The sequence below is a fragment of the Pan paniscus genome, chromosome 4 (assembly GCF_029289425.2).
Source record: "Pan paniscus chromosome 4, NHGRI_mPanPan1-v2.0_pri, whole genome shotgun sequence".
Lineage (NCBI taxonomy): Eukaryota > Metazoa > Chordata > Mammalia > Primates > Hominidae > Pan > Pan paniscus.
The window spans coordinates 39,579,228-39,701,123 of NC_073253.2; the positions used below are offsets into that span (position 1 = coordinate 39,579,228).

General features: G+C 40.2%; 2 protein-coding genes and 1 non-coding gene across 6 annotated transcripts; 2 read left to right on the forward strand and 1 right to left on the reverse strand.

The window, feature by feature from the left end:
• Positions 1 to 9,496: 9,496 nt before the first annotated feature.
• Positions 9,497 to 53,100, forward strand: POC5 (POC5 centriolar protein). Of its 4 annotated transcripts, XM_008962813.4 has the most exons (13): positions 9,604 to 9,760; positions 14,109 to 14,206; positions 19,179 to 19,317; positions 21,264 to 21,347; positions 24,244 to 24,449; positions 32,518 to 32,694; positions 34,863 to 34,967; positions 36,796 to 36,975; positions 38,188 to 38,341; positions 41,853 to 42,130; positions 49,386 to 49,562; positions 51,040 to 51,084; positions 52,724 to 52,852. In XM_008962813.4, the coding sequence occupies exons 2-12, from the start codon at positions 14,123 to 14,125 to the stop codon at positions 51,043 to 51,045; spliced, it is 1,590 nt and encodes a 529-aa protein (XP_008961061.1). In that variant the 5' UTR covers positions 9,604 to 9,760; positions 14,109 to 14,122; the 3' UTR covers positions 51,046 to 51,084; positions 52,724 to 52,852. The 4 variants fall into 4 exon arrangements, with proteins under 4 accessions (XP_003810499.1, XP_008961061.1, XP_034815820.1 ...); XM_003810451.5 differs by lacking the exon at positions 51,040 to 51,084 and having other exon boundaries at positions 9,497 to 9,760; positions 52,724 to 53,100; XM_034959929.3 differs by lacking the exons at positions 49,386 to 49,562; positions 51,040 to 51,084 and having other exon boundaries at positions 52,724 to 53,100.
• On the forward strand, positions 17,462 to 17,566 carry LOC112439902 (U6 spliceosomal RNA). The gene has a single exon (XR_003028132.1). It is a non-coding gene; the product is annotated as a U6 spliceosomal RNA (small nuclear RNA).
• A 2,354-nt stretch (positions 53,101 to 55,454) lies between the features above and the next one.
• On the reverse strand, positions 55,455 to 121,551 carry ANKDD1B (ankyrin repeat and death domain containing 1B). The gene is made up of 15 exons (XM_063604430.1): positions 109,374 to 121,551; positions 104,330 to 104,433; positions 100,818 to 100,916; positions 95,482 to 95,580; positions 95,271 to 95,375; positions 86,233 to 86,331; positions 85,347 to 85,580; positions 80,530 to 80,628; positions 74,042 to 74,140; positions 71,165 to 71,263; positions 67,896 to 67,994; positions 63,807 to 63,902; positions 60,307 to 60,508; positions 57,915 to 58,046; positions 55,455 to 56,314 (listed from the first exon to the last, which is right to left on the reverse strand). Exons 1-15 carry the CDS (start codon positions 109,564 to 109,566, stop codon positions 56,253 to 56,255), a joined length of 1,821 nt encoding a protein of 606 aa, XP_063460500.1. The 5' UTR covers positions 109,567 to 121,551; the 3' UTR covers positions 55,455 to 56,252.
• Positions 121,552 to 121,896: the final 345 nt, after the last annotated feature.

The following is a 121,896-nucleotide window of genomic DNA, read 5'->3' on the forward strand; positions in this document are numbered from 1 at the left end:
CAAATGCTGGCGAGGATGTGGAGAAAAGGAAGCCTTGTACACTGTTAGTGGGAATGTATATTAGTACAACTACTATGGAGAAGAGTTTGGAATTTCTTCAAAAAAACTAAAACTAGAGCTACCATACGATCCAGCAATCCCACTGCTGGGTATATACCCCAAATAAAGGAAATCAGTATATCAAAGATATATCTGCACTCCCATGTTTGTTGCAGCACTGCTTACAATAGCTGAGATTTGGAAGCAATCTAAATGTCCATCAACAGATGAATGGATAAGGGAAATGTGGTACATATACACAATGAAGTACTATTCAGCCATGAAAAGGAATGAGATCCTATCATTTGAACAACATGGATGGAACTGGAGATCATTATGCTAAGTGAAATAAGCCAGGCACAGAAAGACAAACATTGCATGTTCTCAATTATCTGTGGGATCTAAAAATCAAAACAATTGAACTCATGGGCATAGAGAGTAGAAGGATGATTACCAGAGGCTGGGAAGGGTACTGAGGAGCTGGCAAGGGAGATGGGGACAGTTAATGGGTACAAAAAAATAGAAAGAATGAATAAGTCCTACTATTTGATAGCACAACAGGGTGACTGTGGTCAACACTAACTTAATTGTACATTTAAAAATAACTAGAGTGTAATTGGATTGTTTGTAACACAAAAGATAAATGCTTAATGGGATGGATACCCTATTCTCCATGATGTGATTATTTCACATTGCATGCCTGTATCAAAACATCTCAAGCACCCCATAAATATATATACCTACTATGTACCCATAAAAATTAAAAATTTTTAAAAAAATTTTTAAAGAAAAGTCAATAAGCCATCCTCCCACAGGGTTAACAAGAATTCTAGACAGAAATATAATTATATTAATCAGGCTGCACTTTGGCCCACTTCCTTGTAACTGAAAGTCACTAGATACTGACCATTTGTATCCCCATTGTTCCTATTGATAGAATTGCTGACATTAGAATCATAAAGCTTCTGTTTAAGGATTGCTTAAGAAGTTTTTCAGATCCTGAGTTCCAGGGAAACAGTTCAAAGACCCTCACAGAGGAATCAGCATGAGAATACAGTTTCTTCATCTCCCTATCCCATGACTTCACCTTGCACTCTTCAAGCAATCAAGGATCTCCACACTTTGGCCCACTCCAAGACCTTTAAAAACCCTAGCCCCAAACTCCTGGGCAGATGGATTTGAGATTTCCTCCCATCTCCTCATTTGTCTGCCCTACAATCAAATCTCTTTCTCTCTTCTGCAACCCAGTGTCTCAGCATACTGACTTGCCAAATGCATTGGGCAAAGATGGTCATTTACTTTAGCGATACTAATTCATCCTTTTACCAGTTTCTTATATTGAGTGCTAATGGACGGATTCAGGGCCATTTAAATTGAGTTTTCTGTTTCTTATTGCCACACTTATTCCACTAAGACAAGTCACTTGAAGACCTTGCTAATGAAGATTAGTATCTCCATTAATCAGACTTAAAATAGACCCCAACTGGTGAGCTACAAGATGGAGACTATGACCTGGGATCCCCAATCTCCTTTTACCTATCCTCCCACAGACTGTGAAATGAGAGACACATTAAGACACATGCAGGCTGTGTATAGAGAGACTAATATTTTAACTCACACAGTAACTTGTGTGAGATTGGGAGGTACAGGTGCTCCAAAGGGGCTGGGAGCATGGTAGCCACAGGATACGTCTCAGAGCAGAAAACACTTATCTGTTTCCCACTAAGCTCATCATGTCTACTCCTCTCCTGCCACCTCCCCATCAATTCCCTAAATTCAATACACTTTTTGTAGCCTCCTCTAAGTAAATAAGCATATCACCACTCCTACCATATTGCCATTTTCTTTTTCATCTGCATTCAAGATAAAAATACAGTAAGCTTTTTTCTCATTTAGCATTATTCCTCCTGTTCATTAAATCTGCTAGCCTTGCAACAGTATAGTTTTCTACCATACTGCAAACAATGCTTGCAAACAATGTTTCAGCCGTATTATGGACTCATAATTGAGCTGACCTTGGAATTATAATATTTTCATTTTTCTGTAGGAAAATGCATTTCAAGTTACAAACAATAGATCTGCAATTAAGCTTTGGGATATGTTTATAGATGTGAGGTGGATTGATTGGCATGACCCCTCACACACAAAAGGCAACTACCAAAAAGCAATTAGAATGGTGCTTTCAAAGACAGGAAACAAATTCTTCCACAACATTTCAAATCTGCTTTAAAATACTAGATCTAGCCTCTCTTCCCTTCCCTCCATTAAAAAAAAAAAAAAATGAAAGGGAAGAATGGAGAAAGGAAAGAAGGGTCATAATTTAGAATTGCGTAAATTCTTATTACTGAGCTGAATGACCCTGATCTACAAACTCACCCTCAGAAGCCCTAAAGATCCAAGAATACAGCATCTGTATAGTACTCAAACTCAGTAATATTGTTCTCTGAAAAGCTAATTAATCCTGCCTCTCACACCTCATGCTAGATTGTTTTATCAGGAGAAAGAATGCTAAGGGTAAGGAAGTTTTTATATGGCTAGAAGATGCTATTAGAGAGGTTCAAGAATGAGTGTTTATAATTAGGAAAAGCAGAAGGTTGGTGATGAGGGCCAAGAAATGAACTCCCTTCTGCAATAACAGAGCCAGGCCTGTAGAATTCGGAGAATCAAAATACTCTGAATAAGCCCTTAATCCACAGCAAAGTGGTGAACTGCCTCATATGTAGACCACTGTGTCCATAATAACAATCATTTACTCTGCGTTTTTGCCTTATTGATAGGGTCTTTTTCCTTCTGCTCCGCCTCAGTTAAATGGCTCTCAGAGTGTGAAGAGGTTGTAAAAAGACTGTGTAGTCTAACTACAGGAGTTCTACTTGGGACCTGTATTGTGAGCCACTTGGTCAAAATTAATTTACCATGATCTTTGCACACCTTCCTACTTGAACTCAGATTTCACTATCAAGTCATTGTTCTGACTTAGAAAAACCAGGGCATTGTTTCCAGGAGGCCCGTGCTAAAAAGTTCACAGGGAATGGAAAGCTCTGGAGGCTTTTGCTTCTCTCATCTGTGGAGATTATGTTATTATGTCAGCCACTTGTACCCTGGAGAAACAAAGTCCAGCCTGAGTGGCTATAACAAAGGCAGGTATATTCGAATTGATGAGTAAGTAAGATGAAAAAGAAGGGAAGATAATCTGTGAGTCTAGAAGTCTGGTAGAAAAGCAGCCATGGAGCTAGCTTATAAAGAATCAAGTCCTTAAAACAGAACTACCATTCAACCCAGCAATCCCATAGCTGGGTATATATCCAAAAGAAAATAAACTGTTCTTCCAAAAAGACACCTGTACTCATATGTTCGTCAAAGCACTATTCCCAATAGCAAAAATATGGAATCAATCTAGGTGTCCTTCAATGTTGGGTTGGATAAAGAAAATGTGGTACATCTACACCATGGAATACTACACAGCCATAATAAAGAATAAAACCATGTCAGCATGGTGGGCTCATGCCTGTAATCCCAGGACTTTGGGAGGCCGAGATGGGAGTATCACTTGAGGCCAGGAGTTCAAGACCAGGCTGGCCAACATAATAAGACTCCATCTCTTAAAAAAAAAAAAATTAAAACTTGTCCTTTGCAGCAACATGGATGGAGTTGGAAGCCATTCTCCTAAGCAAATTAACAGAGGAACAGAAAACCAAATACTGTGTGTTCTTACTTATAAGTGGGAGCTAAACATTGGGTGTTAATGGGTGTAAAGATGCAACAATAGACACTGGTGAACTACTGGCAGGGTGGGGAGAAAGGGCTGAAAGACCATTGGGTACTATGCTCACTGCTTGCATTATGGGATCATTCATATCCCAAACCCCAGCATCATGCAATATACTCATGTAACAAACCTGCACATGTACCTCCTGAATCTAAAATTAAAGTTGAAATTATATTTTTTTAAATCAAATTTTTAAGGAACATCATGGCAGCCTCTACCTAGATGTAGGCACTAGTAACAGCCCTGTTCCTAAAATCTGCACCCATCTCCACTCCCACTTCCGATCTCTCTCTCTCTCTCTCTCTCACTAGATTTCCAACTCAAAGATAGCAAACACAGATCCCTCTTGGTCTAAATTCCTCCTTCATAAAATGAAAGTAATAGACTAGACTGTGGTTGCTACCCTGGACAAGAGTCATCAGTGTTAAAGATCCCTAGAATGAGGAATGTTCTCTTAAAGTCCCAGCTAAACAAATAATAGGGTGAAGAGATAATAGGGTGAAGGATTTTTAAGTGAGTCATGGATGACCTTAAAAAGAAACAGGTTTCAAATCAGTGCCCTAACACAATGTCCAGCAAAAATAACATAGGTATCAACTCTCTCCACTAATATTATTAATATTATAATAATAATTTCAACTAATAATCATATTAGTGGAAATTAATAGATGCTTTCCAACAGGTGCCTAAAGTCATCTTAACTTTAGGCCTATATCTTAGGAAAGGCTGGATCCCAGATCTTAAGAATCCAAATTCTATGTTCTTTCTACCTCACTTGGCTGCCTTACTTTAAAATTTTGCAAAGTGCTCTCACATACATTACTTCTCAACAACTTTATATACCCATCTGTAGAGGTGTAGATGTGGTGTTAGTTAAAAGCCATAAAAAATTGACCCTCAAATATAAAGCCTTTTTTAAAAAGATGTTTTCTCATACTACAGAACTATCGTTATATTCCACATGGTCATGCAGCCCACCATAGTGGGAAAAGAGAAGAAGACTTGGAGAAACACACCTAATGTCTTAAATCCCAGTTCACAGGAAGTGATACACTGCATTTCCACTCACATTCTATGGCTTCTGGCCTCACTTAATTGATAGGTAGGTGGAAAAGGTAGTCCTGCTATGCAGCTATATGCTCAGCTTCAATTAGTTTACTAGAGCAGGAGGGAACTGATATTGAGAGACAGAAAAAGAGAGAGAGAGACAATAGATTTACGTTCAGGTCCTGGTTTAGATGTAGAGTTAGATTTTATATGTTCTAATACTTTCTCAATTTTAAAGAGATGAAACTCAAGCATATAAAGAATGTACACCTGCCCCAAAGTTTCCTACCTGATAAGTGGTACATTTGGGGACTCCAGCATAGTCCTTTTGGTGTTTTGTGGGGCTTGGTTTAGGAGAGCTTTGGATGCCATGCAATACCGTGGAAGGCTTTTGGATAGGTGATACAATCCAGTGATATTCTAAGAAGATAGTTTATCAGCAGTGTGAAGAGTGAATTGTAGAAAGAAGAAATGAAGGCATACAATCAAGAAACAGTCCAAGCCAAATTCAGCAGTGGCTTAACCAAAAACATTAGAGATGGAAAGAAGACAGGTACTAGAGGAGGTTCAGAACTTGGGGCCCATGGAAGGGCCAAGACATGGGGGACCTCCATATTGTCAAACACAATAGTCACTTCACTAGCATTTTACTGAAGCCTCTGCTGGTTTTCCTCCCACTTCTCCAGCACCTCCTTCTCAGTCTCCTTTGCTGGCTCCTCCATTGCTACCCAACCTCTAAACATTAGAGGACATCAGGGTTCAGTTCCAAATCCTCTTCTCTACTCATTTTGCTCTCCCCCACTAGATTGTCTCATCTAGTTCTTTGGCTTTAAAGTGCATCTGTATCAGTTATCTGTTGTCATAATAAGCTTACATAACAAACCACCCTAAACACAGTGACTTTAAACAGTCAATAATCATTGAGTTCATGACTCTGTAGGTTGTCTGGGTGGTTCTTAGATTCACACACCTGTTGGGGAGTCAAATGGCTATAGGCTGACCTAGGATGGCCTTGGCTAGGATGACTGGGGCAACTTGGCTCTACTACATGTGTCTTTCATCTTCCAGCAGGCTAGCCCAGGCGTATTTTCATCGTTGTAACAGAGGGCAAGAGCAAGCTAAGCCAAGCACGTTAAGTATTTTGAAACTTCCGCTTGCATCATATTTGTTAACATTCCGTTGGTCATTAGTAGAGAAGCACTCCAAGTGAAGTTGCATGGCACAGGACATCAATACCTGGAGAGATGTAGAATTGGAGCCATTTTTGCAATCCTCCACAAAATCTATATGCAAAAGCCACCCAGTTTATATATCTAGGCAGTGACCTCTTTTCTGAGCCCTAGACATGTAAGTTCAGTGGTCTGATGGATACTCCATTTGGGTATCTCCAGGCATTTCATGTTTAAAGAATGTTTAAAATTCAATTTTGATCTTCCACTTTCAAAACCTGCTCCTCTTCCAGTGTTCTCCTCAATATCTGATGCTGCCATCCACTCAGTTGCTCAAGCGAGAAACCTGAAACCTGGAGTCCTTCACACTTTTCTCTCCTTCATCTCAGATACAGTCCAAATCCTATCATCAAGTCCCACCAATTATACCTCCAAAACATACAGTTGGCCCCCTATATCCTCAGGTCCCACATCAGCAGATTTAGCCAACCGTGGATCAAAAATATTCAAAAAAGTAAATTTTAAAAGTAAAAAATAATACAAATAAAAAACAATAAAATATAACAACCATTTACATACATATATTTACATTATGTTAGGTATTATAAGTAATCTAGAGATTATTTAAAGTACATGGGAGGATGTCTGTAGGTTATATGCAAATACTATACCATTTTATATAAGCGAATTGAGCATCCTCAATTTTGGTATTTACTTTGGCGGAGGGGGAGGGGAAGACATCGGGAGTGGTCCTGGAATCAATCCCTAGGAATAGCAAGTGACGACTGTATCTCATCTCTGTCTTCTCTCCATCTCCTTTGCCACTCCTCTAGTTCAAGTTGTCCTCATCTCTCTCCTGAATATCTAAAATACATCCCATTGAACTTAAAATCTCAAATCCTTAACAAGTCCTGCATAGTTGGGCCTCCACCTCTATCTGCAGCCTCATCCTGTGCCACTTTCTCTTCACTCACTTAGCCCTTTCTTACCTTAAGACCATGGCATGCCGTCCCCAACAGAACATCTTGAGTGATAAGAACATGGACTCTGTTCTTACCAGCTACATGAACCTGGGAAAGCTGCATAACCTCTCTGTGCTTCAGTTTCTCTATCTGAAAAATGAGGATAAGAATAGCACCTACGTTAATTTAATTCTCAGTGAGCGAATTCCTATCCTCATTTTTCAGATACAGAAACCGAAGGACAGAGAGGTTATGCAGCTTGCCCAGGTTCACACAGCTGTTATGTATTCATATGTGTGGTGGATTTGTTGGTTTGATATCGGTTTTTCCCATTAGACTCTTAGTTCCATGAGGGCAAACTGTGTTTTGCTCACCACTCTATCCCCAGCACCAACAAAAATTTGCTTTGCCTGTGACAGATGTTAAATATTTGTGTTGAATGAATAATTATGAAGGGTTCAAGCTGGCAACCAAGTTATTATGGATTTGTGGGGGCTTTAAATTCTCTCTCTCTCTCTTTCCCTCCCTCTCTAGGAATCTTGGGAAAAGATATCAGTTCTAAATTCATAACATCCAGACAAGGTTCTGTCTCTTTCTCTCTATAGTTTTACAGGAGAATGGGATTGTTTACTAAATGGTTTGCGATAAAAATCTCTCCTCCCCCAAAAGGAAGACAGAAAAGAGAAACTTGGAGCCTAGTGGCAGGAGGGCACCAGAAGAGTGATTCAGTATCAATTATAGTGTATGGGGTCACCAAAAGGCAATTCAATTAAAAAACAAATACTAGAACCAAGTATGAATTTGCAGCTATTAATAGGAACTTGTCCTCTATAATAAGCATGAAAAAAAGGGGGAGAACAAACATAATTTATGCCAAAGAAACTTCTGGTGCTCTTCTTACTTGTTTGTGTAAGTAGAAGTCTGGTTCTGCCAACATAAAAGTAAGTGAGACCCAGGTTATGTCATTTCTATCTACAGAAAAAGAAACCTTATACTGGAGGTAACAGAAGGGAGCCTGAAAACTCACCCAGATCTCAGTATCTGTTCTTCAGATTGCAGAATCCCAGTCTGGGCTACTTAGGTACCTTTGCCATCTGGGTCCTCATACCTCTAGCCTATCTGTTGCCAATGTAAGTTGAAAGACTATATGTTTGTGTGTTAGGTGTTTTAGATATATTAATTCCTTTAATCTCCTACCACCTTAGTATGTGAGTAGTATTATCCAAGGTAACAGCGAGTAGATGGTAAAGCTAGATTATAATTATGATCTGATTCTAAGGCCAATACTTCACCAGAAGGCTCTATCTTGAAGTCTGACACGTTTGAGATTAGTTAAAACTAGACTACCAATTTTGGTTTTTTGTTTGTTTTTTGAGACAGAGTCTCACTGTCACCCAGGCAGGAGTGCAGTGGCGATATCTTGGCTCACTGCAACCTCTGCCTCCTGGGTTTAAGGGATTCTCCTGCCTCAGCCTTCGGAGTAGCTGGGACTACAGGCGTAAGCCACCACACCCGGCTAATTTTTGTATTTTTAGTAGAGATGGGGTTTCACCATGTTGGCCAGCCTGGTCTCGAACTCCTGACCTTAGGTGATCCGCCCGCCTCGTCCTCCCAAAGTGTTGGGATTACAGGCGTGAGCCAACGCGCCCAGCCTAGACTAGCAATTTCTCAAAGGGTGGTCTGCAGACTCCTGCATCAGAATCACTGGCAGTGTGTGTTAAAAATTCAGATTTCCTGACGGTGTCCATGACCGAAGGAATCAACACCTTCGGCCGGGCGTGGTGGCTCACGCCTGTAATCCCAGCACTTTGGGAGGCCGAGGTGGGCGGAACACCTGAGGTCAGGAGTTCGAGACCAGCCTGGCCAACATGGTGAAACTCCATCTCTACTAAAAATACAAAAATTAGCCAGGCGTGGTGGCGGTCGTCTGTAATCCCAGCTACTCGGGAGGCTGAGGCAGGAGAATCGCTTGAACCTGGGAGGCGGAGGTTGCAGTGAGCCGAGATAGTGCCACTGCACACCAGCCTGGACGACAGAGCAAGACTCCATCTCAAAAAAAAAAAAAAAAAGCACCTCCAAGTGATTCTGTTGCAGGGGATCTGTGGATGATGCAGATTTTTTTTTGTTTTTAATTTTTTATAGAGAAAGGGTCTTCCTATGTTCCCCAGACTAGTCTCGAACTCCCGGGCTCAAGCGATCCTCCCACTTCGGCCTCCCAAAGTGCTGGGATTACTGGCATGAACCACCACACCTGGCCCAGAATTTCGGATTGTTCTTATGCAGACGAAAGCATTAGGACTCATATCTAGGTTACCGGAATTGTTGAAAGCCAACAGCACACGGCATTAGCCAACTTCAGCCCTGCTCAACAGCCTCTATCCAAATCAGCTCCCGGAGCCGCTTAGCAGCCTGCAGCCGCTGAACAGAACTCAGCACGCGCAATATTTAATCCCCACGGGCGCTGGGTGGGGCTCCCTAGGACCCCGCCCCCTACCAACCTGCGGAGCCAGGGGGCGGGGCTCTCCAAAGTAATTCCGGCTTCTCCCGGCAGCGGCCCAAATCCCCGCCCCCAGCTCTCGGACCAATCAAACGGCAGATTGCTGAAACAAAGGACCAATGCCCAGGACTGTCCTTAATTCCTCCCTGCAGTTTGAAACTGTCAGGTTGCTGTCTAGGTAGCGGTTGTGCTTGCTGAGGCTGCACTTGCTGACACTGCAGCTGCGACGCGGCTAAGAGGCGCAGAGCGAGGAGTCGGGATTTGGTCGCGAGCGGCGACGGTGGGTAGCAGCGCTCCGGGCAGACCCTGCGTCCCTGCATCCCTGGCGAAAGTAGTGGAGGGAGATTTAAAGTTCCTTGGCGCGTGTTTCCTCTCCCTGGGCTCTTCCCCAGACCGCGAGTGATTCAGCTCTTGTGCCGGAAGGTCCCAAAGTTTCCCCTCCGAGGCGTGCAGGAAGAGGAAGTGAGCAGGAGTGAGGGATGCTGAGCGATTACTGTCATCAGAGGTTCCGGTCACTTAAAACGTTGAGAAAAAATAACCATGTATAAAGCTCTGTTGTGCTTAAGTAAGATTTTTCTTAAAACAGGCTGGGTCGGAAGGTGATGGAAGAAAACTTATGGCCTTTTGCTTACTGCAATGGCTTTTCTCCTCTGCTTCTAGTCCCTGCTTTGGGGAGGGGCTGGCGCGCCCCTTTCCTTGAGTGCAGCTAGGCCTGGTGAAAGGCACAGGCGACATCACCCTGCTGCTAGTTTGAGTGTTAATTCGCTCTTCCTTTGCCTCTTGGGGGTTCCATTTGAATTCCCAGACCCCTGTTTTGCTGTCAGCCAGATAATTACCAAGATGTTATTTTATGTTTCTGGCAACAGAGAAGCACACAAAAGTTTTGATCTTGTTTTCTGATACCTTGGATTAGAGACTACTGAAAATGTAGTGAACTAATGTGCATCCACCACCCATTAAAGCAGTTTTCATTTTTCTCCTTTGTTTCTGAACCTAGAAACAGTAAGGAAAATGCTACTGTTCTAGAGTTTCAAATAACTCATACCTTGTTGACATAAAGCAGGGCAGATGGAAGATAGCATATTTTCCAAAAGTGCGGTGGGTTTTTTTGTGTCTGCAGTGTGTCCATATTAAGAAACAATTTTTGAGATCTGACCATACTTACTAGCTCATTTTTAAATAATCAGCACCCCCCCCCCCACCCCTGTTACCTGCCTGGTCTCAAATCCTGAAGGAAGAAGTGAATAAAAATATAAATGGACCAAGTTATCACAGTGGTAGATTTGAAGTCAGTGAAGCAACCATTCCTTGCTGCAGATACATGCACTTATTTTATCCTCCCTAATTGGCTTAACTAAAGACAGTCATGCTGAGATTTAGTTTACTTAACATGTGTATGCACAGTGATACTCACTGGAAAAAGTTGAACTTTCCTTTCCACAATCTAGTTCCAGCCTGTGTTTCCATTCTATTTTTGCACTTTTCCCTGTATCTTCCTTTTCTATTTCAATTTCCTCATCTCTCATTTATTTTTCAGCCCACTGTGACTAAGACCTGTAATTGTTTTACTTTCCAATGAAATTGTTCAAGCAAACGTCTCAGCAACCTCCTAATCGCCAAATTCTATCCAATCCTCATGGTTCTTTGGCATCTAACTCTATTTTCTTCTCAAAGTTGTGATATTGCTTCCATAGTTCTAATGTTCTGACTTCCTTTGCTGACTCCTCTTCTTTGCTGACTGTTCTTCTCTTGCCCTTTAGATGTTAGTGGTTCTGGCTTTAACCCTCTTCTCATTCACAGTCATAGTCCTTAACTCTATTAGGGCTGTGGTCCCCTCTGAACGCATATTTAAAGCGAAAGATCTTCTTTCTAGAAAAATACACATTCACATTTATGATAAAAATATTGCATACGAGTCGGGTATAGGGACCTGATATGGTTAGGTTTTGTGTCCCCACTCAAATCCCATCTTCAATTGTAATCTCCACATGTAGGGGAAGGGAAGTGATTGGATTATAAGGGTGATTTCCCCCGTGCTGTTCTCATGATAGTGCATTCTCACGAGATCTGATGGTTTTATAAATGGTAGTTTTTCCTGCACTCTCTCACATACTGTCTCGCCTGCCGCCATCTAAGATGTGCCTGCTTCCCCTTCTACCATGATTTTAAGTTTCCTGAGGCCTCCCCAGACATGGGGAACTGTGAGTCAATAAAAATTCTTTTATTTATAAATTACCCAGTTTTGGGCAGTTCTTTTTTTTTTTTTTTTTGAGACGGAGTCTCACTCTGTCGCCCAGGCTGGAGTGCAGCGGCGCAATCTTGGCTCACTATGAGCTCCGCCTCCCGGGTTCACGCCATTCTCCTGCCTCAGCCTCCCAAGTAGCTGGGACTACAGGCGCCCGCCACCACGCCAGGCTAATTTTTTGTATTTAGTGGAGACGGGGTTTCACCGTGTTAGCTAGTATGGTCTTGATCTCCTGACCTCGTAATCCGCCCACCTCAGCCTCCCAAAGTGCTGGGATTGCAGGCATGAGCCACCGTGCCCGGCCTGGGCAGTTCTTTATAGCAGTTTGAAAAACGTACTAATACAGGACCTCAGGATAAGAACTTTTTCTCACATTCCTTTTTTGTAGGTGGTCTCATCCATTCCCTTTTTCCAGCAGTTCCCATTATGCCAGTGATTCCTCAAACTGGATCTCCAACTTATACCTCCAGTGCGGGGCTCCCACAATGCTTAACTCCAGGAAACACCATTCACAGTGTAGCCATTGTGAATGGCAGTCCTTGGAGTAGTGCACTACGTAGCCAGTGTGACCACAGACTGCATACTTGCAGCTTTACCCTAGTGCCTCAGAGGCATCCTCACACCCAACTCATCTGATATGGCACTCATTGTCCTTCCTCCCAACCTGCTCATCTTCCTACCTTTCTTGCCTTGGTGAGTGGCACTATCCATCTAGTTACCCAAACCGGAGATCTGGAAGCCACCAACAGTTCTTTTTAACCCCTTGATCTATTATTGATCATTTTCTCTTTCCATCACCATAACACAACTGTCTTGTAGTCATACCCTCCATCCCCTTCCCATTGCTACTTCCTAGACTTAGGTCATCATTTATCTCCTTAATTACTATCAAAGAGAACATTTATCTCTTAGACTACTGCAGTCAGCTCTCAATTGATCTCTCTCTCTTTTTTTTTTGAGACGGAGTCTCTGTCACCCAGGCTGGAGTGCAGTGGTGCGATCTTGGCTCACTGCAGCCTCCACCCCCAGGGTTCTAGCTATTCTCCTGCCTCAGCCTCCCAAGTAGCTGGGATTACAGGCACCTGCCACCAGGCTCGGCTAATTGTTTTGTATTTTTAGTAGAGACAGGGTTTCGCCATGTTGGCCAGGCTGGTCTCGAACTCCTGACCTCAGGTGATCCACCTACCTCAGCCTCCCAAAGTGCTAGGATTACAGGCATGATTCACTGCACCCAGCCTGATCTCTCTTAATATCCAAATTCATCCTCAACGCTGCTGGAATGATCTTTCTGATCATGTAACTTTTAAAAAATATTTCAATAACTTGTCTAGAATAAACACCCAGATTTTTAATGTGACAAGTTTTGACCTTCCGTGATCTGGCTGCTCCTTACTTTTTGTTTCATCCTTAGCCAATCCTTTGCACCCATTGCTTTGTCCTTACCAAACTGCTTGCTGTTCGTGGCATACATGTCCATGGCTCTGTCTTTGCTTATATTGCTCTACTGCCTAGAATATCTACACCTGTGTTTATACCTTTTATCCATCTTTCAGGATAAGACCTACTCATCTTTCAGATCTCAACACCTGGGTCATCTTCTCTAAAAACTTTCTGTGCCTCCTTTCCTGCTTATTTACAGTCATGCAATCTTACCCCATGAAAAATAGCTACTCCTATCTCTCTACTTTGTATCTGTTATTTTAGGGCCTATCAGCAGTTTATTCATCAGTCGGTCACTTATATAATATACCTGCCTGGCCCTCTCTACAGATTGTAAACTCCTTAAGAATGAGGACTTCATTTTACATTCCTCACCAATGTCTTACATATTACTGGTATTCAGATTGTTCGAATAGTCACTATTTGTTCTTTGAATAATTTGGTTACTTGTTACTAAAAGTACTTTTAATAATTTTTTGATTAGGACTTTCAACAAATTCTCTATGCATATATTTGATTCTGTTGTTCTGTATAAGCTCACTTTTCTTAAAATAATATTTCCAAAGGTAAGTTTCCCAAGAAGGGAATTTGCACAAATTGTTTGTTCTCTCTTGGTTCTGTATCTTAGAGGAAAGTACACAGCACCCAGGTTGTCACACATTGCTCAAGAACAGTGATCACAATCTATTATGCTCAACAGGCCCCGCTGGGGATTTTTCTGAAGACCTGACTATGTTATAAACTCACTAATATTGGGACTTGGTCTTCAACTGTTTTTTGCCCAGTGATTTTTTGCCTGTAGGTACTCAATATGTTGAATGAATGATTTTAGCATATCACAGGAAGATTGCAGATTTGGATACTGTTGCACTTATATATATCTGGAAAGGATTTTATCTTAAATATCAAGGAAAAAAGCTAAAGTTAGCTTCTACTGTTTTAGAGCATTTGTGCAGAATGTCATCAGATGAGGAGAAATACTCACTTCCAGTTGTGCAAAATGACTCCAGTCGAGGCAGTTCTGTCTCTTCGAATCTTCAGGTAGGAAAAAATTTCTAAATTTACCATGACTTTTTTTATTTTAAACAAATGAATGTAAGGGAAAACTAGGATTTTTTAATAATTTTTTCATCTATTTACAAGGGAGTTTTTCAATTTATAATAATATCAAACTTCAGGAATTACTGTACACATTTTAGGAGTTACTTTACATTGTTTTAACTTTTCAGAAAATATTGATGAACTCTTCATACAGTCTGTACAAAGGCTTCAACCAACACAGTAAGAGGCGAAACAAATGTTCAAGAAACATTTTTTTGTTTAAATTTTTTTCATTTTAGCTACCTCTCATGAATGCTACTTTCACTTTTAATGCAAATTAATACAGTATCAAACCATCCAAAGTTCTAGAGCTCAAGATTCCCTTGTGTTCTACTTGCTGAGGTTTGGTCTCTGTTGTCACAACATTCAGTACAATCTGCTGCCCAGGACCTGGACATTGACAGATAAAATGAAGTGGGTCAGTTGACTACAGAGGGTGTGGTATTTACATGAAATGTTTTAAATTTCTCTTATTTCTAAATATTTCATCATCAAAAATATGGATTTAGATTTCTGGAGTAGATTTTAAATAAGAGAATAATGACATGGTATATCTTAAATTTTACAGTTGTATTACTCAAGGGGAAAGGCTGTTTATGCCTAAGCATATGAAGTTGTTATTGATTCTGTACGATATGAGAAAAGCTTTAGGAAAATATTTTATGAAACAAATTTGTTCCTTTAATCAAAATTATGGATTTCAAAATGGGGAAGGTATTGGGAAAATATCTGAATATTTACAGGATAAAACTAGTCTGGAATTGTGGCAGAGCTTTTGCACCCTAGCCTTCCCTTTTGATGGTACCTGTCCCATGTAGTCCTCTCTTCAGGTGACAGTACTTCCTCCACCCTTCATCGCTGTCTGATTGAAACTTGAAGATAGAACTGATTAACTCATTTATACTAAAATGTAAACACCTTGTGAGCTCTCAAATTGTCATTTCGTGAAGAGATAAAGCTTTAAATCAAAAGAATAACTCTCTAGAGTGGAATTTTAGAGAGACGGAAGAAGAACCTGCCAGAAATTATTTTGTGTTATTGGTTACCCACCTATAATGTAAGCCCAACTGAGAGTCTATTACTGTCAACTAATGTTCCTACTGGTTCTTGGACTGAAGTTGAAAGCCTCTCCATATTCCCTGTACATACAGTGTTATTACTTTGGGTTTCACTACTGGAAGCACTTGAAAATATAAATACAAAAAATAATCTTAAAAATAGCATAAAATACACATTTTTACATATGTAGTAAATATGTAAATCCTAACATTTAATACAAAAGCCCCTCATAAATCAATATTCCTCTTAAGGAACTTTTTTGTTACTCTCTTTTTATGCGAATGCTTCATAAGCCAGAAGGTGGTAAATGCTGAGGGATGGGCAGCATCCATAGTGCTTATACACTGAAAATTTCCTCTAACCACAGCTCCTATCAGCCAAGTTGCTCTGACTCTAATGGTTGAGGCATGGGTGGAGCTATATTTCAGGGTCATATCAATTCAGCTCTTGGGGGTTGGGGAGGGGGGCAAAATTACAAGTTTTGAATGTTAACACAGGTTATGTTTGGCAGTTAAGAAAGCCAATATTATTTATTTTGATTCTTAATTTTAAATTTTATTTTTAAATAACTCATTTGGCTTGTATCTACATATATGAAACTCTAAAATAGTCATTTAAATAACTGATTTTTTCTAAATGTTTTCTTGAAATAAGTTGGAATATATGGTCATGGAATACTATTGACATATACTTATTTATTTCCCCTTTAAGCCATAGCAATTGTGGTAAAATATATGAAATATATGAATATGTATGAAGTATATGATTTGAAATATGTGTTTGGATCTTTTTTTTCCTTCTCTTGTCCAGAGCAGAAGTCAGACTAGGGAAGCCACAAGCGAAAGCCACTGACTTCTACTTCTCCCTCCGTTCCTACATGCTAGAGGTGGTGATAGGCTAACTCTGAGCGGAGCTGACTGGGCTAAATCTAGTTGCAACTGACACCACAGCAGGAACACTATAAAAAGTTTATGAACATCACAATATAAGATCACCATCATATTAATCTGCTCAGGCTACCATAACAAAGTACCATAAATTCATAGGCTTAAACAACAGACATTTATCTTCTCACAGTTCTGGAGGCTAGAAGTCCCAGATCACAGCCCAATAGGGTCAGTTTCTGGTGAGGGCTCTCTTTGTGGATTGCAGACAGGTGCCTTCTTGCTGTATCTTCGCATGGCCTTTCCTCAGTACAGTATGTGCAGGTGGGAGGAGAGCATGCACAAGGTTCCTGGTGTCTCTTCTGATGAGTACATTAATGCTCTCAGGGCCCCAACCAATGACCTTATTTAACCTTAATTACTTTCTTGAAGGCCTCATCTCCAAATACAGCCACACTGGGTGTTAGGGCTTCAGCATATGAATTTTGAGGGGACACAAACATTCAGACTCCGTAACTCCATAACAGCCACACTTTTATATATTCTTAGCCAAAATCAAAAGTTTATTTTGGGTGTTTGGGAAGTATAATAGTGCTTTAACAGAAACCAAGTAAGGGTGGTTTAAGTGGGTTCCTTACAGTTTGATTCTTTCTCTTGTAAATTCTGAGCTGATACGTAGTCCTGAGATCATCTGAGGACCCAATCCCTTCTCTCTTTTTGCTGTACCATGAGCTGTTGACCGTGTTTGCATTGTCAGGTACTGGTGCACTGACAGTGCACTACCACTAGCCCATGGGAAGAGGGGACCAGCAGGAAGCAGCTTCATTTTTAAGGACTTCACCTAAAGTTGTACACATCATTTCCAGTTGAATCCCATAGACCAGGTCTCTTGGCCACACCTAGCTGCAGAGGAGGCTGGGAAATGTAGCTGGGTGGCCATTTGCCCAAATCAAACCCTGGGGCTTTATTAAGTTAAAGAAATTAAAAAGAAATGGATGCTGCTGGATTAGTTACAGTCTCTATGCACTTGAAATTTTATGTATTAGTTTATTAGGACCAACACACACATTCAGGTTTATAGGAACTAGTAAATATCTTGTGCATGGCCCCAATTTATTAAGCTCTTTGGGAATTTCTTTTTGATAATTAGAAAACCAATATGCTTTGGGAAGTGTATTTTTTTTAACCTAAGGATATTTAAATCTATTTAAATAATCATAGTTACTTTTGTCAATGTAAAAATTAAATGTTGGTGCTCGCTTCAGCAGCACATATACTAAAACTGGAGCCACACAGAAAATTAGCATGGACCCTGTGCAAGGAGGACACGCAAATTCGTGAAATGTTCTATAATTTTTTTATAATTTTTTTAAGTTTTATAATATAAAAAAAGTTGTATTGTGATATCCTAAATGATTTGTTTCCTAATAAGAGCCTTCTGTCTCAGTGATAACCATTATGTAAAATACTGATTTTTATTTGCTACTAGGAAATGTAAGTTTAAAACTCAGACAGATGTTTATTCTCATGAAGGTGACATCACTAACAAAAATGGTTGATTATAGGCATATGAAGGAGATTCTGGTTGAATTTTCTAAAGATTTTCTCTTTGAAATATCTCCCTCTTCTGTCGTTAGCCTTAAAATACATAAAAATCAGTATTTGCTATACCTAATGTTTACTGCGTGTAAGTATCTATGTTAAATACATGAATCAGGCCGGTTGCAGTGGCTCACGCCTGTAATCCTAGCACTTTGGGGGTCCAAGGCTGTGGATCAAGAGGTCAGGAGTTCAAGACCAGCCTGACCAACATGGTGAAACCCCATCTCTACTAAAAGTACAAAAATTAGGTGGGCGTGGTGGTACAAACCTGTAATTCCAGCTACTCAGGAGGCTGAGGCAGGAGAATCGCTTGAACCTGGGAGGCAGAGGTTGCGGTGAGCCAAGACCATGCCACTGCACTCCAGCCTGGGCTACAGAGCAAGACTCCATCTCAAAAAAAAAGAAGAAAAAAATTGTAAATCAAGAAATCAAGGTTGAAGCGCAAACCAGGTCACTCTTGTACATGTAATTGCCATAAAAGCTAGCAGTTTTCAAATATATAAAAGCATAAGCTTTTTTAAAAACAATTTTACTTAAAATTCCGATATAAAAAAGCAGATGAAAACAAAACTACAGTAGTATAGATTTATTTTGTAAATTCAAATGCAATCAGTTAATAAAAACAGTTAAGCTGCCTTGATAAATGTACATTTGAAATTGGGGGGTAATAGAAGGCCATTGCAGTTTTATAAACTTAAGTATCCAGTTTGCTTCTATATTTTGTTTAGGTTACATAATTTTTTTTCAGTTCCAAAAATGGTATCTTTTTAATAGCATGTCTCATCTTCAATTAAACCGATCTGACATATAAAATTAAGTGATAGAAAATTTTTGATTCAGTGTTGAGTCACTCACAGAACCTTATCACCTCTTCATACTTTGTTGTTGTTTCCCCAGAGACAGGATCTTGCTCTGTCACCCAGGCTGGGGTGCAGTGGTGCCATCTTGTCTTACTGCAGCCTCCAGTTCCTAGGCTTAAGTGGTCCTCCTGCCTCAGCCTCCTGAGTAGCTTGAACTACAGGCACACACCACCACACCTAGCAAATTTTTGTAAAAAATTTATTGTAGAGATGAGGTCTCGCTTTGTTGCTCGGGCTTCAAGCCATCCTCCTGCCTCAGCCTCTCAAAGTGCTGAGTTTACAGGCATGAGTCACTGCACCCAGCCCTCTTCGAACTGTTAATCATAAATGTAAAAATCACACAAGAAGCACTCGAGGAACTCAAGCTTGGAATAAGTGGTAAAACTTTGTAATGTAATAAGCATGGGACTCTATTATGGTAATTAAATTTCTTTAAAACAAATTCAGTTGAATATATTATAACGTTGTAACTGTTACACTACATTATTGATTATTGGCCTCTCTTAGGAAGAATATGAAGAACTGCTTCGTTATGCTATAGTGACTCCAAATATTGAACCCGGTGCTTCACAGTCATCTCATCCTAAGGGAGAATTGGTGCCAGATGTCAGAATTTCTACAATTCATGATATTCTTCATAGTCAAGGTTATATATATTTTTCAAGATATCTCTTAATTTAAAATATTACTGAGTTTATTAATGATACCGACAGGATTGTGAAAATGCCTGTCCAGATCAGTGATTCTTCTCAACCATTTATGTGTATTAGTATCATCTAGGGGAGCTTTTTACAGTTTAATATATTATTCCTGACTCGTGTGACAGCTTGATTTTTCTTTGAACTTCATTTGACTCTTACTTTTATGAAGAATAATAAAGTTGAAGCAATGCTATGGCAACTGCATGGCTTTTTGGTATGTTGTATCTCAGTACTTGTTCCAACAGTTTTATGCCAGGATTAACCTGAAAACTAAATGCCCAAGCCTAAAATTAAAGATGGTAACCCTGAGAGTCTCTTAAATTACTTTACAAACCTCATGCTAGTGCTTTATCAGCAGTATTTATATGGGCATGGAGGACTGTTTGAATAATTATCACAAGGTGAACCCATCTGTGGACCATGTCAGCAACAGAACTGAAAGCTACTACAAACCAGGATGTGTGTTGATAGATGAGTGAAAAGTGGAGAAAAGAGGATGAAGCTCCTTTTACCTCCATTCCTTATTCAGGTGAAGACAACATCCCAAACTCTAAATAAAAGTTCTTTCAAAGGGCACAGAAAGCCTTCCTAAAACAGTCCTGATAAGGAACAGTTATCACACTATAGGCATAACTCCAAGGATCCCTGTCCTTGAAGGCACATGACACAGCCTACTCAGAGGCCAAAGGCTCCTGGGCTTCTGCTAAGTCATAGCTCTAGTGTCTGTTGTCTCTCATTCTCTGTAGACGTGGATTTTTCACTGTTCCTCTGTGTTTGGCCTGCTGCAGTGGAACAACAAACAGGACCACAGGATGAGAGCCTTAAAATACAGGCCAGGCAGTGGCTCATGCTTGTAATGCCAGTACTTTGAGAGGCTGAGGCAGGAGGATCGCTTGAGCCCAGGAGGTTGAGACAAGCCTAGGCAACATAGCAAAACCCTAGCTCTACAAAAAAATTAGCCGGGCAGAGCAGCCTATAGTCCCAGCACCTTGGGAGGCTGGGGTGGGAGGATTGCATGAGCTCAGGAGTTCAAGGCTGCAGTGTGCCATGATTATGCCACTGCACTTCAGCCTAGGCAACAGAGCAAGACTCTGTTTAAAAAAAAAAAAGAAAAAACTTTCGAGATGCTGTAGTCAACAGTTCAAGGTAGTCATCTGGGATTTAAGACCATTGTTCTTTTCTCTTATGTAAGATAGCATTTATTTATTCTCTGCCATTTCCAAAAAGGATTTGAGATTAAAACATACGTTATATAGTAAGTTTAGATATCCTTTAGTCATCTTGATTCACAAGTAGACTTTGTTAAAGTCTTCTATGTAAATTCATCATCCCACATTCTCTTTATTCTTGGTATCTCAGTTGCTTGATAGAAGGCATGGTATGTGGAAATTGGCAAAGTATGTATAAGCCTCTAACAGTCATTCTTGAGAGGTTTTTCCCAGTTTCCTTTTTGCCATCTGTTGACTACAGGTTCCTGAAGTGGAAGCAAATGTTTTGGGGGAGCCAGTGCCACATGAGTTTGATTGTGGCTAGTGAAAAGCAGCGGGCCTCTGGAAATACCCAGTGTCATAAGAGAGCAGATCCTTTTCTAAGTTCTAATGTCATTCACCCACTTATTCTCTTAGTGTGAATTGAATGCTATAGTAGACTACATTATCTCTCATCTATATTTGGTGCATAAGTTGGAGCTTATCAATGATATAGTAAGTCTTTTTCTAGTCTCAGATTTTTATCTGTTCTTGTCCTTTGTTTTAGTGTTCCTATATCCCCAGCATGTTGTATTTTGTTTGTTCTAAAATCTTATGTACTGCTACCTTCTTAAATTATGTGTGATTAGACATTTTATTTAAGAGTGGTTCAGTTTAATTTTAAAAAGCTTTCTTTTTGGCAGGAAATAACTCTGAAGTAAGAGAAACTGCAATAGAAGTTGGAAAAGGATGTGATTTCCATATTTCAAGTCATTCAAAGACAGATGGTATGATTTTTCTTTAGCTTATTTGTATTAATATACAACATTTTGTGGTTTGATGAATATTATCTATGTAGTAAGAGGAATAATTTCAGCATATTACTTATTAGCAGGATTTTAAAATGCTATTATTGCTAATTTAAGTGATAATATTTAAAATAATTTGATAAGATACCAAAATAGTACAATTAAGACAGGTCAATGCATTATAGTGTGTAGTATCCTTTCTTAAAATTGCTAAGTTAGAGGGCAAGTCTTTTAAAAGATTTAATGGGATATTAGATAGTTTGGCCAATTCAAGTTTTTATGTAAACCAATGCACTGATTCCCAACTTTCAGGCATTTGCGTACCAGTGTAAGGATTTTCATCCTATCTTTATGCCACCTGTTACGCCATCATTTAGTGTTTTTCTTTAAAAGTCTGCTTTGTCTTTGTTAAAAGGGAAGATTAGCAAATCTTAAAGAGGCTTTTTGGGGGGATTGTTTTTTGTTGTTTTTTTTTATTTTGTTTTGTTTTTGAGACAGGATCTCACTCTGTCACCCAGGCTAGAGTGCAGGGCTCCCTGCAGCCTCAACCTCCTTGGCTCAAGTGATCCTCCTGCCTCAGCGCCCCCTCCCCCAGTAGCTGGGACTACAGGCACATGCCACCACACCTAGCTAATTTTTAACTTTTCTGTAGAGGTGGGATCTCACTATGTTGCCCAGGCTGGTCTCAAACTCCTAAGATCAAGTGATCCACTTGCCTTGGCCTCCCAAAGTGCTGGGATTACAGGCATGAGCCACCATGCCTGGCTTTAAAGAGCTTTTAAAAGCATACTAGAACTGGACTGAGACTTTTTTCTTGACTAGTCAGAATAATTAATTAAAATGTAATATTGTGGAATATTTTTCTATTTAATGTTATTTAATATGGTAACCATTTTTGTCACCACGTAAGTAATGCCTCTAACCCTTAGTTTCCTCACTTGTAAGTAGAAGTCTTAGGCATCATAATCTCTGACAGCCCTTACAAGTTCTGAAGTTACATGATTTGATTTCTTAAAAGGTAAGTGTTGAGATATTTTTTAAATTGAAAAGCAGAGTCTATCGCTTTCTTTGTGAGTACAGATCTAGTTGGCAAAATCAAGTAAAAGAGAATATTCATGTACATTGTCATTCCACCTGTTCTTTGGGTTTCTTAACCATCCTCAGAACATGCAGGTAGCATTTCATAGTATGACTAGCCCAGACCTTGTGTTATGTTTTTTATACCAAACACACATGTTAGGGAATTATTTTCCCTTTTGCAAAGAAGTCTTTACATAAGCAGAATATGTTTGCAAAAAAAACTAAAATCTTACAAATTTTAAAAAAGAATTCTTGAAAGATTTAAGTAACAAGTTCTCTATCATAGATTCATCTTTCATTCAGTAGGAAGAAAGCTCTTCCATCTTTGTTATTAGGATGCTCGTAGCAAATGTGAGATATGTGACAAGTGATGACAGATAGTCTCTAGTTCCAGCATAAATATGTGAGAAAATATTAACTTTTCTTTCTCAGTGCTTTTTTTTTTTTTTTTGAGACAGAGTCTCGCTCTATCACCCAGGCTAGAGTGGGTGGCACGATCTCGGCTCACTGCAACCTCTGCTTCCCGGGTTCAAGCAATTCTCCTGCCTCAGCCTCCCAAGTAGCTGGGACTATAGGCACGTGCCACCATGCCTGGCTAATTTTTTGTATTTTTAGTAGAGATGGGGTTTTACCATGTTGGCCAGGCTGGTCTTGAACTCCTGACCTCATGATTCTCCCACTTCAGCCTCCCAAAGTGCGGGGATTACAGGCATGAGCCACCGTGCCCAGCCTTTCAGTGCTTTTTTAGAAATAGATACCTGTTCTCTTTAGGGCCCTGACTCTCCCCCACCTCCCTGGATATGGGCAGGGGATGAGCGTTTTATATATATGCACATACATATAGAGATGTGTATATTTCTCACCTATACATTGAAGGCTAACAGTGTACTTAACAACAGAGTATCTGCAAAACTAAATTATGAGTCTCTTTCTACTTAAATTGTTTAATTTTAATAGGTTTTTTGTTTGTTTTTGTTTTTGGAGACAGAGTCTCATTCTGTCACAGGCTGGAGTGCAGTGGCACGATCTCGGCTCACTGCAACCTCTGCCTCCCTGGTTCAAGCAATTCTCCTGCCTCAGCTTCCCGAGTAGCTGGGACTATAGGTGCGTGCCACCACACCCAGCTAATTTTTGTATTTTTAGTAGAGATGGGGTTTCGCCTTGTTGGCCAGGATGGTCTCAATCTCTGGACCTCATGATTCACCCGCCTCGGCCTCCCAAAGTGCTGGGATTACAGGCGTGAGCCACCGCGCCCGGCCGAATTTTAATAGTATTAAAACCAATCCCAGTGTTAAACTTACAGAGTAATATTGACCTACATACAACCACACTGACCTTGGTCAATTACTTAACTTTTTCTGAACCTCAGTTTCTCATCAGTAAAATGGAGATAATAATACCTATTTTTTAGGGTAACATGTGTTATGAGAACTAATCTTTATAATGTTTTTATTACAGAAACAGAAAGCACTTCATTAATGGTGATATGATACAGATGATGATAGTTTCACCTCAGGCTGGACCTGGATATATGAAGGATCCTTATCTGGGATAGAGGTCATTTGCTGGGAGAGAAGGGATTGGGAGTATAGGAGGTATCTCATGCCAGTCTGTGCTAAATCATTGACAATACTGAAATTAAAAATAGATTAAGGTACACCTGAAAGGTAGTTTCTCTGCATTTTTTCTCAGCCTCCATAAGTAGCAGACATCTTTTAGCCTTCCAGTATGGTTCCTTACCAACTTGAGTTATTTTCAATTTGGCTTGACAGCTACAACTTTTCTTTTATTCTAGAGTCCTCACCAGTGTTATCGCCAAGGAAGCCTTCTCACCCAGTCATGGATTTTTTCAGTTCACATCTTTTAGCTGACTCTTCCTCACCAGCAACAAATTCTAGTCATACAGATGCCCATGAAATACTTGTGAGCGATTTTCTTGTTTCTGATGAAAACCTTCAGAAGATGGAAAATGTGCTTGATCTTTGGAGTTCAGGTCTTAAGGTACGGTACAGCAGTTCTTCAATTACAGTTTTTTAATATGTAATGTAATCGTTTTACTCTCGTTTATACTGTTTTGTTTTTTTGAGTTAAACTTTTTAAAAATCTTTTGTTTCCTGAGATCAGTTCAGTGTCTTAAGTCTTGCTTCTCAATCTTTAATGTACTTTTGAATCATAGCGGGAGCCTGTTAAACTACAGCTTCATATGCAGTAGGTCTTCAGCAGGGCCTAAGATCGTGCTTCTTTTTTTCTTTTTTTGACTCTTTGTTTGTTTGTTTGATTTTACTTTAAGTTCTGGGATACATGTGGTGAACATGCAGGTTTGTTAAATAGGTATACATGTGCCATGGTGGTTTGCTGCACCTATCAACCTGTCATCTAGGTTTCAAGCCCCACATGCATTAGGTATGTGTCCTAATGCTCTCCCTCCCCTTATCCCCCACCCCCTGACAGGCCCCGGTGTGTGATGTTCCCCTCCATGTGTCCATGTGTTCTCATTTCTGTCAAGCTCCCAGGTGTTGCTACTGGTTCAGAAACTGTACTTTGAGTTGCCAGGTTTTTTTTTTTTTTTTTTTTTTTGAGACGGAGTCTCGCTCAGTCGCCCAGGCTGGAGTGCAGTGGCGCGATCTCGGCTCACTGCAAGCTCCGCCTCCCGGGTTCACGCCATTCTCCTGCCTCAGCCTCCCGAGTACCTGGGACTACAGGCGCCCGCTACCACGCCCGGCTAATTTTTTGTATTTTTAGTAGAGACGGGGTTTCACCGTGTTAGCCAGGATGGTCTCAATCTCCTGACCTCGTGATCCGCCCGCCTCGGCCTCCCAAAGTGCTGGGATTACAGGCGTGAGCCACCGCGCCCGGCCGAGTTGCCAGGTTTTAAGTGGTTGCTGGAACGGTTCTACATGCTCCACTGAATTTCGCAGATACTTTGAATGGCTCAGCCTGTGTGTAACTGAGACATACTGTGCCTTTACCATATCGTAGTTGTGACTAATGGAAATGTCTCCTTTTATGCGATAACAAAAGATCCAATTTTAGCAATGGATATTCATTTTATAGCCACTCCTATAGCAACTATGATGTGTAAGTGATAAAACTATAAAAGTTGATTTTTATTTTGATACTACTGGCCTTTAAGTAAAACAAAGTATTGCAGAAATAGTAAGTGGGTTTTATTTATTTATTTTTATTATTATTATACTTTAAGTATTAGGGTACATGTACACAATGTGCAGGTTAGTTACATATGTATACATGTGCCATGCTGGTGCGCTGCACCCACTAACTCATCATCTAGCATTAGGTATATCTCCCAATGCTATCCCTCCCCCCTCCCCCCACCCCACAACAGTCCCCAGAGTCTGATGTTCCCCTTCCTGTGTCCATGTGTTCTCATTGTTCAGTTCCCACCTATGAGTGAGAATATGCGGTGTTGGGTTTTTTGTTCTTGCGATAGTTTACTGAGAATGATGATTTCCAGTTTCATCCATGTCCCTACAAACGACATGAACTCATCATTTTTTATGGCTGCATAGTATTCCATGGTGTATATGTGCCACCTTTTCTTAATCCAGTCTATCATTGTTGGACATTTGGGTTGGTTCCAAGTCTTTGCTATTGTGAATAATGCCACAATAAACATACGTGTGCATGTGTCTTTATAGCAGCATGATTTATAGTCCTTTGGGTATATACCCAGTAATGGGATGGCTGGGTCAAATGATATTTGTAGTTCTAGATCCCTGAGGAATCGCCACACTGACTTCCACAATGGTTGAACTAGTTTACAGTCCCACCAACAGTGTAAAAGTGTTCCTATTTCTCCACATCCTCTCCAGCACCTGTTGTTTCCTGACTTTTTAATGATCGCCATTCTAACTGGTGTGAGATGGTATCTCATTGTGGTTTTGGTTTGCATTTCTCTGATGGCCAGTGATGGTGAGCATTTTTTCATGTGTTTTTTGGCTGCATAAATGTCTTCTTTTGAGAAGTGTCTGTTCATGTCCTTTGCCCACTTTTTGATGGGGTTGTTTGTTTTTTTCTTGTAAATTTGTTTGAGTTCATTGTAGATTCTGGATATTAGCCCTTTGTCAGATGAGTAGGTTGTGAAAATTTTCTCCCATTTTGTAGGTTGCCTGTTCACTCTGATGGTAGTTTGTTTTGCTGTGCAGAAGCTCTTTAGTTTAATTAGATCCCATTTGTCAATTTTGGCTTTTGTTGCCATTGCTTTTGGTGTTTTAGACATGAAGTCCTTGCCCATGCCTATGTCCTGAATGGTAATGCCTAGGTTTTCTTCTAGGGTTTTTATGGTTTTAGGTCTAACATGTAAGTCTTTAATCCATCTTGAATTAATTTTTGTATAAGGTGTAAGGAAGGGATCCAGTTTCAGCTTTCTACATATGGCTAGCCAGTTTTCCCAGCACCATTTATTAAATAGGGAATCCTTTCCCCATTGCTTGTTTTTCTCAGGTTTGTCAAAGATCAGATAGTTGTAGATATGTGGCGTTATTTCTGAGGGCTCTGTTCTGTTCCATTGATCTATATCTCTGTTTTGGTACCAGTACCATGCTGTTTTGGTTACTGTAGCCTTGTAGTATAGTTTGAAGTCAGGTAGTGTGATGCCTCCAGCTTTGTTCTTTTGGCTTAGGATTGACTTGGCAATGAGGGCTCTTTTTTGGTTCCATATGAACTTTAAAGTAGTTTTTTCCAATTCTGTGAAGAAAGTCATTGGTAGCTTGATGGGGATGGCATTGAATCTGTAAATTACCTTGGGCAGTATGGCCATTTTCACGATACTGATTCTTCCTACCCATGAGCATGGAATGTTCTTCCATTTGTTTGTATCCTCTTTTATTTCCTTGAGCAGTGGTTTGTAGTTCTCCTTGAAGAGGTCCTTCACATCCCTTGTAAGCTGGATTCCTAGGTATTTTATTCTCTTTGAAGCAATTGTGAATGGGAGTTCACTCATGATTTGGCTCTCTGTTTGTCTATTGTTGGTGTATAAGAATGCTTGTGATTTTTGCACATTGATTTTGTATCCTGAGACTTTGCTGAAGTTGCTTATCAGCTTAAGGAAATTTTGGGCTGAGACAATGGGGTTTTCTAGATATACAATCATGTCGTCTGCAAACAGGGACAATTTGACTTCCTCTTTTCCTAATTGAATACCCTTTATTTCCTTCTCCTGCCTAATTGCCCTGGCCAGAACTTCCAACACTATGTTGAATAGGAGTGGTGAGAGAGGGCACCCCTGTCTTGTGCCAGTTTTCAAAGAGAATGCTTCCAGTTTTTGCCCATTCAGTATGATATTGGCTGTGGGTTTGTCATAGACAGCTCTTATTATTTTGAGATACGTCCCATCAATACCTAATTTATTGAGAGTTTTTAGCATGAACGGTTGTTGAATTTTGTCAAAGGCCTTTTCTGCATCTATTGAGATAATCATGTGGTTTTTGTCTTTGGTTCTGTTTATATGCTGGATTACATTATTGATTTGCGTATATTGAACCAGCCTTGCATCCCAGGGATGAAGCCCACTTGATCATGGTGGATAAGCTTTTTGATGTGCTGCTGGATTCGGTTTGCCAGTATTTTGTTGAGGATTGTTGCATCAATGTTCATCAAGGATATTGGTCTAAAATTCTCTTTTTTGGTTGTGTCTCTGCCCAGCTTTGCTATCAGGATGATGCTGGCCTCATAAAATGAGTTAGGGAGGATTCCCTCTTTTTCTATTGATTGGAATAGTTTCAGAAGGAATGGTACCAGTTCTTCCTTGTACCTCTGGTAGAATTCAGCTGTGAATCCATCTGGTCCTGGACTCTTTTTCGTTGGTAAGCTATTGATTATTGCCACAATATCAGCTCCTGTTATTGGTCTATTCAGAGATTCAACTTCTTCCTGGTTTAGTCTTGGGAGAGTGCATGTGTTGAGGAATTTATCCATTTCTTCTAGATTTTCTAGTTTATTTGCATAGAGGTGTTTGTAGTATTCTCTGATGGTAGTTTGTATTTCTGTGGGATCAGTGGTGATATCCCCTTTATCATTTTTTATTGCATCTATTTGATTCTTCTGGCTTTTCTTCTTTATTAGTCTTGCTAGCGGTCTATCAATTTTGTTGATCCTTTCAAAAAACCAGCTCCTGGATTCATTAATTTGTTGAAGGGTTTTTTGTGTCTCTATTTCCTTCAGTTCTGCTCTGATTTTAGTTATTTCTTGCCTTCTGCTAGCTTTTGAATGTGTTTGCTCTTGCTTTTCTAGTTCTTTTAATTGTGAAGTTAGGGTGTCAATTTTGGATCTTTCCTCCTTTCTCTTGTGGGCATTTAGTGCTATAAATTTCCCTCTACACACTGCATTGAATGTGTCCCAGAAATTCTGGTATGATGTGTCTTTGTTCTTGTTGGTTTCAAAGAACATCTTTATTTCTGCCTTCATTTCATTATGTACCCAGTAGTCATTCAGGAGCAGGTTGTTCAGTTTCCATGCAGTTGAGCAGTTTTGAGTGAGATTCTTAATCCTGAGTTCTATTTTGATTGCACTGTGGTCTGAGAGATAGTTTGTTATAATTTCTGTTCTTTTACATTTGCTGAGGAGAGCTTTACTTCCAAGTATATGGTCAATTTTGGAATAGGTGTGGTGTGGTGCTGAAAAAAATGTATATTCTGTTGATTTGGGGTGGAGAGTTCTGTAGATGTCTATTAGGTCCACTTGGTGCAGAGCTGAGTTCAATTCCTGGGTATCCTTGTTGACTCTCTGTCTCGTTGATCTGTCTAATGTTGACAGTAGGGTGTTAAAGTCTCCCATTATTAATGTGTGGGAGTCTAAGTCTCTTTGTAGGTTACTCAGGACTTGCTTTATGAATCTGGGTGCTCTTGTATTGGGTGCATGTATATTTAGGATAGTTAGCTCTTCTTGTTGAATTGATCCCTTTACCATGATGTAATGGCCTTCTTTGTCTATTTTGATCTTTGTTGGTTTAAAGTCTGTTTTATCAGAGACTAGGATTGCAACCCCTGCCTTTTTTTGTTTTCCATTTGCTTGGTAGATCTTCCTCCATCCTTTTATTTTGAGCCTATGTGTGTCTCTGCACGTGAGATGGGTTTCCTGAATACAGCACACTGATGGGTCTTGACTCTTTATCCAATTTGCCAGTCTGTGTCTTTTAATTGGAGCATTTAGCCCATTTACATTTAAAGTTAATATTGTTATGTGTGAATTTGATCCTGACAGGATCGATGACATTATGATGTTAGCTGGTTATTTTGCTCGTTAGTTGATGCAGTTTCTTCCTAGTCTCGATGGTCTTTACATTTTGGCATGTTTTTGCAGTGGGTGGTACCGGTTGTTCCTTTCCATGTTTAGCACTTCCTTCAGGAGCTCTTTTAGGGCAGGCCTGGTGGTGACAAAATCTCTCAGCTTTGCTTGTCTGTAAAGTATTTTATTTCTCCTTCACTTATGAAGCTTAGTTTGGCTGGATATGAAATTCTGGGTTGAAAATTCTTTTCTTTAAGAATGTTGAATATTGGCCCCCGCTCTCTTCTGGCTTGTAGAGTTTCTGCTGAGAGATCAGCTGTTAGTCTGATGGGCTTCCCTTTGAGGGTAACCCGACCTTTCTCTGTGGCTGCCCTTAACATTTTTTCCTTCATTTCAACTTTGGCGAATCTGACAATTATGTGTCTTGGTGTTGCTCTTCTCGAGGAGTATCTTTGTGGCGTTCTCTGTATTTCCTGAATCTGAGCGTTGGCCTGCCTTGCTAGATTGGGGAAGTCCTCCTGGATAATATCCTGCAGAGTGTTTTCCAACTTGGTTCCATTCTCCCCATCACTTTCAGGTACACCAGTCAGACGTAGATTTGGTCTTTTCACATAGTCCCATATTTCTTGGAGGCTTTGCTCGTTTCTTTTTATTCTTTTTTCTCTAAACTTCCCTTCTTGCTTCATTTCATTCATTTCATCTTCTATCGCTGATACCCTTTCTTCCAGTTGATCGCATCAGCTCCTGAGGCTTCTGCATTCTTCACGTAGTTCTCAAGCCTTGGTTTTCAGCTCCATCAGCTCCTTTAAGCACTTCTCTGTATTGGTTATTTTAGTTATACATTCTTCTAAATTTTTTTCGAAGTTTTCAACTTCTTTGCCTTTGGTTTGAATGTCTTCCCGTAGCTCAGAGTAATTTGATCGTCTGAAGCCTTCTCAGCTCGTCAAGGTCATTCTCCATCCAGCTTTGTTCCGTTGCTTGTGAGGAACTGCGATCCTCTGGAGGAGGAGAGTCGCTCTGCTTTTTAGAGTTTACAGTTTTTCTGCTCTGTTTTTTCCCCATCTTTGTGGTTTTATCTACTTTTGGTCTTTGATGATGGTGATGTATAGATGGGTTTTTGGTGTGGATGTCCTTTCTGTTTGTTAGTTTTCCTTCTAACAGACAGGACCCTCAGCTGCAGGTCTGTTGGAGTACCCGGCCGTGTGAGGTGTCAGTCTGCCTCTGCTGGGGGGTGCCTCCCAGTTAGGCTGCTCGGAGGTCAGGCGTCAGGGACCCACTTGAGGAGGCAGGCTGCCCGTTCTCAGATCTCCAGCTGCGTGCTGGGAGAACCACTGCTCTCTTCAAAGCTGTCAGACAGGGACATTTAAGTCTGCAGAGGTTACTGCTGTCTTTTTGTTTGTCTGTGCCCTGCCCCCAGAGGTGGAGCCTACAGAGGCAAGCAGGTCTCCTTGAGCTGTGGTGGGCTCCACCCAGTTCGAGCTTCTGGGCTGCTTTGTTTACCTAAGCAAGCCTGGGCAATGGCGGGTGCCCCTCCCCCAGCCTCGCTGCCACCTTGCAGTTTGATCTCAGACTACTGTGCTAGCAATCAGCGAGACTTCGTGGGCGTAGGACCCTCTGAGCCAGGTGAGGGATATAATCTTCTGGTGTGCCGTTTTTTAAGCCCCTCGGAAAAGCGCAGTATTCGGGTGGGAGTGACCCGATTTTCCAGGTGCCATCTGTCACCCCTTTCTTTGACTCGGAAAGGGAACTCCCTGACCCCTTGCGCTTCCTGAGTGAGGCAATGCCTCGCCCTGCTTCACCTCGCGCACGGTGCGCGCACCGACTGTCCTGCGCCCACTGTCTGGCACTCCCTAGTGAGATGAACCCGGTACCTCAGATGGAAATGCAGAAATCACCCGTCTTCTGTGTTGCTCACGCTGGGAGCTGTAGACCGGAGCTGTTCCTATTCGGCCATCTTGGCTCCTCCCCCACTTTTTTTTGTTTTTTGTGTTTTTTGCTATTATTAAAAAACTGGAGAAAATGACAGTTTTTCTGAAACATATAATTTGAGAAAACTAAGTTGCATATTCACATATATAGAGAAATTATGGCCCATGTGAGTTCTGTGGCATTTATGTTTTTCCCTCATTTGGAACCTTAAATTCTAGAAATAATTCTTCAGCATGGTTTTACCATTTTCCCCCCCTTGGAACAGGTTTCATACTTACAATAGTGTAAGTCAATTGGAGTGTTATACCACAACCATTTAAATTGTGTTTAGTTAATATGTTGTCCAGTTTTTTTTTAATAACAAATTATTATTTGGTCTTTTTATTTGTGCCAGTCAGTAGGGTGACAGAACATAGCAGTCCATTATAACAGATAATAATCTGTGATAAATGGCTTGGGAAAACAAGTATCAACTCTCATGGTTTCTTTCCACTATCACCCATTTCTAAATAACTTCCCAGTCAGTATGGCTTAGCCTATGCCATAGTTATGTGTTTCCCTTTATTCCTGATCCATCTTCATATGGACATTTAATCCTTGAATAAACAAAGGAACATAGTGAATGAGACCTGAAATTTTTTTAAGTGACAACAAGATTTCATACAAAATTAGTTAAAATAGGAAAAAATTAGCTTCCCTAGTATGATGAATGTGAACTGCACAGACCTGTGACTGTTGAACTTACATATGTTTTTCATTAATGTGTTCCAATTGTTTTAATGACTTTTGTGTTGATGCTTGTTCTGATTTTTTTAATGTTTCTTTATTTCAGTGTAGTTTTAAGAAGTGATATTAATGAACAAACTACTTAATTGTCACTATATTAATTTTTCAGACAAACATCATATCTGAACTAAGTAAATGGAGACTTAATTTTATTGACTGGCACCGAATGGAAATGAGAAAAGAGAAAGAAAAACATGCGGCACATTTAAAACAACTGTGTAATCAGATCAATGAATTGAAGGAGCTGCAAAAAACCTTTGAAATCTCCATTGGGAGAAAAGATGAGGTCTTCTTTTTTATATTTCTTTTTAACTGAGATTCAGTAAATGTCTTGCTAGATAATAAATTCTAAGAAATGATTATTTACCTCATACAAGATACAGGTTCTCAGAAACTGACAGAAAAATTCATAGCCATTGGATTTATTCTTCCTATTAAACATATCAGCATAATGTCATTTTACCCTCACCATTGACTTCTGTGTTCTTGATGTTTTAAGAGTGTTTGCTTTGTAAACTATATTAAAACATCACCTTGTAACCCATAAATGTATAAAACTATTATGATTTGTCAATTAAAAAAAAAATTTTTTTTAAAAAGAGTATGTGCTAAATGTAAGTACACTAGTTTTTTTCTTTCTAATCCTTTCTTCCTAACCTTAAGCGAACATGAAGGAACGAGCATTATCTACATTTTAAACTATCCTTTTAGGGGTCATTTTAAGGATCTCACATTCTTTTTTTAATCTCTCTCTTTTTGAAACAGGGTCTTGCTATGTTGCCCAGAGTGGAGAGCAGTGGCTATTCATAGGCATAATCATAGCTCACTACAATCTCAAACTCCGGGGCTCAAGTGAACCTCCTGCCTCAGCCCCTGCCAGGGACTGCAAGTGCATACCACCATGCTTGGGTTTAAGCATCTCAAATTCTATCTGTGATGGATGTGTTTTCATTAATGAAGGCTTTCTTCATTTTATTGATAAACACAGAAAACATCTTTTATTTCACTTTCCTTTAGCTTCTTAAGAATTCGAGGGTAAGATTCAAGTCTGTGCTAATTTTTTGCCTCCTGACACAGTACCTGGAGCAAAGCAGATGGGCAACAAATCTGTGCCCGGCTATAAATGGATGTCCGGAGGGGCATCCACTTATGGATAGGAGAGTGGTGGTGTTCAGAAGAGGAGGACTTGGGCAGACACCTCAGCTGCTTGTCTGCAGAAGTAGCACTTAAGTGTTTTCATGAATTAAAGATTATAATTTTTTTAAACATACCTTGATTTCGTATAAAATTGAACATTTTATAGAATTTTTTTGAAACAATGGATTTTAATGTCAGTCATTTTCTTTGTTATACTCAAAATTCTGTCCTATGGTTTTTAAGTTTAATTTTTTTATTTTGAAGTATCACAAAGAATATAGATATCATATGTTCAGTTTATGAGAATGAGTAAAGTGGATAGACAGGTACTACGATTCAGCTTAACACATAGAATATTTCCAGTAGCTTAGAATGTGTGCCCTTTTCCTCTCTGGAAATTATTTAAAGAGCAGGTATAAATATCTCTTGGTAAATGTGCCCAATTTACAAAATCTCTTTCTAATGTGACTATTTTTAGAAATTTATTTCAGTTATTCAGTTCTTTTATAAGAGAGAATATTATCTTAGTATTTTAAAGCCTTCTGAATTTTTTTTTAAGAACAAGAGTAATAATATCACTGAAGAAGTGCATCAACATATAACATTAATAACATTAGTTATATATAATGTTATTAATATATGTATAACATTAATTATATATATTTACTTATATATATAACATTTTATGTATGACATATAACATGTTATATATGTTATTAATAGTTATATGTATAACATGTTAATAGGTATAACATTATATATAATATATAGTTATATATATAACATATTAATAGTTACATATATAACATATAACTAATAAGCAAATAATATAACTATTATTTGCTTTTATAGGTTTGTTTAATCCAGAAAATCATTGGACAGTCCTTGAGGAACTTCTATATCCAAGATAGTAGTAGGGACCAGAAAGATATTTAAATATCTAAATATTCTGGCCCCTGCCCTCAAATCTAGTGAATAAAGACATGGTGTATATAGAAGAACTTTCAAATGTATAATTGTTTTACCTGAATTGAATGTCAGTAGCTAATTTGCATATACATAAACTTTTTATTGGTGATTACCATATACACATAATGAAGACTTCCTTCTTCTTTTGTTCCCTTTCATTAGTTGATATCTAGTATATTCATGTGAGAAAGTTTTATCATCTTTTTAAAGATAATAATGAGGTTAACTGAATGAATATAGTAGTGATCCATACCTATCCTCTCTAGCATTTTTTGATATATGAGAAAATCACTTTACCAATTGCCGTTATTTTAATATCACAATAATTGGGTTAATTGCTGTTTACAGGTGATTTCTAGCTTGTCTCATGCCATAGGCAAGCAAAAGGAAAAGATAGAGTTGATGAGAACATTCTTCCACTGGCGAATCGGCCATGTCAGAGCCAGACAGGATGTAAGTGTCAAAGCAGAAGACAGCTGATGGATGTTAGACTTCTGAATTCAGAAGTGCTCAGGATCACTTATTATAGTTGTTTTCTAATAAGTCAAAATGAATTTGTGATTTAATGTTCCTCTTATTTCAAAGGAATTTGATTTTGATGTAGTTTGGAAAAAATACAGTTTAGATCTTATTGACATATAATATATATATATTACAATAGATACATCATTTCCTGCTTCATAGTAGGTTAATAAGGATTGTTCCTAAATTGTAAAGGCCCTAGTAATAGAACCCCCTCAGATGTGGTTATTGGAGAAAGAAGTTATGTTTAACATATCAAATGCTTCCTATATTGTTTCTACTTTTAAAATGCCTGAATACAACTTATTCATAAAGAGGCTTTACTATATTTATACATTAAATCACAGTATAAATGTTTGTTATATAGACTTGCCTTAGAGTGAGAGTCAGAGAAAGCCATACCTGTACAGCTTTTTAAAAGTTATCCTTAGCTTGTAGTATATCATTTAAACTTGAACATCTTTTATTTTAAGTAAGAGCTGAGTTGGTATATCAGTAAATAGTGAACTGAAAGAGAATACTAAATTGTTGTATCAAAAGTGGAAAAGTATGAGTATATCCCACAACAAGACATAGTTTAGAGACACATGAATATAGGAGATGAATATATATATATATGCTTTCCATGTATATTCATGTGAGCTATGGAATAATCTCTGTGTATTTAGTTTCCAAGAGATTAGTATTTAAGGAAAAAGCTAGTACAGGTTGAGTATCCCTTATCCAAAATGTTTGGCACCAGGAGAATTTTGGATTTTAGATTATGTTTCATATCACACCTTATGCACAAAATTCATTTATGTTTCATATTTCACCTTATACATATAGCCTAAGGTAATTGTATACAATATTTTTAATAATTTTATGCATGAAACAAAGTTTGTGTTAAGTACTTCTGTGTGGTATTTTTCACTTGTGGTGTCATGCTGACACTCAAAAAGTTTCAGATTTTTGGATTAGAGATGCTCAACCTACTTTATCCTGGAATAAGATTTCTCCTTTAAGAATACTTTCTGGATTTTTCATTTTCTTAATTTAATCCCAATAGATTAAATCCACATTAAGTAAGCTGGTTAAAATGAATATTTATACTCTACTTTGAAACTTGTCAAGTGAAATAATGAGAATACATATTTATTTTTAAATGTTAGCCAGAATAGTTGAGGCTACTGTCACTTTTGGATAGTTTTTCAAACAAGAAATTGAGAATTGGAACTACTTCTTCAAAAGAATTTAAATTCATTGATAAAAGAAAAATAGCATAAGTTTTTATTTGGATTGGCACCATATATGATGGCAGGGTTTATAAATTAAATCTTGCTTGTGGTGGCCATCAAACTGAAGAGAAAGCAGTGTCATCTGAAGCCACAGCCACCACCATTTCCTGCCTTCTAGCCACTCTGTTATTCTCCTGGTCCTGCTAAATTCATAACTAAGATGGCAAGTGGTGATTTGCTCATTTTCTTTCATTTGGTTGTATTCTTTTTCTCTAACTTGATTAGTTGCATAAAGCAATGATGTAATGGATAAGAGCTCAGTCTCTGGAGTCAGGCAAGTCTGGCTTTACTCATCTATGTGAACTATGTAGCTTGCTTAACCTCTCTAAGCCTGTTCTCCTATATGCAAGATGAGAATAATATGATTACATAGAATTAAATAATGTGTGTATGTACACTTACCACCATGTTATGTTTATTATTACTACCAATATATTTATCAATCAACTGTGTTTTTGAAGTTATATTTTACTTTTATTTAGGTTTATGAAGGCAAACTAGCTGACCAGTACTACCAGAGAACTTTACTGAAGAAAGTCTGGAAAGGCTGGCGTTCCGTAGTGCAAAAGCAGTGGAAAGATGTGGTAGAAAGAGCTTGTCAAGCAAGAGCTGAAGAAGTTTGTATCCAGATTTCCAATGATTATGAAGCCAAAGTTGCTATGGTAAGCATCTTTTTCTGGTTTTCACTTTCTTCTAATACAATAAAAAGATGGATAGACTCACTATTAATTAATAGACTTCTTCTTTTGGTCTTTAATCAAGAATGCAGACAAAAAAATGAAAATGTTTATTCTTGTGTTAATTTAATGTTTATTGTATATTCTTACATGGTTGGTATAAGGAGTTGTATAGAAATTGAAATTATTAGTTGGGCGCGGTGGCTCACTCCTGTAGACCCAGCACTTTGGGAGGCCGAGGCGGGCAGATCACCTGAGTCAGGAGTTTGAGACCAGCCTGGTCAACATGGTGAAACCCCGTCTCTACTAAAAAAATTAGCTGGGTGTGGTGGCACATGCCTATAATACCCGCTACTCGGGAGGCTGAGGCAGGATAATCTTTTGAACCTGGGAGGCAGAAGTTGCAGTGAGCTATATCACACTGTTGCACTCCAACCTAGGCAACAAGAGCAGAAATCCATCTCAAAAAAGAAAAAAAGAAATTGAAATTATTTTTTCCCATTGACTTTTAATAATAAAATTAACATTGTTTTCATGGGAAAACATTTGGAATTGAAATGAAATAAAATCCATTCTAAAGAATGCAATAGGCCTCTTGAAGTTAAATATTAAAATGAAAAAATAACTCATTACAGCATTAAATTGTTAAGATTAAAAATAAATCCATAATACAAATAATTTTCTGCAGTTCACTACGACATGCAAAAAATGCAGTCCCCTGAGGTTTGGCCTATGGGAAAGTGTGTTGTACCTAGGGTCACTCTGCACTTCAAATACTGAAGGTAACATTTACATTATAAAAATTCTGTTAATATTGCAGGCATGTAGTTTATTTTTTTCTGAAAGGGCTGTCTGTGGCTCTTAATGTATTTTGTTTAACATCCTACATAAAAGTTTTACAGTAAAAAATGGTGTATCTTTTTGTGAAATGAAAATACATCGGCAATATTCAATGGGACTGGATAAAATTCCCCTTGTTTGAAACTTGATTTTAAGGTTAGGAATGAAAGCATTTTGTTGATGGAGATAATAGAGGTAAGAGGTACCTTTTAAAATAAATTGCACATAGCAGAAGAAGTAAGTGACAAACTTTTTAATATTTCACATGAGAATAATCTCAAAGTATATATCTATTTTTTTGACAGTATTCTTCTTTGTATCTCAAATTGTTTTGCTTTTTAAACATTCTTATTTTAGTTATCTGGAGCTTTGGAAAATGCAAAAGCTGAGATTCAAAGAATGCAACATGAAAAAGAGCACTTTGAAGATTCCATGAAAAAAGCTTTCATGAGGGGTGTATGTGCATTAAATCTTGAAGCCATGACTATATTTCAAAACAGAAATGATGCAGGTTAGTATTTCATTAAAGATTCTCTGCCTACTTTCAAAAAAGGATTTGAGGAGATTTTGGTGATTGGTATGGTCTACAGTACAAATAATCTGCAGTAGGTATGTTTCATCCAGGTGCTGCTATTCTTAATTCTATGATGTCATATCCAGACTTAAATCTGCCATGAAAATGAGCTCAGTCATGGTTACTTATGGTATCTTAGATCTGATCAAGTACACTGTCACTCCTAAGTATTTAAGCTAAATGTTGAAAATAATATTTTAATGTATAGCATTATTTTAAATCTCTTTTAACTAAGAATTTTAATGCCTTTTTAAGTACAAAACTTGTAATTTTGTCTTTTCTTAAGTAGCCAAATATTTTGGACTATTTTGGTAAGTATTTGTTATCTAGTCATGGTTTCTCATTTTAGAAATTCCTAATCTTCCAGTTTATGAAAGGCCTCAACTAAGCTCATTGCAGCAAACATAAATATAGACCTATCTATAGAAGTAATTTTATTTTTTTAAAAAATCCACATATTGTCTGACATAAGAGTGGTTTGTGTAGTAGTTTTGTCAGCATGGCGTAGAAAAGCCCATAACTAGAATCCTTTGCCACCAATTTACCCAGGGGCCTGTTTACCTCATTCAGCCTTAGATTTCTTCTCTGAGCAAAGGAGATAATATAAACCTTCCTTACCTGCTTCCTAGGGGCTTCTTGTGGGATGCAGCAAAACATATCTGAAAACACTTTAAAAGACAAAATGCACTTTAACGTGTAAGATGATAGTCACGATGTAATTATTAATAGTTTTAATTCAAATCAACGTCTCAAGATTTTGTAAATGATTAACATGATTTCAATCCAATGAATAACTTCTCTGTGCTTGTGATGCCCTTATTTTAAAACATCAACAAACATTTATTATTTAAAGCATGCATATTGTGGATAGGAGTAAGTTTAGGCAAATTGCTTTCTATCTGAAGTGGTTGTGGTTTGTGGGCCATATTTAATTTAGAAACTGAGAATCATGGAATCTCAAGGCTGAATAGTTTATTTTGGTAATACCTAGGTGAGTACTTGATTTTTCCAATAAATGGTCTTTTATTTGAGTATCAGGGTTGAAAACAAACTCACCACCTTCAATGATAGAATAGTCTGTTTCAGTTCTAAGTATCAGCAAGTTGTGTGTCGCAAATTGAGAAATTTAATTGTTTACTTGGGAGAAATATGAGTTTCACAAGTAAAGTGACAAATTCCTATTAGAACTTCTTACATTAAATTACAAGAAACCTGTTTCTTATAACCTACTTAAAAAGATTTTGAATTGACTTAGGAGTATTTCCCACCTTAATACATTTACCATCTTAAAATGTAAATTGAAATGCAGCTGTGTCTCCTAAAGGCCAATATCCATAAGAGGATTTGAAGAAAATGTCTTCTGCTAATTACACAACATGATTTCTTTTGCTCCTGTTACTTTTAAAACAATCGATGAGAAAGATGACAAGAATGGTAAAGCATGCATTAGCAATAATGTTGGTAGAGCTACCAAAGGCAGAAAAGTTCAGTATAATTCAGTGGATCTGCTTTGTGATATTTAGGTTTTATGACATTTTAATGACACCTATTTTTTTTTAGTTCTCATAAGAAAAAAAATTACTTTTGGCCCCCTTCTATTAAAACAACTGTTTTTTATAGGCCAGGCGCGGTCGCTCACGCCTGTAATCCCAGCACTTTGGGAGGCCGAGGTGGGTGGATCACGAGGTCAGGAGATCGAGACGATCCTGGCTAACATGGTGAAATCCCGTCTCTACTAAAAATACAAAAAATTAGCCGGGCGTGGTGGCAGGCGCCTGTAGTCCCAGCTACTCGGGAGGCTGAGGCAGAAGAATGGCGTGAACCCAGGAGGCAGAGGTTGCAGTGAGCTGAGATCATGCCACTGCACTTCAGCCTGGGCGACAGAGCGAGACTCTGTCTCACAAAAAAAAAAAAATTGTTTTTTATAATGCAGTTTTTAATAATGTAAAGTTCCTAATGCATCTGTCTTGTTAGAGCAAAATAAATATTTGGTTTTTTATTTGTACCGATTCTTTGCTGTCTGTAATTTGCAGTACCTCTCATGTTGTGCAGTATCTTAAATCTTACAAATTAGAGGTTTTTATGAAGAAGTTAGAACATGACAAAAAGTCCTTAAAATTATATCTGCCAATTTTACTGTGCCAATTAGGCACAGTAAAAAAAAATACTTGACAAGTGAAAAATTTATTCCAGCTAAAATGAGATTAATTATTAAACTTAAGAGTTATCTGATATCAGCCTATATTAGCAAGAGTTGGTCACCTGCCTCTCTTCCCTGACCTTCATACTGTTTCTACATCTCCTAATGTCTGCCACCATCTAAAGATAGACACTCAGAATCTCTACCAAAACAAGTTAAAACTCAGTGTGTGTTTTGTTTTCAAATTAAAAGTATTTTATATTGAATTAGTCCCTTTCATCAGAGGAGTTCAAAGGATCTAGGTAGGCACTGTAATCATTGTTAAACTTCTTAAATAAGCTAACTAACTAATACTCTGCAAATTTTCTATACAGATAGTCTAAGGAAAGGACTTATGCAGAGGCCCAAATTTCTGGAGGGAAAGAGAACTGCACAGAAAACCATTTAAACATACGACTTACATAATGCCCTCTGTTCAGATGTTCTGAAACAGCTCATTGACTGAATTTCTAAACCCTCACCACACTGTTTGATACCACACAGATACAGTCTTAAGCAGAAACTAACCAAATTATAATACTGGAGCGAAAACATCTAAAATTGGAAGAAACCCTTTGTACTAGCCCTGGAATTTGACATTATTGGCTCCTTAGATCAAGATTAAGGTTCAGTTTTGAGGGAAGGTTAGTGATTGGGGTGTCACTACAAATCAGTTAGGTGCACAAATATGCTCTTATGATTTATATAATTTATCTGCAAGAACCCATTTCTTTTACAGTGTAAAAAGTGAAGATTTTAGTTTTATTGATTTATTTTTGTTTTCTGACGACTCAAGAACAAAAATAAATTGTTAGGATAGGCGCAATACATGAAAATGAGGGAGTATAGTGATATCAGAAAGTGGTTCTAAAGATTGATTGCAGGTCATTTTGGCCATCTATCAGGATATTTGTATGAACTAATACAAAGGAACCTAGATCTCCAGGCTCACTGTGATCATATTTTTTGTGACAGTTGTGATGGCAATATACTCTACTTAGCTAAGGTCCCAGCTGAGTACATAATTTATTTTCATCTTTTATTTAAGAGCAAATGATCCATTAGCTTTCACATGTGGAAGGAAGTAGTCTGAAGTTTTTAGTGGTTAATGCTGACAAACTGTATTAACTGAACATTGTATCTAATATACTGTAAACATCTAAATTTTTGTTAGGAACAAACTTTAGCCAGTATGTGTTTTCATTGTTTGGAAGATAATAGTAGTCCTAACCTGGAAGAATTTGAATGGAATTAATTTGTGATTTATAGGGATAGACTCCACAAATAATAAAAAGGAAGAGTATGGTCCTGGTGTTCAAGGAAAAGACCATTCTGCTCATTTGGATCCTTCAGCTCCTCCGATGCCCTTACCAGTTACATCACCACTGCTGCCATCCCCACCAGCCGCCGTCGGAGGAGCCAGCGCGACTGCCATTCCCTCAGCTGCTTCGATGACTTCTACCAGGGCTGCTTCTGCATCTTCTGTTCACGTTCCTGTTTCTGCTCTTGGTGCAGGATCTGCAGCTACTGCTGCATCAGAAGAAATGGTTAGTATAGTTTATACAGGTCCCACCTTATGAAAAGGGCGGCGAGGCCCAGTGGCTCACACCTGTAATCCCAGCACTTTGGGAGGCTGAGGCAGGTGGATCACGAGGTCAGGAGATCGAGACCATCCTGGCTAACACGGTGAAACCCCGTCTCTACTAAAAATACGAAAAATTAGCCGGGTGTGGTGGCAGCCGCCTGTAGTCCCAGCTACTCAGGAGGCCAAGGCAGGAGAATGGCGTGAACCCTGTAGACAGAGCTTGCAGTAAGCCGAGATCGCGCCACTGCACTCCAGCCTGGGCAACAGAGCGAGACTCCATCTCAAAAAAAAAAAAAAAAGCTTGTTTGTAAATTTAATATTTTGAACTTATAAAATATTTTCCTATGGAGAAAAAAAAATCTGTGGTATTTAGGCAAAGTCACTGAAAATATTTAATACACAAAGTGACTAGAGCATTAAATTGTAATGAAAATACCTGAAAGTGCTGTCATAGTAGTGATAATTAAGACAAAGAACTTTTTTATATTTTTCAAAAATTATGTAGGAGCCAGGCGCGGTGGCTCACGCCTGTAATCCCAGCACTCTGGGAGGCCGAGGCGGGCGGATCACCTGAGGTCAGAAGTTCAAGACCAGCCTGGCCATGGTGAAACCCCATCTCTACTAAAAATACAAAAAATTAGCCGAGCGTGGTGGTGTGTGCCTGTAATCCCATCTACTCGGGAGGCTGAGGCAGGAGAATCGCTTGAACCCCGGAGGCGGAAGTTGCAGTGAGCCAAGATGACGCCATTGCACTCCAGCCTGGGCAACAAGAGTGAAACTCCGTCGCAAAAAAAAAAAAAAAAAAGAAAGAAAATTATGTAGGAAAAGTAGATTTAATTTGAGAAAGAGTGAAGGACAGACTTTATGTTTGAAGAACACTATTGGGTGTTTTCAAAGGTGTGGGAGGTTAATGTATATTTAATTTTATATTTTCTATTCAGCTAACACCTTTCCTTTTTCCTAAATGCAGATATATCACTAACACTGCTCTGTAGTAACTCCATCTTGATCGAGTTTTAATTTGTAATTTGTAATTGGAATGGAGAGGAATAGTTTTTCCTAGAATCAGTGAGCTGCTATTAGAGAAGTGCCAAGAGGATAGTGTTAAATGGGGATGGAAGGTTTGTGTGAGAACTTGCCTGAAATGAAATTGATCAAGCTGTTAATATGGTAAGAGGCCGGGCATATTGGCTCACACCTGTAATCCCAGTACTTTGAGAGGCTGAGGTGAAAGGTTTGCTTGAGGCCAGAAGTTTGAGACCAGGCTGGGCAATATAGCGAGACCTCATCTTTACAAAAAAGTAGAAAATTAGTCAGGCATGGTGCTGTGCACTTGTACTCCCAGCTACTCAGGAGGCTGAGGCAGGAGGATCGCTTGAGCCCAAGAGTTCAAGGTTACTATGAGTTATGACTGCACCACTGCACTCCAGCCTGGGCAACGAGCAAGACCCTGTCTCTAAATTATTTATTTTTTTTAACTAGAGTTTCAGATGAAGCACATCGTGGCTCTAACTCCTTAGCCTCCTGTTGTTAAACTTGTATTCTTCAAACCATGTTTCTCAAGTAAGGGTGGAGTACAGATGCAAGCCAAGCTTATCAGACTCACCTGTGCAGAGCTAGCAGTGATTAGTTAGTTAGTTTAAAAAAAGCCAGGCGCGGCGGCTCATGCCTGTAATCCCAACACTTTGGGAGGCTGAAGAGGGTGGATCACGAGGTCAGGAGTTCAAGACCAGCCTGGCCAAGATGGTGAAATCCTGTCTCTACTAAAAATATAAAAAATTAGCCAGGCATGGTGGTGGGCACCTGTAATCCCAGCTACTTGGGAGGCTGAGGCATAGAATTGCTTGAACCAGGGAGGCAGAGGTTGCAGTGAGCCGAGATCACGCCACTGCACTTCAGCCTGGGCGACACAGCGAGACTGTCTCAAAAAAAAAAAAAAAAACACTGTTAACTTCTTTCCTGCTGTGGTGTGGATCTGGTATAAAGGCATGTATAGTTTTATAAAGCTCCTGAGATGATTGTGATTTGCTTGTCTTCCTCTTCTCCCCAACTCCTAACCACTTACATAAGAGGAAAGAAGAGGCAGAATAAGTTTTAGGTCTTAAAATTCCCTTGGCAGGCCATCAGAAGGTGCCATTGCTCTGGACGGCTGTCTGTAGCTAAAGGAGGTATTGAGACAGACAAGTGGTCACCTTTAGTATTCTAACAGGTTTGAATTTTTACCTTTCGAGAGCTACTAACTTTGGGAGAAAATACATTGAGATCAGTTATTTACCAATTATTAACACAAAGAGTTTGAAAAATATCTAGCACATGGCTAAGAGAAATTTATGTGGGGGAGCTGTGACTTAGAAATAAGACATTGGCCGAGCACAGTGGCTCACGCCTGTAATCCCAGCACTCTGGGAGGCCGAGGCAGGTGGATCACAAGGTCAGGAGATTGAGACCACGCTGGCCAATGTGGTGAAACCCTGTCTCTACAAAAATACAAAAAAATTAGCCGGGCGTGGTGGCATGCGCCTGTAATCCCAGCTACTCAGGAGGCCGAGGTGGAAGGATCACTTGAACCCGGGAGGCAGAGATTGAGCCAAGATCATGCCATTGCACTCCAGCCTGGGTGACAGAGTGAGACTCTGTCTCAAAAAAAAAAAAAAAAAAAAAAAAGAAATAAAACACTAAAATTCAACTCTGACATATTTTCAGCTGTGTTTGTTTTCCATGATTACACATTTTGAAGTGTGATCCTGCACAGATGACCTCATTTAAACATTCACTCACTGTGTTTATGTTCTGGTTTCTCATTCATCTTGCATATGCAGTTAACACACGCGGAGCTAGATTTTTCAAAATTCTCTTCCTAAAATGTAACTTCACGGGTACATCTGCATTTATATGTAAACCTGAATATGTATGGGAAGAACTGAATGAATGAGTTTGCTTAGCACCCTTTTTATTGCTAACTTTTCGAATAATCTGGTCATCGGAGATAGTGTTGAAGTCTTTGAAACCTGAAAACCATAATATTCTGTAGACAGCCCTTCCCCATCTGCCTCATCCCACTATATCCACTTCTTCAAAAACAGATACACACTCCATTTCAGTCACATAAGTAAGTGGCCTTTAGGGCCAGGGAGAAAAGAGAATCACAATTAAATCTATCTCTAAGTATAATCTTAGTTTTCTTCCTTCCTTATATAGTTGAAATACTCAGATTTATCTCAAATATGTGTTTTTGTTTTTAAAAGAAACTTGATAACAAAAGTAGGAATAAATCCAGTAGTTGGCTAACTTACTGTGAAACCATCATTGTTGGGAATAGGAAAAGAAGAGAGAGATTTGCAATCCTGGCTTGGTTATCTTTCTTGTCATTTTAATCACAGAGGCTTCCTATGAACATTCAAAAATTTTTTTCAGTTTTTCTTGGTATTTCCAGTAGCTAAAAGGAGATAGGTCCAGAAAGTACAGAGAATTAGCAAACAAATAACTGGAGAATGGAAGATTACCATGCTAATAAAATAATATCTTATTTTAAAATATTATTATTTAAAAAAATTATTTAAATTTAAATAAAATTATTTAAAAAATAATAATATTAAAATGATTTTCTTTAATGCAGACATCCTCAGTATGTTAAAGACAATATCAGAATTTCATGGTGGAAACCATTTTTCAAAAAAGGCTGGACAGTTATATAAGCAAGCATATTGCAGTTCATAAAGTTGAACAGTAGATGGCATTTTATTCTTTTTCTAACTTCAATTGGAATAATTGAGGGGAAATATTTTTCACTGAATTTTAAAGCTATTTGGTAAAGACCTTTAGTAAAGTTTCTCTTCTAATTTTCCTCTTCATTCAAATAGAAAGTGAAAGGGTATCATTAGGGAGTTGGTACTGCGTTCTCCATTTTATAAATGAAGAAATTGAGGCTTAGAGAGTATGCAACTTGCCTAAGGACACGATTAGTAACTGATTTGGAATTCAGACTTTGAAAATCTGATTTAGACCTCTTACTCTTAACCAATGATCTGTACTGTCTCTCTGTCAAATATTAAGCTACAAATACTGTTTTTAATGTCATTTCATTTTTTTCTTACTCCTTTCAATTTTGTTGCTTATGTTGATGTGGCTTAAAATGCTAGAATTTTTATTTTTATAGCATTTTTTAAAGTCAGCTAAGCTGATAAATTTAATGAACTCCAACATGATTGGTACCAGTAAGTGGTCATTTAATTTGCAGCGAATGATACATACCTAATACATTATTTTATCCTAAAACATAAATATGTATTAATTTGCTGGTTTTAAATGTGGAGCCAAACTGAATGTGGGGTCAAAGATTGTAATTGTCATCTTTTTAATATAAACCACACCCAATATATTTTCTATGATCTCCAATTTCAGTTTCTGTAAAGCATGAACCTAACAAAACTTTCCAAACAATCTGATTAGAGAATCCTTCTAGGTTTTTCTTTCCTCCCCCTGATTAGTAGCAACTTTTTTCTAATAATTTATCTTTATGAATTATTTCTAAATTGTCCTTATGCGTTTTCAACTCTTTTTCATCAATTTATACAATTTTTAATACATTAAACATTAACAAGTACAAGTGACAAACCATCTGAAAACAAGCAGCCGACAGTAAACATGTGAGCCATTTAAGACAACTTCTATTTAATTCAATGAGCGTATAGAGATTTCTTTTAGAAGTCTTTTAGAAGTCATTTTATTTACAGGAGTATATATTTTCAAATTATTGAAGGTATTCTAAAGCAATTCTGAGCTGGGTTGAATGAAGCTTATCATCTATGAGCATTTTTCCTGCTACTCTAATTTTCTTCAGTCCAGACTTCTCTAGTTTTTCATTCACACCTGAAGCTCCAGGTGAGAATCATGGCTACTGAGAGGACACCCCTCAAGCGTGATTGGGCAGGAGGAAAGTTACAAACTCAATTGTACTTATTTCCACATTTTGGCAAAGAATATTCCTGCCAGCAATTAGTTTTCTATTTTGAAATAGCATTTAAGCATCTTCAGGAGTTTGTAAAATCTTTTTTGTCCCTTATTGTAATAAGTAATAGGACAAAGTTCCCCTCAGGCCAGAAGCATGAATTTAGTCCACAAAAACATATTTGTAAATATTTTTAAATCTGAGATTTAGTTTTTCAATTTCATAATATCCATAGAAGTTTATGGTTTAAAAAGCCAAATCATTTTTACAAGGACTATAGTGAGAAACAGTCTTCTAAATCCCTCTCCCTAACTCTGTTAGCTGTTTCTTCTGTTTCCATTTTTTCCTAAATAGTATGTTTATATCATTATTTCTACATTTATTAATTTCAAACATTATCTGTTAACTTATTACAGATAAGAGTACTTGGCCTCCTGATGCCACCTTATTCCTTCTCTCTCTCTTCACTTTTCTTATCCTCCCTGTATGTTAAGATATTCCCATTTCAGATTAAATCATTTATGATTACTAATATAGCTAAGCCATGAATGTGTACTATGACTACATTTCCTTTCTGGTATAATGTTTTGTTCTTAGAATTAATTGCTTCATTTTTATCTTCGGTTTTCTATCCAACTATAGTGAATTATTTCCAAACTCTCCAAGGATTACAAAACCCCACTGAATGCTATTTTCCATAGGGTCTTCCAAAAACATCAATACTCTGTCATTTTAATTTTCCCAGAGACATCTCTCCTGAAGCCCACTCTCTTCCCATTTCAATATACAGCTGTGACTGTGTGTAGCTAGATGCAGCTATATGGAGAATCACAGACGAACTATAATAATCGGGAAAAGATTGATAATAAATGCCTTTGGAAAAACTGTTTAGAGAAAAAATGAATTTAGATTAATACTTCACACTGGAATTTCAAATGTTTTAATAAGTTAAGCCAAAATAAGTAAATGTTATAAGAATATAACTACCTCAGCTGTCCAAAGCTGGTTTTGGTTTCATCATGGAAGCAAGAGGAAATTAATGACAGGATTAACCACAACTTAAAAAAATGGATGTGCATTGAAAATTAAGACAAATACATGAAATGGGGAAATTGTTTACACTCTGAGATAAGTATCTATAATTATTAAATGAGTTTAGTACTCGTCAGGAACTATTAAATTTAAATATTAATATCCTTTCAATTCTTAGCAAATAAGATGAATAGTTGACAAAATGGAATACAAATATGAAACATTAATAAAGAACCACAACTTGAATAGTAGATTTCACCTCAGACTTAAACAGGCGGCTGTGTAATTGATTGACAGTGGGAAAATAGTCCACTTACGTGTTATTCCTGCTGTAAATATTTTTCTGGAGTATCATCCAGCAATAAGCAGCAAAAGCTATAAAAGCTGATAATACTTTTTGATATGATCGTTCCATTGTTTGCAATATATTTTTATTATACAGAAGTAACTCTCAAAAGAGGATTTTTCTTTTGCAAAATGTGCTAAATGTAATAGAAAAAGACAAAGTAGTATGTTGGTATAAAAACCATCTCATTAAGAACTATAGCAGGTCTCTGTATTACCTTGTGAAAAAAAGTATATTAATAAAATGAGAAGGAAAAAAAGGCAGAACACAGAAGCATATGTGTAATGATAATATTAATTATGCTTAAGGATCAAAGAGTCCATAAAACAGATTAATGGTTGCCAGAGGTTAAGGATGGTTGGGGAAGGAACAGAGAGATGGATATGACTGTCAAGGGTGACACGAGGGAGATCTTCGTGGTGATGAGTATTCTGTATCTTGATTGAGTGATAGTTAACGGGAACTTAGGTGATAAAATGACAGAGATCTATACACAGGCATTATCTCATGGTGAGCTTCCTGGTTTTGACTTTGTTATATTCTAATTATGTCAGATGTAACCATGGCAGGAAACTGGGTGAAGAGCACACAGTACTTTTCAATATGATCTCTGTGTCTTCCTATAAATCTATCATTTCAAAAAAAAAAAGTTGGTTTTTTAAGTTTCTAAAATCTTATAAAATTGTTGGCATACTCAGGTTAAAGGGATATTTTGGGGTGTTCAGTTTTTTTTTGCTTTTTGTCTTGTGATTTTGTTTTTTCCATGTTAAATTTGGTTGAACATACAATTATTTTAAATGCCTGTGTATTCTTCATAATTTATGGAATCAATAGATTTTGCTGTGGATTTTCTGCCACCTTGTTACTTCTTTTATTTTTTTTTCTTCTTAGTATGTGCCAAGAGTTGTAACCTCTGCACAACAGAAAGCAGGAAGAACTATTACAGCCCGGATCACAGGAAGATGTGATTTTGCTTCAAAAAATAGAATTAGCAGCAGTTTAGCTATAATGGGAGTTTCTCCTCCCATGAGCTCAGTTGTTGTGGAAAAACATCATCCAGTCACAGTGGTGAGTCCACATTTGATGACCTTTTGTCAAAAAGTCTTTTTCCTGAGAGTTCATAGACTAGTAAACACTTACATAACATGTTGAGAAGATAAAAATTTATAATGACTGGTACTTGTTCTGCCTTTTCCTGATACAGTTTGTTTTTTTTTTTAAATATATATACTGCTATAAATCTACTTTTCTGCTGTTGGGAAATTAATTTCAGAAACATCATTTCTTCCAAACTGTAAAAATTATAAAATACTAAAAGTAATCCAGTGTGTTTGTGGTCAAAAGAGTAAAATATGTAAATGCTTTTATTATCAGTTTAAAAAGAGACAAAAATTGTTCACTCACTAGCTGCTCATGTAGCAGATATTTTATTACAAGAAAACTCCCCTACATTTATAGTTTTTAATTTTTGGTCCTTTTTTTAAAAAAGTCTTCCCCTTTTTTCAGTACAATTGTCAGCATGTTTTTAGTTTAACAAAATTCAACTTGCAATAAATGCATGTGATATAAAGAAGGTGCATTGAATTTGAAGCAAAAATTTTAAAACCCGAGTTAGTGCTTCAGCTTTGCTACTTATTGGCTTTGTGATATATACAAATCAAGTAAAATATTTGAGTCTCCACTTTCTCTTCTGTAAAATGGGGTTAATAAAAATAGCTCCTTGGGTTATTGTTAGGATTCAAGATTAAATGAGATAATGTGAAAATTAAACGAGGTGTATTAAGGCATTTTATAAACTATAAAACCATAAGCAAATTTAACTTACTGAAAGTTACTAGAAAAAGATACATGAGATATCTCTGAATTATTTCCTACAAATGTGTACGAATCAACAATTATCTCAAAAAGTATAATAAGAGTGATAAGAACATCCCTAAAGAAAAACAAGGATTTCTTTTTCTTTTTTTTTTTTTTTTTTTTTTTGAGACGGAGTTTCTCTCTTGTCTCCCAGGCTAGATAGAGTGCAATGGCGCAATGTTGGTGCACTGCAATCTCCGCCCCCTGGGTTCAAACAATTCTCCTGCCTCAGCCTCCCGAGTAGCTGGGATTACAGGCACCTGCCACCACACCCAGCTGATTTCAGGGATTGATTTTAAAAGAGAATGCCCTCTATAAATTCTCAGCATCGGACAACATTCCTGTGTACTTTCTAAGTATTAGCAAAAAAAAATATATGGAATGATTTTAAATCCTTTTTTCCCGAGTACTAGCTGGGCACTAGATGATTAAATGAAGACAAGCTGGATTGATTTGAACTGAACTTCAGGTGAAGTGGGACCTTAGCGAGGTGGAAGGCTGGAGATAGAAGCACCAAGTCCAGATAGAGACATGGAGATGACAGAGGATTTATTTTAGGATTATCTTAGGTTTCATATTTCATAAGTTGGACAGACTCTGAAAGTTCGTAGAAGACTTTTCTATATATTTTTGAATATGGAAGACAAGTTATCAAAAATGAGAAATAAACCCACTTCTGTTTTTTCAGATGTAGAAAATGTATAGAGATGGTGAGAGACTGTCCATTTGTGAGGTAAAGAAGGTGTAAAGAGAGCACATGTGTGTTTATTTTTTATTAGACAACCTTTTGTTTTGTAGTAATGATGGGAATTCATATTTTACAGAAGAAAAATCAAAGTACTAAACATTTAGAACCCTTGTTTCTGATACTTATCTCCCATGCTGCCCTCCCTTTATTCAGTATGTGCATTTCTTACCCACTAACTGCATATGAACCAGATAGCCATCAGCTGCCTGGATTATGTAACAGACACAGTGGCAGTCATTTGTACTGTATTTCTTTTCACTCTGGGAATCAAGATCTAAATCTACCAGAAATAGTTATTACTAAAAAACCAAGGATGCGATTTGTGACACTGTAGCCTCATCTGCTGGATAACTGCATGCTTCTAGGGCCACTTCATTCTCTGTCATATTTTGTGTATCATAATTTCAGTGGCTACTTTATTTCTACAGTTCCTCTTGCCCATCCTCCTCAAGGAGAAAGCCTTTTTGGCAGGCTCAGGTTAGTGGCTGGCAACTAATTAGGTGACTGGCAACTAAAATTTCTTATCTGTTGCAAGAGTATCTCCTATTTATAATGGTTATCCAGTTGTTTATGTACAAATAAACATTTTTATAAGATACTTTAAGAAAAGAAGTTATTTTTCTTTAAAAAGGAGTTCTGTTCTTTTTAAAACGGAATCTGACAGGATCTTTTGTTTTTAAGAAGTTTCATTCTTTTTTTAAGCAAAAACTACAGCTTGGAGTTTTTTAAATACATAGTGAATGTTTTGACCGAATACATGTAATTTTACTTAAACTATTTTAACAATGACTTTTCTAAGTGGAAGACCCTAATAGAAATTGACATGTCCTAGTCAGTGATGTGGACTGAGAACTTGATAACAAATCCCACTGCTGGCTACTAAGAAGCTTTATCGGGTTTAATAGGGAAAAGCCTTGTACTGATACATATTGTTCACATGTTTACATGTAAATGTGTACTTGTATACATAGTGTGTACTTACATGTATTACATGCATATTATATGTGTTGAGTGAGTCACGTGTGTCCTGACTTTAATGACTCAGTGCTCATGTCTGAGGTGTTCCTTTGAGCTCTGAGGTGATGTGCATAAAAGTTTTAGTCTGCTCCCAGGTGAACCAGGTTAAATATGAGGGCTCTGGTTTAAAGCAAGGACCAGACTGCATCCTGAGGGCTTCTGTGTGCCCCTGGGATTGTGAGATAATCACATCCACATACTAACAGTCAAGTAGAGAGAAGGAAGTTGGATGGAATGAGGGGAGGACTCAGGGCTGACCCCTCTTCCAAACACCACAGAGTTTCTCTCTGTTTACAAAGCCTCTGTACACATTACAAGATTCCACTTGGCCCTGTTGGAGGAATGGCTGCCGTGGCTTTCTTAATGGGCCTTGTGGATATAGCTCTGATATTACACTGTGGGTGTTGAACACATCAGTCAGACTGGGTAGGGGTTCCTTACAGACAAAGGCCTCATCTAATTAACAGCTGCTTCACTCCACTCATTGCTTCTTTCTACTGGATCTTAACAAATGTTTATTGGGTTAAATTATAGATGATAGATGATGAAATGATACATAGTATACATAATCTTGGGATATTATTAAAGCAGAATTTTGTCTTTTCAGCAAACCATTCCTCAAGCAACTGCAGCAAAATATCCCCGGACCATTCATCCTGAAAGTAGTACCTCAGCTTCCAGATCACTTGGAACCAGATCAGCTCACACCCAGTCTCTCACAAGTGTTCATTCCATAAAAGTGGTTGACTAAAGTGAATATGTCCATAGTGGGGTCTTTTAATCCCTCTGGTCTTACCAAGGGTTAGAAGTCTTTTGGTTTTAACTTTTCCATATTGTTAGAACATCATGGAGACATCATGTTCATCTGTTCAAAATTACAAGAGGCTTTTTCAAGCTCTACCATGCTTTGTAACTATATGTAGAAATTATTTTAATGTTATTTTTTATTTAAACAATTAAGTAAAACTTTTTTAAATTAAAAAAGGAGCTGGACTTTATTTCTTTAATATGTTTAGCCTGTTGCTGATTACAGCATCAAAATATATAAATTTATTTTCACTATTTATAAAACACTAAATCATTTCCAATATTACACAGCTGTAATTCACTCAAAGTGTTGAGAGGGAACCTTACTAAAAACAAAGTATTAGAACTAGTGGAAACTAGGATATTTTTATTTTTAATTTAAAAAAGACCAAGTGTAATAATGATTTTTTTTTTTTTTTTTTTTTTGAGACAGAGTCTCGCTCTGTCACCCAGGTTGGAATGCAATGGTGTGACCTCGGCTCACTGCCTCCTCCTCCCACGTTCAAGCAATTCTCCTGCCCCAGCCTCCCAAGTATCTGGGATTACAAGTGCCAGCCACCATGCCCGGCTAATTTTTGTATCTTTTTTTAGTAGAGACAAGGTTTCATCATGTTGGCCAGGCTGGTCCCGAATTCCTGACCTCAAGTGATCCGCCCGCCTGAGCCTCCCAAAGTGCTGGGATTACAGGCATGAGCCACCACGCGCGGCCCCGTTTTTTGTGGCTTTAACATGTTAGTCTTCATTTTTCCAGGACTCTAACAGTTGAAAATAGACGGAAACGGCAACACCTATGAATCATTTTTTAATGCCAAAAGGGAAAACATTTGTAATACTAGCACTAGAGTTACAGAAGTATCAGAAATTTCCTGTTAGAATGAGCCTGTTTCTGGTGTTCTTTCTCGCCTTATTTGAAACTCTGCAGCACTGAACCTACCTTGTTCTCCCCGAACATCTAAACACTGTTCTGTGGTGGCGTAGCCCTGAGCAACTCAGCAAACCTAGGCCTGGGCAGAAATTTTTCAATGGCTGGCCAATACAAAGAAACCATCTGGGCAGAACTGATTTAGGTGAACAAGACTTGGCTTCTAATGGTTTCATTGCTGACTGATTGTGTGGGCCAGACAATTAAATGAATCTCTGGATCCTCATCTGTGAAATAAGAATAAAATCTACCTACTATTTCACAGTACTTATACATAAAAATTAACAGGTTCTAAAGAGTTTGTCCAGGACCTCAATTTCCATCTCTTTTAACAGAGTGGATGGAGTGAATCATCTGAAGCCTCTTCTAATTTGAATATAAGTTCTCTGCACTAATTTTTATTATAGGAAATAGGTTTTCTTGCTGCCTCACATTGTTCACAGGACATCAGAGAATAAATGTGAGATAGGCAAATAGAATCCTAAGGCCTTTCTGAATTACTAGGCTGTTTCTTAAAGGGTATTAGATATTTACACAACACTTGTTCTGGATTCTGGCCCAGCTACCATTGTGGTAAACAGCTCCACCCCTCATGGTCTTCAGCAAGCTTTTCATGAACACAAACCACCAGCACCTCATCTCGTGCCCTTTCCGTGTGTGTGCTCTTCCCGGGCTTCCCCGTTCACTCCCAGTTGAGTCAGGATAGTGCAGGCTCCACTGGGGAGCCCACTCATGCAACCCAGAATTAATACTTGGCATTGTGGTAAACAGACCAATTCTTCCTTCCTTCTCCCTGTATGAATTGTCCTGAGATGCATTAGTATATCATGTCTCTCGGAATAGAGTAGCCCAAGATTAAATAATCAGTTATGCTTGTACCAAGTGATGGCCACTTAGGTAATTCGCTTTGTTCTTGCTCTCCCTCCTCCCTAGACAACTCCCTTTTCTCCTCCGCTCCTTCCCCGGATGTACACTTCTGAAAAAGTTGTTGCACACAAACTTCGGTCTTAGACAAGCTCTACTTTTTGAGGAATCTAGACTACAACTAGGAATGGTTTTCAGTATCCAAGCCAAAACAATATGGACAAACTGAAGTGAACATTATGAATGTTGTGATTAAGAATATTATAAACATATTTTTAAGCTTTAAGCTCTAGAAATGTATGTTGTCTAAAGCACCAAGCAATTAGTGTTGGCCTAAGTTAATGTAAATTCAACAGTTTAACACTTGACACAGTTATAGTATATATTCATATTTGTTTATTTTTGCATAAAGAGGTTACCCCAATCTGGTGGGGAGCAGTGATAGAGAAAGAGAGGTCAGTGGAAACTGGCCATACTGAAGAACAGATGGGACAATACTTCTCAATATGTTTTTGAAAAACGTTTTGGAATCATGTGAATCTATTACCTGTTTTAAACATTCATAAGATTAAGTGGGCCATTTATAATCAGTATGAGACAAAGACATAAAACTATAAATTCATGATAGAATAACTGGATTGAAATTGCTTATGGTTTTAGTATGTGCCTTGTAAATTTAGAGTCAGAATCTGAGAATGGAGAGTCTTAAATTCCAATGAATAGGTGCACATAAACTGACACAAACTGATACTCAATTTTACATTTATTTCATAACTCTTAGATTACGAAAATAATGCATGTTCTTTGTGAAAAAAAGAATGGAATGTACCCAAAAGTACAAAGAAAATAATCATCTGTAATTACATCACCAAGAGATGTAAAAAAAAAAAAATGGTGTACATACTTCTGGTCTTTCCTAAGTAATATATTACATAAAATGTGTGATTTAAAGTCAACAATGACTATAAATTCCAAACCCAGTTTCTCTTACTGAAAGAGAAATAGCAGTTGATTTCCGTACTATGGGCATGAGGCTACACAGGCATTTTCCCTTCATCTTCATTCCAACCCTATGGATTAAATAGACATCTCTCCTAGTTTATAGAGAAGGAAACTGAAGATCTAAGAACGTAAACAACATTAACATGCCCAAAGGTTCACATCTAATATTTGGCAAAACCAAGTTCAAAACCATATTTGTCTATTATAAAAAAACCGTTGTTTTTTTACTGTACCATGATGCTGCTCCCATGAGTTTTTAAAAAAAAACATGACATACAAAACCGTCCTAGATTATCTTATTACATGGATTACATCAAATGATAGAAATGGGAAAATCACAACTTGCCCTCAGCAAAAAAACTATATTTGACTTTTTAGTGGTTGAAAAGTATCATGGTATTACTCTTCTTTCATCTGTTAGAGTTCCCTGTCACCACCATCATCATAGTTGAAAATCAGTGCTACTGCTAGAAGAAATTTATGGCATTAAAAGAACTGAATGCTGAGTGGAAAATCATGTAAATACAATTTCTTTAGGCATTTATGAAACTACACATTTCTTGGAGTTTGAGTCAGTTTTGCTTTTGAAATGACGAGTCTTTTCTGGAAAAAATAAGATAACATTTATGAATACCTGAAATTTTTAAAGCACTGATTGTCTACCAGGCACTATTATTCATTAAATCCCACAACAGCCCTTTGAAGTAAACATTTTTATTTTCTTTCCTAGTTAATAAATGAGAAGGTTGTCACAGGAAGGTCATAGAACTTGCTCGAGGTTTACAACCAGTCAGTCAGCTTTGGAGTTCAAGAGTGAGCTCACACAGCCTTGCGTCAGAACACATACCCTTAGCCAGTTCAGTGGACTGCATCTTCATCTTCTCTAAGAGTTCTTATGGAACCTCTTTCATAGGAAGAATACATTTAACCCTTTTCCCATTTAGAAAAAAAAAAGTGCTGCTCACTGCCAGCACTTCTTCAATTTTACATAAACACGCTCTTTGAGGCTGAAGCAAATCTGATTTTCATTGTGAAAAACAAATATAAAAACTTCTTGGAGTTATTTCTAAACAGAACTAACATCAGAATAGTCTGAATCATCCGAATCATCAATTTCTGAAAAATTGGATTCATGGAATGAATCTTTGGCCAACAATTGTTTGAGAACGATGTTAACATCACATATAGGAATGCTACGTTTTCTAGGACTTGACATTTTCAATGATCAAGAATTTCCATATTTTGTAAATGGAAATACCACTAGTAAAACCAGAATGCTATAAGTAGAATGATATCTTTTGTTTCCAAAGTCAATATACTAGAGCGATCCAAAAATAATAATAAAAACAAGATAATTCATGGCAAAGTTTTTTCAGGGTAAATGCTAAAAGCACCACTGGCGAGTATTCTCAGGGCCAATGGGAACAGGGTTAAAGTTGAGGGAAAAACTCCAATATTATGAGATCATGTGATGGAAGGTAAGTATCCACACATTGTTCCTTGTACCTACTACTGCTGGAAACTATTGGATCAGTCGGTGTTCACTCATTTATCTTCTTGCTCCAGGTAAAACTGCTTCAGTGAAAATAATGGCAGATGTTCCTGTATTTTGCTTGAATGCTTGTTATTACATGAGAGCTACAACACCGCCTAATTTATTGATAAGTTTTTAAAGGATCTTTCCTGACAATATGGTCAGTGATTTTGGCAGACTGATTTTTAGCAATAACCTCAGGTGGCAAAGTAATAGCCTGTCTGCTCTTTTTGTTCTACCTAGAGATAACATTTTCAAATACACTAACCTGCAGTTTATCAACAGGGGTAAAATGGCATTTTGAGCAAGACAACTCTTAGTCGTGGAGAACAATCCTATAACTGTATGGGATAGTTTAGCACTTCTGCCCCACCCCACCTGCCCCCACCACACATACACATAAACAAAAACACTCCCACCACACTTTTTCAAATGCCGAGTAGGGGGATGACACAGAACTGCTGGGCTAATGAGTAACCAGTATTGACTGGGTCATTCCCCAAAGGAGAAGGTGCTGACAGCTTACAAGCCCCTTCCATAGTTCCATACTCCGTGTGAGCCACAGCTAACACCACGCTGGGGCTGTAGCTGGTCAGGATGATATTTCTGTAGACTGCTTCCTGAAATTTTAAGGGAGAAAGAATTTCTGTTGTTGAAACTGTCACTTACCAGCTAGTTTTGGGAAACCTGCGTGTACCAGCTCTTCATACAGTTGCTTGGCCGGGTCACCCTGAGTCATCAGGGTCCCGTGTAGCCAGATAAGCAGAGCCCTGTGGCCATGTTCACGGAAGCTTTCATTTCCTGTGCCAAGCACAAGAGGTCCGAGGTAAAACACCACGAGCTGCTATCTCTTTCCATTGTGATCTCAGTTCCAACTAAACTTTCTGAATGACTGTTTGCTTGCCTGTTCCTCTTCGAAAAAAGCCCTTCCAGTTGCCCTCGCTGTGCTGCTTTATGATGACCAGCATTTGCTTTCCCTCCAGCCTGTGCTATGCACCTGCTATGCTTGGCACACACCCAAAGGAGTGTACAAGAGAGAGGACAGCTGTGGTGCCTGCCCAGGGGGAACAATTTTAATGAAATATGCAACTTCTCATAGACCAGTGCTCTTCAAACTCAACAGTGCTTATTTCACCTGGGTATCTTACTAAAATGCAAGTTTGGATTCAGTAGGTCTGGGGTAAGAATCCATGCATCTAACAAACTCCCGGGTGCTGCTGCCACTGCTGCTCCATATTCCCCACTCTGAGCAGCAAGCATGCACCATTCATTCTGCCACTCCAGTCTCAAGGAAGCTACTCTGAGGGAAGTTTGCATCCCTGGGCCAGGATTATTCATTTGATAAATACTCACTGCATATCTCAGCCTAGAGAGGTGTTGGGGGAAGTACTGGGATAGGGAGCCACAAAGCCTCTGTGGTTCCCAACAGGACTTCACTACAGGCTCCTTGCTCTGAGAGAGAGTGTGCAGGAGCAGACATGCTGTGCAAGGGAAGGGCCTGAGCTCTGCAGGGGTGAGGGAGAAGTTCACTGAACAGACTGATATGGAGAAGCGGGCAGTTCAGGGAGAGGGAACTGCATACTTACAGAATGTACTCCTGGACAAGTCCTCTGTTCCTTTCCTAATCTTGCTCTTGACAAACTAATTTTTCTTAAATACCATCATGAGTCTGTCACTCCTTTGATCAAAAGCCCACAAACTCCCCAGTGCCAGTAACCTTACCCTGGATCACAATATAATTGAATTGCAAATGTCATTGTTATTGTGCCAACTAGATTATAAACTCCATCAAACATGCGTGGCTTAGAGAGCTGATGTATCTATCCCTCATCCAGCAGAAATAAACACTCCAGGCCCTCCATAAAGGTTCCATCGAAACACTTTAAAATCCCCCTTATCCTGCTGGCAAGTACTCTGAAGATACACTATATTTTCAAGTCATCTCTTTAGGTCAAGTTAGAGTTCCAGGAGGCAACTCAATTTTCCTAAAGACTTCACAGAACACTATAAGCCTAATTAATGACAAAAAAGAAATCTTAACAATAAAAAAATTTTTCTAGTTAGAAACTAGTTAGTATTTAATGTTTTCAATACATTATCTTCTATTTTTCACATGAAAATGTATCCTAAGAATGTGCAATACAAAGTCTCATAATTTACTTGTATGTGGTATAAATAGTGTGTGCTCACAGACTGTGCTTCTGCCATCCCCAGTTGCCAGCAATCCCTAATACAAATCGACCCCTGAGCAAGGACACCTTCTCGTCTTAGGATGTCCATGAGAGGGCAGTGCTCTGAATAGAAAACTTTGCCAAGAAACATGTTTGCTTCATTGTTTTCAAAGCTAATTAGTTGATTAATGCCAAGTAAACTTTCTATGTTTCCTAGGTTTTCGTCTAACCACAAAAAACAAAATTAAGGAATCTAGCTGACCTGACTTCACTAATTATGACAGTTTGAGTCCAGCTGAAATGATTCCATTGCTTGGAATCATCTAGCCAAGAAAGCCCTCTGAGTCTGTATTCCCCGTGTCGCTCACGGCACAGCCAAGTCTCCCCTAAGGCAGTGTCCTACAACAACCCTTTCTCCCACACCCACCTGGTTTAAGGAATTCCTCTTTCTGGAGCGCAGACTTAAACAGCGAGCCTGTTGATTACAGAATGAACCCATTCACCCCAGGACAGTCTCAAGGAACATAGAAATCAGATTGGCTTCCCACTGACACACCAACTGTTAAATCCTTGCTTGCTTCCTTAGTGACCGTCCAGTTGGGAATCTTACTGTCTCTCTAGGCTAAATGCCACATGTCTGATATGGCTCAATACACATAATCATCCTTTGCAAACTTCAGTTTACTGCAGACCACGAGTGTTCACTTTCTGCAAATCTTAATGCCCAAATCACTGGTGTGGACCTAAGCTAACTGTCCCTATTCCTGGGCCCCTTGAAGACTGCAGCTTATTGTGAGTGCCACACACTTCCTTGGAAGACCTCACACCAGGAGGCACTGCTGTTCCTAACAGTGAATTCCTCCTGCCCACATCATCTAGTCTGTACTCACCCGACCACTGCTCCTCAATGGCTCTAATCTGGTCATCTGTAAAGTTCCACGAACGGGCCAGCCTCTGCCACTCATTGGCCTTCAGCTGATGGTAAGCCAGGTCCCAGAGAAGCGTGCGAATGTGTCTGGTCTCCAGACTGTGATCTTGCTTGAATGTCAGAGTAAAGCCTGTTGACGGGTCCCTGATGCTCTCATGATGCTCCTAAAGTGAAAATAATTGTATCAGAAGATTTCAGACATGTTCTACTTATTACCTTATTTCAGAGTATATATGTTTTTCAAACATAACTAGTAAGGTGGTAACCGAGACTATGTTTTCAATGCCTCCTGTCACTGGATCATATATATATATTTTTTGCCATCCAAAATGGAAATAAATGCTTGAAATTAAAAGCTTGGGTACCGTCTGTCTGACATAGGAAATGTGAGGGATTTTGCCTATTGTGTCCCATGCTGCTTAGAACAGAGAATGAGAACAGAGAGGCTGTCTTGGCAAAGGATGTGTCACAACAACAAAACCATCTTTAACGGCCTTCCTTTGAACCCATACCCCCATTTCTTCTTTTGGGTATTTGATGTTCTCATATTGAAGCTTCGGTGAGCCCAGATTGGCTGTATCCTTAATAAGACCCCACAGCTGGTCCCTCATTCATCCTGCTCTCTGGTGAGCATAAGGAGAGTTAACTAGGAGCCTAGCTCAGGCTGGGGCTTGGGGAAGAGGTGACTAAGGGAGTGGAGAGGACAGGAGTGGACATCATTTAAAGTCACTATAGCCAGGCTCAGGCCAACAGCACTATGCCTAGATTGGCATCTTGTTTTCTGACTGTTGAAAGGTTCCTTTTGTCCCTTCTGCAGAATCCACCAGAGTCCTGCAGAATCAAACCACAAACACTGGAGAAAATCACTGAGTGAAAGCAGGCATCACTGCTTCCTAGAACTGCATGCTGTGCTTATGCCACTAGGCCTCCAGGTAATCCTCCTGCAGAAGTTTGCAGATCAGTTAAGGACATGCAGGACACGCGGCCCACCAAGAAGTCTGGGACTTCCTTTCTCATGTATAGTGACTTCTATTTTTGTCTTTCACTTAAATAGAGGTGTATCTTAATGAAAATATTCTTGACAACAAGATGGGAATCCAGGCTGGGGCAGGAAATGAACCAAAACTGTCTAGGACCCTGGGTTTAAAAACTGATGAGAAGAACTTGATGGGCCCCCACCATGGATCCTTCACAGCATCAGAAACCTCCTCCAGGAAGCTCGACAAGGGAAATGCAATAAGCTCCTCCCGGAAAGCTTGGCCAAGAAAGGCAAAACCTTCCTCTAGTATCTGAACTTTGTGTACAGAAGTTGGAATAGGAATGGGAGGTGTGAATTACCCATAATTGTTTTAGAGACTGTAAAAAGCAGGGTCTTCTCCAACCCAGCCTCAGCTTTACTTCCACAGTGCCTAGCTCCCAGGAATTCTAAAAGAAGTAAGATTGAGGATGGGGAGCTCCAGCAAACTCGGGAGCTGTGGGCCACTTCACTTTGTCCTTCTCTCCTCATTCCATCTCCTGAAACAATGATGAATCCAACAAGATCAAGAGCCTAAATGTCACAAGGGAAAGGGAAGAACACAAAATGCTTCTGCATCTATCTTTGTGCGATAACATTTTTAGTTCTTCAAGAAACTTACATGGTTTGTGCCTTTCAGGATTGGATTGGGTGGTCCCTTAGGCTTCCATTGAAAAGGGCAGGAGATTTGGAAAGCCTAGGTCTTTTTCAGCAGCCAGTGAAGCATTAAATAGCTTGCCTGCCAAAACACTGAACTATTTGCAGGAATAACATGAGCCAGAACTGGTGGAAATTAAAATAACATAAGCCAGGTTTTAGGAAGCTCCCATTTGCCTCTGAACCACTGAATTTAATAATGGATGACTGGGTGGTTAGGTTAGTGGATAAATGGATATGAGAGAGGAAATTTAAATCATATCTTTAATCCTTTTACTAGGAACCATTTTATATTAGGCGAGGATATAAACTTGTTCAATGAACAAAGAGAATTTAAAATAATAAATGCATTTGGTTAAAAAAATATTTAAAGATGTATCTTAAAAAACAAGTATTTCTCCCACTCCAGACCCCAGGACCCCAATTGTCACCGGAGTTAACAACTCTTACCATTTCTGGGGGTCTCCTTTAGCTATATTCATGTTTTATATATGGTTTTCAAAGTATACCTAACTCTTATGTCTTAAAGATTCATTAGGAAAGAGGGCATATTCATTTGGTGGGAAAGTAATTTATTCTTATCTACCCAAAATAATTTTTAAAGAGCTATCAGGAATTAAAAATAGAACCAATGAATATTTCTATTTCCAAAGAAAATGTGAAAGCAAGTTAAAGAGAAAGAGAAAAGATGGAACTTGGCAAAGTTGTCTTCAATAAAATACAATGATAATTTAAGAAATTGAGCCTGAGGATAGGAAAAGAGGAAGAGGTAAAGGGAGGAGATGGAAGAACATAGAAATATGAGGAATGGGAGAGAAGAAACAGAGTTCCAATTGTTAAAACAAAAAGTTTTACAAGCAAAGCACTTTTTTTGTTTTGTTTTACAGGCAAGAAAAGTTGCAAGGAGGATAGTGTGACCTTTAAAAGAATCCATATATATCAAGACTACCAAGCTAATTAAACAGGATTGTGAGAGAGAAGGAGATGAGTAAATGCTTTTTGCTTTAAGGATTTAAGGGAAATTTCCCAAGACTGGCCAGGTGGACAGCAATCCAGGTTTGTAGAAACTCAGGGTGGGCTCCAAGTGATTAGGGCCTGAATTCTGGAGCTAACACATTGGGCCAGGGGTAGCCATGCAGCCTAGAATGGAAACAACACATCACTATAAGTCAAGAATGGTGCCTGGCAGTGCCATTCTTGCCTGAGGGCATAGAGTTGAATCTTGCAGGGGAGGGCAGTCTATTGAGAAGCTGCATGGGTAGCAGATATCACAGGAAATAAAAATAAAAGAACAGCAAAAAGAATGACTTACAGACAAGTTTTTTTGTGTTCTTAGATGAATAAGGTTTTCGTGACTCTCACAGAATACTTGAGTGCCTGAAAGCCTGCACAGCGGTGTGTTGAAAACTGCCGAGCCACACAAAGGAGTTTTTTAACCACTCATTCGTGCTACTGGGAATAGCTCATGGCCAGACTGTGGACAGAGGGAACAACCAGGCGTCACCCATCAGGGGCTCACACGCTAGGCCCATTATAGCTGGCCTGGTCAATGTCGCTTGGCCCTAGTGAACTCTACGCGCTCTCAGTTCTGACGTCTGATGTCCACAAAGGAAGAGGCAGCTGTTCATTCCACGAATGGGGGCAGCACAAGACAGAAGGGACAGTTATAATTGTACTGACCAGAGCTCTGCTCATTAGAGCAAAGAATGGCACAGACCCCCCCATTGCCCCTGTAAGAAGATGGGTGTTGCCAGGAAAGCCCCTGCTGTGCTGGGATCGTCCTTCCTTACCTCTCTCCAGGCGTAGTATCTCTCTGCTTTAATGAGCATGTCCACCACAAGGCTATGGTTGCTCCTGGAGGCCACAGCCAGGGCAGTCTTTCCTTGCTAAAATTAAAAAAGAAAAAAAATTCAGGTGATATGGCCTAGTGATTAGGAGCTCTAGTTTTGGAACAAGGGGGCCTGGGTTCAAATCTTGATTCTACCAGCCCATGCTGGGTAAACTTAGGCCAGTCCTTTGCTTCTTTGGGTCTTTATAACTACCCCATAGTGGAGTGGTCAGGGGTAAATGTGATAATGCATATAAAGCCTTTAGAACCTGTGCCACCCTGAATATTTCCTAGCCTCTTTTGCAGTTAGTTATGTGACCTAAGTTCTGGCCAATGGTCTGTAAATAGAAGTGGGACATGCAACTTCTGGGAAGTATCTTTAAACAGAAGAGAGATGAATGGCATTTTCCTTCTTTTCTTCTCCCTCCTGAGTGGAATGCTGACATGATGGCAGGAGCCTGAACAGCCACTTTAGACTAGGAAGTAGAAGCCATGTTTTGAGGAGCATTGAGTAATAAGACAGAAAAGGGCTGGATCTTATTAAGAATAATATCAATAATGGCAACCCTGGTAATTCATAGGTCACTGGACCCCTAACTAGAATTTTTTTCTATTATACCATACTGCCTCTCACCAAGGGTGAGAGGTTTTAATCTTAAACAAACGGAATGATCAACAAGGGCTGTTCTGGACATAATTTTGGGAATGAACTGCCTGGAGCCCACATGGTAACTTAGACGAATTACAAAAAGGTACACTTTTCTCAAGATGGACAGAGCTCAAAGCCAGGGCATAGAGCTTTGCAAGCAGAATCCTCTGGATTTCATAGAGTGCACCACTTCAACATCTAAATATTTTTCCCTGAGCAAAGGATGGTGGTTCTCATTTGCTTTTCAAATGACCCATGAAGAATTTGCTCAGAAAACAATTAAAATTAATGGTCAGAAATGACCCAAGAAGAAAAGTTCCAATCTTAGGAACCCTTATGGATCCAGAAATATATCCCAAGTATTATCTTACATGGTTAGATATTTGCAACAAGTGCGATTCCCACCAATATAAATGATTTGGTTCTTAGTCTAGGCACTAAGACCCAGGCGAGCAGGAAAATTAGGGCTGAAAGTAATCAGCCTGTAATCAAAAGAGACAGTAATGAAATTAGGAAGAACTGCATTTTGCAGGCATTTAGCAAGCCTCTAATTGTATGCTGTCTACATTCTGGCTTGCAGAGCCATTTGAATCACTATAATTAGCCTGCTTTGAGAAGGCAGCATTCTGAGAGCCAGAGTTTCCAAGTTCAAAGGAAAATCTTCCTAAGGAATATATGCTGGAGTGAAAATCCAAACACTTCTACCCTTAGGGGTTGGGAGGTAGCGTGGATAGAAGGTTCTCTGAGAGCTTTTTGACACCTCAGGCCAAGAGGACAAGCAGAGAACAAGCGGCTGGGAAAGTCAAATTTATACCAAACTTTGATTCCTTATTTCCTAACCAGACCCTAACATGGTCCTAGAAACACTTTTCTTTGGCAAAAAAAAAAAAAAAAATTGTGGGAGCCAATAGAAAAGATACTTTTTATTCATTTATTAACTATGTATTGGGTGCCAACTATGTGCCAGACCTTGAAAAGAAAGAAGAAGGGAAATCTGGGAAAATCAAATCATGAGGCCCAGTAAACTGTGAGCTCTTGTTTTGAAAACAAAGTCAAATGGTAGCATTGACTGTATTTACTGGAATATCTAGTCCACTAAGCAGCAGGGACCCCAACATAAATCCCTGCCCGATGCTATAGATTTCGTACCCACAGAATGGCTTTGGGGGTATTACGTATTCATGAAAAAGTAGAATAAAATACAAAACAACAGCATTAGAAAATACTAAGGCTAAATGTTAAACCAAATTAACCAGGCACAACTGATGAAAGTGGTGGAATTCCACACAAGTGATAACATTCTGGGTTGTGTTTTCCTCCTTAAGCTTTTCTGTGTTCTAAATTGTCCACAGTGGGCCTGTGTTACTTTTTTTTTTTTTTTTTTTTCAGACGGAGTTTCGCTCTTTCACCCAGACTGGAGTGCACTGGCATGGTCTCGGCTCACTGCAACCTCCGCCTTCTGGTTTCAAGTGATTCTTCTGCCTCAGCACCCCCTGTAGCTGGGATTACAGTTGCGCACCACCATGCCCGGCTGATTTGTGTATTTTTAGTAGAGACAGGGTTTCACCATGTTGGTCAGGCCGGTCTCGAACTCCTGACCTCATGATCTGCCTGCCTCAGCCTCCCAAAGTGCTGAGATTACAGGTGTGAGCCACCGCACCCAGCCAGTCTGTGTTACTTTTTTTATGATCAGAAAAAAAAAAACAAAAAACCCTAATTTTAGAAACTGACACACAGAGAAAAGTAAAATAACATATAACTACTTTAGATCCTACACATGTAAAATGGATGATTCTGAACTAGAGTAGGATGGACTCAGGCTTGCACTGTGACTTAGGGAAGTGCTGGCTATTGAACTGTTGGGTAAAAATAAGGAAGGGAAAACTGCAAGTTTCGGAAGCAGTCATCTTTGCTGACAGTTGTAGCAAAGCACCAGATGACAAAGCAGCCACTACTTGGGTTTGAAGCCAGCTCTGCCTCTTACTATGCGTGTGACCCAATGTCATCAGAATCTCTCCAATCTGCTCTTGAAAACTGGAGTGATTTTGTCCACCTCACTGAAATGTGAGGATTGAAGTAATATGGCCTGCGTGAGCACCTGACAGGCTGTACCCAGGGACCTCCTGTATAACATTCAGTAAAGCTGGAACCTAACACAGCTCTCTGACAACCCTCCGGAGGCTTAGCCTGCATTACTGCACCACTTGAAAGAAACAAAATTGTCCTTCTTTAAAAACAGGTTTACACAATAGCCAAAAGGTGGACGCAACCCAAATGTCCATCGATGGATGAATGAATGAACAAAATGTGGTATAGACATACAATGAAATGTTATTTAGCTTTGAAAAGAAATGAAATTCTGACACATGCTACAACATAGATAAACCTTGAAGACGTTACGCTAAGTGAACTAAGCCAGTCACAAAAAGGCAAATACTATGTGATTCCACTTATATGAGGTACTTAGAGTGGTCAAATTCATAGAAACAGAAAGTAGAATGGTGGTTCCCAGGGGCTGGGAGAAGGAAGAAATGGCAAGTTATTGAACAAGTGTAAAGTTTCACTTTTGCAAGATGAAAGTTTTGGAGACTAATTGCATAACAATGTGAATATGCTTAACCATACTGAACTATATACATAAAAATGGTTAAGACAGTGTTTATGTATGTGTATTTTACCACAAATTTTTTAATTTAAAAAAACAAGTTTAGACATATGTAAAGTCATTCATTGCAGCTATGTTTATAAGAGCAAAACCTTAGGAACAACTTAAATGTCAATCAAGTGAGGACTAGCTGAACAAGTTGTGATATGTCTGTGCCACGCTATACTATGCAGCTCTAAAAAAAAAAAAAGAATGAAGAAACTCTCCATGTAGTAATATCTCCACTTAATAATGCTAAAAAAGCTAAATGCAGAACAGTATACTAGTTATAGGCATGCCATCAGTGTCTAAAAAGGAAGGAGGAAGGGAATAAGAGTAAAATGTGTTTATGTTTGCTTGCATATGCATAAAAAACTCTGGAAGGAACAGAAATAATTTATAATAATGGATATATATAAGCAGGGTAGTATGGTAACCAGACAAGTAGGAACAGGGGTGGGTGGGAAATTTTTACTGTTAAACCCTTACTAATTATATTCTTTTATTTTTGGACCATATGAATCTATAATCTTTTCAGAATTTGAATTTAAAAACACATATTTTTTCTTCAGAGTAAAAATTTTTACTGACATAGCTCAACCAAAATTGGGGTATTTTACTGACTATGAAGATGCATGGTTTCTCCAGTTTGTGCCCATTTCACAAAGGATATTCCAATAACGCTGCTCAAGGCTGACATCCAACAGGAAGGTCTTAGCAACCATCTCAGCTGAATGGAGTAAAGTCCATGCACTTACCTTGTCAACAGCCTTCAAGTCACAGCCTGCCTTCAGCAGGGTTTCCACCAGTTCCACATTTCCACGATCAGCAGCTACATGCAGAGGGGTTTGCTGCTTCTGCCATGAAATTAAGGAGGGGAACAAACTTGGACGGTGAAAAGACAAATGGAAAGTATAGCCATCCTATTTAGGTTCAAGGGAAAACACAGGTCATATATTTTTTAATGGATACTGGGGCATTCATTGCAGTATTATTTGCAATAGTGAAAAACTGAAAGGAAATTACATGTTTAACAAGGAGACTCACTAGATAAATTATGATACATCTATATATTGGAATAATAGGCAACCATTAAAAATTATTTTTTTAAAAAATGATTTCAATATTAGGTACCTAAAGTAGTCAAATATATAGAGACAGAAAGTAGAATGGTGGTTCCCAGGAGCTGGAGGAGGAGGGAATGGGAAGTTACCATTTAATAGATATAAAATTTCAGTTTGGGAAGATGAAAAATGTTCTGAAGATGGATGGTGGTGATATTATACCAAATGAATGTAATTAATGCTGCTGAACTGTACACTTAAGATGGTTAAAATGGTGGATTTTATGTGTATTTTACTACAATAAAAATTATTTCGAAGATTTTTTAAAAATAAAAGACGCTTTTGATATAACATTTGAAACTTTAGGAAATGATACTATCTAGTTGAGCTTGATTTAATGAAAAATACACATAGAGAAAGAGACAAAAATACAGTACAGAAAAATGCTAATGATAAGGTCTAGATGAAGGGATTAGAGTTTATTTTTATTGCCTTCTCAATGCATTTCTGTTCTCTAAATTTTCTACGTTATAATGTATAAAGGAGTCCAAGACTTCTAATTTCCTTCTGGAGTAATCATTTTCCTATTAAGAGGATAAGAGTTTCAAAAGAAATATCTGAAATCACAAGAAAATCACCCGTCTTAACCTCTCACCAAAAGGAATGCAGATGTGAAGAGATTTCTAAAATATTAGGGCAGAGAGGATCCTTTGATGTGATCTAGCCCAACTCCTTAACCAGAAAGGGAAGCAACTACCCCAGACTCACAGAGCTGGGCAATGGCATGTGGCCCACTACTCTTCCTACCAGAGCACAGGGCCAATATGCTGGGGATATTACCAAAAAACATTTATATATTTATTTATATTTTAATTTTTTTCTTAGAGACAGTTTCTTACTCTGTCACTCAGACTGGAATGCAGTAGCATGATAGTAGCTCACTGTAACCTCGAACTCCTGGGCTCAAGCAATCCTCCCTTCTCAGTTTCCTGAGTAGCTGAGACTACAGGCTCTACTAATTTTTTTTTTTTTTTTTTTTTTTTGTAGCGATGAGGCCTCACTATGTTGCCCAGGCTGGTTTCAAACTCCTGGCCTCAGGCAATCCTCCTATCTTGGCCACCCAAAGTGTTGGGATTACAGGTGTGACCCAAAACACCTGGCTTCCAAAAAGTGTTTCTTTTTTTTTTTTTTCTTGAGATGGAGTCTCACTCTGTTGCCCAGGCTGGAGTGCAGTGGTGGCGATCTCAGCTCACTACAACCTCCACCTCCTGGGTTCAAGCAATTCTTCTGCCTCAGTCTCCCAAGTAGCTGGGATTACAGGCGCCCAGCTAATTTTTTGCATTTTTTAGTAGAGACAGGGTTTCGCTATATTGGCCAGGCTTGTCTCAAACTCCTGACCTTGTGATCCGCCCGCCTCAGCCTCCCAAAGTGTTGGGATTACAGGCATAAGCCACCATGCCCGGCCCCAAAAAGCATTTCTTAAAGACTCACCTTCAAATGGCAGTGTGTCTAGGTGTTTGTCATTCAAGACATTACACTTATACTGACAAACCTATCAAAGATCTGTACCAACATGGAACAGATGAAAATGGAATGTATCAAATGCAACAAAGCCCATTTTAACAATACTGCTACAAGTCTAGAAGGCAGGAAATGCACTAAAACATTAAGAAGAGTTATCTTTCTTTGCTGGGGACTTCAAACACATTACGTTTTTTTAGTTTATATTTTTAATTTTACATACATATTTTATATTTAAAATATAAAATTTCCTATTTTTTATGTGTATTCTTGGTCTAATAAAAAAATTAAAGTGATGAAGTCTGGTTCTGAAAAAGGATAGCAAGCCTAACAAACACTCCTTCCCTAGAGTACATCTAGCCAGTTCTGTCAAAACCAATATCACATGTGAGCACGAAGCTCTGCCTCTGTGTTTAGCAAAGATTTTGCCCATTGGGAAAGATTTTAGATATTAACATAGTTGAATACATAAGTATATTTAATAACAAGAGGAGATTGGTTTTTTCCCCAGAAAAACTTTTGGGATAGGTAAAGGCAGGGGAGGAGGCTAGGTTCCCTGGAGGAGAGAAGGGACAGAAGTACAGGTAAATCTTCATTCAGCTCAGAGCAAAATTGAGCTCATAGGTGGGAATTGGAGGAGACTGCAGAGATCTGAGTCAACGCTCTGGTTTCACAGTGTATTAGGACAGGCAGGCATGCCCACTGCACCATGGCTCCTCCCTAGCCGGAGGGGCACCGCAGAGCCTTCTCTGGGAAGAGGCAGCCAGAAGGTCTCATCTGGCCTCGGGACCCCGGAAAGGCTCCTCTTCCCACTCCCCTACATATCCTGGAAGAGTGCAGGCCAGCCCCAGAAGAGCCCCAGAGAGCAGGCTCATTCAGTGCCCACCCCCATTCCCTTCATCATTCCGTTGCGGCATTCCCATTTCCAGCCAGTGATGGATTACTTTAACGAGTCATTTGATTCTGCTCCAGTTGACTGAAATTGGAGTGATTTTTCTTTTATTCCAAGAGGCCTCTTTTGCCTTTAGGTAAAGAGAAGACACATTTACTGTCTTTAATATAGAAACAAAGCTTCCTTCTTGTGGGGGAAAGGCTCCCTGCCAATTACAATATTTCACTCTGGGGGAGTGGCTTTTGATTTAAAGAGCCTCTGGCCATTTAGCTCTGAGCTACTGTTTTTCTATCAAAAATGCTGGGCCTGTTAAACATGAAGGATTTAATCATGCACTGGCTGAACTCCAGTTGTGTGGCTGAGAAAGACGAAAGTATGTGTATGGTCATGGAGATGGAGTGAGAGTTACAGAAGGAAAAGGATAAAAAGGATGCTCATGTTCCTCCCAGGAATTTTTAGGTACCTTGAACTTAATCAAAACTCCCCATAAACACACACTGTGTTGAAACTAAGAAAAGAGACCCTCCAGGCTCTGATTTGCCTGGCTTACCTGATTTAAGATGTCAATATCATGCTGTGCACTTAATAAACTGTTTACAACCGTGATGTGGTTGTTGATAACAGCTAAATGAAGAGGGGACTCCTTAGGCTGCAGAGAGAAATAAAAATTTCAAATCCAGAAGGTTCTGGCTTCAACATTCAAATCAAAAAGCAACTCATTTCAGCAGCTATTTCCTGATGATCTCCCAAGTACCGAAACTGCCCATCCCAGTGGTGACCCTTAGTAAGTGTTCAGCATCCCAAGGCTTTGAAACAAACTCGTTCCCCAGCAATCGGCCCACCCCCTTTGTTCTTTCTGGAACAACATACTAAGCACCTACTAAGGGCCAAGCTCTTTTCAGGTTGCTAGGGATTTAGTGTGAACAAACTCATTCTCAGGAGTCTTCCAATCTAGTCAGGTAAGCAAATATTAATTTTTTTAAGTCACACAAATACAGCACACAATTAAGTGCTTTGGAAGTAGAAGAGCCAGTGTGGGGACAGGGGGAAGGCTGACCTTTCAGGAGGTCAGAAAAGACTATTCTGAAGAACTGACATTTAAGCTCAAATATGAAGGATAAGTAAGTGTTAAATAGGCTGAACCACAGGACTCCTCAGAGACTTCAAAAAGCTAAAGGGCAATAAGAGTAGCCACAAGGGCAAAATCATTGCACATTTGGAATTTCCTGGATTGATTTGCTCTGGAGCCCCAACTCCTTAGTGTGCCCTGTAGGACTCGTGTCCCCCTTACTCAGGGGCACCATCCTCATGCTCAGCTCTCCCCGCATGGAGTCCAGCCACAGGGTGGTCACCAAGCCCTCTGCAGCCTGCTCTCCCGTTCTCCTTTGTGCCTAAACCACCTGTCTTCCCAGCCACAGCCCTTCATGGAGTCCCCGGCCCCTCTCACTTATCCCGACCACTGGCTTCTTACCCGGCCCTGCTAGGCCGCAGGGCCTGTATCTACCCCCGACACTTTGCCTCCAGGCTCCCGTGCTGCTGCAGTCCCACCCAGCTGCCACTGGCCTGTGGAGACATGAGAGGAGACATGCCTCCAGGAGTAGAGACGGCAGCTGAGCGGGGTGAAAAGGGAGGGAAGAAGCAACGAAGGGAAGTGAGGGCAGAAGCGATTAAGGCATGAGAGAGAGGAAGGTGAGGGGCATCCAGCATGATAAGGGAGGGAGGGGGGGCACCAGGGGAAGGTGGACAGGGGTGTGACAGCAAGGGCTGAAGATCCAGTGACACTGTGCAGATCAGGAGCCAAGCTGAGTGTGAAGCGAGTGGCGAGAGGGAACAGGCGCCTACGAGGGTGAGTGATTAGGACAAGGGCAGCGTCGCTCAAGTGGAATAGCTGATATTAATGATAAGCATCAGACACACTCAGCACATTCTCATCGTGGTGCTTATTACACATTCACTTCCCCAACTGTTTCTTTTATTTTTTTTTTTCAGAGATGGGGTCTCACTCTGTTGCCCAGGCTAGAGGGCAATGGAGCCATCGTCATTCACTGTAACCTGAAACTCCTGGGTTCAAGCGAACCTCCCACCTCAGCCTCCCAAGTAGCTGAGGCTACAGGCATGCACCACTGTGCCTGGCTAATTTTTAAATTTTTGTAGAGATGGGGTCTTGCCATGTTGCCCAGGCTGCCCTAACAGTTTATACTCTGTTTTAAACACCAGGCTGACAGTTTTTCAGAAACCACGTCAATAACCCTAGACATTTGATCTCTTATTCCCCACTTCATACATGAGACACAAAGAGGATCAGTAACTTCCACAAGGCCATGCAGCAAGGAAGTGGCAGAGACAGGACTTGAACCCAGACCTTTCTGACTCTACCATCTGTACCAGGCTCTGTCTCAGGAGATGGGGGTAGATGGATGGAAGAGAGACCACAGTGAGTTGGCAAGAGTGTCACCAGCAGATGGAGGGAGGGGAGACGAGGGGACAGGTAGAAGACCACAGCTGAGTAAGTCAGAGACTGTCGGAGGCCAGCAAGGGTCAGAGCAGACAGATGATGTGAGCAGGGCTATGGGAGCAGCATGAAAGGAAGAATTTCTGTGTAGGTCTCTTCTGCTCAGGAATAACCTCCTTGAGGCACTAAGCATGAAAAACGAGAAAGCATCCCACATTGCAAAGAAGTGGGCATTGGCCTTCTTGCCGGGGCCACCCGCCTTGCAGGGGCCCAGCTCCTCCTGAGAAACAGGAAGTGTCCTTGGACTGAACCAGGTAAGTTCAGAGCCAATTCCCCCAACACCGTGCTCCAAAAACTATCTGACATGATTTAAACCACATCCCTCCTCTTGAGTTAATACAATAAATAGTAATGGCTCAGCAAGATCAGAGGAAATCATATTCTCAACAGAGAAATGAAAATAGAGTGGAAAAATAGAGGCATGTTTCTTGTTTAATTCCAGCACAGAGGGCCTTTGTTAATTCTGCCAAAGCCAATTCAAATGCCAGAAAACCTAAATCAGTATGAAGAATTGACTTTCAAAAGAAAAACAAGAACATTCAGTGAAGGGAGAAAAATTATCACTCTTGTTGATATGTACAGCTGCTTCATTATTTTCCCAGACTGATAAAATTAATACAAGAGTAATGGCATCTCTAGACATATGAGAAAGCTTTTTTGCAGCAAATACAAATATTTAAAACACAAAGATTTCATTTTGTTCAGGAACTTCAATGACTTTCTAAAATTCATCCCTCGGATTTTATTTCTCAAGATTAAGACTCAGCCTCCAAAAGAAGTCAGCCAGCCTTCCCAGAAAGAATTCCTCCCTTGTGAAACATCTCATCTCCCACACGTATCTGCAAGGGGCATCTCCCTGACACAGCCAACCTCACGGCGCCAGGACCAAAGCCCGTGTCATTGGAATAAACTCACTTCCACTTTCTGGTGCAGATCAACATTCTCACTGAGAAGAAAGTTGACAAGGGATGCATGGCCGTTCCTGGTTGCTATCTGCAAACTACTGATATTGAGCTGCAAGAGGCAATAGAGAGGGCAAGGAGGAACTCTCATTATAATTCAGCATGTTTTCTGGTGTTTATGACATGGTAATCAGTTAATATAATGAAATAGTACAACTACAGTCGTGCATCACATAACAGTGATTTGGTCAATGACAGACTTGCAGTGGTCCCATAAGATTACAATGGAACTGAAAAATTCCTATGGCACAAGTACTTAACTATGTTACTATGTTACTATGCTGTACAGGTTTGTAGCCTAGGAGCAATAGATATACCATATAGTGTGTTGTAGGCTGTACCATCTAGGTTTGTGTAAGTACACTCTATTTATGTTCACACAATGAAATCAGGCATTCCTCATAACATATCCCTGTCATTCAGAGATGCATGGCTGTATTTAAAAAAGAAAATCTGGCTGGGCACAGTGGCTCATGCCTGTAATTCTAGCACTTTGGAAGGCCAAGGCCAGTAGATCACTTGAGCCCAGGAGTTTGAGATCAGCCCTGGCAACATGGTGAAACCTTGTCTCTACAAAAATTAGCTGGGCTTGGTGGTGTGTCCCTGTGGTCCCAGGTACTTGGGAGGCTGAGACTGAGGTGGGAGGATGGTTTGAGCCTGGGAGGCAAAGATTGCAGTGAGCCGAGATCATGCCACTGCACTCCAGCCTGGGTGACAGAGTGAGACCCAGTTTCTAAATAAATAAATAGAAAATCCATTGTGTTTTTAATTACCGGGGTGAAGGGGAGCTATTATTAGGATGGTACAAAAGCAATTGTGGTTTTTGCCTAATTGTTTTTTTCTAAGTGTCTCCCATAAAAGTGTCAGAGCCCTAGGGAACATGTGTGCAACAGACTGAATGTTTGTGTCCCTCCCAAAATTCATATGTTGAAACTCTAATGTCAACGTGATGATGATAGGAGGTGGGGACTTTCGGAGGTTATTAGGTAACTCGTTGTTGACTGATTAATTGTAAGACTGCTACAAAGTATTTGCAGGTCTTTCAATTAAGGATGCTGCTGGAAATTGCTTTCCCGCAATTGCTGCATCAGTATCTCCTGTCCCACAGTCTCTGCAATATAACCTTGCCACTCCCCTCATCAAGAGGCAGGGTTATTTTCTTCGCTCCTTTGAATCTAGATGAACCCTGGGTGGAACCCTCATGAATGAGACCCATGCACTTGCAAAAAGAGGCCAGAGAGCTGGCTAGTTCTCTTTCTGCCATGTGAGGATACAGCAAGACAGTTGTCCGTAAACCGGGAAGAGGGCCTCATCAGAACCTGATCTGCTAGCACCCTGATCTCAGACTTCCAACCTCCACAACTATGAGAAATAAATGTTTGTTAAGTCACCCAATTTTATGGTATTTTTTATAGCAGCCTGAGCTGACTAAGACACTATGCCTAGGGCAAATATGAATTAAAGCCTCATTTCCCTTCTCCCAGGAAGTAGGAAGTAGACTAGAACCAGGTCTTCTCTCCATACACCTCAGCAAAACCCCTCTTTGAACCAAATAGGTGACTTGGTATCAGCCCCAAGAAAGGCCTGTTTCCTGCAGCCCTGTCTGTTTACTGCCAGTCTCCCCTGTGCTAGGCAGACATTCAATGCTCAGCATAATTTCTACTTGCAGCTTCCCTCATCATCTTCCTACTCGGCCATTTCAGCGCCTCTCCTTCCCTGTGCTCAGCTGTCTTTGCTTAGTGCCCAAGGAGGCGGGCACACTGCTTGAGGGGATGGTCTGCTCCTGGCACTCCTGCCATCCTCCAAATGGCCCAGCATGGTGCCTTGCAATAATACAAAGTCAATGAATTGGTTGTTGACTGATTAATTGTAAGATTGCTACAAAGTATTTTCACATCTTCCAAATAAGGATGCTGTTGGAGATTGCTTTCCCAAAATGGCTGCATCAGTATCTCCTGTCCCACAGGCTCCTCTACAATATGTCTTTGCCACTCCCTTCATCAAGAGGTGGGGTTTATTTCTCCACCTCCTTGAATCTGGGTCGACCCTGTAACTGCTTTGACCAATAGAATATGGCAGAAGTTCCAGCGTGCCAGTTCCAGGCATGGCCCCTAACTAGCCTGGCAGCTGCTGCTCTCTGCCTTTTGTAATGCCTGCTCTTGTAATCCTTCCTCTTAGAGGCCAGTTCCCAGGCTGTAGGCTGAGGCACATGGTGAGGCCCAGGTGAGCTCCCACCTGACAGCCAGCATTAACTGCCAGGCATGTGAGTGTACTCTCTTGGGTATTGGGCTCAGGTAAGCCTTCAAAATCCTGGCTGACTTCCAACTGTAATCACATAATAAACTCAAAGTAAGAATCCTCTCAGCTGAGCCCAGTCAACCCACAGAGCCATGAAAATAATAATACATTGTTGTTTTAAGCCACTGAGCTTTGGGTTGGATTGTTAGGAAGCAATAGATAATGGAACAAATGCCAACAGCAATGACCTGTATATCTCTGACCAACTGAAATCTAGCTTGCATGATGCTAAATGCCTATATGACCTTGGATATGTGGCCTGTCAAGTACGGGCCTCTTTGTCTTTGCCTGTAAAAATGGCCCCTATATTAGTTTTCTATTGCTGTTATAAGACATTGCCATAAAATTAGTGGCTTAATAAAAATGTATTATTTTATAGTTCTGGAGGTCAGAAGTCCGAAATGGATCCCACTGGGCTAAAAAAAAAAAAAAAAAAAGAAAAGAAATTCGCAGACCTATGTTCCCTTCTGGAGGCTCTCAGGAGAATCCACTTCCTTGTCTCTTACAGGTCTTAGAAGCCTCCTATGTTCTTTGGCTCACACCCCCTTGCTCCATTGTCAAAACCAGCAACAGTTAGCTGAGGCCTTCTCACACTGCATCACTGACATCTTCGTCTGCCTCCTTCTTCCTCTTTAAAGGATCCTTATGATTACATTGGGCCCACCTGGTAATCCAGGAGAATCTCATTTTAAGATCAGCCAATTAGCAACCTTAATTCCATCTGCAACTTAAATTCTCCTTTGCCATGTAACATAACATATTCACAGGTTCCGGGAATTGGGATGTGAACATCTCTGGGGTGGGGAACCTGACTCTGCCTACCACATCACCCCCTTCTTTCTCTGAAATCACAATACTACTGGGAGGATATGTGAGCCAGTAAATGTGTATGGTAACCATAACTATTATTTTATCCATTCCACAAAAAATATATTGAGCACTTATTTTGTGCCAGGCACTATTTTAGATAGTGGAGGGATATGTTGGTAAACAACACTGACGAGATCTCAGACATTACATTTCAGTGGTGGTGGACAATCAATTGATCCATAGATTGGTAGACCTGTAGATCAGCAGATCAGTGGACTTAAATCTGCTTTTTAGATTCTAGATGTTGTTAGAAGAATAACATCAGCTAGTTGTAAGTTCTACAGCAAGACATAAAATAGCATGACTTGTTGGCTACTTTCTCATGGCTGATCAACAAAGCCTTCTTGGATAAGGTGACATTTAAACTGAGATCAGAATGGTCAGAAGTGCCCTCCCTGGGAAGATCAGAAGCCACCTAAAGCAGAAACAAATTTACAAGAAACTCAAAGCAGGAACCCTGTAGTAGGAGTCCACAGCATTTACCTCTAGGCATCATGGGCTCCGTGTGTAGGGCCTACAGACTTTTTATGAGCCAAAGAAACCGTTAAAATGTAAAACATAAAAAAATTATTGGTTCCACGATACCAAAAGAAAACCACAAAATTGAAGTGAATAAATATTTAATTGACATTCATACTTCATTGATTGTTAAATGTAATATTCATAAAATATTCATTATATTTATAAACAATTTGTAGGTTGCATTTTTTCACCTCCCTCAAATTCCCAATTATGCACACAGAGTTCTAAGAAATCAGAGTCAATCATAAATTAGGTGAGTCTGTCATAGCCAAATAATTGCAAAAAGCAAAAACAAGCCTTTTAGAGCAATTACCAGCAAAAAAAATAAAAAATAAAAAAATAAAGAGGAATGTGGGAGCACTTAAATATGTATGATAAAATGTGAGGTAGGACCTCCAGGAATATGAGTTCTTAGGACCTACAAAAGCCTTTATTGGACCCAGGGCAGTTAATAGGGCCCTAAAGAGAGCCTGTTGCCCTAACTCTGGGCAGCCCCTCCACCCAACACAAATGGAGGAAGCCAGGTGTCAACTACATTCATAATCTCACTCCAACATCCTCCTTAGAAATGACTCAACCCTTTACCCGCTCCCCTTGATGATGGGGAGGTGGGAGGGAGCACAAAAGCAATCTCCTGGAAACCAAGACTCATCAGTGTCAGCAGGTGAAGTGTGTCCAAGATCAAACACAGCAACCACCTACAAATGTGAAAGCAAACCAAAGTCCAACCCATCCCGGGCTCGTGTGTGTTCTTGCCGTTGGCTTCTTGCTTCACACTGCTTTTCTCCCCAAGGTTTTCACTGGGTTGGACAGATAGGTGTGGATAGCTAGTGGGGGCTGAGGTTGTTGATTGAGAAGTGTGCTGATGAACTCGGGAAAAATTCTAAAAGTAAAAGCTAAAAAATGGATTCACGATCATTTCCAGGCTGCCTAGAGCAGCTGAGGCCACTGGCTGTAGGGACAGGGGCAATATGGAGCCTGCAGCCTCAGTCGGATGGGGAGAACGTGTGCATATGAAAATCACTACGAAGCAAAATACTTAAGGGCAAAATAATTAAGGACAAGGGTAAGGCAGTGTACAAAATAATGGAGTAAGCCTGACAGTCTTGCTAACCTGGGAAGCCTTCCCAGGAACTTGAAGGGGGATACAGACTGGGGACAAGGAGGCACCTGTGTAATGACTGTAGAGGCACAGCTCTCCACAATCTGAATATTTCATGGCTCCCATGAATTCTTAACTTTGTGTTTATTTATTGCATCAATAACCTTGCAACTTCAGTGGGAATCAACTCACACTACTTTGATTTTCCTCTCTCACAATCCCTGTGCATGTATATATAAATCCAATATTATATTAATATTTACTCTACTATATTTTTTCAATTAGTGTTCTATGATTAACATGTTCAATATTGCAACACATTTTTAGTATTTATCACTATAATTTTTAACAGCTACATAATTTTCCAAGTAGATGCACCAAACCTTCTTTCAGCCTTCTCCTACCTTTGATTCCATGTATATGCTGTATCTAGTTCTTGGCTATTGGAGCTAACTTTATCATCTATCTGAATGCATGCAGCTAGCTTTCTGCCTTTTAAATTATTTCCTTAACATAATTTGCCATGTGTGGTTAAAAGGAAAGTGACAAATTGCTTTTCGAAAGATTATACAAATATAGACTCCCACCAGCAGAATACAGGGTATCAAACATGCCAGTTTGGGACTTTATTCTTGATTGGGAATTTATTCTTGCGTGTTTAAATTTGTACTTGTTGAAAAGAAATTGTTTATATATTGTGTGGATATAAAGATCTCTAAAATATATTGGCAATCAAAAGAAACCAAGGTGCAGAGCAGCATATATTATATACTGTGCTACTGTTTATACAGTGTTGGTATATATATGTGTATGGATTTAATTACATTTTCCATGTGGATTCATGGAAAATTCCTGGAAGACTAAATAAACTATTAAGGATGTTAGTTCTGGGGAGTAACATTGCGATGTGGGGTTGGAGTAAGACACTTTTTTATCATATACCCTTTGGTGCTATTCAAATTTTTTGTCATGAGTTTTCATTACAATTAATTACAAAAACAGAAAAAGAAACTAAACCATCTGAAGACAAAGCCACTGCAGGGGTTAAAAGCTGAGGCACTGGTGTCAGACATTAGTTTGAATCCTTGCACTGCTATTGACTAGTTGTATGATTCTGAATGATTTCCTTAACTTTTCCAAATTCTATTTTTGTGATCTAAAAAAATAAAAATAATAACACAGTCTCAAAAGTTTCAAAGGTTCTTAGCACAATGACTACATACAAAAGTATTCTGCATTTAGAGGAAGGCACCATCCTTCCTTCTTCCTGCACCAGGCTGACCACTTGAGCTTTCACACAATAAACTTTTTTTTCAGCGTCTTCTCTGTATAAGCCAAGCGTGCACTAGTTGCTATGAGAAAACAAAGTAGAATAGAGTGTCTGTTTCTAAGAAGTGACAAGTACTTGCTCATTTTGCCCCATTTTCAATTATTCCTTCCCCAAAAGAATAGAAAGAATGGCATTGCTTTTGAGGACACAGTAACTGGGGAATATTAGAGGTAAATCATTAATTCTTACCAAAAACAAAGCATATTATAAATATTAATTCTAAAGTACCAGTGAGTGGATCAATGTAGGGCCAGAGTTTCCAAAGAACATTTTAAGTCTCCTTCCCACTGCATGAGTGAACATGGTCTGGAACACATACTTTATTTGGAATGTTGATGTCACTTCCTGCTGTCAGCAGCACTTTGCTGCACTCTTCATGACCTCCTTCAACACTCAGAAAGAATGGTGTTTCTCCATTCTAACAAAAGGAAAAATAAGTTAAATTTAATTGCCCCTTGTCATGGAATGAAATTACTTGACAAACAACATGCTTTCTCTATGCCTTTTGTGCATTACTCTTAATAATGGATGGCATTTATTGAACAACTATGTGTCAACTTGTACTGCCAAGACTATATGCTTTGGCACAGTTAAATCACACAATGCTATAAGGGCAGGGTTAATATTATCCACATGTTACAGATAAGAAAACTAAACCTCAGCTGAAAAGTGTCAAAGTGGCTGGGTTCAGTGGCTCGGCCTGTAATCCCAGCACTTTGGGAGGCTGAGGCTGGCAGAATACTTGAGCTCAGGAGTTCAAGACCAGCCTGGGCAACGTGGCAAAGCCCCATCTCTACAAAAAGTTTAAAAAATTAACCGAGTATGGTGGTGGATGCCTATAGTCCCAGCTACTCGGGAGGCTGAGGTGAGAGGATCACCTGAGCCCAGGATGTTGTGGCTACAGTAAGATAGGATTGCATCACCACACTCCAGCCTAGACAACAGAGTGAGACCTCATCTCAAAACAAAAAAAAAAAGAAAGATAATCTCAGAAATAAGGAATTATATACAGTATGAAACATACAAAATTAGAAGTATGTTTGTACCAAGTATAACTTTAATCTTTACAACTGATTAAATGTTACATGACATTTTAAAAAATAACATTAATTTTAAAAATCTCAGTACTTCAGTTTCCTGAAACTCAAGACAAATACTAGGAGGACAAAGTAAGAGTTTAATTCAGGCCAAAACATAGAGGAAAAAGAAGGAGCTGGTCCCACACAATAGCTACTTGGCTATTTCCCTTTCCTCATGTAGAATTTCCTAAAAATATTTGGAAGAAATGCAGAATTCCTTCCCCATTCCCTAATGATTTCCCTCCTTGGACATTATTCTGCTTAACAACTGCCTTAGATAAATTCAGAAGGCTTTACTCATAGCTAATTAGGTATAAACAATCATGTTAACAGGAACACAAGAGTGTAGAAACCAGTGTTCCCATTCCAACAAGGTGGGAAAATTACATTCCAGGCTGCTTTACCTGGGTGCCTGGGACAGCCATCTGCTTATAAAGGCATTTCTCCGCCGGGTGCAGTTGCTCATGCCTGTAATCCCAGCACTTTGGGAGACCGAGGTGGGTGGATCACCTCAGGTCAGAAGTTCAAGACCAGCCTAGTCAACATGGTGAAACCCTGTCTCTACCAAATATACAAAAATTAGCCTGGCGTGGTGGCATGCGCCTGTAATCCCAGCTACTCAGGAGGCTGAGGCAGGAGAGTCACTTGAACCTGGGAGGCAGAGTTTGCAGTGAGCCGAGATCACACCATTGTACTCCAGCCTGGGCAACAAGAGTGAAGCTTCGTCTCAAAAAACCAACAAACAAACAAACAAACAAACAGAAAAGGCATTTCTCCCCATAATCTTTCTTCTCATTTTTCCAGGAAAATAGATGCAAAAAGACAAGTCCCAGTGGGAAAAATATTTATTAAAATAAAGTGTAAAGGAAACAATTCATGTCTTTAATATACCCAGAGCCTGATAAGGTTTCATATCTTGGACCCTACAATCTACTTCTAAGGATATACCCAAAGGCAATTGTGAGGAATTCAGACTAAGGTTTATATACAAAGAGGTCTGTGACAGCACTACCTACAATAAACAAAAATTGAAACTAAATATCCAAGAGCTACAGAATAGTTAAGTGAATTTGGGGCAGCTATGAAAAATATATTGTACATATATGCAGAGGAACACAAAGGAAACTGGTAGTAAAATCCATCAAATGTGTATAAGATCATCCTTTGAGCTGCGCATGGTAGCTCACACCTGTAATCTCAGTTGCATGGGAGGCTGAGATGGGAAGATCACTTGAAGCCAGGAGTTTGAGACCAGCCTGAGCAACATAATGAGACCCTATTTCTAATAATAATAAATAATAATAATTCTTTGAGTTTAGAGAAAATACAAAACTGCTATTTATTTTTTATCTTGAATTTTAAAAATTTATATTTCTAGCATATGCTTTATAATGAATTAATTGAATTATAAATGTATATGTGATAGCCACATGATCAAACTTTCTTTACTGATATGGGTTTGCTACCAAGAATGTCTGGAAGCCACGGCTCTAGAGCATTCACGTGGGTCACTTTAACTGATCTGGCAACAGCTTGTATCAGGAAACAGAGGCAGCCCACAACTGGACAAACATTATGAATGATATCCAAAAAGATAATATTATTATCACTGTGCCCTTAATTTTGTGCAAATGAAACCTATTATAATCTGAAATTAAAGTTTCCTGGGCTTTATGAGTTTTCCCCAATGTGCCCTGACTCCAAAGTTGCTAAAAGGAAGATGAAATCCACATGCATGCACATATTCCAGTGGGTTAAACATGTTTTAATAGAACAGGGAAAGCATAGCTAAGACTATAAATAACTAAGACTATAAATCCTGTGACTACAGGACTTGATCTCTGTTCTGGTTTGAATATTTGTGTCCCTCCAAAAATTCATGTTGAAACTTAAATCCCCAATGCAGTAAGATTAAGAGGTGGCCTTTACGAGGTGATTAGGTCATGAGTGCTAGCTCAGTCAACCAGGTGGATATAATTGTCGTTGTTTGAGCACATGCATTACATTGGAATGGGTATCAGTGGCTTAGAAGAAAATCTTAGAAACAACAGTGGGGCATTCTTTAAGAAATGCTGCATCTCCCGTGCCACTGTACTCCAGTCTGGGTGACAAAGCAAGACCCTGACGCTATAAGAAAAAAAAGAAAGAAAGAAAAAGAAAGAAAGAAATCGTCAAGACTGAATAAGAAAGTGATTTAGAAGAATCTAATTCAGCATGAAATTTAGAAACAATTAACTGAGTTATCTTGCTTATTTTTTCCTTTATATATGCATGTAAAAAACTAAAAGTCTAAACACATCTTCAAATAGGCAGCATAAAATAAATATTTTAAGTGATAATAAAGTTTTTTGTCATAGTTAAATGGCAGCATTATTTTTTCTGAGTGTTACATAAAATAATGGTGTGCCTTACAATCAATGGTATCTTAAGGTAAATGATTATGATGCTAGTTCTTTCCGTAGCTCTCAGGAGAGGCATCAAGTTTAGAAATGATCAGAACATTAAACTGTGAAATCCAAGAGGACCCCACCGACCTGAGTTTCCAAACAGCCAGACAAAAAGTTACTGGACCATAGGTTGAGAAGTGACCATCCAGGGCAAATGACTCACAAACCTGCCTGCATAGCCACAGCCACATCCCCTCCACCAAATCCAGAACCAGTTTCTTTTTTCTTTCTTTCTTTCTTTTTTTTTTTTTTTGAGACAGAGTCTCTGTCGCCCAGGCTCAGGTGCAGTGGTACGATCTGGGCTCACTGCAACCTCTGCCTCCTGGGTTCAAGCGACTCTCCTGCCTCAGCCTCCCGAGTAGCAGGGATCACAGGCACCCGTCAGTACACCCGGCTAATTTTGTATTTTTAGTAAGACGGAGTTTCACATGTTGGCCAGGCTGGTCTCAAACTCCTGACCTCAGATGATCCGCCTACCTCGGCCGCCCAAACTGCTGGCATTATAGGTGTGAGCCAGCGCACCCGGCTCCAGAACCAGTTTCCAGCTCGCTAACACTCCACCTGAATGTACCCACCTCCCAAGTGCCTCAAACAAACCCATTCAAGCCCTTATTACCTACCTCACTCACCTGCTCCCCTACTGTACTCCCCAACAACAGCCCAAGCCAGACAGCTGGGGGCAGAAAGTCCTCCCTCTCCCCAAGTCCTGGTCACAAGTCCTGTGGACTCTACCTCCTCCTACCACTTCATCCTGTTTGTTGCTCATGAGTGTCTCAGTGAGAAGCCTTCCATAGGTCTTGTTTCCCCCATTTTGGCAGTCACCTGACTGGTCCTCCTCACTTCTGGGCTCTCCTGGCACCAGTCTACCTTTCAAACAGCTGTGACAGTTACCTGCCCACACCTAAGATGAATCCCATCCCTTTTCACTGCTTAAAACCCTTCAAGGTCTCTGCTGGCAACCACAGCAAAGCCAAACCCACCCTCTTGTAAAGCATGGCCTTTCATCATCTGTCTGCCTTGGCCCACTAAGCTTCCAGCTTTCCCAGCACTCCTATCCTCAATTTCTGCCACCCTGAGCTTGTCAGCCCAGAACACACCATACTCTTGCCTTGGTTCTTTTACTTGGACTTTTCCCTCTGAAATACTTTATACTCATGCCATCCTCAAAATCCCTCCTGCCAACGTTCATTACAATGTCAAGACCCAGATAATATATCACCTCTTCTGTGAAAACTGTAATTTCTGAAAAACATCTTTCTCTGTGTTCTCATGGCATTCTCTGCAGACTTCTATTATTGCATGTAGCCCAATACATTATTTGTTTTGCATGCCTTTCTTGCCCTGTAGGCTTCTAGAATAAGAATACATACTTCATCTGGCATACAGTACATATTAAACAACGTTATTTGAATGAATGCATGAATAAATGAATGGATTAACAAATGAAGTGCTGTGGGATACTTTGAAGAATAAAGTAAGAATCTTTCAGCATCACATTTTACACTCCATGGCACTAACACCTTTGTTTTCCTCCCACTCTTTTCTTGAAAGCCATTCCTCCAACCCTTCCACATTTAAGTCCTATGGCGATAACGAGCACTTCCACATACCTCATTCATCTCATTTATGTCTTGCCACTGGGCTAGCAGCACCTGCACTGCAGGACTGTGACCATGCTTCGCAGCGAGGTGCAAGGCAGTGTTTCCCCCCTGCAACAGAGACACACTCGACGTAGAAACCCCTGTGCCAGGAGAGCATGCTCCTTCAATAGTAAGGGCTGCAATGGAGTTTCTGGAAGTTTTCATTTTGGTTAAAGCTGCGGTCCAGAGTGTGGACCACTGTATCTGCAGTTTTAAGTGAAATTTATACATTTTTAAGTTTTAAATAAAAAGGTATAGTTTTTTGAACCAGTAGGAAAAAAATCATCCATGCTCCTTGTTCTAACTTTGCTACCAATTGCTAGCAAAACATGGAGCAACAAAAGAAATTCCATTTGACCTCTGTGAGGGTAAAATGGTGAAAGATTTCTGGGAGATCATTTTAGCAATATTGTATACTCAAAGATTTTAAAATGTGCAGAAGCCTTTGACCCACAATTCCATATCTAGGAATTTCTCCTAAGAAAGTCATCAAAAGTGTACACATAGATATGGACGTCTACCCCAGGGTTTTCCCCTCCCCTTTCATATAAGGCTGAGCCTCCAGGAGACCTCATGGGAGGAGAGAAGAGGGGTGGAGTTGATCATGGAAAAATCCATGTGGTCTATCGACTTCACAAACATTTATGAAGCAAAAACTGCCAATCTGGACAACCCACAGCAACAGTGGAAGGATTTTGCCTGGATAGTTCATGATTCTCTCTGAGTACAGTAGCAATTTAACTCTCCTGCTGACTAAAATGCCCTCACCAAATCTACATGCCAATTGTTACCCCTCTACATCAATTGTTACTCCCCTTTCTCTTGTTCTCAGCAAAGAAATAAAAGTCCAACTCACCTTGTCCTTTTCTGAAGTATGCAGGTTTAGGAAGGTAAGTTTTTCTATCATTTCAACATGGCCCCTCTCAGCTGCCAAAAGAAATGGTTTTCTTCCTTTCTAAAAATCAATCACAAACCTCAAGCATTTATTACAGTCTTAGTGAACAAGCAAGACAATGGACAAAGCTAGCGACATTTCAAGGATGATGGGGAGTCCAAGATGGCCCTTCTTCAGGGAGGAAGATGATGCTATCTCTGACTCCAAATCAGATCAGGTTCTGGGTTTTCACTCAAAACTGTGGGAGACTCCACATCAGCATGAAATCTGTTTCATGGTGGCACACAAATACTGTTCAGAAAAGGTCCTCTCAAGCATCAGGAGAGGTGCAACATCACAGTCAGATGACAAGATTCCCTTTTAAATATAGCAATATTATGAACTTTATTTACTCCATAGTTATTTCACCATTTACTGAGAAGCTACTATGTGTCAGACCCTGTCTCAGGCACCTGCACATCATACTAAGCCTTCCCTTACTCTGGGGCTTATTATTTATGTGGCTCATTCAGACATGACATTTGATTAACTGCTTCTCCTTAGGCCTTCCTTTCTTCCTCATAGATTTATCTACAACATCTACTAAGAATAAATAGGAAAACTCTTGAGAATAGGTCAATACAAAATGGAATCAAGAAATGAGGCATTACCCAGAGAATACAGATGAAGAGAAATGTTTAGGTTTGATTTTTTTAGAAGATAAGCTCAAATATAGAATTTTCTGATTATGGAATTCCTCCTACTTTTCATGTTGCCAATGGAGACTATATTTTCCATAGCCAAAATGTCATCAAGAAAAGTGAAAGACCTGTCTTAGTCTGCTTTGTGTTGCTATAACAGAATACCTCAGGCTGGGTAATTTATAAAGAAAAGAGGTTTATTTAGCTCACAGTTCTGCAGGCTGGAAGTTCAAGGGCATGGTCTTGGCTTCTGGTGAGGGCTTTCACACTGTGTCATAACATGACAGAGAAAGTCAAAGGGATGCAAGCATGTGTGAAGGGACAAAATCCAAGAGCATCCTAGCTCCCACCTTTGTGGGAACTAATTTATTCCTATGAGAATGAATCTAGTCCCACCAGAGTGAGAACTCAGTACCTGAAGAATGTCACCAAGCCATTCATGAAAGATCCACCCTCATGACACAAACATCTCCCAATAGGTCCCACCTCCTACCACCACCAGATTGGGGATCCAATTTCAACATGCATTCTGGTGAGGACAAAGCATAGCCAAACTATAACAGATCCACAGAAAATGTAATGTTGGAACTTGAGATAATTAAAATAAGGAAAAGGAAGTTGTGGTGGCAATACGGTAGCAGAAGTATTTTCTTCAATTAAAGAGAAGAAAACACTCACAGATTGGCTTAGTGTGTTACTAACTGAAAGCTTAGCAAGGTGTCTTAATGTTAAAAAATAGATACGAGCCTCATCTAACACTTGATAAAATAGGGTAATGAAAAGATCATGGCCACTGTTAACCTGAGATAACAACATAGGAGCCCCCAATAACTGGAGAAAAAAAGGAAGAAAAAATGCTGAAATAATAAATGGCAAAAAGCAAAGACAAAAACAAATCTATAAAGATCAGTCCTACAGAGGTCTGTATTTATGCATGTATGGAAGCTGGAGAAACAAATTTGCACCAAAAAGTTCACCTAATTCATCATTCTTGGGCCACATATGTCACCAATGAGATCTACATCCCCAGCCCTTCAAAGGGTTTAGTGATTTCATTCTCAGGAAATCACTAAGAAATGGCAAAGGAAAGAAACAGAGACTGCTTGGAACCACAGTTTTCTGCTTTCAAGGTAGGCACTAATTGAAGGGTAAAATTTAATCTTGAGTCATGAGCAACTCTTTGGAAATGACAGACCAAAAATCATTGTGTTTGATATATAAATATCTGCAAATAGTGACTACAGGTAAAGTTTCATGTAAACAAATCAAAAAGAGGGAACAAGAGACAGTGATTATATACCAGATGAAAACATCTGGTCACATATCCTCATAAATAATTCATTCATTTGTTCAACAATTGTTGAGCGCCTATGAATATGCCAGATAATGTGCTAAGCAATAGAGTGACCAACGTGAGAAATATATTGCCCATCCTCAAGCTCAGAGTCCAAAAGGAGAGATGGACATATAAGCAAGTAATTATAATGTAATGTAGTAACCGAGTGCTGCTTATATATGGGGGTACATAACTCAGCATAAGTGTGTTTGTGGCTGGAAAGGCGGGTGGTGAGAAATGGTGGAAGAAGGCCTTTAAAGGTTGGTAATGCACTGGAACAGGAGAAAAGAGCACTTGTTACCTGATTCCTGCCTGCTATCTTTTACACTGGAGAATGACCCCTGGCTCATTTTGTGGAGCTGTTAATTATAGGCTCCTGCCTCTTCTACCACCTATCCCTTGGCCACAGTGCTTGGTTCAGGGATGGTCACATGCTAGGCCTATGAGAGCCAACCATGAGATATTTTTTTGGCATATCCTATTTTTATTCTAGAGCCATCAGCTAGCTGTTAGTAGTCCTCTTTGCCACCTGATAAGAAGACCCTGCCTAAGAATGAAGTCAGCACAGTGAAAAGCAGAGTTGAAAACTAGGAAGAGATAAAGAGCCCTGCTGACATCATTTGATCTCCTGCATTCAGACATACCTGAATCCATGGCTAGATTTTTAATTGAATGAGCCAATAAATTCCTTTCCTTAGTATAGTTTGGGTTGAGTTTCTGTCACCTTTGACTAGATGGCTTCCTTAAATCAACTGCCTATGTCAGAGAATTATGAGCAACTTCAATGTCCACCAGTGAGTCTTTTTTTCTTTTTCTTTTTTTTCTTTTTTTTTTGAGACAGAGTTTTGCTCTGTTGCCCAGGCTGCAGTGCAGTGATACAATCTTGGCTCATTGCAACCTCTGCCTTCTGGGTTCAAGGAAGTCTCCTGCGTCAGCCTCCTAAGTAACTGGGATTACAGGCGCGCACCACAATGCCCAGCTAATTTTTTGTATTTTTAGTAGAGACGGGATTTCACTATGTTGGCCAAGCTAGTCTCAAACTCCAGACCTCATGTTATCCCCCTGCCTCGGCCTCCCAAAGTACTGGGATTACAGGTGTGAGCCACCGCGCCTAGCCTACCAGTGAGTCTTTTAAGGTTCAAGTAAACATTTCAGACTCATAAAATTATCACAGGCAACATCTGGCACCAGTCTTCTCAGAAGATGTGGGCACAAATTACAGCTTGTCAGTATCTATCAGCTGTTTCTCTTCATGACATGGTCCACCTAGCTGTCCAGGAGGTATTGTCTTTGGACCCCCAGATGAGCGCTTAGTTGCAAAGTGACAAGATCCACATTGGATGGGTCGGAGCCATCCTGGCTTAGAAGGCTCATGCCCCACAAGAATAAATATCTCCTGAATAACTCCTTAGGCACAGCTTTCAGGGTCCCCATGAGAGAGATGCCTAGTTCCAAGAGTCACTGCACTCAGAGAAGCCCAAAAGATGGTTTCCCCTTCTGGAATTTATAATTCATCTGTAGTTCTTCCCAGTCTAGATGGAATTTACCAATTAGAGGTAATTTTATCACAATCTATGCTGCTTAGTAACATAGTTAATAATCTATCTTTATTTAGTTTGCAAGGACACAGAGGCAAAAAGTTAATCAAAATTTAAATTATCATGCAGAAGGTAAGTGCTTTTGTTAGCTCTTTATGCACAGAGACCACAAATAATACATGAAGGTCTTGTGCCCTAGTGTGGCATTTGTTGCTTTGCCTTTATATTTACCTTTCTTCTAGTAACAGCACTTTCATTTTACTTTGCAGAACAACCACACATACGTACACACACCCTGTCATTTAGCCCATTTTGTGCTGTCCATTTCCAGGCCTTACCTGCCTGCCTTCTGCCACATGAAGTGATTACATAACCCTGTCGTCACAGTGATTGGTTCGAGATTGGGCATATGATTCAGGTAGGGCCAGAGTTGTTCCTGAGATTTATATGTAAACATTTAATGACAGATTATTATTTTTATTTCTTATGGATTGAAATCCATAAGGATATTAAACCTGAGGCTGCCAACAGCTATCTTTCCTACTATATGAAAAGTATACCTATGAATAATGCCGACAGGCAGACAGCTAAGAAATGAAGAAAGAAAAAGAGCTGGGTCCAGCCATGCCTGAAGCTGGCAAGATACACCCTCAAACTCTTTAGTTCGAAGTTAATAAATTACCTTCTTTGCTTAATCTCGATCAAGATGGATTTTTGTCTTTACAACAGAAAGAATTCTAACTAATACATATTTATCAGTTTGGTAACAATACTAATCTGTTCAACTTTAAAATGGCGCTTTTCTTTTACCCGTGGTTGCTACAAAGCTTTGCATTACTGCATAGATAACAGAGTGAAAGAAAGCTTCACCTGCTAAGAGATGGGAGGTTGAGAAAAGACTACAGTTACCACAGATGAAACATCTTTCCTTTCCATGGAAACACTATTAGTTTGAACTTTGGAAGCCCTTTAAAACAGTTATCGTCCAGGAAAAAGATGTAAAAGCAAAATTACACAAAGTAAAGACATTTAAAATAATCTGTAATAAATATATGAAAAGGTAGCATAAAGAAAGATGAGATTATAGCATAATGAGATATAAATCTTTTCTCTCATTGAGTACATATTATTAGACAAAATAACAGGAATTTCAAAGATATATGTGGTTTTTAAACAATATAGTTTCTTATCATGTCCTTTAATTTTTTTAACTACCCAATCCTTTTTCATCACATTCAAATAGGCCTCTATCCAGGGCAGTCTCATAGGACCTCCCTTACTTGGAAGGCAGGAAGCTTTTCCAGCCAGGAGGATGGTGGAGCTTGGTGTCAGAGCCCTGGGCTCCAGGCCTTGGGCAAATCGCAAAGACTCCCTGGCTCAGGATCCTGCCCGTTTAAGTACTAAAAGAAGAAGGGTCCAAGATTCCTGTTCTTTTTTTCCTCTATTAACTCGATGTCTATTTAACCTAATTATAACAGGGTCTTACTCTGTCACCCAGGCTGAAATGCAGTGGCATGATCTCAGCTCACTGCAGCTTCCACCTCCTGGGATCCAGTGATCCTCCCACCTCAGCCTCCCGAGTAGCTGGGACCACAGGTGCGCACCACCATACGCCAGCTAATGTTTTGTATTTTTTGTAAAGGCAGGTTTTCACCATGCTTCCCAGGCTAGTTCTCAAACTCCTGAGCTCAAGAGATCCTCCCACCTCTGTCTCTCAAAGTGCTGGGATTACAGGTGTGAGCCACTGTGCCTGGCTAACCTGATATGTTTTAACTCAATGCATTTAATTTTTTTTTTTTTGCATGTTAAGTCTGAGGGATTGGGATTGTTTATTATAAATTATTTTTAAGTTTATTGAGAAGATGAAGTAATCAAATTTGATGTTATCAAATTCAGCAAAAATTTCATAAATAGCCATTAAGTGGGTATCCAAAGTTCAACCTGACCTTCCTTTACCACAGGGATCCCTGAGATGTGTCGCTCTTAGGAGCCCCTGAGGAGAGGCGCTGGTGGGCCTCCAGTGCATGTTCCTGCCTACAACATTTCCCATCACCCCGGGATCAGGCACTTGAGGCAGAGGAAACCCTGAATAACTAGAAATTTCAGAGGTAAAAAAATATGTGTCATGAGGTTAAAAAAAAAAAAGCAGTGTGTTAAATATGAAAAAGTGGCACTGGTGGGGTGGGAGACTGGGTTAGTTCTCCCCTCACAGACAGGAAACAATAGATTTGATGAAATCTAAAGTTGTTAAATGTTGCCTTGGGTCTATATAAGAAAACAGGTGTCTTCTCAAGTCCCCTTCTACTCACTATCCCCTCCCTCCCAGAAAAAGAAGCTTCTTTGCATTTTGACTTCCAGAGACTTTAAACCAATGGAAGTCTACCATATTCGTAGCTGAAACCAACCCAACATTGTACCACCAAATTCTTGTAAATATTCAACAAATATATGAATGGCGTGTGAGGCCTTTCTATTTCTCTCCCTCCCCAAACATGTTAGTCTGAGTATTTATTTTTGATCACCAGATGGACATTTACATGTAGATTCAAAATATCTATACTTTATTCATAACTCCTGGCTGCTCTAATCTCTCTCCCCTGGAAAGGCCTCAATGATTTTTATGGCTGTGGAGCTGGGGGAAATCTCAGAAGGTTTCCCAGCAACCTCCATCTCTCCCCACCCAAATTCCCCCTGGCCTAGTTAAATCCATTTTGTTTTAAGGGCCTCCTTCCAGGAAAGCTTTCCTTGTTAGCTTTTGGAGTTCCCTCCAGACCAAAGAGATGGATTTTACCAAACCTGGCAGGTACACAAGCTCTCAATCACTTTCTGTTGATAAGAAACTAGGCAAGAGAGTAACACTGTGAAGGTGAAGATGCCTTAAATATCAAATATATTTCACAAACTCCACAATACCTTTAAGCAGATGCAAATGAGAAACCCAGCAGTAAATCAATAGACCCTGAGCTTCTGATCCCAGTTGCAACTGGCATTTCCCCCCACAATTTTTTTTATTATGGTAAAGTACACATAACTAAATTTATCATCTTAACCATTATTAAGTGTATAGCTCAGTGGTATTAAGTATACTCATGGTTGTCTAGCCATCACTACCATCCATCTCCATAACCCTTTTCATCTTGCAAAACTGGAATTCTGTCCTCATTGAACAATAATTCCCACTTTCCCTTCCTCCTAGCTCCTGGCAACTACCATTCCAACTGACTTTTGTCAACAGGTATGACCCACTCACAGATCTTAGAAAAAAAGTAGATATTTTGTGTGTGTTTTCTATTCATCAATTTAGTTTTCTTAAGAGACTAAAGTTGGGCTCAGACTCAAAGAGTCTTCTTTCCCTAGATGACCCAGTGGACTCATTATTTGCTCATTCCTTGTATGTCTCTGAACTCAATTTAAGATCTTGCAGCTGGACATTACTCTCTGCAGTTTGCTGCCAACCCTTTTTCCCAACAGATAGAGAAGGAAGAAGGTGAGAGAAGAGGACATGCCCAGAATCAGTTGAAAAGAGTTTTGGACAGGAAGGCTGCTGGCCAGCAGAAACTCAAGAAGTGGGGAAGGCTCCCCGCAAACCTGCTTTGGTTTCTGAACCCCATCAGCCTGCCTGATCCTTCCCACACACTACCACCTCTCATGGAAGCAATCAGGGCACATTGAAGGGGAAAATAACTGTGTGTCTTATGCATAACAGGCCGTCAACAAATATCTGCTGAACTGAACTGAATGGAATTCATTCATTGGCCACACCTCTATTTGGCATGGATAAAATTAGGAAGATTCAACTTCCTTATTCTGATACTAAATAGCATTTGACTATGATTGTCACTTTGAGAAAATCAGATAGGATATTTTATCCTATAACAATTGTTACAACAGTGAGCACTTACAATGTACCTGGCTTGTTGCTAAGTGCTTTATAGTCATTAGCTCATTTAAGCATCTCAGCAGTGGCTATTACAATATTGCTACATAGGAATGGCATAAACGAAAGGGGGTTATGGAATGGCTTACCACGAAGCGCATTTGCATAGGTACTTTTACATAAGATTGAGGAAATGTCAATCATTATATATCAAAGAATGGAGGTTTGCTGATTAAAAAAAAAAATATGTGGGACAAGACTTCTCCTATCAACCCTTGTTGTTACCATAAAGTAGATTTTATTGTTTCCATTGTATAGATGGAGAAACTGGGGGTTTCAGAAACTGAAGAGCTTGCTTAAAACCACACAGCTAGTGCACGGTGGTACTAACCAGACCACAGCCCAAGTCTGTCTTCCTCTAAGCTGCAAATGTATAGTTGTTTAATCATATGTACAGGAAGTCAAAGAAGTTTATAGACCTAATTTGAAGAAATACTTCTTATCATTAATATTGTTGTTTTTAAGATTAAGGTCAGAAAACAAATGTCAAAATTTTTAAAAACAGGTGAAATGAAGTGACTATTACTGACCAGCTTCTAAAGAAACTTTTATGGTGTAGTATTCTGGTGGCACAGAGAAAAGGAAATCCCATTCATGAAGTATATTCTACTGCTGAGAAATAAAAATGCCAAGTGCACAAAAGCTACTCCTGTATGAAGAAAACAAAACAAACAAACAAAAAAGGCCTAGAGGGAGATATTCCGGGGGAAGGACAGTCCCTGACATGACCAATACCCACTGTTAGTCTGAGGAGGGAGACAGCACAGCATGAAGGCTGGATTCAGCCAGACCAGGCTTCAAGTCCTGGCTCTCACTTTTTAGTTGTGAGACTTTTGATCAGGTGTTTGGTCTCTCTAAGTCTCAACTTCCTCTCCTCTACAAATGAGCAAAATATTTTCTACCTTATAGGATTATTGTAGGGGTTAATGAGATCATTCATTCATTCAGCAATGATTTGTTGAGCATTGGTAGGTGCCAGGCCCAAGACCTCTTACTGAAATAATGTATGTAAATAGCTTTCCTCTGTACCTACATTAATAGATACTCGTTAAGTAGTAGCTGGTATTGTTATATATCTCCTTATGTAAAGAAAAGAATATTGACAAATGCAGTAAAACTGCATTGTCTTTCAAGGCTCATTACTGTATAGCTTTGGGTCAAATATATTCCCAAAAGGCCAAGTATAATAAAATAAAATTTAGGTACACATTCTGATTACTAGAGGGGATAGGATACTATCCACACTCTGGCCAGGATGAGGGAGTAGAATGGGAAGAAGGAATCTGGCTGCTTCCTCAACATTTCCTGTTCTCCCTACAAGCAGGGGCCAGGACCACCACTAATACCAACACTCCTCTTTGGTTCTGTGGTCTGCCATGGTGATGGAGGAGCTGGCTACAGGGCCGGGTCTGTCTGTGCTGGCTGCTTTCACAGCTGTACCAGAGGCAGGAAGAAAGTGAAATTTCATAGGGGTGTATGCAAGACCTACACAACCAAAGTGAACACACCTCATCAGGCTGGTTCAGGTCCTTGAGGTGCAGATCTTGAATAAGATACTCCACGATGCGCACATGATTGCTCTGAGTGGCAAAGTGGAGGGCGTTCATTCCATCCTGAAGAGAACCAGGGGTGGGGGAGATAGACAGTGACCTCAGAACTTCCTCTCTCCTGCAATGGTGAGGTAAGAGCTTTTGTCCAGGTTGTGACCCACATACCTACCTGATTCTTGGCTCTCTGGTCTGCTCCAGCTTTAACCAGCATGAGCATGACCTCAAGGCTCCCAGACCAGGCTGCAAGGTGAATTACTGTCAAGCCGTGCTTCCCCAAGAAGACAGAAAAAGAGAATCTATCACTCTGACAAGCTGCAGCATATACTGCCTCATCAACAAAGGCCAAATTAATACTAGATTGTTGAAAACTAAGAAATAGAGAATTTAATATGCAGCAAAAGTGATATTTCGGTTCTATGGGGAAAAATGGTTATACTTAATAAGTGATACAGGCACAAGTGGTTCTCCATCTGGAAGAAAATAAAATGAAAAGCTATATCATACCATACTCACAAAATAGCACACAAACAATAAATATATTAGAATAAAACCCAGACTATAATGTATAGTCTCTTAATCCAGAGTTAGAACAGATAGATAATAAAGTCAATTAAAAATGACAGATTTTTTAAAATGTATCTTTAATAAAGATAAATGGTTATTCTCTAATGCATGAAGCAACTTACATATGGAGGAGAAAAAGACAAACTCAGAAAAATGGACAAAGAAAGGAAATGGAAATGATTATTGTTTAAGTATCTGGCAATATCTATCAGAATTAAAAATACAACCAGCAATCCCACTCCTGGGAATCCATCCCATGAAAATAAAAATGTCAGTACCTAATTCTATATATATAAGGATAGTAATTGTAATACTAAAAACTGGGTGCAAGATAAAAGCCTATCAACATAGGAATGCTAAATAAGTTATGGAATAGTCAGACTATATAATGCAAGCATTAAAAATAATGAATTGGTGCTACAACAATTGACTTGGAAACATTTCCATGAGCTTTGCTAAATATGGAAAATAAGATAAGACAATAAATATGATATAATCCCATTTGTTAAAAAGGAGTGATTAACAAAACCCCATACATGTATATGTATATATCTATATCTATCTATAGGTGGGTTGGTGGGTAGGTAGGTCGATTGATCAATATAGATATGACTATGTGAGCAAGAGAAAAGTACAGAAATAAACACACATATCTCAGATTGTTAAGTATGGTTACCAGAGGAGGAGAGGGTACACGCAGGTGAAAAAAACACAAGTTATAAAAAGGATCTCATTTATATAGATGCTACTTAAAATATTTTATTTACACAAAATTATTTAGATTTGTCTGTGTGCAAACACGTGTGCACAAAGTTGTGAGACTGAAAGAGACCAGGACTTAGTGACCTGTAGGGATGCTGTGGGCAGTTGTATGCTGACTTGTCTACCAAATAAGGAGAAAAGTGTGGAAGGAAGCATAGCCAGCAGTTAACACTGGTTATTTTAGGGAGGTGAGATTCGAGGGAAATAAGCAAAAAAATGCATCTGCACCCCGGGCCCTAAGTTACAGAAGCAGGATAGGGCAGACACTATGAGCCTGATCTTCAGGATCAAGCAGAACTAATCTCAAATTCTGGTCACTTTCTATCACTTTCAAGTACGGGGATCTTGGTGAACTTAGTTCTAACTCTCAGCTTCAGCTTCCTTATCTGCAAACTCAAATGTCTGTTTTTCTGTTTCCTTTAGCTCCATGAAAAAGTAATCCATTTCCTCAGTACAAGTGCCTACCCAAAGGAAGCTCTCACACTACATTTTATTTGCCTTTTCTAATCAGTTGTGTTTGTGATCTGGAAACTGTTTGTTAGATGTACACAGTATGAGTAAATGACTAAGGAATGAGGGCCTGCAGTACACTTCTATTTGTAAAGTGCATAAGCCTTTTGGCATTTATTTTGGCTGCCCCCAAGTTGCATTAATGTATTCTCTTATTCTCAGTAGAATTCATGTTGGGAGAGTAAAACAGCAAGTCCCAAATTATTGAGGCATAACTCTAAACTGGTGATTCTCAACTGGGGGTGATTTTGCCCCCAGGAAACATTTGGAAAAATGTATGGAGATATTTTTTACTGTCATGCCGTGGGTGGGGGGAGGTTAATATTGGCACCTAGTGGATAGAGGCCAGGGACACTGCTAAACATCCTACAATACACAGGGCAGCCCCAACGACAAAGAATTATCGGGCCCAAAATGTCAATAGCACCACTGTTGAGAAACCCCACTCTTAATGTGCATATCCTATCAAATTTATATTTCAGCTATCACTCTAGATGGTGAGTTAGTCCATTTGTAGGTTTACAATTCCAGCATGAGAAGACTCTTCATTTCTGGACTCTTTTGTTCCAAAGAGAAATGATGAACAATGACTGACTACTTGAGGTTCTTCAAAACATGTTCCCTAAACACAATTCCACCTCTTAATTTGGAGTTCCCTACAAGTCAGCGCTCTATATTTAGTAATACTAAATCTGCTTTCAAATAGAGACCAGAAGGCCAGGCACGGTGGCTCCTGCCTGTAATCCCAGCACTTTGGGAGGCCAAGGCGGGTGGATCACCTGTGGTCAGGAGTTCGAGACCAACCTGACTAACATGGAGAAACCCTATCTCTACTAAAAATACAAAATTAGCCAGGCGTGGTGGCGCATGCCTGTAATCCCAGCTACTTGGGAGGATCGCTTGAACCTGGGAAAAGGAAGTTGTGGCAAGCCAAGATTGCGCCATTGTACTCTAGCCTGAGCAACAAGAGTGAAACTCCACCTCAAAAAGAAAAAAAAAAACCACCAGAAATATTTGAGACAGGTGACAAATCACTCTTTGATAGGAGATCTATTTTTCCCTAAAAGGTAATTCCTAATTTCAAAGCAGCCTACATTTTAAAATTCGAAGCTCCGATCATAAAATCTAAAAGCTGGGAATTCAAGCTGCAATCAACTTGAGTCTCTAAAACCACAAACTCAGAGTGGAGCCATTGTTCCTCAGAGGCAATGAATCACCGCTCACAGGTGTAAACTCCCCGAGAAGAACCTCCATAAAAGAAATTCTTCTGATATGAAACTGGCATGCCTGAGACTACTTAAGACCATGTATCACAAATTACACTCACAGTTGGCTCACGAAGCTCTGTAAAGTGTACATTGCTCAATAGTCACTGATAACCTGTCCTCATTGCCAGTCTCGTCATAGGTGAGGCCAATAATTTCCTCTGGGGAACACTTCCATGTTAGGAGCTTCCCAGAGGTAAGAAGCGTTGTCAGCAGATGTTTTTATCCTCTGAGCACCACTTGCACCCACCTGGGATTCTTTACTCCTGTCTGGAGTAAGAGCCTCCATTTATCCAGTCTGCCTCTTCCCAGGACTCGGGGTTGCTGCTCACTTTGGTCCCTAGCATGCAGTGCCTTGAGTGGTACTCAGCTGGTACAGTCTCTGTCCTTGCTCCCCAGATAGACTGTAGGCCCTGCAAAGCCATGACTCTATCTCATACCAGTGCTTCCCAAAAACAATCACCTAGGAATTTTTTTAAAATGCAGATTCTGATTAAGGCCTGGGGTGGGGCCTGAGATCCTGCATTTCTAACAAGCTTGCAGGTGATGTGCATGCTTCAAGTCCTGGGACTACACTTTAAATAGCAAGGACTTCTGTCTAATTGAATCCTCAGTAGTTGACACTGAGACATATGCACAACAGCCACTGAATAAATATTGATGGTGAAGGGGATCAACTGTTGGCTCTTTGCAAATGGTGTTAGAACTCAGAAGAAGTCAAACTCAAGGCTCACCATTCAGATAAAGAAGCTGCCAGATTGGGTCAAACATGACCTTGGTTGAATTATGAAAAACATTTTACTAGTTACAGAGTAATGCCACTGTAGATGATTTAATTAGTTATAAATATATTTAACTTAGTGAAACCTTCAAAGCAGGAAAAAGAGACACACCAGGAATTACTATATTTCCCACCTGACATTATTTCAATCTTCAGGCCAAGTTAAGAGAAATAGTCATGCTTCAGAGACAAGGTAATACAAATAGATGTTTAGAAAAACCTCAAGGAGAACAAGTTGGTGAAATATCTCTCCATCATTTCAGGAATAATTGATTTGCACTCTGACACAAACCAGTCCTGTATTTAACATATTAGAAACATGGCAATCCTCAGATATTCTGTTTAAAAGAAAAGATGCAATCTAATATGGGCAATGGATACATAGGTGTTTGCTGTATGATTCCCTCTACTTTGGTATGTTAGAGATTTGGGGTTATGGTTCTTGTTAAAACGAAGTAAGCACAATCCACTCTGTCTCTGCCACCAAAACAAATAAAATCTCTGGAAAGAATGCATGGAACGTACACTTACTATATACCCACACAAATTTTAAATTAAAATTAAAGAAAAAAGGAATGCATGGAACAGCTGAGGACTCTGTAAATGGTATCAGGTGGATGGGGGAAAAAATCAGAACTCAAAGTAAGGACAATCCTGCAGTGACTTTCCTGATTTTTCTTTTCCTTCCATACCTTCCAACTTGGACTCAAGGCAGTGCAAATCATGGAACTGTGCCCTGGGCACAGTCAGAAAGATTTCCAAGAGAAGCTCTCTCATTCTGGTCTAAAGAGGAGAAGGGAGCTCCTATAGAACAGAGAAGGTAGGGGAAATTCTCTGCCTCATTTTTCTCTACTGGCCCTGCCCCCTCCCCCAAGCCAAGCCCCACTCCCACAGCTACAACTTGACAGTGGTAGGGGTAGCAGCAGTGGCTGGGCAAGCACCTTAAACTCTGACATAGGGGAATCTTTCTCTCTGACCAGAGGAACTGTGGTCATAAAGCAGCGTGGAGGGAGAATCCAAATGTTCTCTTGTTACCCTCCCCCACTTGGTCCTGGAGGCAGACCTATTTGTGGGAAGTACACAGCAGAGCGGGGAGACCACAGCCTTGGCTTTCCAGACAGAGGACCAGGAAAAGAGGGTGGGGAGCTGGAAAATGTAGGGGAGCTGATCATGGAGACGATGGAGCCTGAGAAAGTGATGGCATAAATTTGTGTGTGTGCTCCTGGGCTTACCCCTGAGCTGTTTAATACACCTATTTATTATCAGAGTTCATAGAGCAAAGTCAATATTTGATGTCTCTGGGGCCAGTTAGCTTCTGTCTTCCACATTCCAGATTATACTCTGGACAATGATCTTGCTTTTACAAATGCATGCTATTGGCCATAAAGTCAATATGAGAAAATAAGCAAAAACCCAGGTCCCATAGGTAAAGGGGAAACAATTTAGTCCCTAAATTCAAAGAGCACATATATGTATATTCTCTATGAAGAGACAATTTCCAAATCGAACACTGCCAATTAAAATATTTTGTGTGTATGTGAAGAAAAGATGTCTAACTGGAATGATCAGATTCTCCCTGTACATTGGTTATGCTGCAACTTGTTCTACTCAAGATGAGCTTACCTTATCAGCAACATCCACCCTGGCCTTGTGTTTAAGCAAGAAATCCACTGCAGATAAATGATTTCTCCCCACTGCAAAATGCAGGGCTGTGCGGTTCATCTGAGGAAGCATAATTTATGTTTTTAGTCATCTGATCATTATTCAGTGATTTTAGGTTTCCTGTTTCTTGAATGGCCACACTTTTCTATCAAGTGTTTCTATTTTGATTGTTTGGCTCCACTCTTTGCCTTTACCTTTGAAAGTTATGAGAATTGTGTCCAGCCGAATTCTGCCTTCATTATGAGATAACATCAGAGAATTTGGCAGTCCACTGAAGGACACGCCGCAAGATGAAATTCTTGTTTCAGCTTATATTGTACTGTATTGTAGCATTATGTTGTAGCAATATAATGGGTTTTGTTTAGAAAGTAAAAGTTGGATTCCCCCCTTATGCAATCATTAATAATGGTAAATTTTTCTGCTTAGAATATACTAATAATGCATAGCGGAAATTTTCCTAGATATTCAATCCACTTGTGTTCGTTCTTCTCTAAGTTTTTGGACTGTAAATTTTACTGAAGCCAATAAATTCCTTCTGAAAGGAAGAAGGAAGGGAGGAAGGGATAAAAGGAGTGAAGAAAGGAGGAAGGAAAGAAAGACAGAAGGCAGAGAAAGAAAGCTATGACTATCTTGCTCCAAAGGAAAGTCAACATGATGCTCCTGGGATACCCAGAGACAGTCTAATACATTTCAGATAATGGAAGTTATGCTCGGAAGTGATATGTGTCATATTCCCCATATTCTAGACACTGCTTTTGCTCCCAAATAAGATGTCTGGGCATGGCTTTACTATTCTTTGTTATACATAAATAATAAAAAAATGAGAACCATTTAAATATTTGATTTTCTTGGTAGCATCAACCTAAATAATAAGAGATAGTCTCAAAAGAAAATATATTTATTTGGGAATAAAGCATTGCAACGGGAATATGCATGTCATAGTAAAACTATGTGTGTATTTAGGGAAGTAAAAGAAGACAAAGGTTTTTAAAGGAAAAAATGAGGATTACATAATTGTTTTGAAATAATTATCCTTTGCTACAAAGTTCAACAACAAGCTGACGCCAGTCTTAGATTAGACAGGCAGTTGCTGCGCAGATGTCCTTGCAGAATATTTTCTGTGTAAGGTTGTGATGGCTTTTGTGCAAGGTTGTGGGTTTTGCAGTCTTTTGTGGTAGTTTTTGTTATCAGGTATACAAGCATGAGAACCCTGTATTCATGGCCTTCCCCAGCTCTATTTGTCAAGGTTTTCTTAATATCGGTGACTCCATTTTGATTCTGAAAACTTTCACAATAGCTAAACCAGTGATAAAATAAGTTCAACAAAACATGAGTTATGGCTGGGCATGGTGGCTCATGCCTGTAGTCCCAGCACTTTGGGAGGCCAAGGCAGGTGGATCACCTGAGGTCAGGAGTTTGAGACCAGCCTGGCCAACATGGTGAAACCCTGTAACTACTAAAAATACAAAAATTAGCCGGGTGTGGTGGCGTGCGTCTGTAATCCCAGCTACTAGGGAGGCTGAGGCAGGAGAATTGCTTGAACCCAGGAGGTGGAGGTTGCAGTGAGCTGAGATTGCACCACTGCACTCCAGCCTCGGTGACAGCGCAAGACTCCATCTCAAAACAAAACAAAACAAAACAAAAAAACCCATCAGTTATTATGACTTTGTCTGAAATCTGGAGCTTTGCTCTACTATGTCAAATATGGGCTTATAAGCTCCACTATTAATTTTACTTGTGAATAAGGATGTAAGCCAAAATTGCACCCAAGATAATTCAATAAAATTACTTATATTTTTAAAATCTCCATCATCGCTGGTTTTAAGGAACTCTACAAGTAACCATGTCAACAATTTGCTGTAAACAGTAAACAGATGTCATTAGAAAGTATAATACAATTCATTAGGAGTTTATAATAACTTGCCACACTGCAAGTTAAAGTATATCAGATTGTAGTATCTCTCCCAAGTACGTTAATATTAAGAAAAAGTTTAAAATAACAGAAAGTTGTATATGGAAAAATGTTAAATGTTTTGAATAGTATACTAGAGAATCTATTTCCTGCTACTTGGAAAAGTGATTATTGCTTCACTTACTCCCACAGTTAACCTTCCATGGTCATAATAATCTTCAAAGATATCTATCCATAAATATTTTTGAAACTATACAAATATTCCCTTCAAAGAGACTTGCTTATTTCTTTTCTTTTTCCTCTTTTCCATCCTTTCTCCTTTCTGCCTTTCCTTCCTTTCTTGATTCCTTTCTTTTTTTTTTTGTCCCTAAAATTGTTACGCTACAAAATGTTGCTGCTTTCCTATTCTAGGATATCTATGGAACATGAGCACTATATATACACCTATAACACATCACACACACACATTATACACAGACATACCAATCCCCACACTTATCCCCACACATAAGCACAAAGCCACACCACCCCCCCACTGCCGCCACATGCACAACATTCTTCCACTGCACGTGGGACATGATTTCAGATTCTGTAGCTTCAGTTTCTAGGACCTTACTGCCTGCGACAGACACAGGTTTTGTGAAACCTGAGTTTAGACTATTTAGGGAGTCTTCCTTAAAGCCAGAGTCAGAAAGCTTAAATAATTGCAGTTAAAATGCCTTACATTTTTTCAGATTTTACAAAATCATATAGTCATAGGAACATATTACTAGAGCCCTCTCAGTGCCTTACAAGGGGCCTGTACAAGCAAGGGCCCTGAAGCTTATGCTTCGTATACCATTAAATCCACCTCTGCCACACCCACCTTGAACCACTCCACAAATTGTCCTAAGCAATTGACACAGCCTCCAACCTTCACTTTGATAAACCTGGCCTCAAAGGACTATCAGGAAATCCTCACAAAAGCAAGCAGTAAAGAATCCAAACTTATGGCAGTGGACTTTCCCTCCGCTAAAACCCAGGCACTTAAAGAACAAGTAAGAGCCAGGTTTTAGATAAGGCCTCATTGCCCAAGAGGGAGACGCACTACATTTCAAAACCAGTATAATGAAAATCCACACGCCTCTTTAGATTTTTAAATTTGGAAAAACAGAACCACAAAGGACATCATTGGCAAGAAAACAACCCAGATTGTACAGCAAAAAAATGTTCTGCCTTTCCAGAATGTGTGAGGCCAAACTGATCCACAGGCGACAATTCAGGACCAAGTCCGGGCCTGCAACCCTGACAGCTGGCTTTACTGCCCACCCACAGACTTTGAACAGATAGGCATGAAGATTCTGTGCACTCCCCTTCTTGGAAGAGGAATTAAAACACCCAGAGCCTCTTCCACTGTTTGACTCCACCTTTTAGCTTAAACACCCCGGGATTACCAACAAAGCAGCTCTCCCTTATCTCAGCCAGCACCATGATTTTTATTTTTATTATTATTTCAGATGTCCTGTGTAAATCCAAGCCATTACGGGAGAAGTCACTTGTCATATTTATGACTTCTACTCACATTGTTCACAGCATTAATGTTAACCTTCTTTTCAAACAGCTTCTCCATAAGATCCAAATTATTGCTTTTAGCAGCATTCTGAAAGCTTCTCTCATTTGGGAGTACTGAAAGAAAGCAAAGCAAGCATGACTGAGGGAATTTAAGGAGGCCAAAGAGAAAGCATATTTCATAGGGCAAACCTTGTAACAACAGCTTTGAGTCTTTCACATTTTGCTGTTTTATTTAAGACATGGGAACTTCGCTTCAATATCTTACAAAACTGTAGTATCAAGATTTCATTTTCTCCTCATGCTGCAAGCGCTTTCACATCCTTAAAAATGTTCTTGGCCCCAAACAAAACATTATTCATGAGGACCACCCTGAAGTCAGTAACCTGGTGTCTGGCTTAGAAGGTCAGAAGGCGGCCATAGACTTCCCAGGGGGCATTGTTTGTAAAAAACCTTGTACAAGATTAGGCAGGGAGGAGTCCAAATGCTCCTACAGCTTACAGAGATGAAACTGTTGTCTTCAGAACTCTATACCGACGCCAGGCCCGCATGAAAATTTCAAAATGCAGCCCATCATACATACAGACACAAAGTTAAAGGGGATTAAAATGTTTTATTCTCATTTACATAAAAACACATAGAAGTAGATTGACATCTACTATAAACATCACATTTCACACACATATACACATTCATATGGTAGGCTTTATTAACTATCACAGAGAAGATTCCAGGGTTTATTGAGTTTTTTGTTATGTAGGGGAGTAGAGGGCTCTCAGAGGACAGCCCAACATAAGGGGATAAGACCAGAATTGAGGTTAAGTAGGAGTCAATAACATACCATCTCCAAACAGAAAGGACCGTAAGAGAGGTTTCTGTAGATGTGTTGTGGATTAGTTTCCTAAGGGTTTCCTTGTTTTTTAAATGGTACCATCATAACATTCAATGTTCCCCAAGTTTTTGCCGAAGCAAAGACCTTTCAGGATACTGCCAAGTCCAATCAAGGACCAACCAAGGAGTATCTTCTTGGGAAATATTGTTATGGGCTGAATTGTGTCCCTCCAAAATTCCTATGTTAAAGTCCTAACCCCAAGTACCTCAGAATGTTGACTATATTTGGAGATAGGGCCTTTAAAGAGGTAATTAAGGTAAAATGAGGTCATATGAATGGGCTCCAATCTGATAATGATTGGTGTCCCTATAAGAAGAGAGATTAGGACACACACACAGAGGGAAGACCAGGTGAAGGCAGGGAGAAGGTGGCCATCTATAAGCCAAGGAGAGAGGCCTAAGAAGAATTGAACTTTTCCAACATCTTGATGTTGGACTTGTAGCCTCCAGAACTGTGAGAAAATAAGTGTCTGTGGTTTGAGCCATCCAGTCTGCTGTACTTTGTCGTGGCAGCCTGAGCAGACTCATGCAGATTCACATGTTCATTCTTTCTATTACCTGGATCCTTCTCTTCGTTCCTACCCCTACTCTTGTCACCATTCTAGGTGACTTCAACCTCCTCACAGATGATTAATCCAACACCTTGGCCTCTTAGTTCCCTGACTCTGTCACCTCTAATAATCTTCCCCAGATCTGACCTTAGCCATCAAATTTCAGAGACACATTCCTGAACTAATCATCCCTCAAACTGCACTACCTCTGAAATCTTGACTTCCAGAATCCTATTCTTTGACCACAACTTCTCATCCATTCAGCTCAGCTGCTCTAGTTCTCCAAGTCCAGAAATTCTGCAACCTTATGAAGTCCTCCAGTCCACAGTTCTAGCCCTTTTTCATATTCTTCATCTCTATGTCCTTACTTCCCTCCTTACCATGTTTAGATTCCATGGTGCCAGTCTGTTTTTGCTGCCATAACAAAATACCTGACACTGAGTAATTTTAAAAAAACAGAAATTTATTTTGCACATTCAGACCATAGCACATGGTCTACCTATGAAATCACTTCTATGCAAACACTTACCTCCCTCACCATTCTTTTCCTCCATTAGACTAGTTGGTCAGAATCCTAATTCTGAGATTAAATCCAACTGCTACTTGCTTTGTTTCTGTACCTGAACAGCTAAATGGTACTGGAGAAAAACACACAGCCATACTGTAGTAGACATTGCTAGTGTTCATCAATATCTGCTTCTTCTCTTCTACCTGGTCACATGTGTAAGCCCATAACCCAGCCTGGATAGTTGAGGTGTATCCAATGGACTGAAAGCAGAAGTGATGGCATGTCACTTTGAGGCTGAGTCAGTGAAAAGCCTGTGTCACCTTCTAGGTCTCTTTTCCCTGCCTTATCAACACTGGAAGCCATGTGTTTAAATGAAGGGGTTACAAGATGGTGGTACCTCCATCAACTTGGTATTGGGACACAATTCTCCCTGGGTCTCTCACATTTCTGCACATCTTACAAGCAAAAGCACTGACTGGCTTTGCTCTTTACTACCTTTTCAAGGATGTTTGTATAGTGAAAAGCCTTGACAGACAGAGATAATATCTTCCTCTGGAGCAAAGGGCAGGTTTGCTTGCAGCCTTGGAAGAAAGCAATGGTAAGTCATGCTTATTGACTATTACAAAAGATTTGGGTTCCCTAAGCGCAGGATTTTTCTGTAACACAACCCACTGTGTGTGCAGGTGTCATTTGGCATCTTTATATCTCCCTGTGGGAATTGGGGCTTGGAGAACTGACACAAATGCTAACACTCTGGCTACTGCTACTGCTATGAGTAATGAAATTCATCATCTCTGATCCAAAAGTGTCTTCTGCCAGCATCTCTATCACCTAGCAAGCTAACTTGTGAGATTACAAGTAGGGTAAAATCTCAACCCCTTTATGATCCTTGACACCTGGGTTCCTGAGAGACTAAGAAGATGAGAGACCCTCGCCAACTTATTTTGGACATGCTACACGAACAAGAAATATATCTTTCTTTTAAATGTAAAGACAGGGTCTCGTTACGTGGTCCAGGCTGGTCTTGAATTCCTGGTCTCAAGTGATCCTCTCACCTGGCCTCCCAAAATGCTGGGATTATAGGTGTGAGCCACCACACCCAGTCAGAAATAGATCGTTTTTAAGTCCAGTCACTCAGATGTAGGAGTCATTTATTGCTGCAGGAAAAGCTTACTTTGTCCTGACTGATACACATGCTAACAGGTCTCTTAAATTCTTCCCCACTAATCTCAGCACGACTAGCTAGCCTCTACATTTCCCTAGTCTTCCCTTCTTCAACATGTCATATCCTTTCCTTTCTCCTCAAATATCTGAATTTACTAATCTACCTAATTTACTTCCTCCCACTACCATCACCTAATTCTCAGTTAATACCGTTGCCTCATAGTGAAAACAGAAGTAATAGGACACGAATTCCCACATCTTCCCACCTAGGTGAGTCTACCAACCTACCTTCATTTATATATGCAGGATGAAGCATCCCTGTACCTAGGAAAGGCCAACCTCTACACTTGGGCTCTGGATCCCATCCCCTTTTATCTTTTCAAGTGTTTCATATGTCAATCTCCTGGAAATTATCTCTTCTTTCCTCTAGATCACTTAATCTCTCTCCAGTGGATCACTCCCCTCCAAAAATACTGAGATGCCATAATACCCTATGCATAAAAAACCCTCCCTTGACCCCAGCTTCCTTTCCAACTGCTGCTGCATTTTTCGACTTTCCATTACCCCAAACTTAAGTATTCTATAATTGCTGTCTCCATTTCTTCATCTCACAGTCTTGTCTCAACCCATGCTAATCAGACATCTTTCTCACCCCTCTACTGAAACTGCTCTTGTTGAGGTCACTCCGCCTTGCCAAAACCCAGTCATCATACCTCCGTCATGTGCATTGAGCTCTTGGCAACTTTGACACAGAGGAACACACACTCCATGTAACATGTTCTTCTCTAGAGGTCTGGTAAACCAACTTTCGCTTTCTAGTCTTTTCTACTGGCTTTTTTTCCTTTGCTTGATCTCCAACTATTAGAATGCCCTAGGGTTTATATAAAACAAATAATCTGTTGATGTAGGCATGATTCCTCCATTTTACAGATGAGGAAACTGAGATCTTCAAAAGTTATACCACTTGCTCATGCTTTATAAGTTATAGAATTGTCCCAGGCAGCCTGACTCCAACCACATTACCCTGTCTCATGGCCTTCACTGCACTTACCTTAAATTATCTTATTCGTTTATTTGCTTACTTATTTTATTGTCTATCACCCCTCCACCACAACAGAATGTTCCACCAGAACAGGGGTTGTCTTGTTCTCTCCAACCCTACATCTAGAACATGCCTAGCAAATAGTTAAGCCCTTGAAAATAGTTCTAGAATGACTGAATGAACACTATATTGATGAATTGGTGTATAGCTTCCAAGCCTGGTTTAGGAAATAAGGCCGTCCCAGCCAGTAGCCTTGGATGGTGTGCCCCGTTAAGAGGCTTGAGTACTGGGAAGGCTGAGGTGGGAGGATCACCTGAGCCTGAGGAGGTCTGTGATTGCACTACTGCCTTCCAGCCTGTGCAACAGAGCAACAAGACCCTACATGCGGGGCGGAGGGCGGGGGGGGGGGGCGGGGGCAGACTTAAATCGCTTTCAGCTTTCGAACTGCTTAACAGCTGCCTCAGTTTATGCTACACATTATTCCCAAGGCATAGATGATCCACTCCATGCTTTAAAAACTTAAGTGCAGAAAGATTAAGTGACTGACTTATTTAAAGTCAGACAATAAATCGGAGCATGAGTCACGATATAGAAGATAAGAGCACATGAAACTCTTATTTGCAAAAGGACTTAATCATTATTTTTAAAAGCCTCCTCCTTAATTCGGAAGAATAATACTGTCCTTCCACCCACAGTACATGGTGGGGGTGGATTCCAAAGCTGAAAACCAGCCAACAGGGAGTGCAGCGGTACAGGCTGGGACTCAGGGTCCCAGGCCTGAGTCGCCGCGCCAGTTTCCCTCCTGCAGCGTCCGGAGGTGCTGCTCTGGGTACCTTCTCAAGTCCCTTCGACCCAGCCCGCCCCGCAGCCTGATTTTCTGAGACCTCGTCCCGGGACTCACGGAGCTCGTGTCCAGCAACTGCTGTGTCCTCCTCTCCAAGACCCTCCCGCTTCGGGATCCGGGACAGGCTCCTCCAAGGCAGGGCGGCCGCGCCCCACAGGTCTTCCCTGAGACCCTTGGCGGCCGCAGCAGCCCGGAGCAGCAGCCCCCCTGCCGTGGCCCCTTGGCCCCGGGCGCGCCCGGCGGGGTCCATAGTCTCCTCCGCGGGCCCTGAGCGCAGGGCCAGATCCAGACTCGGACCCAGACCCAGACCCAGGGAGGCCCAGGGCGCGGGGGCTGGACGCAGGCAGGTCAGCCCCGCCGGAGCGCAGGATCGAGTCCGCTCTCTGTTGTGGCGGTTTGCTGGGCAACAAGCCCCTAGTTTCCAGCCCTGCCCTGACTTGGGCTGGCCTGGGAGAATCCGCCCTCAGGTGTGGCGTGCACAGTGCTAAGGTTTGGTTCTCTGGGAAATAAAACATCCAGCGACCATCGAGAACGGGCCATGATGACAATGGCGGTTTTGTCGAATAGAAAAGGGGGAAATGTGGGGAAAAGAAAGAGAGATCAGATTGTTACCGTGTCTGTGTAGAAAGAAGTAGAAATAGGAGACTCCATTTTGTTCTGCACTAAGAAAAATTCTTCCGCCTTGGGATGCTGTTAATCTATAACCCCCAACCCCATGCTCTCTGAAACATGTGCTGTGTCAACTCAGGGTTAAATGGATTAAGGGCGGTGCAAGATGTGCTTTGTTAAACAGATGCTTGAAGGCAGCATGCTCGTTAAGAGTCATCACCACTCCCTAATCTCAAGTACCCAGGGACACAAACACTGCGGAAGGCCGCAGGGTCCTCTGCCTAGGAAAACCAGAGACCTTTGTTCACGTGTTTATCTGCTGACCTTCTCTCCACTATTATCCTATGACCCTGCCACATCCCCCTCTCCGAGAAACACCCAAGAATGATCAATAAATACTAAAAAAAAAAAAAAAAAAGAATAAGCAGAGAAATTGGGGAGGGTATTCAAAGCTGAACTAATGGTCCAAGGATATCACTATCATTAACACATGCTTTAGTTACCAGGAACTGCCAATTTTACTTTTCAAATCTCTTAATTGCATCTGCTTCTCCATTTTTATTTCCATTGCCATCATTGCTTGTCACTGAATTTATTGTAATAACTTCATAAGAATTTATTGTAATAACTTCTTCATAAGAATTTATTGTTAGATGAATTTATTGTCTGTTGCTACATTTCAGGCACAGAATTAAGCACCTTTTGCACAGCCTCACTTAATTCTGAGGTATGGTGTATTCTATTATTAGCCCCATTTGATAGAAAAGGATTCTGAGGCTTGAAGACGTTGGTGGAAGAAACAGAACTTGCCCCTAACTAGCATGACTTCTAAGAATGTGTTGTCAAGGGCGTGACTCACTCACCTTGCTCTACAGCAGGGGGTCACTTTGCTCCATCACCAGGCCAAATCCCGCTGCTGCCTGTTATTGTAAATAAAATGTTTTAACACATTAAAAAAAAAAATTCCTGCAAAATCTACAAGCCCCAATGAACTCCCAGCTCTACTCTACCACTTCTTTGTATAATTTTGAGAAATGTCAAGGTTGAATTTATAACTAACACTATAGGAACTTCAATATTAAATCATTTCTAAATGGGCTTCCAACATTTTCTTTTGAATAAAGTAAGGCTTGATTTCTCATTTGAAGACCATGAATTTTAATCTTTCCCGGCGGATTCTTTTGAAAAGTGAAATAATACAGAAGCAAGTCAAATTCTGACCCCCCAAATAAACTTCAAATAAGAAAGGTAATCAGGTTTTCATTTATTTATTCTTCTTACAAATTTACAAAAGATGTATCATTTCAATGTAAATTATGTAATATCAATGTTCATTTCAAACTTGTCAGTTTTTCCCTTCAAATTATTGTGCACCAAATTTGAGGCATTAAATTCAAAACAATGTTTCCTAATCAATGAAAAAACAAACATGACAAAATATTATTTATTTTATCAGAACACCGCCCATAACCTCAAACTTTCCTCTTTTAAAGAAGGGAAATGGGCCTAATGTTTGTAATAGAGATATGATAAAAACAATAGCAGGTAAGTTGAATTGAGTATTATGCAGAAATATCAGACAATGTACTAATATGGAAAGTATAATATGTAAATGGAAAAACAGGGCACCAAATTATATGTATATGTAGCATGTTTACAAGTAAAATTCTAAAAATCAAAAGAAAATACCCACACAAAAGAAGGAATAATAGTGAAAACAGCAGCAGATCAATGGAAAGCATACAGCCAAGTACAGAAAAATCTCCCAGTCTGGGTAACAAAGTGAGACCCCCTCTCTACAAAAATTAGCCAGGCATGGTGGTGCATGCCTGTAGTCCCAGCTACTTGGGAGGCTGAGGTGGGAGGATGGCTTCAGCCTGGGAGGCAGAGGTTGCAATGAGCCAAGATTGTGCCACTGTGTGCCAGTCTGCGTGATAGAGCCAGACCCTATCTCAAAAAAAAAAATTTAAAAAATATAAATAAAAAATAATTTAAAAAAAAGATCTGAATTGTGTTATCCAAGTTTGAAACTGCTTTCAAATTCTAAACCAAGAAATTTACTTTTAAAAAAATCCTCTTATCAATGACAGGAGAAAATGCATCATCATTTTATGCTATATAGCCTTATAATAGTATGTGGTACTTATCTTACTCTAACAGATGAGACAAAAACTCCAAAGCAGTGCATTACGTGAAACTTAGCCATAGCTGGACTTTATTTCCCTGACAGCTTGGGCTAAATAAGAAGCTATGAAGTATACTGTGGGAGGTATTTTCTTTTTCACTCTGTTTCAAATATCAGGTTAGTTCTCAAGCAGAATATTAATTCTAAGCGTGCTAATACATAAAAGCTTGCCCACATGATCTGGCCCTACTCATCTCTCTGATCTTGGGCCCTACAATTCTTCTCCATTCTTCATCCACTGTTTCCTGGTGGAGAGCCATCGGCTTCTATTTCCTCCCTTTGCCTAGAACTTCTCTCCCCCACCTCCACTTCCGAATTTTTAAAATAGTTTTGATCCTTCGTATCATTAAGGTTTCAGGTTAAATGTCACTTCCTCAGAGGAGCCTTCTCGGATCATCTTATTCTAAAAGTGTCCCCTACCTTCATGTTCCATTCCCTTATGCTGTTGTCTCTTTCCTTTGTAACACTTACCACTGAAATGTCTGTATTTGTTTAGTGTCGGTTTCCACAACTAGAATGTAAACTTCATAAATACAGTGATTTTTAAAAGTTTGTTGGGCCAGGCGTGGTGTCTCATGCCTATAATCCCAGCAATTTGAGAGGCCGAAGTGGGAGGATGGCTTGAGGCCAAGAGTTTGAGGCCAACCTGGGCAACTTAGTGAGACTCCAGTCTCCACAAAAAATTTAAAAATTAGCTGGTGGTGGTGGGGCAGACCTGTAGTCTTAGCTACTTGGGAAGCTGAGATGGGAGTATGGCCTGAGCCATGGAGGTCAAGGCTGCAGCAAGCTGTTATCATGTCACTGCATTCCAACCTGGGTGACAGAGCAAGACTCTGTCTCAAAAAAAAAAAAAAAAAAAAATTAATTAAGTTTCTTACTGCATCTCCAGTGGCTAAAACAGTACCCGACCTGCAATAAGTATTTGTCAAATAAATATGGAATGCAATTTAGCCATGTGAACAGTAACTTGTCTTTGAGTCCTGAAAGCTTTAAGATTTTCCCCTAAAGGTCTAGACTAAAAAAATATGTTCAATTCTGAAGTAAACCTTTAAAACCAGGTCCTGTTCAAGGATTCCATATTTTTAAAAACATCTTCCTAGATTTCTCTTTGCCCTCCTCTACCAGACGATTTCTCCCTAGACTCCCACTTTGTATATTCATCTATTATAGCCCTCCCTACATTGAATAGAAACTGTCCCTGGGGTGGCTCTCCATTTTTTGAGGACAAACATGTCTTAATAATCTTTATGTCCTTTATCAGCTAGGATTCAGCTATAATTAATAGGAAAACCCAAGTAACTATGGCTTAAACAATTTTTTAATTTGTTTCTTGTGAAAGTCTCAAAGTGTGCAGGCCAGTGCTGATATGTCTCTGTTTTACAAAGCCCCAAGAATCAGCCCCTGCAGCCCACTACTCTACCATCCCCCTGTGCAACCCTTATGTTCAGGTGTAAACGGCAGCATCTGCTTCCAGGCAGCAGGATGGAACAGAGAAATAGAAAGAAGAGGCAAAGAGAATGCTACAGCTGCAAGAAAGGAAGGTTCCCAGAAGCAACCACACACAGTACTTCCTTTTTTTTTTTTTTGAGACAAGGTCTCGCTTTGTCACCCAGGTTGGAGTGCAGTGGTGCAATCTCAGCTCACTGCAACCTCTGTCTCCCGGGTTCAAGCGATTCTCTTGCCTCAGCCTCCTGAGTAGCTGGGATCACAAGTGTGTGCCACCACGCCCGGCTACTTTTTGTATTTTGAGTAGAGACGGGGTTTCACCATCTTGGCCAGGCAGGTCTCGAACTCCTGACCTCAGGTGATCCACCCGCCTTGGCCTCCCAAAGTGCTGAGATTACAGGCGTGAGACACCGCACCGGGCCAGTACTTCCTTTTATATCCCATTAGTCAAAACTCAGTCACATGGCTACCCCTAGCTGGGAGGGTGTGAGCTTCAAGGATGGGAGATACATTGTAGTCATCAATTCTGTAACACCTATTTTTCACATTATCACATCTTTTTAATTGAGATACTAAGTTGTCTGCCTGAATTGAAGTTGAGTTCTTCCATAGAGGATTTGCATATGCTTCTGCCAGTCACTAGGGGCAATACTAACCTCACTTTAATTACATTTTCTGCTTGAGCTCTTTAGGATGATACCATTTGTGTGAATGCAGATTACAAGCCTACATGTGTACTGGTTTATGGTTCAAATTCTCACTGGCAGTCCCTCCTTCCAACCAGTGCCAAGACTGAGCATGCAAATTGCTTTGCTCCCTCTTTCTTCATGGAAGATTTCTCCTTTATCCTTGCTCTGAAGGTATAAACCTTGGTGTCCCATATTTATGCAGTGGTAACCTGTTAGACTCCCTATCTTAGGTATTATTTCTTAGTGGTTTATAAAGAATTGATGAAATACAGTAGTCTATTCTGGGTGATCATGTGCCAAGCTAAAATTCTAATAATATGGCAGAAAAGTAGAATGTTGAAGGACAACCAGGATCTCTGCCCAGAATTGCTAGCAAAACCCAAAAAACCATGGCGTATCTCAGACTTGCGGATGGTTTCAGAGATCACATTTGAAGTTTAGCATATTCTGAGAGGGAAAAAACTTTTGAGGCTTCATAAAAGAGAACTAGATTTGATCCTAGAAGTGACCCAACCTTTTTTTTCCTTTTTGTCTCTAATTTAGGGAATCTCTCTCTCTCTCACTCTCTCCATAGACACCCAAGAACATGAGTGATATTAGGAAAGTATTGTCTACAAAAATGCACAAGATGATCTAAAGCAGGGAAAGAAACTGGTGAAAGCTAAGCAATGAGTTAGAAGGCCAGATATTAGACAACTGATAAGAACCTGATAAAAGAAATGGAAAGAAGTGTTTTCAAGAGGCCCTACAAGAGTAGACAGAACTCAATGATAGGTATGTGGTTGGCAGAGGTAGTGTGTGTGTGTGTGTGTGTGTGTGTGTGTGTGTATGTGTATACAGGAAAGAGTTTGAAATCATACTACACTTTACAGGCTGAGGTTAGAAGGGTTAGTACCATTTGCCTCTGAATTATCTTTAATCTCCCTGAGCATTCTGTAGACAGCAGCAGTTACAAAGTAAGACTATCACAATTACCTCGTACTGGTAAGGGGAACAGTTCAATATTATGGTTTGCTTAATAAATGGAATCATGTTGCCAATAGTCACCATAATGTCATTTGAGTTTTTCTTGAACAACTTAATTCAGTTATGTATTACAAAGCAAAAGTGATTTGTCCTTAATTATACAATTAAAGAACAGTTTTTTCTCCAGGGAAATAAGCATCACCTCTCTGTGAGATTTACTAACATCCTACCAACACAAAGTGTGTTCAAATATATCACTGCTTTTCAAAATGGAACCTTACTTCAAAGAAAATTCAGTACCAGGGCCAGGCATGGTGGCTCATGCCTGTTAATCCCAGAGCTTTGGGAGACTGAGGAAGGAGGAATGCTTGAAGCCAGGAGTTCAAGACCAATCTAGGCCACATAGCAAGATCCTATCTCAACAAAAATTACAAAAACTTAGCTGGGCATCATGGCACCAGCCTGTAGTCCCAGCTACTTGGGAAGCTGAGATGAGAGGATCTTGATCCCAAGAGTTCCAGGCTGCAGTGAGTTATGATCATGACAATGCATTTCAGCCTGGGTGACGGTGAGACCTTGTCTCTAAAAACAACAGTTCAGCACCAGGTACACCAGGTATGATTTTTTTAAATGAAATATTTCCTCAAAAACAGTTTTTTTTAGCCCCAGGTTAATAGTCATATTTTAAGCCTTCTTCCAAATACTCCCAAGCCACTCCAAAACGACACAGTATAATAATAAAACATGTATAAAGCAAGCCATTATCTAATAAAGGGAAATAAATGCAATTGTCTCTTTCTGGAATGTCCACTCTTTAGGACCCAGTGTGACAGCAGCCCTTAGCCACCATTCTGTCTTCCCAGATAAAAACAATAAGATAGTAGTAAACACTTTTGGACACATACTATTTATTCATTTACATGTCAACAAATGACTCTCCGTATCTACTGTGTGCCAGGCCATACACTTCATACTTGGAATTCAGAGATAAGTGAAAGATAGCCCAGGATCTCTTGGGGCCTACAATCTGGTAGGGAGAAACCAACATCGGGGGCCATGCAAAGAATGTTTCAGGGTCTTTGTAGGGAAACAGGAACAAAAAATAGTGACTGATCAATTTTTCCAGAGGGCAAGGAACACTTTTCTGAAGGTGGCCCTTGAGCTGAGTTGAAAGATGGGTAATTATGTAGGTGGGAGAGAGAAAAGGGGCATTCAGGAAGCATATTCTGGGCAGAGGGAACAATGGAGCACAGATGCCAGAAAGGAGAAACAGCTTGGTCTGTTCAGGAAACCCTGAATGCCAAGCCAGTGTTTAGAGTGCATCATGGACAGTGATATATAGGAGCTAGCTTGTATTGGCTTGCAAGAGCTGTTAAAGTTTCAGGAATTTTGTGAACTGGCTGACATCACATAACTTGAAATCTGTCATGGTGGGAGCATTTACACCACATAAATCACTAAATACACTAAAAATCACTCCCTTTTCCTACTCATTCCACTGCTAAATCTTGGAGACAGTTGAGAGCTTTTGAAAACTGCTTTTTTTTTTTTGACATGAGAGTGCTATTATGGGAATGCTGTTTATAGCTAATCTGTAAAAAATGCATAAGATGGTTTAGAGCAGGGAAAACTGACAAATCAGTTGGAAAATCAAGAGTTTAGACAACTGATAAGGGCTTGACAAAAGAGATGGAAACAAATGGATATTTTCATTTTCAAGAGGCCCTACAAGAGTAGACAGAATTCAGTAACAGATACAGGGTTGGCAGAGGTAGCAGTGGATACAAGGTGGATGAGTTAAAAAGTAAGGAGTAGTAAACAAATACATTTGTTAATGATGGCAGAAAAAATATCTCCTATTAATTGCTACATCTCTCTTGCCTTTAACTTACAGCCTTCTTACATATATGCCTATAACCACTGTCTACATTTTCTTAGCACAAAGTTCCTCCTTAAGTTCTGTTATATGGCTTCCATTACCCATGTTGATGCTGAAACTTCTTACTCTAGAAGGCCACTTCTTCAGTGGGGACACTGACCTTGCGGATACCGCAAGTCCCATGCTAACTTTAAAATAAAACATTTCTGGTGGAGTGAATTAAATTTATAAATACTGCTTATAATGCTACTTTTCCTACTATCACAAAAGATTGAGGAAAGGTGTATAGCTCTATATTACAGGGACAATGTAAAGACTGATATTAAAAAAGAGACCTTTGAATTACATTGAAGAGAGGATTATACACATGCAAAGAAATTATTAGGCCTATGTCATTTGTTGTTTTATATGCATATATTCAAAACGCATAGCCCATCCTCCTTGAGACCCCCTAAACATGTTACGAATTTGAAGTGTCTCTGCATTATTCAAGTGAGGCAGGAAAAAGTTACTCTAAGTGATCTTTCTTTTTTATATTTTATTTGAATACAATTCTAATAATTTGACATTAATGCAGTAAAGGGTTAACCCAGCAGCCTCAGGTTACTCCAGCCCTGCACTTTTCAAAGAGAGGTGTCTTCAGGTACTGGCCCTTCCTTGACTAGCTCCTGGGAAATGACCTGAGCTCTTGGAATTTCCAGTTTGATAATAGTGTTCTAGTATGCCTGAGGCCTTGGGCTGCATTTTGTTAGTCTGACGAGATAGTTTATGCTAACAGTATGAATCATGGCGAATGTCTGTTTTTGAATGGCTGAAGCCCTGGGCCATGAGGTATCACTACACCTCTGGGGTCTTGAGACTGAACGGGTAAGGTCAGTCACATGGGTGATGCATGTCTATGTGACTGACTTCCAGTAAACACCTTGGACACCAAGGATTGGTTGACCTTCCTTGGCTGGCAATATTTTGCACATGCTGTCACACATTTCTGGGAGAATTAAGCATGTCCCCATGTGACTCAACAAGGAAGAGGCACCAGGAAGCTTGTGACTGAACTGATACAGAAATAGGGTACTGCAAATAACAAAGCCTAATATAACAAATTGACTTAGGGTTGGAGAGAAGAATTTAGGGAGTGGGGACACAAATACCACAGACTGGAAAACTGGTGACTTGTTTGGTGGTGTATTAGGGTCCTCTAGAGGGACAGAACTAATAGATGTATATATGAAGGGGAGTTTCTTAGGAAAATTGACTCACACAATCACAAGGTGAAGTCCCACAGTCTGCAAGCTGAGAAGCCAGGAAGCCAGTCTGAGTCCCAAAACCTCAAAAGCAGACAAGCAGATGGTGCAGCCCTTCAGTCTGTGGCTGAAGGCCTGATAGTCCCTGGCAAATCACTGGTGGAAGTCCAAGAGTCCAAAAGCTGAAGAACTTGGAGTCTGATGTTCAAGGGCAGAAGACATGCAGCACAGGAGAAAGACGGAGGCCAGAAGACTTAGCCAGTGTAGTCCTTCCACCTTCCTCTGCCTGCTTTTATCCTAGCTATGCTGGCAGCTGATTAGATGGTGCACAACCAGATTGAGGGTGGATCTGCTTCTTGAGCCCACTGACTCAAATGTTAATCTTCTTTGGCAATACCCTCACAGACACACCCAGGAACAATATTTTGCATCATTTAATCCAATCAAGTTGACACTCAATATTAACCATCACAAACGGCAAAAAAATATTTGGTCTAACTGTCAACAGCTGTCTTTGGAAAGAAGACCAAATACTGATTGAGGCTGTAGCCTTAGGGGAAATGCTAGGAGAAAAACTAAAAATTTTGCATGGGATGGCTCTTTCTTGCTGTTTTCAGCAAGGTTCTAGAAGAAAAAAATGTATTTTTTTCTCGATTGAAATTAGCTAGCCTGCAGAGATGGAGGAAAATATCATCTTGTTAACGAAAGCAGTTTTTGCCATTTTTTTCTCTTTATTATAAAGGTTATATATGAACAAGAATATATAAAATATATATGTATAAAGAGTATTTTAAAAGTGAACATCCATGCAATCACCACCCAAGACAAGAAATAGAACATTGCCAGCATCCCAGAAGCACCAGGTGCCACTCCCCAATCACATTGCTGTACTTCTCCACAGAGGAAATCATTATTCTGGTTCTGGGGACAGCAAAACACTTGCTTTTCTTTTCTTTTTTTCTTTTAATTGATCATTCTTGGGTGTTTCTCGCAGAGGGGGATCTGGCAGGGTCACAGGACGATAGTGGAGGGAAGGTCAGCAGATAAACACGTGAACAAAGGTCTCTGGTTTTCCTAGGCAGAGGACCCTGCGGCCCTCCGCAGTGTTTGTGTCCCTGGGTACTTGAGATTAGGGAGTGGTGATGACTCTTAACGAGCATGCTGCCTTCAAGCATCTGTTTAACAAAGCACATCTTGCACCACCCTTAATCCATTCAACCCTGAGTGGACACAGCACATGTTTCAGAGAGCACAGGGTTGGGGGCAAGGTCACAGATCAACATGATCCCAAGGCAGAAGAATTTTTCTTAGTACAGAACAAAATGAAAAGTCTCCCATGTCTACCTCTTTCTACACAGACACGGCAACCATCCGATTTCTCAATCTTTTCGCCACCTTTCCCCCTTCTTTCTATTCCACAAAACCGCCATTGTCATCATGGCCCATTCTCAATGAGCTGTTGGGTACACCTCCCAGACGGGGTGGTGGCCAGGCAGAGGGGCTCCTCACTTCCCAGTAGGGGCGGCCGGGCAGAGGCGCCCCTCACCTCCTGGACGAGGCAGCTGGCAGGGCGGGGGGCTGACCCCCCCCACCTCCCTCCTGGACAGGGCGGCTGGCCGGGCGGGGGGCTGAGCCCCCCACCTCCCTCCCAGACGGGGCGGCTGGCCGGGCGGGGGGCTGACCCCCCACCTCCCTCCCGGACGGGGCGGCTGGCCGGGCGGGGGGCTGACCCCCCACCTCCCTCCCGGACGGGGCGGCTGGCCGGGCAGAGGGGCTCCTCACTTCCCAGCAGGGGCGGCCGGGCAGAGGCGCCCCTCACCTCCCGGACGGGGCGGCTGGCTGGGCGCGGGGCTAACCCCTCCACCTCCCTCCCGGACGGGGCGGCTGGCCGGGCAGAGGGGCTCCTCACTTCCCAGCAGGGGCAGCCGGGCAGAGGCGCCCCTCACCTCCTGGACGGGGCGGCTGGCCGGGCGGGGGGCTGACCCCCCCACCTCCCTCCCGGATGGGGCGGCTGGCCGGGAGGGGGGCTAAGCCCCCCACCTCCCTCCCAGACGGGGCGGCTGGCCTGGCGGGGGGCTGACCCCCACCTCCCTCCCGGACGGGGTGGCTGCCGGGCGGAGACGCTCCTCACTTCCCAGACGGGGTGGCTGCTGGGCGGAGGGGCTCCTCACTTCTCAGACGGGGCGGCTGCCGGGCGGAAGGGCTCCTCACTTCTCAGGCGGGCGGTTGCCGGGCGGAGGGTCTCCTCACTTCCCAGACGGGGTGGCTGCCGGGCGGAGGGGCTCCTCACTTCTCAGGCGGGCGGTTGCCAGGCGGAAGGTCTCCTCACTTCTCAGACGGGGCGGCCGGGCAGAGACGCTCCTCACCTCCCAGACGGGGTCGCGGCCTGGCCGAGGCGCTCCTCACATCCCAGACGGGGCGGCGGGGCAGAGGCGCTCCCCACATCTCAGACGATGGGCGGCCGGGCAGAGACGCTCCTCACTTCCTAGATGGGATGGCGGCCGGGAAGAGGCGCTCCTCACTTCCCAGGTGGGATGGCGGCTGGGCAGAGACGCTCCTCGCTTTCCAGACTGGGCAGCCAGGCAGAGGGGCTCCTCACATCCCAGATGATGGGTGGCCAGGCAGAGACGCTCCTCACTTCCCAGACGGGGTGGCGGCTGGGCAGAGGCTGCAATCTCCGCACTTTGGGGGGCCAAGGCAGGCGGCTGGGAGGTGGAGGCCGTAGCGAGCCGAGATCACGCCACTGCACTCCAGCCTGGGCACCATTGAGCACTGAGTTAACGAGACTCCGTCTGCAATCCCGGCACCTCGGGAGACCGAGGCTGGCGGATCACTCGCGGCTAGGAGCTGGAGACCAGTCCGGCCAACACAGTGAAACCCCGTCCCCACCAAAAAAACACGAAAACCAGTCAGGCGTGGCGGCGCGCACCTGCAATCGCCGGCACTCGGCAGGCTGGGGCAGGAGAATCGGGCAGGGAGGCTGCAGCGAGCCGAGATGGCAGCAGTACAGTCCAGCTTTGGCCCGGCATGAGAGGGAGACCGTGGAAAGGAGAGGGAGAGGGAGAGGGAGACGGGAGATGGGAGACGGGAGACGGGAGAGGGAGACGGGAGACGGGAGAGGGAGAGGGAGGAGGGAGAGGGAGGAGGGAGAGGGAGGAGGGAGAGGGAGACGGGAGAGGGAGAGCAACACTTGCTTTTCTTTACAGTTTTATCTCATATATATAACTATATACCTTTAAAACAATATAGTTGTTCAGTTTTTACTGTTTTAAACTTTATACAAATGGAATCATGTTGATGGCATCCTTCTGTGATTTGCTTCTTTTGCTCTATGCTATGTCTGTGATATTCATCTATGTTGTGGTTAGCTATTTCCTTCATTTTCACCACTGTGTAGAATTCTACTGTTTCAATATAAATGCCATGGTAGAATTTAACCATTCTACCATTGCTGAATATTTGGTTCATTTCTAACTTTTGGATATTGCACTGCTGCTATGAACATTAAAAAATTTTTTTCTTGGCCACCTTCCTGACTGGGAAGAACTTTCTTGTACATGCT

What these genes read in the sequence shown, in the direction of transcription:
- POC5 (XM_003810451.5), top strand. Translation starts at nt 14,123, where the DNA reads ATGTCATCAGATGAGGAGAAATACTCACTTCCAGTTGTGCAAAATGAC. An exon ending in AAGTCATTCAAAGACAGATG is followed by an intron (nt 21,348 to 24,243) that starts GTATGATTTTTC and finishes CTTTTATTCTAG; the next exon opens with AGTCCTCACCAGTGTTATCG. An exon ending in AACATCATCCAGTCACAGTG is followed by an intron (nt 49,563 to 52,723) that starts GTGAGTCCACAT and finishes TTGTCTTTTCAG; the next exon opens with CAAACCATTCCTCAAGCAAC.
- ANKDD1B (XM_063604430.1), bottom strand. Translation starts at nt 109,566, where the DNA reads ATGGACCCCGCCGGGCGCGCCCGGGGCCAAGGGGCCACGGCAGGGGGG. An exon ending in AGTTGCTGGACACGAGCTCC is followed by an intron (nt 104,434 to 109,373) that starts GTGAGTCCCGGG and finishes GCTTTCTTTCAG; the next exon opens with TACTCCCAAATGAGAGAAGC. An exon ending in GATACTACGCCTGGAGAGAG is followed by an intron (nt 60,509 to 63,806) that starts GTAAGGAAGGAC and finishes TTTTCACTTTAG; the next exon opens with GAGCATCATGAGAGCATCAG.